The sequence below is a fragment of the Falco biarmicus genome, chromosome 15, assembly GCF_023638135.1.
Source record: "Falco biarmicus isolate bFalBia1 chromosome 15, bFalBia1.pri, whole genome shotgun sequence".
Taxonomy (NCBI): domain Eukaryota; kingdom Metazoa; phylum Chordata; class Aves; order Falconiformes; family Falconidae; genus Falco; species Falco biarmicus.
Window position 1 is genome coordinate 11,585,925 of NC_079302.1, and position 105,073 is coordinate 11,690,997.

Here is a 105,073-nt window from a genome sequence, read left to right on the forward strand (position 1 = left end):
ATTCCATTCACTTTCTTGTGTAACATTTAGTCTAAGATTCTGAGATGTTTCTCACATTTCATTAACCTTACAGTTTATAAATTATCTGCCATTCATATTTTCTGTTCTTAGACTTCCTCCTCTGGTGGCACTTTCTCACTTCCTGTCTTTGTTCCCTAGGATACATACAGGGAATACACACCTTGGAGATTTCTAAAGTTCAAACTAGAACTACAGTTCAGGCTATGCAAATTTTATGACATATGAGAAAGACAGCCTGGCCAACATCCTAATTCTGATTTTTAAAGACCACAGGATAAAGTTTGTAGCTGTTCCAGGAGCTGCTTGTCTCTCCATAAGCTGTGCAACAGCTGACCACTACAGGGGACAGTAAGGCCTTGTCTACATTGAAAAGACCAATTGATTTCATTGCAGAGTGTAGAAGGAGGATTTTGACCTGGGAGGTTCAGCAGCTGAGACAGCTGTTTCTTTGACAGCTGATAGCTGTCATACCAATTTCCCTCAAGATTAATTTTAAGGCAGCTCTAATGCAAATGGAAGCGATAACGTAGAGTCAAGGCAAAACCTTAAACTAATGGAAGACAGGTAGTGTGCACATAGTGGTGCTTCAGGTCTTGCAAAATAACCAGCTGAAACACATTCCCATTCCAAAAAGGCCAAAGGCTATCATAGCAAGGGATGACACTCTTTGGGGCTGAGAAAGGGCATTTTAGTAAAGGATATTCTGTAACTGATGGAGATCAATTTTGTGACCGATAGGGTACAATGGTGGATTTACCATTTTACAAATGCCAGCCTCTATTAACAACAGCTGCACAATGACCTACTTATAAAAAAGACAAGTGAAAATTCCATTTTGGAAGACAGCTGCATAGAAATTAATATTTCCAAATGAATGTGGAGAGCCTAAATACTACTGCCTCAGGCACTTATGCCAGAAAGGTTAAGTGGCACATTTAATAGATAATCTCTTATGATTAATTTATCAGAAAGAACCAAGTGGCTAATTTCCCCTAATTGAAATTTTCTGGCATGATAAAAAATTTTCACATATAATTCCACTTCCATTTAAATCCATTGTACTAACTTATTATATGAAAGCAAGCAAAACTAGTGTCTTGAATCCTGCTTTCATTTTCCACTAATGAAACAAAATACTTGAGTGGCTGCAGAGAAAGTAGTGGAATAGATTCTTCTGAAGACTGATAATAAGAAATGGGGTCAGACTTTCAAATCTAGTCCCAGGTTTCAAGTACAAAAAAGGAGTCACATTTGCAGAGTGCTTAACATCCATCTGCATTTGGTTGCAGCAGTGAGAGAAACCTAAATGCACACTAACTTCAGTGAATTGGGTGGAATAGGGCTCACGCAAATCAGCAAATAAATGTACTTTTTACGAGACTGGAGCAGGCTTCAGGGAAAAAGCACATAGCAATCTGTCAGGACTGACTGTATCAGTGCACTAATTCTGCAATATCTGAGCTGTCTATACCTATATTTTAAAGTATTTCTAATAAATATTTCTATTTATTTTTAATTTATATTAATTTAAATTTTTAAGAAAGGGGTGGCTTCTTATTCAGACTGTGGTAGTCAGATACAAACTCTTCTTCAGGTCTGGCACAGAAAGAGCAAACTTTATGCTAAGGATAGACAGGAAGAAATTGCTTTGAATTTAACTTTGCTAAGTGAATCACTTCAGAATTTGAGGGAATGAAAGGGTACCTGGCATCTGCAACAGCGGAGGAAACTTGCAAAGGGAGAAGCAATACAGGTCATAAACAGAACAGAAAACAGCAGTTACCCGTTTCCTTTGGGCCATGAGGTAGTATGTGCATACAGTGTATTGTAAAATCAATGTCTCCATTATATCCATGGTATTTCTGCCCTGCCATTTTTGTTCCTGGGCTTGTCTTTTCAGAATACTTTCTAAGTCTTTCTTGATGGTCAATTGCAGCATTCCCATGCAGTGATTACTTTGTTTAAGGCTCCCACCACTACTGGGAGTTTTGTCTCCCGCTTGCCTGTTGGAATTAGTTTCTGTATGTAGTAATTGTTTGATTGTAGTAATTGTATGGCTCATATAGACCTCATAAGGATTTTTGGTTCATTAATAACAAAAAATTTTGGAATGTGCATATTTAGGAAACATGGATATGGGTCTTGTGCAGAAGTATCAGATCTTGAATCCACTGTACAGATGCCTGGCACTCCTGAAAATTGCTGCAGAGCATCTCAGCTTGGCAGTGTTGAAAAAGTGAACCTCTACATGGTTCTCTGAGGGTTTCCTAATAAGTCGCTGAAACTGGAACTCCACACGCCTGATTCCAGGTCTCGCGCCATATTTTTTGTAGTAAAAAGTATTGCCGTTGATTAGATTCATGATATGCAAACACTTCTTGGCTAGAAAGTAGAACTGTGTTTTTAATATGCTTTTTATCTGTCACAGGTTTTACAGGTTTTAAAACTCACACAGAGGAATTTTGCCGATTCCATTCCCTTCCCTTTCTCCCTCGGATGGGGGGGGGGGGGGCGATTCTTAAATATTCTTGCTATAGACTTGCCTGGTCTTCACAGACTTTGCTCTGGGTAGTAGCTTCAGATGTGGAAGAGGGTCTGAACAATCTGGGCCAGAGCTGGGAGCCATAGGCCCCCTGTCTTGTCCAGTCAGTTCCCCAGCAATGCAGCAGTACAGGGCAAATGCCCTGCCAAGGAAACTCAGCCTTTTAGAAGCAGAAAACAGTAATAATATACAGCAAGTCGGTGTGGTGGTTCATCATCCAAGGCCTTGTAGCAGTTCTGCAGCTTTGCTAAGCAGTTACCAACAGATGGCAATACTGCACTGAGTATTCGGTATCTGTATGCGGTTCTACAGTCTTCCCCCTGTCCTTCACAAGGAATTGCAAAATGGTTACTACCTTGTTTTGAACTCCTTCCATAATGATGTCACATAAACATAATCGTTCTGGAAAAAAATCATGAACAGAAATTGTTTTGATGATTACGCATAGGGGCAGTGCTTTTGAACGCTATCGGTGGTGGCCCGTCTCTTCACCCGTTGAAGGTAAAGGGAAATTCTGTAGTTTCACCGAGGGGGCGGTCTGTTAATAATCTACATTTTTGAAAGATGTCTCCCTTAAAATACTAGAGATTTGTCCAAAGCACCAAATTCTTTTTTATATAGATGTAAACCTCAAGTTTCAAATGTTTGAAATTATATTTTTTTAAATACGGCATCTTTCTCCTATTAAGAAATAATTGTGTGGGCCAAAACCCCCATAACACAGACATCCGAAGAATATAAATTGTACTATGATCGGGAAAAAAAATTCCAATTATGCCAGAGGTGAAATTATATTTTTTTAAATACGGCATCTTTCTCCTATTAAGAAATAATTGTGTGGGCCAAAACCCCCATAACACAGGCAACCGAAGAATATAAATTGTACTATGATAGGGAAGAAAAATTCCAATTATGCCAGAGGCATGGTCCATAATAGAAATATTTTCTGTAAGTTTCTTACTATTACAGATAGCTTTTCATCTATAGAAAAGGGAGCCAGAGTATAAATGAGCATTAAGACACCATATTTTAATTACTTGGCATTCTAAAATGGATAATGGCAATGAGAGTTTATAACACAGGTAGGAAATGGGCTAACTTTCTCAGAGAAACAAAAATTGTCAAACTAGAGCTTTTTATATTACAATTAGCAATTTTACTAAGTAAAATAATAGTTCTCTATGATTTCATGTATTCATTACTGATCTGGAAAGAAAGCAAAGATCTGAAAAGGGAGCAGCAAAATCTGTAGGTGACAGGTTAAAGAGGACTAGAAAGAATTTCAAAAGAAAAACCCAATTAGATAGCATCATATGGGCAGACTGATAGCACGCAGAACTCCGTTTTGATAACTACAAAGTATTGTGCCATGGAAGGAAAGAAGAGATTCTGACCATTCTGAAAAAGTTCATCAGCTTAGAAAACAGACTGAGGTCATGTTTAGCTGTGGTCAAAGGAAGCGAACAAAATGTTGGGATGCATAAGAACAGTGATAATAAGATGAAGAATGTTAGAGAAATCAATATTGGTATCTTCATCTGGAAGGAAATGTAATGGTACAGGCTGCAAAGATCTCAAGAAAGGAAACTACAGGTGAAATTAAAAGAAGGATGAGAAGAATAACCTGGGCCAGGGAAAAGGCCAATGGAAGGATGTTTTGGTTTTACCCTTTAAATGAATCAGGCCTGAAAGGCCTGTGAATAAAAAAACCCCATAAACCCATAAAAATTACACAATATTACAGAAAAAGTAGACTTTGAATTTCAGTTCTTGCTGTCCTGTAACAGGAAAACAAGAGGAATGTTGTGAAATGCAAAAATAACAACAATAATAATACAAGCATATCTAGTGGAAGGTGTCCCTGCCCATGGCAGGGGGGGCTTGAACTAGATGATCTTTAAGGTCCCTTCCAACCTAAATCATTCTGTGGTTCTATGATTCTATGTAATTGTATTACAGAACTTACTGTTAAGGGAAATCCTCAAGACCAACAATTTCACAAGATTCAAAAAGAGATTCAGCAGTTAAATTGTTACCAGTAATACTCAAAAGTAGTGATTTTGGAGAAAAAAATGTGGGAAGTATATGAAAGCTTCATGCTTCATGTTTTTAACTTTCAAAACAGATTTAAGATTAAGTTGAAATCTAATATGTACAACAGATTATTCATTGCCTATGGGTCTTCTACACCTTCCTCCAAATCCTCTGCTGATGGCTTCTGTTGGAAACAAGACATTAGGCTAAATGTATATAGCTGAACTATTCCTATACCCACACTGTGCAAAAATTCTATTGTGAATCTTATTCCGTGGTGATCATATTCTTCAACTATACTGAAATCACAAATAGATTTTAGCAAGCCTGTGCAGAGATGCATTTCAATAGACCTAACAGTGGCTTCCTAATTTGCACGTTATTTACCCTAGCTATAGCAGGCATCTTTTTTTTTTTGGGGGGGGGGTGGGGTGGGGGGAGGTGCAGGGATAAGAAAAAAAAATTAGTGATGCAAACCTTTACCTTCCTGCAGAACAGCCAACAGTGTCTCTGTTCCTTCCTTGAATCTGCAACTGCTTCAAACCCTTAAGAACACTGCTTGGCTTCTTAGCTGTCATATTTGGCCTCCCAAGTGTCCAACATAAAGCTTCAGGCTGCATTAACATCCTGCTTTGGGTATGACTGAAGTTGTTTGTAGTCTCTCCCAAAATTGTTCCAGCTCATTTTGGGCTAACTTGATGGAAGATCCATGGAGATCACTACTGCATAAGTAGCTCACATCTCTGTAAATACCTGATAGGGAATACACATGGAAGAGAACCGCAGTCTCATCTTTTCTGAAGAATCTAGTATTTCTGTGCTTCACTTATCAGCCCACAAAATGACTGTAATGCTAACACTTCACATGAATGGTAACTAGTTAATTAACATTTCTTAAAGTCCTGAAACCTCAGATTAATAGTGCTCTGGAGTATAAAGACATAATATTATTTCATTGAGCATTTGTCATTTAAAAAGCTCTATGCCTAAAGCTTTAATCAAACTGCATAAGATGAGAGCAATTTCTTTTTTTGTCACATTTGGGTCTCTCGTCTCCACTAAGATGCATGTGTAGTTAAACTGTGCATTTCTTTTGAGAGGTGCACAGGTACTACTGTTTATATGATCATGGAAGCCAAACTAAACAGCAGAATCCTACACTTGAGAGAGGTGTATAGTTGTTTTAACAGTTATTTGTAGAAGATATGTTTCCAGAATTTACAAATTGCGACACTGTATCACTTATATCAGCACAGAAAAAATCTCTCCTGTTCAGTTAACTATTGTTTTGCTAAAGCTACCAAGTCACCACGTCTCTAAAAGGCTTTGTTTCGAACAAAGACTGCTATTTTTTGTTATATGAAACAATTACTGGCTACCAGATTTAAATCTGTTTTGGTAGCATAGGAACACTTTCTTCTTGGGTACAGTTCCTATATACGCAATGGATTTTAACAAGGCAGGAAATAAGTTTAAAATTTACCATTATGTTATATCAACTACTACAGAAAGCAAGGGTATTCTTTTGAATAATGAGCAAAGAACTATGAATTTTCAGTAATGTTCACTAATACAGAAATCAGAGCTTTTAATGGTGGTCAAGAACACTTACTTGAATAGTACAAAATAACTTCATATATGTATGTCTCACCTGAGGCTAAAATTTCCTGGTCAATTGCCAATTGTGCCACAGACATTAATATAGGAACGCAACTGAAAATGTTGAGACACCATTGACTTCAATGGCAATAAAATCAGGCCCCATGCAATAGTTGTTTTCAGGCTGCAGATGACAGTATGGAGCATCAGATTGCTTCCTTGGACTCCAGTTTAGTGTCCATGCGAAGATCTTCCTCTTTTCCAGAAGACCTCTGGCAAAAAACCATCATACACAGCAGAAGACTGTTATTCAAGCCACACCATCTGGCTTGGTATATAGCATCAAGAACAGTACCACATGTACAGAGCAAGCAGCAGTGATCTCTGAGGCTGAGGGCATGGTGGGGCTGCTCCTCTCAAAAGCAGCTGAGATTTCTGTGTGGTCAGGAAGACTGCATGATGATGGCTTGCAATTATCCAGGTTCCAGTGGGTACACAAAAACAGCTCTGAGCCCACGTATTCATTTTGTGTATTCTGGGAAGCCAACTGTATGCAGAAAGCTTTTTTTGCCTTTTTTTTTTTTTAATCAATACTGACAGGTAAATTCCTTCTCAAATATTTTTAGATATTACATATAAATGTCACCCAGTCTCTTGCAATTAAGCATTTCTTTCCCTTTACAGGCAGAGAAACTGAAATTAGATTTTTACTCTGAAAGGTGACTGGAAGAACAGCAATGATGCCTCCTCTGATTTTTATATTACATTACATATACAATTTCAGTAATGACCTATTTATTTACTAGTTGTCAGCCTGGCCCATTTAATATTAAAAGTTTCTATTCCTAACTTCACTATGAAAATGCATAGAAATGCAGGAAGCACAATTAATAATTCTGCTAATGATGCAATGGCCAGGAAGCTCACCCTTTCATAACTGCTAATAAGACAAACTGGCAGGAAAAACACTTACCTAAAAAGAAAGCAAACAGGCTTCTTTTTCAGGTAAAAGGATAGCAAAGTTGTTAAATTATGTCTACTTTTTGACACAGTCACATCAAAAGCACTTGCCAAGTTCATAGAGGAAACTGTTGCACAAGCCTGGTTTGCAGGTCTGTGATCCAGCCATCACTGTCTCTTGTTTTTATAAGATGAGCCAATCAGTTAGGTAAAAAAGGGTTCCGCTGAAAACAATGGAAAATTAATTTTGATGGTAGTGGAATTCTGTCAGTTACCATAACTATTACTTTTTCAGGTAATTATTGTATTTATTATTAATTATATTAGCATTAATTAAATATTATTATCTTAATTACATGTAATTATTATAGAAATATTACCTATCGTACTTATTTTGCATATATACTATACTATAGAGAGGAAAGGTCTTAAAGCATACTATTTAGAGAAAATGCTACGTACTTCCAGATTAAAAGTACTTTTCACAGTGGAAATGGTTTAATACAGACATTTAAGTTACTTTGGTTTCTAGAAAAATAAATTTTTTGCAGTCATAGGCTCTGATCTACTCCTGTTAAGTTTTACACAAAGATTGCTGCTCATCTTAAAAGCAGCGGAATCAAGCTCTCGGAATATATTCTTTAAAATATGCTTACTACTTTAAATGTTCATCATTGCTGCAGTGAATAGCATACATGTCTGAGGATTAGGAATTTGCAGTATCAAATAGGAGGTGACTTTAACTGTTTTGGTCATGTGCATATTAATTCAAAGCCCTAGCAAATTCCCTACGTACAATTTTTCAGTTGTAAGTCAAGTCCCCAGTGGGAAGCAAAGACAGCTTTAAAGTACCATTCACATGTAATTCTTGGCAGCTGACCCACTAAAGCAGAGTTTTGAGACTTGTACTTCGCACTGCTATCATTTCTGCAACTAGTTTCCTTCCTCCCCTCTCAGTGGGGCTCCTGCTGGGAATGTAACACACACCACTGGAGTAAGCAGTGATGTGCCAGTCTGCATCTGCTACAAAGACGCCTAAAAATAAAACTCAATTGGACAATGCCATTTGGTGTACAGAAGCACATCATCCAGTAACGTAAACCAGGCTGTCAGCAAAGAGAAAGGATTGTTCAGCTACATGCCAAACAGATCTTGGGGTGTTAAAAAAACCCAAAACCAATCCCTTGATATTAATTTATAAACTTAATCTCTCAAGATTTTTTATCACTGCAGTTTAATGAATTTGCATCAGTGAAAGCAATATGAGAATATCTCATCAAAATTTACTATTAATATTTTAAGGAATCAGCCCATCTTGCAGCTTATTTCAGTTCAAGGAAGTTCTCTGGTAATGTAGACTTTGTTTTAGAAGATGTCTACCCTCCGGGTTGACATTTTTTCCCGTGCGTATCAGATGAGCCTGATTCTTTTGCCAGTATCTTTAGAATCCAGTTCTGTAGACTGAATCTTCTAAAAAAGATCTACATGTGAATGTTGTTCTTTCTACAGGTTCTGTTTAAAATACCTGCCTGTATTTTTTTGCTTATGTGTATTATCAGGATCCTTGAATTTAAAAGGGTATGATCATACAGAGGGCACAAATGACTACAATGCAAACAATTGCAGGCTCTTAAATTACAGATACAACTTTGTACCTCATCCTTCATGCTACCATATGGTTTTGCAGGGAGAGAACTCTCTAGATCTTTGCATTTTTGAGGTTTTCAGATTCCTGTTGAATTTTATTTGGAGGATATTTACAAATATTATTCTTAACTCATAAATTGCTGACCTTGAAACAAATGCCCACATTTATTTTTTGTAAAATGGCAGTGCAATTAGACACAGAATGGAAACGTATTATTGGCAGGTCCTGGGCCTTCAGTAAGATCTATGTGTAAATGGATGTCACTGCAAGATCAGCACCATGATTTTTAAAATCATTAAGTAAAAACATGACCCAAAGCTATCAGGCTATAAATATCTTTTGTTACTGCTACTGTCGTTATAGCTGGAAATCCCCAAATTATATGTAAACTGTTGTACAACTGGAGAAATTAGCTTTACAAAGATTTCTGTTTATGTATTTTCAGAAAAATGATTACACACTCTTAAAAACATGGTATACAACCACTACAGATTGGACTTCATTCTTATTATGTCCTGTGCTGGTTTGCCAATTCTACAGGCACAAAAACCATGACAGAGAGTGTCCCAAAGTATTATGAGTCTGATTTTCTCTGGAAACCACCACTCCTAGAACTGTGAGACAAAGCAAAACATGAAGCTGCATGGAACTTGCAATCAGAAAGCCAAAATTAGCAACCCTAGAGAGTGTCAGTATGTTATTTTATCCATATGAAGAGAAAAACGCAACTCCTGTCAGGGACAAATGTGTCTAATCCCCAAATCCTACTTTTCTGAAACCATCACTGGGGTCACCCTGTGTACATAGTATAGAGTTTGTTAGCTGGCACAGGGGTCAAGCTCACATGCTTGTGGACAATTATTCCAGGAAATAGCAAATCATGTTACCTCAATAACTCTCCAGATTATTTGTTCTCTAAAAACAATATTGAGCAGATTGGGGGATAGATGTGTGTTGTACATTTTAATTTAAGAGCACAATAATAGAAGTTTTTTCACTACTTTTATGATTATTATCTGATATCTCTATGACAGGACATAATTGTCTCCAGATTTGTACAGAACAAAAAATATTTAATCTGCATTGTGTCCCCAACTTAGAATGCTATTTATAAGCCTTGATGCTACTGCAGTTTATTTACCGTCTTCTATTTGTCATTTTTGGTATAGTGAGAAACAAAGGTAAATATGACAGATCAACTCGGTGTATTTTTATCATATCAATCTTTGTAAAAACAGGTAATTCATTTATTCCTCACAATATCTGTTGTAACAATTAAAGGTAAGACAAATATGTGTGTGTACCTGTGCATGTACATATGCATTTCTTGGCATGTTTTAAGGTTGTCTTTGAGCTAGATATGAACTGATTACACCTAGCATTAGTTAAATATGAAAAATGATGGGTTTATCGTTCTATATTACTTTTATTTCATATTAAGGCACAATGTATTTACGTTACTTAGAGGAAGCTAAGCATAAGCTACTTTATTGTGATAAATTTGCAATAGGTTCCCTTACTAATTAGGCTTTTTATTTCCTATATAACTATGCATTTCAATCTCTTTTCTTCTCCTTTTTCTTTTATGCTAAACTGAGCATGTCAACTACATCACCATGTCTGAAATATTCTCCCATTAAAAAGGAAAAGGAGTATACTCTCTGTCCTACTGTTTATTGCTTCCTCATCTTCCAACTCTTGGAGTTACAAAGATCCTTGACATATATATATAGATAGATAGATAGATATACAGCGTGTTGATGTTCAGTGCCACTAGCAAAGCTTTACTTTGAAAGATCTATATCATATCATTTCCTCACTTAACTCTTGGGGTTCCAAAAGAAAACTAATACATGCAAAATCAAAGAACAGAAAACAACTGATATATAGAATTTGTATGGCCTACAGACTGTATTACTTACTCCATTATCTTTTAGTAACTGTTGGCTTGACGTTGTGTGCCTAAAAGGATCTATGTGGGTTATAGTATCTTGATTCATCAGTGTGAAATAAAAGCAGTAACGCACCTGTAGGTACTGTTTATCTGACTCTTTGAATTATTTAGCAGTGCACACACAAAACGTGAAAATCTTTCTTCCCCTCAAACCTCGGTAGACAGTTGCTGCCACGGGGCTGTTGTCTCATGGTCCCTCACGCTGACAGATATGACAACTCACACGAGTTGCACACTTGCACACTACGTATGTGCAATTCTTGTGGGACTGTTTTGTTTCCTGCCTCTCACACCAGCGAGAACTGTGATTTGATAGTCTGATACAGACTAGGTAGCTTTTTATTCTTCCTTTTACGATAATGCAATTGATTAGATGTCATGCAAAAGAGCTGGGAACCACAACTATCAATGTCAACAAAGCTATACACAATTTATATTAATGACATATGAATCAGGACCTTTGGAGCCAACCAACAGTAAAGAGGTTCGCATGTGCCTCTTGAAACAAGGAGGATGTAGAAATTGAGACAGGGGATGCAGAAAGCACCTTTAATGGGCTCACTCAGACATAAAGGGCATCTGTCTGCCTTAGATGCCCTAGCATATTTGGAAGACGGTGAAGGATCTAAAATTAGAGAAATAACTTCTGGTAGCCCTTAAACTCCAAGCAAATGAATACCAAGGAATTTCTGGGCTGTGAAAAATACAACAGTAAAGTGAACCATAAACACTGTGAAACCTGCTCCTGCATCCTTGGCATGTGTCCAGCTGTGCAGGATATTTGCACCTAATAACACAGCCAGTTGTATACCATTTTGGCTGAGGAAGTTTAAAAAGTAAGCAAACAAAGAAAGAATCACCAGGCACTGCACCATCAGCTTTAGTGATGAGGAGAGTGAGCCGCTCAAACCTGATGTCAGATTTATCATGGAGAACCAGCCCCAGGTGGTGGACCACAATGCAAGCAAACCAAATACACTCTGGGCAGCAGTTACAAAGGAAGTATGAAAGCACTAGAAGCTGACTAAACAAATCAAGAACCTGAGACCAACCACTGAGGTCAGCTATGCTGGCTTTCCTGTTGGAGCCAGAGGAAAATGGTACTCAGCCAATCAAGCATTGCTAGCTGCACTGGTCCTTTGGAAAAACAGATGAGACTGGGCTGCCAAGTTTTAGTAGATACGTCCCACTCTTCTCTGTCAACATCCTGAATATCTTCTAAAGCACAGGACAGACAAGTGGCCAAATCTCCATCGTGGCCAAAGTCTAGTTCATAAACATCTCACGTTTCATGATGTCACTAGGAGACCTGGACTGGTTTGGATAGGACACCCAAAACAGGCTCTATATTGAGAGTTTTAGCAAGAGTCATTTACGAAGGAAGCTTTGTCAGTCTCATATTTTGTTGTTCCTGAGAAACGCCTTCCTGTAAGTGGATTACTTAAATCCCAATCCCAGTCGGGACCTTTGAATATTTCTGTAATTAATTAAGAAACTCTAGAGAAACAACTAGTTCATTCATGTGTCATGCCTGCATCAGATCGCAGCTTTATCTACTACACTTCTCCGTATGTTCCTAAGTAATTTAGCAAAGTTTAAACCATGAGATATCGGCTTACATGTTTCTCTTATCCTTCTGTTCAACCTACTTTCATAATTCCATGTTCTCCATTACAAAATTACTTCTTATTTGGCAGTTTTCCACAATGCAAAATAATCTGTGTAGGCAAAAGGTAGTAACAGTACCACTAAGGCAGTTGAAATTAAGTTGCCTTTGTTACAGTGCCCTAACAGAAACTAAGGCAATGCAATAGCATTTGGTCCCCTGTGCAGTCCCACTCCAACAATCCTGTGTTGCAGGAACTTCAGTCCCACTCCAACAATCCTGTGTTGCAGGAACTATCATGTGGACATTTTATAAAACTACTGTTTCAGCTTCTTTCTAGACTGCTTCAAATATTTATATATATTTATAAACATAGGTAAATTTTTGTATATATATATATATAAACATAGGTTAAAATAATTATCTAAAATTCACCATTCATATGGTAACATGTTTAGAATAGACTATTAAAAGAAGAATTATATGTCCACTGTAAGACACTTACTAAAAAAGTCAAATTCCGTTATCTGAAACAACATAACACCTTAATGCAACCAGTCGTACAAGTCAAAAAACCAAAACGTAATTTGTCAGGTAGCCTCTAATTTCAAACATTTAGTAGAAGTATACCTGCTTATAAATGTTCCAGAATTAATTCTAGATTTTATTTCACTTCTTGAATAGTATTTAGACTCGATTATATTAGAAGCCCTAAATATCTTATTAATAAGTTAGGTCAATTACAGAACTACATTTTACTCTTAGTCACAACCTTAAAATGGACTATAATTAAATGCCATATTTATTTCTGAGTAAAAAAAAATATAAAAAAATTAGTCTAGTTTTCATTCACACATTTATAGCACATCTGTTTCATAAAAATCTTCTAAGATCTAGTATTACAAAATGTCAACAACAATTCTTTGTCTCTCAAATATTCTCTCAACACCTCCATATTTGCTGCATACTTTGAACTGTTCTAAGCCAACTGCTCATGGCTGAATAATAACGAATTCATAATAATTTGCAACTCATCAGAATAAATGTTTTAAATATAAGAACTTCTCCCGTATTTGGATGGCCATGCAAACTATTTTACCACAGCTGGCTGAGTACATTTTTGTGGTTTTGCAAGCCGATTCCTTTTTGTCAAAGTTTTCAAGAAAACAAGCAAAATGAGATCCCAGACATCTGAATCACCAGACATTTTAAAAAAAAGTATACATATGTTGAAGTAGTTGACTTCTTAAAGCAAAAATATGGAATGCCAATGACCATTTTGTGCATGCAATTGGGAGTACTCCATTCCTGTGCCCATCTAGCTGGTCGCAACAGGCAAAGAATTTATTTCAGTCTAGTCCTCCATTTCAGCACAACTGGAAGACATTTTTTTAAGCAGGACAGCAATTTAAAAACAAACACATCTTCTTCATCTCTGGACTAGGGACGCTGACCTTAGAAATATCTGAAATTTTTCCACTGTCTGTAAACAAAACTGGACTGCAGGCAGTCATGATCATATGTCACTCTTACAAAACATTCTAACTTGTTGGCTAATTTTTTGAAAGGTTATTTGCTGTCAATCAAGTGACCATTTCTGCTTATAATAATGGTGATGACATCAGACATGTAGAAGAGAAGATTAATATAGGGAGTCTAAATATATAAACTAGAAGGTCATGGGACACATCCAGCGTTAATTGAAGTCAATGGTCTCCATTCACTTCGATCAAAACTGGACCGATCCATGTAGGATTACGAGATTTATAAATAAATAAATTTAAATATTTTTTTCCCCCTATAGCCACTATCATTGGCTTGCAGCCTAGGATTTTTTAAGGTGACCTGGATCTTTGATCTGTCTGACAAGAAAAAGTGATTGTCCCTATTTTTATTTTTAGGTGGCCATATATAGCCATGTTCACTCTTTCCAAAATGAGACTTGCCCTGTGGAGGTAACGGGCAAGAATTTTTCCAAACTGCAGGCTGGGGGCTCTAACCACACATTTATTTTGCCATTTGGTACTGTTTACCAAGAAGCTGGGCAAAAGCCCAATTCTCATTTTAAGCCTCAGGTTGGACACAACCTGATTTACTGAGAGGTATAAAGCATAGGTCAGCAGTTTTCCTGTCAGGCAGCAAATAACTAAATTTCACTTGTCTGAAATAGAATTTTAGTTGTGCTAGGCTGCGGGACAAAAGGACTGTTCTCATCCTGACAGCTGGAATGGATGATTTGTGAAATGTATTTTTAGAAATCTTATTTGCCTACGTGTATGCCTGCATTGTCAAACATTCAGACAGCAAGAGCAAGTTAGGCTACAAGCCACGAGGACTGTGACATACTGTACAAACTGTATAACATATCTAGATCTAAACCTGCATTTTCATTCTTACCCTCCCACTGCAAATACACGGTCCAAATTTAATGCAACACTACTGCTGTTCCTCCTCTACTTCAACATATTATCACTACAGCATTCACAGAAATTAGTAACCACAAAGGGAAAATCACTCCTGATACAATAGGATATTAGTGATCAAGTCTGTGTTCCAAAATCACCCTGGTTTTACCTGCATTTCCTTTTCCTAAACCTATCTCTACCTGATCAACAGAAACAACAACATCCTGTAAATTAGCTTTTTCCTTTAACAAGACAATGCACTCTCAAGGGATTTTATTACTAACATTCATCCTCCTAATCTTACCCCACACCTTGCTGATACGCACATCCTTATTAACATTTGCACAGGACTATTGTGCCAGTGCTGCTTTTTTCCCCAAGCTAATGATTTCTTCCTCTTACAGCCCACAACATCAAGTTGCACTCATAATAAATTTCAAAGCTGGTTTCCTCTCTCTCTAAACAACATTGTTAAATATTTTGTTTAAACAGTGCACTGGTTTCCTTCCCTTCCTATTCAATGGAGGTCTTGGAAAGCACTTTTCACATAGAATCATAGAAACATTTAAGTTGGAAAAGACCATTATGATCATTGACTCCAACCATAAAAGCATGCTGATCTCTAATTGTGAAGGACTAACTCCATGACATTTGAGGCCTCCTTATGTCTGAAGATTTACAAACCACTGGTCCAAGCCCACTCCTGCTACTTCTGAACAAATAACTCAAAGCAAAAGTTTTTTTTATTCCATCATATACCTAAATAGATGATTCAGGAAGCATTTGAGTTAAGTTTAGCAGTGATTGCATTTTTATGCTGCCCAGTCCCCAATTCTTATTTGGAACCACTGGCAAGTAAGGTTTGCTATAGGTACCATTTACCACACATATGTAATATCAATAGAAAAATCATAAATATAACTGAATACATCTATTCTATGCTGATTTACATATGATTTTTCAGAATAGTTAATTACACTACCATCTTTCAAAGTATTTAGAATTCACAAAATAAAAACAGATATTCAGTAGAAATACATCACTGTAAGCATTCAAGAAAGTAATCTTACTGTACAATGTCAGAATCGATTTCTACACTACATATCTTCTAGTCCTTAAGAGTTTCCTCTTTATTATTCATTGGCTATTATGCACTTCTGCCGAATTGAATGTTTTCATACCCTGTTCATATTAAGAAGTGTGAACTCCCTATTTATTTCTCAGTCTGTCTTAAATTCCCACCATCTGGTTAAAACATATTAGCTTTAAGGCCAGGATTCTTACCAGTCTTCTGTGCCTTTATGCTCTTAATCTATAAACTTAATCTATAATAAATTTCAAATGAAGTGTCTGATCTTCAGAGACAGTTATGTGTTAAAAAAAATATGCTTATTATGTGTAACTCAACCATCAGTGTTGACAGAACCAAATTCTGCACAGATCCACTGAATGCAATTAAATCACTAGGATAACAAAATATGGCGCAGATTTGGGCACCACCTGACAGTGTGAAGGAACATGGTCAATGCATTGTATCGAACTGTAAGACTAGGTCTGTAGAAAATAACTCTGCCTGTGAATACAGCATGCTTTAGTCAGCATGGCTTCTTGTAGTTTTGGGATCTGTTTTGGTAAAACTGCACGTTGGTAAAACACATAGCACTATTAGGAAAAGTTCTGGTGGATGGCCATCAGCTAGTGCAATATAATTTGCCAGCTTTTCATCAGGGCGGGAGATTGTTATGATGTAGCACCACATCATGCTCTTCTATGACCCAGAACTGCAAGGTATGTGGCTTTGAGAGCAGAGTGGTTTCCAGAGAGCAGAACAGTTTGCAGGTGAAAAAGGTCAATAGCTCACCAGGGATTCTAGATTTCTTTTTGGACAGGCCTGGGCTGCACATGCAACAAGACTCAAGTGTGAGTGGTAATGTTTGCCTTAGCAACTCCTGAATGGATTGCTTCTTCCTAAAACAGTCCTCAGCACTGCTCTGCGCTGGCTAAGAAACACAACCTCAGCACAAGAGCAACACTTGAGCTCCTGGAGGGCTGCTGGCAGCTGAAAAGCTCCAGAATCACCACCCTGCTTCCCAAAGATAGGAAGTACCAGTATCCTTAGAAATACATGTCTGTTTGTGCGTGTTAATCTCTCTCTCTCTTCATTCATTAAAAATCCCCCAAACAACACAAAAACAAAAAAACAGTGGCATTTTGTGGGCTTTTTTGGATTACTTTTGAGGTGTAACCTCAGATTCTGGCCTGGGAGGAAGGAAAATCCATCCCACTAATTTAATTTCTCATTCCTCTCCTCTTCAGCTCCTTCTGACTTCCTTTACACTCAGTCTTTCCACTTCATACCTATACTTCCTTCCAATCAAAAACTTGTTGAAAACTCATTAGTCTTTTTAATCTTTTTTAAAAATCAGCATTTCATTTAACATTTAGTTAAAAGCAACAACAACGGTACCTTCTCCAGCCCTTAACTGCACTCTTCCAGTACAAAGAATACTCCAACACTCCCCTTTCTTGAAGGAGCCAACAATATGACAGCCTTCTGTTCCCTGGTGTTTTTCCAAGTATTTCCCAGGTATCTCTTAATTTGAGAACTAAATTTACTAGGAAGAGACATACTTAGTAAACATGCAAGAATCAGAAAAGTTCGGAGGAAACGCACTGATGAGAAGCCCTGTCTGCCAGCAACCATCTGTTATGGAGAAGGAAACAAAGCCACAGATTGCTCCTAGGCAGCTCCCCGCAGACGCTACTTGAGGACTATTTCTAGCTTGTGGCTAGGTGTCCGATAAATTGACAATTTCACTTCTTCCCACAGAGTTTTCTGATTAGCAGCACTGAAACTGGTGGAAATTACTGTTATTTTCACTTTATTAGTATCATATCCAAGTGTGTGGGTTTGGGTTTTTTTCTTGGGGGGGGGGGGGGGAAATTACAGCCAGATGATTGGATGCCTAGCCCTGTAGACAAAATTTTGCTTACATGTATTCCAACAGCTTTTAACTACTCTCCTAGTATTACACATTACCTTGTTTTTTTGCCAGACATTTCTGCACATTATTAAATGTTTGTTCCATTTAAAATGTAAGATTCTAAATAAGCCTTGGAAATAAAATATAATCACCTTCTACTAGGAAAGACAGGATTTACAGAAGACTATTTCTGGGGAAATAGGATTTGAAAATACAATGTATTGCACAGCAAACTTTTCTCTACAAAACACGCATGAAGCCTGAGAAATAATAACCAACCCATTTAAACTCGCACAGCAAAGCCATCGTAGACCAGGCCTCTTTCCAAACAATTCCCAAAGCCAGCAGCACCATGACAATAAGGGATCAATTTGAGATAATTTTTATGCGGTTTACCTAATTCCCAAATAAATCCATTTAACAGCAGTGTTGACTTCTGCAGTTTCTCCAGTAGTGATCCTGAGCGGGAGAGGCACACAGTGCCTGGCAGGTGCCACGGGGACCTCCATCACACACCGCTCTGCCGCGGAAGGACACCGCACCTGACCGCAACACAACGTGATGCGAAACCTCATGATTTCGAGCACTTATAACATACTGGCCCATTGATTTTTCTTGCCTTCTCCCCTCTCCTTCTGCATGGCCCTCCCTCACCCGCGCTCCCCTCGCAGCCGGGGCCCGTCCCGGGCGGGCCCTGTCATCCCCTCGCCGGGACAAGCCCGCCGCCCCCCTCCTCACCTCATCTCACCTCACCCCGCCATCACCCCCGCCCCGGGGCACCCCCGGTGCCGCGCTGCCCGCCGCCCCCTGCCCTTCCCTCAGCCCTCCGCCGGCGGCCGCCCGCCCTCTCCCGCCTTCCCCTTCCCGCTGTCACTCGCGGCTCCGCCCGCCCCCTGGCCCGGCCCCTCCCCGGCGCCCGCGGAGCAGCCGCCGTTTCCGGAGTACACAGAGCGGGGCTGGCCGCGCGGCGGGGGCTGTCGCGGGCAGGTGAGTGAGCGCCGCCGCCGAGCCCCCGCTCCCGCCGGCCCCCCTCCGGCCCACGGCGCGGGCTGTCCCCGGCCGCTGCCCGCGGGCGGCTCGGCGGCAGCCCCGCAGCCCGGCCGGCGGGGCCCTGGCGGTGCGAGGCAGGCACCGGGCTGGCATGGACGGCGTTACCGCCGCTCCTCCCTCCCCGGGCGCCGAGGCGGGGGGGCGGACGGGGCGCGAGGGAGGGCAGCTCGGCGTCCAGCGGCCGCGCGGGGGAAGCCCCCTGGGCCGCGGCGGGGGGCGCTGGCAGGGGCCGGGGTTGGGAGGAGCTCCGGGCGGGGGGAAGGCGGCGGCGGTGCCCCGGGGCGCGGCCCGGGGGTTGTCGCCGCGTTCCCTCGGCGGGGCCGGGCCGCCCCTGTGGCGGCGGGGCAGCCTCGGCACGGCGCGGGCGCGCAGCCCGGGGCGGTGGCGAGGCTGCGGCCGCCCCTTCCCGCTGCCGTGACCCGTGTACGGGCAGCCCGGGGAGCGCGGCGGGGGCTGGGACTGCGCCTGCGGGAATTCCTGCGCACCTTCCTGCTAAATAGTGACCCAGTGCCGCCCGGGGCGCCAGCCTGCCCCGGCCCGGCAGCGAGACCCCGCCGCGGGGGCCTCGCCTCAGGGCGGGGCGGCCCGGCCGGGCGCCGCCAGCCCCCGGTGGCGGGCGGTCCCGCTGGCCGTGCGGGCCTGCCGGGCGGTGCCGGTGGGACCTGCCCCTCGGGAGGGCTGTAGCGTCGGCCTCGGGAGAGCGCACCTCGCCGCCGCGCCTGCCCCGGGCTTCCTTCGCGCCCCCGGCCCGCAGGCCTGCGGGCGGGAGCGCCTCGGGCTGGGCGGCCGCTGCGGTGAGCTGTGCTGGTGCGGATCCTTCACCTGGTGCTGGCTGGAAGTGCTGGTTGTTGGTACCGAGCGTTTTACTACGTTGTTGTGCATATAGTAACCGTAAGCGGGAGGGGATAACTCGTTTTGGGCTGTAGCTTAAAACTTTACTAATATATCTCTGCTTCTCCTTGCTTGAGGTGGTTTTACCCTCTGAGTGGAAAGGGAATGGTGCAGGTATGTATTTGTCAGGTGGATGTTGGCTTAGAAATTTGAAGGAAGTTGAGAGACCTTGTTTGTTTGTTTTACATGAGATCGTAAACCTTGTTGCAGGTATAAATCAGCCATGATGATGATTATTATTGGTTTTATAGAGGAACAGATGTCTCCGTGTCTTGAAGGGTGGCACACACTGGCTGTGTGTAGCTGCCATGAGCTGCGTGGCCTCTCAGAGTCCGCGGTTCCGGAGGCAAAAGGTGGAGGCTGGGCTCCCAAAATGGCACCTCGTTTTGTAACAGCCCCTGTGGCTGTTAGTCAGTCTCAAATCTGGAGCTTGGGGGAGAGGTTGCTGTGGATTTTAAGGCCGCTGTTGCGCCATGTTGTTGTATTTTTTCGGCCCTTGCTGTCTTGCAGAGGGGTGGTGGTGCTCTTGAAGAGCTGTTGTCTTCCATGGGCAACAGGGCAGCTGAAGCTCCTACAGTACACTCCGCTTCCCTCACCTTTCTGAGGTACGTGATACGTGTTGTGTAGCTCCCAGCCATATGAAGGTTTTGGTATGCAGCTCACAGGATCAGGAGCGTTGGCCAGTCCTGGTATGTGCACAGGTGCTCTTTGTGTATCATGGGTATCAGCGTGATTTTGCATTTGGCTGGAGTCTTCTACCGGGCAGCATTTCTACAGTAGATAAGCTGGACCCTTCTTCTGTGCTGTTTTTCCAAGTTGAAGACTTGTATAAGGTTTCATTTTCTTGTTTTATTTTCTGTTCCATACTTATCCTCCTAAAAAGGAGGACTTCCTAAGTACTTAATCGGTGGTTGTGAAGAAGGTGTATTTCAGGCCAACATACGCATTTCTGGTGCTTCATGGAACCTTTGGGGTGTGAGGAGCCGGGCTGGAAGCGGCATGGAACTTCTGCTTCCTATGCATCTTGCGGTGCTGCTTCCTAGGTCAGTGTAAGGCATAGATCCTTCTGTTGGCGTTTTCTCATTCTAAATCAGGAGTTATTCAGGGGTGTTAGGAAACTAGAAATAATGCATGCAGGGAATATTTTTCTAGTGGAAGGTCTTTTCTGAGAGTGAAATTTGATCAGCAGGTAAGTAATCCTTCATACAAAGTAATATGAAAATATCTGCTACAGATGTTTAAAGAGAAGTCTAGGTTTCTTCCACTTCTTAGGCAGCAACTTGTATTTGATCACTTGAATCTTTTTCCACTTGAACCTTATTTTTCTGTGCAGTATTTTTCCCTGCTGTCTCCAATCTGAGAGCTTTTTTCCCCTACTTCTTCCCATTATTTATTACTTTTCAGTACCTCTTCTTCCCCAGCATACAAATGATAGCCAGTTTTTTCTTTGCAGCAAATCAGCTGTATTTTTGCTGTCTTAAAAGTTTTAAGTAAGCTTTCCTTTATACCCTGAATTGACTGTAGTTTTAAGTGCTGCCACTTGCCTCTCGTTACTCAAACCAGGATTGTGTCAAGAGAAATTGTGCTGCTGCTTTTGTTTATATACTAGTACTGTAATAGGAAAAGACTTGTTCTTGGTACAATGAATGCTGGTACACCAGAAATCCTGCTAATGATAGTGATTAATGGGTGCTGCTCAAAATAGCTATCACTGCTGATATGACTAATTGTGCCGTATGAAAAGAGCTCCTTTATTTCCAGTAATCTCAAGGTGTTTCTACAGTTTGAGAGACATGCCTGATCTGTGCAGACAGATAATGCACAGTGAAATGCAGAACTTGCAGTGAAGTATGGCAATTCTTTAAGAGCTTGCTGCTGCACTGCAAAGCCACTTGGGGCTGAAAATGAAGAGTATCATCTTGTGGTTACTGTAGGTAGGTAGAATATTATTACTGGAGTTGGATGTTAGCCAGAGCAACACCCTGCATGTTGCAAACAATGCCAGGGTATTGTTAGTAACTATAGAAGGGGTTTTGTATCATACATGAAAGATGACATTTCCAGCAGCATGGGTAACCTCATCACAAAACATTGTGCTGGGGCTGGCTCAGAGGGCAACTGGCCCTGCTAGGTTTGGCAAAATCTGCATTATAATCACACTGGTCCTCCTAGAGCTTGGTGATATGTCTGGATTAGTATTTCTTAACCTTTGTTGGCCTTTGTGTAACAACAATTTATTAGTAACGTGCCGTGAGCAATCTTGTGCTCTCCAGGCAGTATCGTATTCCAGGTTCTGTTTCGATTTTGTATGTTTGGTGTTTGAAAGCAGCACTGGAAGCTTGTATGGGGACTGCAGATCTAAACCATAGAAGGTGCTGTTTCTTGATATCTGTGAAATCTGAAGTTCTGCCTGGTAGGATGAAAAAAATATTTTCGAAGTTAAGTAGAATTTGTTAAAGATGGACTCCAAACTCACTAAGAAAAAGCTACTAGTAGTTGTGTTTCATTGTGCCTCTGGCTTTGCGTGGGTTTCTCTCTTCTGCTGTTTGTGTACCTCAAGATATTTTTACGGCAGGAGGCGTTTAGACGTTCACCCCTTCTGCCTCCAAAGAAACTGTTAGGGTGTGTGTGTGGGGAGTTGGAGGCATTTGTTTCATGAATACTGCTTTGCAGGTTAATTGCTGATTTGGTCTGATATGATCCCAGTCTTCCAGTGTTCTGTGAATAAACTGTTTTGGTCCAGTCCTTGAATTCTGCCAAAAAGAGTAATTAAAAAAAAAGAAATAATTTTTTCCTATGAAACTTAAAAAAGATGATATTGGTGTTAATGAGGTGTGTTTCACTTTGAAGTGCTCTAATGTAGACAAGACATTATTTTGAGAACTGTGGTCTTGAATTTTGTTTTACTCTGCTGTAATTAATGAAGATTAATGCATTGATTATTTAAGATAAATTTCGGGGGATTTATCTGTGTGGTTCTACTAAGGCCATAAACTTGGCATAAGGCAAACAGTCTTCTAGGGACTTGGGTTGCAGCATCCTTAAAGTACAAGGAAAAGAGGGGTGGATGTGTGGGAAAGAGCAGAATAGAGGGTCTGGAAATGCTGGTTAAACTTTGAAGAATGAAAGACAAGGGCTGAAGAGGGGAATGCGAAGTACTCCAGTGTGGCTGGGGGAATCCTGAGGTGTCTGTTAGCGCAGAGCAGAATGGGTATTATTTGAGGTGGGAGTAATTGGGGCTTTGTAAGGCTTTCAGGCATCTTCAAGAGCCTTTATAGCAAGTCAGACATTTTTCCAGCTGTGGTATTGCATACCATCGGTGGTACATTGGTTTCAGTCTACTGATAACGTATGGCAGTTTATCAGGGCAGGCACCTATTGGAACTCTTCATTAAAACAGTCCAGGTTTCAAGTGGGATGTACTAGGGCTTTGCTTTGAAGAACTGTTCTCATGAAGGAAGTAAGTACTCTCCCTTCTAAGGAAAGCCCTCATAGGAGAACATGGTAGCACTAGTAGATAGAATTGTTGCTGTATTAGCTAAAAAGCAAAACATAAATTTACTAAGTTTTTGCTGTAAAGTAGCTGTCCATGTTAAAATTTTTTACCTTGTGTGTTTTTACTGTTAGACTCACAGCAGAGAAAATAATTTCTGACAAAACATACAACACCTTCCTAAATAGTGACAAATTCCTGCCTATGTTTTTAGTAAAATTTTCCCCTTGAAATGACTGATGCATAATTTGTTATAGGCTAGTTAGATTTTCATTGTCCTGCAACATAGCTCTACTCCTTTGTGGTCTTTTGTTTCTTACTTTTCTAAGTGTTTTCTGCTTTTTCAAGTGGTTAGGGTTTTCTGGTCTATGTGATTCTCTGTTTTGTTTTATCTGGTCATGTTTCAGTGGGGTACTTGTCAGATACTAATGTTTTGTGGTAAGCATTCTGTCCAATAGCATTGCAAAAGACGGATTATTTCAACGGGAAGATCTCTCCATCACCTTGTCAGCCTCCCCTTCTCAGGTTTAGGTGTTCTGTTTTTGTTCTTTCCTCACACTACGTGTGCGTTAGAAACTTACAACACGTCAACTGGTTGTTTAATAACAGTGTTTTAGGCGTGATCAGTTGTGCACTCAAAGTTGACATTTAAGTGGTACTGTCCAGTTATGGAAAACTCCTCACAGGCTTTGTGCAGTGTACTGTGCAATCTGGGAACCGAACAAAACTCCTCAACTTAAAGTTTCTGAACATAAGGGAAAGTTTATTTCCCTTGGTAGAAATAATATTTAGCTTTGATTCTTTAGAGCTTTATTCTAACATGCTGTGTTTTGGGAACTGTAAAGCAATGTATGGAATGTTTTGTAGAGGAGAAAGTAGGAGAAGACTAGGAAGGAAGGACTGTGATGGACCTTTTGTCCACTTGTTCTCAGGCATCCCTAGTGTGATTGATTTGTGTGAGAGTTAGCTAGCCACGAAATGTATCATTAATCCTCTCAGTAACTGAGTGTTTTTATTTTCCCAAGTAGATTGCCTCACTGTGATAACTTGGTATGTTTGTGAGTTTCTGGATGGTGTTGGGAATTCCTCTGGATTTACTGGGGTAAAACTAGATACTTTGAAGCATGTCCACATGATCTGTCTGATACCAGGATATTCAGAGCAATGTTTTTAGGTTGTGGGGTTTTTTTAATGACAGTTGAACTTATGGTCTTCTGTACAGATTACAGAACTTGGCTGATTGTGTCTTAGAAGAGCAGTTTGAGTCCAAGCATGAGAGCTTCCTCAGAGAAAGATAAAGCACCTGAATGTCTACAGCTCACATTCCAGAAGAATCTGGAGATCTTTTAAGTGTTGCTTCCTAGGAGTCTGAAGTACAAAGTAATATTTTAAAAAGTTCCGTAAAAATACTGGAAGCTGGCAATCTCATCCTGAAGAAGCTAGACACTCTTTTTACGTGGCCTAGCATATGACAGAAATGCTGAAAACCAGTGAAAGCTGTAGTGACTAGGAAGGACAGACACAGAAACACTCTTCTTATTGAAAGAATTTTTTTGTGTCTGCATTCTCACAGCTTGGGTAAAAGACTGAGTATCACAGGGGAAAGATCACTTCGGGTAAATGTAATTCTATGTCAGACTCCAGAAGATTTGAGGAACATAATCTTTCTGTTGAGTATTTCAAAATTTTTCTCAGGATGCTATTTGCAAGTCCTGCACCAGATGGTATTATGTAGAAGGAGGAAGAGGCTACCTAAAAATTCCATTCTTCCAGATCCGTATGTTCTTCTGCATGCATCTTGCAGTGTAAATTCAATGTAGAATGAGTTAGTCATCTCCAAATGCTCAGAAGAAACCACATTTGTCAAATGAAAGTAAAAATGAATGCAGGTTTTCATCATTAAAGGCACCTATATTTAGTAAAAGATGGATAGATCTTGAGAACAGGAGATTTTTTTTGGCAGAAGGGAAGAATAGCTATATTGCCTGCTGTTGAGTGGTCTGCAGTTCTTTGTCTAAGCAGGAATTGAAAGTCAGGTGATGTAGAATAGTGTTAAAATAAAACTGCAAATACGTTGTTAGGAATCCAACTTCATTAGTATATGTTTCATAGCTCCAGAATAAACTTTATGTAGCCTCTTACCAAAGACATAGTTAGGTATTTGTGTTTTTTTGGCTGAGCAACATAGTTCACAAATATTTAAATAAGGTAATAAGTTATACCCTGTTTACTACATGAGATGAACGTTTACAAGCAGATGATGTAGTCAAGAACTTTAATATGGTGCTGAAAAATAGGTCTACTGCTAAATATGCATGTATCATTTAGGAAAGATAAAACCTTTCTTTTATTAAATAAAAAGCAAAAGAGAATGGGAAAAAAAGTGTAAGATTTGGTAGTGATTGGAATTTTGTTTTACTGAGTTTTATTCTGAGTAGTGCAAATGAAATAGTTGAGACTGCCAGGTTGCTGCTGTTGTCGGCAGGAAAGCAGAGGTTTGAGTGGATACTTGTACATTCTCCACTGTACGGAGAGCCAAGTGGGTGTACTTTAACTCAGTGGAGGACAAATAAATTGTCTAACAGTGTAGGTACACAAGTTGTGATACAAGCAAAGTTAAGGTTTTGGTAGTGTTGTAACTTGTGCTTCTGTTGTAGCTATTTTTGAAAAGAGGTTGCTGAAATTTGTGTATAGAAGAGCAGGATAGGTTAACTAAAAATTAAATTTCCTAAATTAATGCAAGTGTAAGTGGACTTTAATTCTGTGGCTTATTTTTCTTAGACTTTCATGCTGATTGAAACTGTATGGGGTGTGTAAGGAAATGCCAATTATTAGAACAAAACCCTGAGAAAAAAGGAGCATCTATACTGTTATGGGGAATATTCTTGGTTCTGTATTAAAATGTTGGAAGAGCCCTTACTCAGAGCTTCCAGTCTTTCTGTCTGTCTTGTGTTGCTTTTGGGAAGAGAATGAAAATGTTTTTTCTCAAGCAATCCTATTAGATCTCATAATAAACTTCTTTGTTTAAAGATTGCAATGATTTCCAGGGCAACAGATTGTGATGTCGAATTCAGCCCTTTGACCTCATTTCAGGTCCAAAGAAGAGGGAGTATTTTAAAGTTTTAAACAAGTTATTTTGTAATAGCAAACTTAATATAAAATTTGGCCATGAATTTAAATGTGAGTTTGTTCACAAGTTGACCTTAGCAGAGGTATTATGCAGATCCAAGTTATCCCTAATTTAAATGTGAGCTTTCATACAATATTTGGTCTTAAAACTGAAAAAGTAATTTGGGTGGTGGGACAGCATATTAGTTCGGCAGTGTTTGGTCAAGGGTACTTACTGCTTTATCCGTGTGGAAGAGTGGTACATCTGACCTGTGCTATTTTGAAATTAATCTGTTGCTTGGGTTTGTGGTTAAAAAAAGATCCTGGGCTGGTTGAGTGAAATCTATTGCTCTGCAGATGTTGCTGGATATGAAATCTGTTGAAAACCACTAATGATACATTTTTTGTTTTTATATAGGAATGTTACATTTTTGTGGTGATGGATTGGTATGATTGAGTAAATCTGTAGTTGACACACAAGATTTAGGGAAATGTTTTTTGGGAGAAGTGCATTTTCTTCCTTTGAAGACACAGCAGGGAAGGAGTTTTTTTCTTCCCCCCCCTTTTTTTTTTCATTTTAGTTTCTAGAACAGTTGAGTTTTAGAAGGCTTGACTAGGATTGTCTGATACAGTTGGACAAATGAATGAGACCATGATTTGCCTCTTAATTATGTTTCCCCTGGACATGTATTAAAAGATTCTAGCTCCTCTCTCACTCTGCCTTCTCTTACCATATCACGGTGACCGTGCTGGCTGCAGAGCTCCCTTTCAAATCATAGATGCTGTCTTTCAAGCATCAGGAGGTGTTTGTCACTGAATCCCTAGCGCTATTTAATTTGTTGCTGGGCGGATGTCGGAGAGTTACTACTCTAAAACCTTCCGTGGTGTCTTTGATTCTGGACACTTTTCTGAGGAGTGTGCTTGAATCAGACATGTTGTTGGACTGAATACTGGGTGTGTGAATTGCTGTGGCTACAGGTACCAGAGTTCATGATTGAATATCTCCTCTGGCTTTAGAGGTACAATATATTAAGTTTAATTTTTTCTTAAAGAGCTGCACAGAGCTTGTTGCTTGTTCGATACATTGCCACCTAGGGGTTTTGTGACAATTTAGTGTGTCTTTAAACTAAAACTTCAAGTCAATTTCTGAGGAAATATGTATAGATTAGCATGTTGCTGTTGGTCTCTTCAAAATTGCCTGCTTTTACCCTCTTATTCATTGTTCTGTGTTTAAACGCGTGCTTCTCCATCCTTTGAACTTTGGGAGGTCTTCATGGAAAATGTCTGCCTAGCCTGCTTTCTCTTGTGTTTCAACACCTTTTGCTATGTGTTTGTTCCACTTGAAAGGCGTTCCTGATCCTCAACTTTGTACGTTGTGATAGATGAAGACTACTGCTAAAATGACTGACAAAACTTGCCATGATGCTAAGTTGTGGTTTGTTTGTGCTTTTTTCCTGAGACATTCACTTTTTTTGGCTTTTTCAGCTTCACAGTACAGCCAGTAGATGCTTTTCTCTGTCTGATACAGCATGTTGTTACTGATATTTTAAGTTGCATCCTGAAATAGGAGAAAATTGCGTATTTCAGTCAGTGCCTTTCTGCTAAAAGTTGTCTGTATTTTATTCTGAAATTGTTTTAACACTGATGAGTCTGTTTCTTTCAAAAAATTCTTGTGGTTTCAGGGAAATAATATATTGTCTTCCTTGCATATGCTATTTGATATATTCTGTTCCGGAGTGCAAGTTGCTCATCTCTGCTGTGTTGGGTTGTTTTTTACTGCACATTAAATCATACATCAAGAAAAACAAGGGTAAGTATAGTTTATGAAATGTTCTACACTACATGATTAATACACTACATAATTTTAACTTAAGGTTCTGTAAGTGATACAGTCCTCATAATTACAAGCATAGATAGGAAGGTATGCTGTATTGTGATCCCATTGTTCAGTGTGTTGAGGAATAAATTATAATATGAATGCAAGGCATCTTGCATGCTATGTCTATTATAAATATTTTTCTTTAAAATGAATCCTGATGTGAGCAAACTGAAACTGGTGTAATTTGGAACAGTAGACTTGGGGCAAATATTGTGCAACTAGGTATGTGTGAATACTGATCATGGTGCTTGGTATCATGTGAAAAACATGACTGTGCCTCAAAGCGCTGTTGACTTTGGACTTCTTATCCCTTATTTAGCTGTCTCTAAAGGTTTGTATTGTGAGCGTGTTTGGTTTTTTTCTTCTTTTTACGTCACACCATTGACTGAAAGACCTGTAATTCATTGGCTTTCACTTCCCATGCACTGTCACAGGCAGATAGCATTTTCACCAAAAGACAGTGTTGTGGGGGACAGTATTCCATCTGAAATAGTCCAAACCTGGTGATCCCAGAAGGCCCACTTAATATATTCTAAAAAAAGCAGGGAATAGTAATTGCAGCTATAGAATATCCCTCAGAGAGGGGAAGCATTTGACAAGTTGACTTGCATACCAGTACAGGTCCTCAAATGCAAGATTTGTCTTAGAACAACAGTTGTGTATTCCAGCACAGATAAGACCACCTGTATCTTTTTGGTAAGAGCCAGCATTTTTATAAGTAATACTTTGAAAATGATGCTTTGTAGTTGATATGAAGGGTTGCATTGTTTCTTGTTTTCACTGGTGAAATTTTTTTTTTCTAAAACTGCTGCTTGTGTTTTTCCATATGGAAAGTATTGCCTCTGCTTGGGCTGGTGGTAAGCTGTAGGTTGTGTGGCAGGTACTTGTGGCTTACTCACTCACACTGGAATGACTTTCCTGCTTTCTTCTTTTCTTGTTTGTTTTCTCTGTTCAAAGATTTTGGTTTCTTTGTACATAACCTTCATATTGGAAGACTAGTAAGAAGCATAGCAAAGCAACTACTCATGGTCATGAACTCGATGAGTAATCATTGAGACTAAGTGTAATCTTCTGGAATTAACAAATAGTTAGGTAAAGACTTTTCATTCACTTATGAATAACAAAATTAAATTGGTATAAATGAGGATGAGAGGTATTTTTTTACGGCATTGACGTGTGGTAAAAACTTAGATGCCACAAGATTTTTTTCATTGGTGTTTTTTCATGAGTAGGTATGTTCTAGGGACTTACTAGTATAGATTGCTTAATATAACATCAAAATTGTTTTTATTAGTAGTAAGTGCCACTTCTGCGCAATAAAAATCCACTGTTTTGTCCTAAATCTGGACAAAGAAATGTCTGCATAAATGGAATCTATGTTTCAAATTTAGAGGCAAAGAAATGCCAGCATAATCACCTGAAAAATATGAAAAGCAGCCTGTGGAATAATTATTCAATCTGGAATAGAAACATTAGCTATAAGAGGAGATAAGACTCCATTTTACAAGTGGCTACGCTGTTTAAAATGATTTGGTGATATCCATACAGCAACTCAAAAAGCAGCAGGATGCCTTACTAATAGCATTTGAGAGCCCTAAAATATAGTTTAATCTCAATTTTTAATATCATTAGATTGATACACTGTTAAAATAACCATCAGTTTCATTGTCAAGCCCACAATCATTGAATTTTCTTATGCTGCTGAATCTCTCCTTTTCTCCCTGTGATGATTTTTGTTCCTACTGTTACTGCTTTTTTGCTGCTTTACACTTGAATTCACATTTAAAACTTTCCTGTTTGTGTGTATTACACAGTGAGGATTGGAATGTTACTGAAAGATGGGGAGAGAAATCTGCCGTGCTGAAAATGTGAAAGATTTCCTGTTGTTCTAAACTCAGTTTGGTATGAGTGTTAGTGTCTGTGCAGCTGAAGCAGTGCTTAAACTCTCCTGCAGCACAGAAATACGCAAGTGGTAGTTGAGGATAAAAAAATCCCTTGATGTATCAAATAATACTCCGATTGTGGTTAGTCCCAGTTCTGACTTTAGAACACATTGTTTCTAATAAAATAATATGCGAAAAATGATGTGGTCTGCTGCAGCTGCATAACGTTACTGGACACTTTGAAGGAAGGTGATTATTTCTAGAATGGAAATGTTGAGAAAATGACTCATTGAAATTCACTCCCTTAATAAAGGACATCATATGTTGTGTAATATGCATGTAACAGGTAGTTGTTAGGTGTATGGAGGAAATATCTATTTTGTTACTTGTAGATTAAAAAAAATACATAAATACCTTAGCCTAAGGATGCTTGTCTAATACTGTGGTTTTTAAGCTTGCTGGAGTGAATCTAAAAGTAGGAACAAGAAATTGAGAATAGAACGGACGTTGAATTGAAAGCAAGACAGTAAGATATATTTTCAGTGTTCAAAATTTGCAGGTAACTACAGACTTGATATTATCATAGCTCTTTTGAAAAGAAGATGCAGAAAATAAATGTAGCATGCCTGTGTTTATTTGTTGTAGTGTTCCCTGAGAGATTTCTACAGATTTATATTGTAGGCCTATGCAGAATATAGAAGTTGTAATTGCCTAATGGAGTAACTGTAGAAGTAGAGCAAGATCCTCATGGAGCCTTGGAAAGAAGGAGTATTATTAGTAGTAGGAACACCATTTTCTAGGCTTTTTCCATGTAATGCTTTGGAGAATAGGAATGGATGCAAAACCTTCCTGCAAAAGCATGTTAGCTGTTTTGTTTGATTGTGCAGTAGTGATTTGCACTTTCTGCTGCCATCAGTAATTCAGGAGCAGAATACACACAAGTTCAGGTTTTTGTCAGAGCTTGCCTAATGGGGAAAACATGAGGAAGCAGATGTATTGTCAGTAAATGGAGAACATAGTAAAGAACTGTAGTGGAAGTTTGAGCGAGCCTTGGGGTCTAGGAGCAGGGTTTTTTCCAGACAGTTAAAATTGTTCTGTGGCGATCTCTTAGTGAGTGGTTTATCTTAGAAGCAGATGTAAGATGAATTTTTTGCCTAAGTAATAATTTTGCTTACCTGTCCTAGAGACATGTGTGGAAGGAGTTGTTTCCATAGTATTGATTATGGAGTAGTAGTAGTGGATGTCTTGTCCAAAATCAGGCTGAGCCACAGCCACAGTGTGAGTTCCACTGGGGCTGGATGAACTTGAAAGGAGTGAATATATGGGAATGTCTTGGATGAGATGTGTGTCCAAGTAGAAGACTTCTGGCTGTGGTTCTTGAGAGGTGTTGATTACAGCAGCGTCTGGCTTCTTGGGGGAAGGTGGGTTTCATAGCAGGCTGCCCTGGCAGGGAAGCCACATGTGTGCTGGATGAGATGTGTTGTGGAAATTTGTTGCAGCTAGCAGACAGAAGGCACATGTTGTCTATTTTGGCCACTAATTTTATCTTAAATATAATGTTTACTAGATCATGTTAATATACTTAATATTTAAAATTGAATTGTTAAATTTAATTTATAATTAATTTAATAATTGCATTGTTAAATACCAAACAGAACAATTAACCATTATGATGATTAGTGTTCATTTCTTTGTACTTCAGTACTGACAATAGTAGTAACAGTATTGCTGTTAGCTCTCTGAGGACTTCACCTGGTGATGCTGGTGGGCTGTAGGTGAAAATAATTATTTTTCAGAAATCCTCAGATTTCCTTTCAGAAACTTTAAAAAAATAGCTACATTTTCAGTGAGCTTAATTTTTTTTTCCCAGGTGCTCATTGAGAAATTTGAATGTTTCATATGATCTGTTGTATGTTAAAAGGGTTGTTCTGACTTGGTAGAATGTTTATTGCATACTCTATACAAAATTAAGGCACAAATTACCATGCATTTTCAGCCTGCATCAGTGATTGTACTGCAGGAGCCCTTTCCCTATGAAGTAAAGATTTTAAAATGGTGTCAAGTGTGGATTTGCTTTGGTACATACTTGGTTTTCAGTCTATATGACTAATGACGAATATTCTTACATAACAAACCACCTATACTGTGTTCTCACTTAAAGATGGGAGTGGAAACAGTTCTGGAAAAGTAAAGACCTTAATACTGTCCTCAGTGAGGACTTTAGAATTGCTGCTGTAACATTCATACTAAAGGCAGAAACTGTGGGGAAACCATCTTTGGAATTGTATTTACATCAACAAGCAATATTATAGTAGCTATTTATGTATTTTATGGATGCAGCAGTAATAAAATGCTTAATGGATTTAATAAATTGAAATGGTTGGTTTGTTGGACAGTGGTGGTGTGATACTCTTTTTCCGTTTGAATAACAATATCCTTTTGAAAACATACTTGTGAATATTTTCCTAGTGCTATGATGAATTTTTGTGGCTGTCATTCACTGACATGAGAATCTCAGTGAGGTTTCTTGAGATGTTTCTAGCCCTCATTTAGGGGTGGGGTGGAGAAGTTTTCAAATGTTGACCCTTAAGACTCAATGAAGTTACTATTCAAAACATGTTGTTATAGGATCCTTTTTTTGCTGAGGAAAAGGCAGTCCTGATTTGCAGTTATCATTTATGTTGACGGTGTAATTTTATTTATTTTTTTAAGTAAGGAAAAAGTATTATTACGCCCCCAGTAGCAGCCTAGGCATGTATCATGTTGGGCTACACCTGATTGCACTGCACCTGTTACTGTGCTAACTTTTGCTTCATAGTATAAATTGGTCTGATACCTATATTGATAACTCTGGGCTTTACAGTGTCTGTTTATTGTTTTCCAGTCCGTTTCAAAATCCAGCTCTGTTACCTTAAGTTCTCACACTTGTTTTTCTCTAATCTGATTTATGCTCGCTTACCTGCTTTTATTCTTAATTGCTAGAGGCTGTCCTCCCACTCACACTATTCAATTTCTGTAGAACTACCAATAAATTCAAATGATGGCCTGCTGAGCACGGGGAGAAAGCTGAAGGAGTGGGAGAAAGTAGAACAGACTAACAGTATCTACTAGAACTGCCTGCGTATACCAATGCCAAACAAGCTGTATTTATTTTAAAAAGCTGTATTTATTGTAAAACGTGTTGATAATATATATATACACACACGTGTATATATATATATATAAAAAAAAAACTTAACAAAACATGTGACACTGTCTTAGCTCAAGGATTATTCTCCCTTTCCTAACTTAGTTTGTGTGGTCAAGCTGTCCCATAACAGATTATGTCTAAAACATAATTCAGAAAGTGATTTTGTGAAGGGGCAATTTCTTTGGTATTGACCTCCTAGACTGACTAATTTTCTGATTAATCAACAGAAAGTTGTATCAGTATAGTTGGCCTTATTTTGAAAGGCTAGCTGCTGACTTGGTATAAGCATTAGAGTAAATTTTTTGGGATGTGGATGTATTAGAATTGGCCTGTTTAACTTTCACTGTGTGTAAGTGAAGATACGCACTAATGCACAGTGACTAAATCAGTTCTTCTCTGCAGGGTAAGCACACAGCCGGCTGAACAGTGGCAGGCGTTCCCTCCACGCTCTGTGGGGATGTGTTTTCTGGGACTGAAATAGCTTGTTTTGGGGTAGGCAGAAGAGTGTTGGCATGTGGCTGATGAAAATGCAGACGTGTACGTGTAACTGTGCAGCTCTGAGAGGGCATGGCTGTGTCAGACTGGGACGCGTCCTGGAAACTTCTTGTTTTTCAGCACTTTGGAGACAGAAAAATATTTTTTCGTTCTTCAGGGAGCTGTTCTGTATCAAAGTGCTTTTTGTGGGAGAATTTGTGCATGGAGGAACATTTTGCCTTAGCAGCTGTACAAATTTGGTATAATTGATAAAAATATGAAAGAGGGTTATGGATAGTGCTAATAATTAAAAGTATGAATTTTGACCACTGCCACTGTGGCCTAGATGGACATCTGATTCAGTAGACCACAGTTGCTTTTGTGTAAGTAATGTTACAGAATTGATGACAAACAAATGTTGTTGCAAAAACCCAAAGAAGTTTAAGCAAAACCCTTCTCGTCTGATACCACCTATTTATGAGAAGACTTCCCTTTGAAATAAACCCCTGTAATATGTAACACTTTAGCTTAATGTCCACAGATACTGCCCAAGTATCAGTAATTGCTGGAAGTTAATGCTTTGCTTTGCAAACTGCCCTGAAGTGCAGATCTGTTGTATTTTAAGGTCTTTATGTAAACCTTCTAACAAATAAAGTTGTTTCATTGCAATGCAATACTGGCAGTAGTATTGAAAACCTCTTTTTCAGGGGAGGTTTTTAAACCTATATTACCTAAATACTGTATGTTTCTAATGCTCTTAAAAGTAATGTAAAATTGTCCTAAACAAGAACCATATGGTTATAAATTCTGACGTACTCTGTGGGCTATCCTGACTATAGGAAGCGGAGTCTGCAGCATGGAGGATATTTAATTTAAAAAATTGGGATAAGGGTCGTGAATTGTATGCTAGAAATAGAAAATAAGATTAGAGGTTATGTTTCAGGCATGGAGCTGTCTCTTGGGGGGGGGGGGGGGGGAACAGAACAAGGTTACTTCAAGGTTTGGAGCCTGGTTGGGGGATGGGGAGAAGGAAGGAAATCCAACAGTGGCTAAAAATGGTGCCGGGGGTGGGGGGTTGTAGTAATATATTAAGTAGAAATTGCCAGGCGTTGCCTTGATGCTTATTGTTGTGTCTTGTGGCCTTCTCCTGGTGCCAGATTAGTCATGGGCAGTGCTTGGTACTAGTGGGACAGTCCTGGCTGTCAGCATGCTCTCTGCACAGACAGTCCTGATGGCAAAAAGGTCGCGTGTTCTAAATCTAATACTTAAGAAATATATTTGAAAGGGGTCAGGCCAGATCTGTAATAGATGCATCAGCTGGTATTGAAATGTTGCATAAATGTATTTGGCATCTTTGCAGTGTCTTATGGCTGGCAGAACTTTATTGTGTCGCAATTTCTGCAGCAGAAAGCCCTTTCTCAACATGTCACTGGGAGGGAGTGTCAGCATGGCTTAAATCACTTAAACATCGTTTAATGTAAGCCTAGTCTTTCATGTTGATAATAATTTTTTAAGTATACTTGACACATCAGAAGATACCACCTAAAATTTTAAATGTTTCTTTCCAGTCTTCATTAGTGAACAAAATTCAGCTCTGTTAATGAATATTGAGAGATACTGTTGCATGTACTTAATTGCTTATGAAGTTCGGATCTTCCACTGATTCATGTGTGTGGTATCTTGGACTGTTGGTACTAGGTGCTTCGGGGGGAACACATGTGAGTTTTCAGAAAGATCTAATAATAAAAGTTTAAACTTATGGTTTACATATGGATTTTGATTTCTACTGAATATATCAATCACATCATGTTAATTGTATGGATTAGAACATTACATCTGTTTCACCTTCAAGATGTATTATACTAACATAAATATCCCACTGTATCCTCTGCTAGGCAAAAAAAATTCTTGCACAACTTAATGCAGAAATTTTGGCATATAGTCTGGTGACAGATCATGCCCATGATGGAAGGCTTAGTTGTTTATATAAAACTATCAGTACTTATACTTTCAGGACATGGTAAGGTGATCTGACTTCAGTTTATATGTTAATTTTCAATTAACAATTGATAATTTTGTTGGGGAGTATTTGGTGAGTTCTCTGGGGAACAATTTATAACCAAAAACCAATGCATTTTTTTAAAGGAAAAACCACATTACATCAATCAAATCACATCAGTATTAATTCGAACATCAATTTGATTGTTGTATGCCTTTGCGTGCTGTATACTTAATGTAGCAACTTAAAGCCGGAAGCTAGAAAAGCTATGCGTGCTGCTGAGACATGCCAGCAGAATTCCATGTATGCATTTGTTAGTAAGTAGCTCTTGTGTGAAGTTATTTATATTCCTTGGTAGTGTCTACACTAGATATAAAAAATGAGATTTATTTTCCAGATGTGTAGATTTATTGGTATTGAAAGACTATTAAACTTCATTTTTAAGTATTAACTCTGTTTTTAAAGAAGCAGGAAAAGAATAGTCTTAAAATATTAAAGTATTTGCTTTTCTTAATAAAAGGAAAATAACTTTAATCAAGCTAGTCTTCCTAGGAAGAACATGCAAAACCCAAGTAACTAATTTATTTGAAAACCAGAAATTTCTTGCAGCTGTGCCAGTGTAAGGAGTGGATGGAGGAGACCTAGGATTGCTCTTGCATTCCTCAGCCTTCAGTTTGCCCCTTTTGGATTTTAAGTTGACCTGTGGACTATTTTGGCGTTTACATTGTGTGGATAAAAGACAACAAATTATTCTGTGGACTGAAATAGAAAGCAGGATTACTGAAGCAGCTAATAGAAAGCACTAGATACTGGCGTCTCAAAGATGTAAGCTGTTGGTGTTGTGCTGAAGGTGGGGTGATATTTGCTCTATTACAGGGGCTTGTTGAAGAAAAGCAAAAGGAGAATCCTTTTGACTTCAGTGCTTAGCTTGTGTTTGAACCAGTTAATGGCATTTGCAGAATATTGAGGAACTTGAGCAAGGATATTTTTTTTTAGTTGTCTGCTGTGCAAAGCAGGCAGAACAACTAGATAAGCGCTAAGCTTTGGGTGTTCTTGAAGGGGAAAATGTTATAGTTGGCAAGATTTGGCTATATTTTTCCCTTTTCATTTGTATTAGAGATTTATAAACTGGAATGGTGCTACATTTGATCTTATAGCTAGTCATGTTTTGACCCCAACTATGCAGGATGAGTTAGTGGTGGTTTTAAAATCTCACCTATATTTAATTAATAAATTCTGGTCTTGACGAGGAGGGGAATGCTGTGCCCAAGTCGCAAAACCAGCTTTTTTGCTTAGAAAACATGAGGAAAAGTTACGAAGTATGCGTGCTACTGTTTCTACCTTTTTAATCTTTATGATCTCAAATTACTTGTCACCACTGTTCCTTCATCAGCTACAGAAATTAGTTCTACATTATCTAATACATCAAAACCCATAGATTTGTTAGAAATAGAGCATTCTGACAGTTCAACAACTTTCCTGCTACAAAGACCTAGTTAAAGAATGATTTTTAGAATTAAGGTTAAAACTATTCAACTACTACTATTTGTGAAATTGGTGTTTACAGTAGTAGTATACAATGCATTTGGAGTATTATGTACACACTAGTCGTTGGTTTTGTTATAGGAAGGAGACAGTTATTCACACTGGGTTGCTCTGGTTTATTCATATCCTGTGACAGTGAATCAGATATTGCTGTCTGTATATAGTCTGAATTGCCAGCCAAATTTGAGCCCAAATATGGTAAACATAATTATGTTCATTTGCTGTAAAAATACATTCTCCTTAGTTTAACATTTTCATGATTACAGTTTTCTGATAATTCCATAATTTTCAACATGAGAGGGATATGAAAGGCCTAATCATCATGTCCCTCTCTTCAGTATAGAATATAGTTTGTTTTCCTGGGCAAAACTCCAGCTGTTCAGTGATGAATCTACTGCTACTCGAATACAGTAAAGCCCATAAACCATTTGGAAAGTCTGTTCTGGGGAGTTGTGGTACAGAGACATGAATCTCTGTATTAGCTAGACGACAAAAAAGCTCGTGGCTGCAACTGTCATGAGACAGTAAGCGTATGTGCTGATGTCAGTTTTTCTGATATGTACTCCTGTTCCCTATTTTTAGAAATGAAATTAATATAATTTCAGAATACTTGGTACTTTTCAAGTAGGAGACTTCCAATGAATGAGTTGGGGAGAAGGCAAACATTAATATACATAAAGCTTCTACTGTGTACTGAAGAGAATAAACATTAGTAAGTATTGGATTAGGTATTAATTTACGTCACAAAGAAATAGTATGGCAATATACTTACTAGATGTGAATAGTTTACGAGTGGAAATACATGCTAACAGTAGCCTCTTCATTTACATGAGTGGGTTAGGATTAGTGTATTTAATGCAACTAAACCACATTTGCAGGGCTTTTTCTTTCTTTCTTTCCTTTTTTTTTTTTTTTTTTTAGTGTAGACAAGTTTTGAGCTGGCAAGTGTTGAGAATTCAGAAGCAGCATAGTAATTTGGGAAAGGAAAGATTGTTGGTGTTGAGTTACTGCAAATGTTTTGAAAGCTTTCATCATCCCTGCTGCAAACAGGCAATAAAGAAAAAAAAAATTCACATAAAGGCTTTACCGGATTTTCTGTACATAATCTGTCTTATGTTTCTAGTGCTCAAAACTTCCTTCTTCACAGAAGAGCTTTAAATGTGTAGATGATCTGTAATTTTCACTGCCTTGAAATACTACTGTCTAACACTACTAAAATAATTAAAATGTGTACTGAAGTTACGCTGAGTTTGGCTTTTCTTTTTCAAGTTGCATAGCATCACAAACAGTTAAAACAGTCTAGAAATCTGGTTTAGGGATATTTATTTCAGTGGGAAAATTCAAATGTGTATATGCTAATAGTGTGAGTACTGTGGCATTTATGAAATGTAGTATCTATGTTTGCAAGAGCAGCAAAATGGCTGGAAGCCTTGTCTAAAAGTTAACAGCTGATTTATTGATGAGAAAATGCTTCTGTTTCCAGAGCAGTTGTAAACACTATGTCATTGTGATTATACTGCTTTCAGTGATCACTAAGTTGGAGTGACTAAGAAGGTATAAGTGGCCATGCTGATTCAGACTTCAAAATTGATCCAACTCAACCTCCATGGGATAAAGAAGGGTATAAACAGATACCTAGGAAAAGGCAAGAACAGGGTGAATTTGTGGGCTACGCTCATTTAAAACTGTCTTCAGCATTTTGCTGCATATAGGATTTCCTGAGCCTGTGGTTAGTCTATTTAGTAAGCCAAATGAGCCCCGCTGGAAGAAAGAGCGATAAGGAGACCAGAACTGCATGCTAAATTTGAAGTGTGGGTAAACCATGGATTTATGCAGTGGCATAATTATGTTGCTGGCTTTCCCAACGCTGCTGCTCGCTTCCAGATTTCATTGCTAATAATTTGTCACATCAGATTGACTCTTCTGACTGTGCCATTCAGTATCAGGCTACATTTTAGCAAAAACAGTCACATCTAGTAACACTAGATGATCTTCCTAAGCGGTAATGATCAGGCTAGAGCCCATCATTTTATATGTGAGACTACGTTGTTTTTCCATGTGTGAGTTGATAAATTTATCCGTAATGAATCTAGTCTCTTCTTTTAGCCCCTCAGTCCTGTACAGTTATGCCATTCTGTGTATGTGTGCGTGCGTATATGTATATATATACACGCACACATATATAACTGCCGGTAGTACGACATGCCCAAATGCTTTGTAGTGGTTTTGTGTGGAGGGCTGTGTTCGCGGGGGCACAGGGTGGCTTCTGTGGGAAGGTGCCAGCAGCTTCCCCCGTGCCCGATGGAGCCGATGCCAGCCGGCTCCCAGCCGGACCCGCTGCTGGCCAAGGCCGAGCCCGGCAGCGACGCTGGCAGCGCCTCTGGGATAACGGGTTTCAAAAGGGGGAAAGTTCCTGCGCAAGAGCAGCTGCAGGGGGAGAGGGGAGGGAGCCCGTGGGAGAGCAACAGCCCTGCAGCCCCCCAGGCCAGGGCAGGAGGGGGCCGGGGGGGCTCCAGGCGCCGGAGCCCGTGGGGAAGCCCCCGGCGAGGCAGGCTGTGCCCCCGGCCCCGGGGGGTAACGGGGAGCAGACCCCCACCCGCAGCCCCTGGGACCCCAGGCCGGGGCAGGGGGTTGCCCGGAGGGGGCTGTGACCCATGGGCAGCCGGGCTGGAGCAGCTCCTGGCAGGACTGTGGCCCCATGGAGGAGCCCAGGCTGGGGCAGGGCTGCGGGCAGTGCTGGGGACCGCGCTGGAGCCGGCTGGGCCTGGGGGGCTGCACCCCTAGGAGCGACCCAGGCCAGGGCAGGGTGTGAAGAACTACAGCTCATGGGAAGGACTCAGGTTGCAAAAGTTTGTGCAGGACTGTCCCCCGTGGGAGTGACCCTGTAAATAAAACTAATTTCCCTGAGCTGAGTCAGTTTTGCCTGTGATGGTAATTCCCAAATGATCTCTCAGTCTTTATTTTGACCCATGAAGCTTTCATGACACTTTCTCTCCCCTGTCTGGTTTAGGAGGGGGAGTGATAGAGTGACTTTGGGCACCTGGTGTCCAGCCAGGGTCAGCCCACCACAATGTTGTAGTATTTGACTTGGGTTCTTATTCTTGCTTGTCTTTTCAATTCTTGTTTAAGGCATGATGTGTTTGGGGCAATAAAAATTTCCTCAGAAACACCTAACTTTTGGAATATGGTAATTGAATTGAAGGTAACATTTATAGAATGTATTTCAGTTATTTCTCTTAAGTATTTTGCCAAAGGGTGGGAGTTATTCCCATTTTGCTAGGTGCAGAAGCTTTTTATGCAGTATTTGGGTTCATGGACAAATAATTTTAAGCCAGTGGGAATAAAGCTCTGCATAGAGGCTTCTGATTCTTGATCTACACTGACTCAGCAGTAACTAAGCTCTTCAAGGCGATTTCCTAAACCTCTAAAAAATTTTGGTAGAAATTTTTAGCATGCATTTTAAAATGTGTATTAAAGACCTCTCTTCCTGGTGAATGATACTGAGAAATACATACGGCATTAACTTCTGCTGGAGAGCTGTAATTCATGATTTAACAAGGAGATTTAACTCTCACTTGAGTATGCGAGAGATGCCACTGACTTTACTGGAACTAATCATATTGTTAAGTCCATTGCTGAAGTGAGCCGAAAGGTTCAAAATGTTGACTATGAGATTATAGGATTGTAGTATTTTTATTTTGTTTGGTGGTTGTTGTCATACTGTGTTCCCCCTTGCCCTGTGAAAGCTGGTCTTACACAGAAGCATGGGAAATGTAGTTACTACAGAATTGAGAAACACTTTTTTAATGCTTGTTTTTTCTGTGAAGTTTTAACAAGGAAATACCATCCTAGACGCCGTGCTTACTGTATTTAGACGTGAAGCTGTAAGTGTGAAGAATAATTGAACATAGGTGGCTTCCACTGTAGTTTAGGAGACTTCAAGTGCTGCATGTATGATGAGCTGAGTGGGTTTGCAAGGAAGACTTGGGAGGAGGGTGGGTGAGTGGGAATTATCTCAAATGGCTGTAACTGGACCGTGAGGCACATGCCTGACCAAGTAATATTCCTGTTCCACGTATGCTTTAATTAAATATATCTCTAGTTCAGCCTTTTCTTCCTGCCTTCCCTTCAGCAGGAAGTGAAGTCTGTGACTGAGAAAGGTTATTTATAGGAGTAGATGTTAACTTATTGTCAAGACTTTTCTAAAAATTGTCAGCTCTTCATTCCTGTCTTGAAAACATGGCCTTTAGTTCTTCACTCTGTTTTAAAGAAAAGTGTATTTTTTGCGATGGCTGGCTGCAAGTGCCTGGCTTTCAGTGTGTTCAGGCATCTTTTCCCAAGCAGTCCTGCAGGTAGTGCCCAGAATTAAAAAATTCTGTAGGCAACTTGTTCTGGGAGGCAGAGCTGTGCCTGTTCTACAGAAAGCTTGTGCTGTTCACGCTCGCCCTTGTTGTGTTCCTGTGAGCCTTTTCTTCATCTTCGCGCATTTTACAGCTCTGGTGAGAGAGCAGGAGAGAGTGTGCTTGTGGCTGATGTTAAGTGCACCCTTTTGGGAGATGAGAGGTGGAATCTTGAGTCTCCTCTGGCTGACAATCACATTGCATGGGAATTTCTCATGCTGCGTGCAAATGCTTTGTTAGGCTACTGAACCAAAAGAAAATAGACGTTATTTTCTTTTCCTTTTTATCTGCACCCACAGTTCTCTGTCAGAAGGGAGCTGGTCCTGCTTTCAAAATAGATAACATAAGCACCTATTGCCAAGGGAGGATTGAAACAGTGATCCTGATCTGACACGGACATCTATTTTTGACGTTCAGGGAGGCACCCGTGTCTGAAAGGTCTGGTTTAACACATTCCTTTCACCGATGTTTCCTTTTGCTGTTATATCTTATTGCTGAGACTTGAGTTTGTGCTATTTGGTGTATTACGTGTTTTAGTTCAAACAAAAGGTAAGACGTGTCCTGACACACTGTAGGCTCTGCCCTGGAAAAATCCAGCTCAGTGGGCTGACAACTCTAAATCTGATTCAGAGATACCTACCTTCCATGTGTGTTTCATAGGGAGTGTAAGCTATGGATTCTTTTCTGGAGGGTTAAGGGTTGGAAGCGAGGTGGTGTAGTGCTGACCAGGCAAGACTCTTAGCCCTTACCTAGCCCCAGAAATACAGTGTTCTTCAGCCTTTTCCAGTTCTCTCAGTTTCCGAGTGGTTTTCACAACAGAGTTGGTGGTGGTTTATTTTTGGGGAGGGCAGGGCATGGGGGTATTTTTGTCTTTGCTTGTCATTTAGGGCATCTAGCATAGCTGTGCCTCTAGAGGATTTTTTTTAGTCTAAGTGCAAAAGAAACAAAGGAGTTAATAGGTTTGTTTCAAGGAGGGTCATTTTGAAGGGAAGAAAACTCTAGACAGAGACATAATAAATTAGTTCAGAGACTGTCTGTGAGTATTAGATAAGTATTTCATCAGTGAAATCGGTCTTTGAGTTAATAAAACCAACTTGCTGAAGCCTTCGATTTAGGTTTAAAAAATCTCCATGTTTCTGTTTGTAATTGCTTCACTGGTAAATGAGATCAGTTTCTGTATTAATAAGTTGTTCTGTTTAGGTTTGCATACATTGAAATAGGACGATCAGGTTAAACTAACTACATAGTCCCCGTAGAGTATGTCCTGTGAGCTATGGTCCCCAACTGGTGGGAGGGAAGGCACTGAACTGGTTTTAACACTGTGGCTGTTGACAACCATCTAATGCTGGAGTGAGTGGCCAGGAGAGCAGCTGGAGTGGTGAGTTGGTATTAGGAAGGGAAGACCCTTGAAGGTGGGTGTTTCCAACTGGAGCTTCATGGGATTGCTAACGGTTGGCTTGCTTATTTTTTGTTTTGGTTTGGTTTTTTCCTCCAACTGCTCTGGGCAAGCAGCCAAAAAGGAATCCCAATAAGCAATTCATGAGCTAACAAGAAGTAAAATGATGTTGGTATAATAGGCTATTTCTCTCTCTCCTCCTCTTTTTCCCCTTGTCATCCTCTAATAGGAGATTTTTACAACTTCAATGACAAAAAAAACCAAGCAACCAAAAAATCATAGAGGAGGTGCCTGGGTCTTCTCGTGGCTGCAGCCCACCCTTTTAGAAAGGCTATCGGTCTTGAAAAGCGAGGTTGCCTTTCCTTTCTGGCTCTGTAGCCCAAGTCCGGGCCCCTGACCAAAAGCAATTGGGGTTTGGTGACGTGTGTTGCCTGACAATAGGCTGAGCTACCAGGACGCGTGTCCTTTCCCTGCTGGCGCTCGCGGGCTGCTGGGGATTTCATCGTGTGCCTGCATCCTGACAGCTGCATGGAGTGAGGCCTGAGAAACTGTCAGCCTCGTTTGCCCTGCTGCTGAAGATAATGATACTTGTCAACCCCTATAAAAGCATTTACATGCTTTAAGTATTTATGATGTGTTGGTAAGAAATTACAGGTGCAAAATAGTTGGTGTCAGAGATTAATGCATATTTTCTGCCAGTCAGCATTACTTGGAGATGGCTTTTCTTGTTGACTGAAAAGTTTTAACTTTCAAAACAGAGTTTCAGCTCTTGTATTACTCTGAAAAGTTTTATGTCCAAGACAGCATTTAAAATTTGAAAGAAATTTTTAAAGCCCCACCCCCATTCTATGCATTTCCTCTTTATGGATGGCCTGAGTATATTACACAGTTGTCATTCTTATGGCAATTTTAATATTAATAGGTATGATGTATTACTTGAGAGTAATGGAGATGATGTAGTTGAAATCAGAATTTTATTTCTTGTGTTATGAGACTTGTGACTGAAATTCTAATATTCTTTATATAGAATCTCTGGTATGTGGTTTCCAATTTCTTGTATTTTTGAATGGGTATGTTTTGTAAATGCTGAACACACTGTATAGCTGTAGGTGTAATCCATTTTTAGTTTGGGATAGTGTAAAATGAATCAACTCAAGAGTTAAAAATCTGTAGGATGCTATATTGATGTCTGTCTTAAAATCCTGCTCCAAAAGTAGTTGGGACCACTTGACTGTTTTGCTTAACCTGTTTGTTTAGGAGGATTCAGAAAAGTTTATTTGGAGGAAAGATTTTCCACCATCTGTTTTAGCTCACTGATGTTCTTACCTACAGTTAGTAGCCTGTCTAAAAGGAGAAGCCAGAACTAACCCCTTACACTGAACACAGCCTGTGGCTCTACCCTCTGGATGAGGGTCTGGTATGGTTCATTTGTGTCTTGGGCGTGCTGGTATGGTCTGCTTTACAAGGCCCCTATCTGGGACTGAATTTCAATTTTTCATGTCTAAGTACTGTGCCTGTGCTTTCGTGTAGGCTACTGGTTTGAAGCCTTTTCATAGTTGGGACTCTCAGTGCTCCCTTCTCCAGAATCCCTTGCTGTTGTCTCTTCCGTCCTTGCTGTCGCCTCCCTGCCTTCGCCCTCTCCAGTGTGCGCTCAGGGGGAGCAGAGCAGCAGAGCCCATCTTGCGATGTGCTGTGTGCTTGGCTTTGGGTCAGGGCTGGGTGTTGCTCTCTGCGGGGGGTCCCAGCCTGAGGCTGCTGCATACCGTTGGTCAGGATGTTTGTAGGTGTGTTGTGAGGTGCTCATACACAAATTGACGTTCCTTGGGCCTTGGCTGGTGACGTTTTTCGTTCTGAGCCAGCCAGTGGAAGACTGGTGTTCGGGAAATAGGGTGTGGGCTTCCCCTACAGTTCTGCTCCCGGTTTGCTACTCGAGTGTTGAAGACCATTTGGGATATTTGAATTCTTTTCTAAGGTATCCCCATTTGGATGTTGGGTGGCCTGGCCAGCTGATGAATCTGATGTACACATCAGTGACAGCAGAACTTGAAGGTGGAATGATGCCTTCCATAGCGGAGTAACTTGTGGATTTGCACGGGCTTTGTGTGACTAAACGCGAGAGGGAATTGGTGTGTTCTGGACAGGAGGCCCTTGGCTCTAGCAGCTGGCTGGCCTTTTGGCCTTGCTGTAGGCTTTGTTTGTTCAGGCTTTTCCCTGGTAAGCAATCTCGCTGTTCTGGGTTGTTTCTTTTGGAGCTACTTTTTTTGGAACAATAATTGAATTAGTTGCTTTCATATTTCATTGTTTCACATGAATGGTGCTTGTTCATCCTAAGATTTGGAATCTGTCTCATAAACTAAAGCGGATGTGCAATATCTGGAAGTGTTACTTTTGGGAAGTTTAGCTCAAGTATTTTGGATTATCTTACTCTTATATGTTATATTGCACATTCACTGAAAGGACAGTAGAATTCATAAAGAACATCTTTGCAATCAGTTTTTAAAACTGAGATCGGAATTTTTTTAAAGCCTGAAAAATCATTTTTTTTTTTAATCAGAAAGTTTTTAACCACTATGGCCCGCAAAGCATTCGTGTAGATGGTAAATGAAGTTGTCTGAAAGGAAGTTGATAGTATGGGTAATTGTGTAACTAAACCAACTAGTGAAAGACTTGTACGTTTTACTTACTACTTCCTCTGCTCAATTTCCTGTGTTGATTCAGGGAAAAAGTTGCTGCCGTTTCTAGGAGGGCCATCCCAAACTGGATGGATGGGGGATTAGACTGCTTGTTGCTGGCCCAGAACAGAAACTGGGAGGTGCCAGATTCTGTTTGTTGAAAGTCTTCCCTGTTAATTTGTCTCTTACAGTCAGTGAATATGGAGGAAATACTTTTAAGTTTCTAGGAAGTATCTAAGCAAAAAATTGGGGATGTTGCATTTAGAAAAAGAATAGTGAACTTGATTTGCATAAGCAGTCATTTTCATGCAATTTCTGTTTCCTCTATGCCATTTTTAGAGCAGCTCATTTAGATATCTGCTTGATTCTCTGTGGAAGTTCAAATAGTTCAAACTAGTAGCAGTTCCTTAACTATAAACATACATAAACACATAAACAACGTGGTGAGCTTTTTCAGTAGTGTTTTACAGCTTTCAGCAGCATAGTGTTCAGTATGGAGCTTGGTTTTTATATTAGTTGTATTTATAATGTCTAATAGTATAGGAAGAACACTGTTTTGGTCTTGATTACATAAAGGAAGGAATGCAGTTTATTTATGGCGTGCTGACATTTTTTATATTTTCTACATTTGATTTCTGTGAATATTTTTGTTTTCTGCGAAGTAAAGTACAAGCTTAACTTTTATATTTTTTGATTGATAGCATGCTGGTCTTGTATCACTAGAATGAGCCACTTTGATTTATTTGGGTTTTTTTCCTGCTATTATGGCAAGATTTAGATTTGGTATAAAGTTCAGATAGTTACAATATGGAGCCACCAGTTTAGTCCATGCACCAAGAGCAGTGGGGGAACCATAGCACTGGGGAAGGGAGAGGAGAGTGTGGGAATGTTCTCCGCTTCAGTTTTTCGGGAAAAGATGGAAAAGGAAGAATGTCTATTTTGTACGTAGCATGTTGGAGATCTCATTATAGAAAGTGTAAGATACGTAGCATTTACCTGCATGCCTAGTGTTGAGAAGTGTTGAAAACTGTAGCTTTCCTCCCTCTAAATAAATACCTCTTTAGATGCTGAAGATACAAGCTCTTTAAGCTTTTGTGCTGATTTTATTACAAGGGAATGTTGAAGTTGTCAAGTAATCGTAAGTTGCATGTTGAATAAGTACATGCAGCTTTGACTATGAAATTGTCTAGAAGTAAACCACAATGATTTCTCATATTTGTTTATAATCTGTAGAAGATATGAAAACACCTTTCCCCCTCCCCCTCCCCCATCGCATTTATGTTCTTTTAGGAGGTAGCAGTTTTATACATTGGCTAAATATCAGGCAGTTTCAGATGGTGAGTTCAGTGTCTTAACTTGATCCTGAAAGTGTAATAATAATCAGTGTGTAATCAGAACCACCAAATTGTAGTGCATCTCTAATTTGCTTATCCAACTCAGTACTGTATAGCTTGAAAGCCCCTTCTTAGCTTTTTCTGCTTTTGGTGTTAATTAACATTTAGATGTTTCATAAGCATTTCTTAAGTTCCTCTGCAATGTGAAATTCATGTCTACTTAGGGAAAATAATCACCAATTTACTTATACAATGCATATAAATTAACCAACTCTTTTGTTCCATCTACATTTTTATGCAATCAGGAAAACCAATTTGATCATGCTTTCCACTGTAAGGCATCATAGCTTGTTAAAGCAAGACAAAAACATTTTCAGCTATATGTATAATATCAAGACCTCCCAGAAAATTCAATTTTTAATGGGTTTATTGCATTTTCATGCATTCAATGTGAATATTGAGAGAAGTATAAAGTAGTTAGGAAAGAAAGAAATCGACTTAGAGTATTTTAAGGGGTACTGAAATGTGTATGGAAATTTCTGTTGTGTTTTATCTTTTTATCATGTTTTAAAAAGTTGGAATACCTAAGATTATTTGCGCTAGATCTCAGAAGCAGAACCCCCTGCAGCAATGGCTTCCTGAACAACTTGTGTGTTGTTTTAGTGGGTGTGAACTATCTGGTTCTATATATTGTTTTGTCCTGCTATGTCTTGCCTTTTTTTTTTTAATCTGTGAGGGTTTTGTATCATGCATATGTGTCAAAACACATTGTGTGAATGAGTTGATATCCTGTTTGTTCAGACAGGTGGGAATAAGAAATTTTGACTGAAGATTAAATCTGTATTCCCCAACCATTTTGACAATATTAATACAGGTTTCATATCTCAAATCTAACAGCTAAAGGAACACTGTGTTGTTGAATTAAAGGGCTCCTTCCTGTTACATCTGGATTAGTCTTTCAAGTGCTTAGGAAAGAAAATCCTATTATGAATTATTGTTTGATATTAGCCTTGTACATTGCAATTGCTGCAGTAAAAAAAAGAATGGCCTTATTTGATGAGATCAAGTTATGTGTCTGTGTAGGAGAGGGAGAGAGCAGCCTAAAGTGTGACTAATAGCTAGGACTAGATAAACTGAATGAACAAATTTTCTCCACATTGTGCTTTCCTTCTGATAATGTCCTGACATTGTTAATTGGTGTCTTTTGCAGTCTCAAGAAATAGAACATTTCTGTCTCAAAGCAGGGAACACTGTAGAAAGTTACCTGTTCAGGACATTAGTGTGGGGTTGCTCACCCTAACCCCCCTGGTGGGGTAGGAGGTAATTAGGTCAATGCAGTCCTAACTCTGGCACAGAAGACAGGAAGATGATTGAGGTGGGATTAATTGGCAAGCTGTAAATTCATAGTGCATTAAAAAAATAAAAATCTTGTCACGCACAGGTGTGTATAAATATATGTGTGTTTATATAAAATCTGTATATAAAGATATGTAAATGAGTACCTAGGATAACTGACCATTGTATGGATATATGACTCCCAACTTGCAAACATGATCACGAGATGCAAAGCCCTTTCCAGTTAAGAGCTGTGTTTGGGTAAGGGTAAGGGCTTAAAAATCTTCATGCCCTTTTCCAGATTCATAGAATCATTTAGGTTGGAAAAGACCTTTGAAACTCCAGTTTCTCCAGCCTGGCCATCAACGTGTCCTGCTGCAAACTGACCCTTTCTCACTGCTCACACTCTGTTCACCTTCCTACAAAGGCCTTCAAGAAAGCACTCTTGGCTCTCCAGTTGCACCAGTTTGCTAGCAGGACCAGGGCAGTACTAGAAGCTGTATTTCCTCCTTACTTTCATGTCTGGTGAGAGCATTATTTAGGCCAATCCGTTAGGCAGTTCTGCCTCATACAATTTCTTGCGTGTGAATAGATGCTGTCTGTCATCTGCAATGGGATGTGTATGCTGTATTTTTCAGCTAAACTCAGTTAGGATATAGACAGTTTTGTCTGCCATTGTACTGAAAAAAAGCTCGAGGACCTGTATCATTGATTTAGTAAATTATTAAAATGAATGGGTTTCTCAGATTTCTGCTATAAATTATAGTGTGTGAAAAAAGGTTTCACTGACTTAATTCTTAAATTATTTTAAAAGGATGAGGTTAGAAAATGTGATTAACTCCCCCTGAGCTCTGCATTAATAGCCTTCTGCTGTTGTTAACTGTGTAAGGGTTGCACTGAGGATTAACTACACTCTTTAAGTTTGACAGGCTAGAACAGGAGAAATAATAGGAAAATATTCAGCAGCGTTGAGTTTAGCAACAGGATGACACCAGCTCGTAACTGCCTTTTAAAATGCCAGTGCAACTCTCCCTTCCTTTCCATCTTGTGCATTGTTGACAACATAGGCCTAGAGAGTATAACAGGACACTGCAGGAGTTAAAATCTTAAACCTTCTCAATGTTCCATAACATTTTAAACTTTTTTTTTTTTTCCCTTCACAGGAAATGACCTAGAGGCCTTACAAATACATTTGTGCATTTTTGTTCTGAGTCTACAATTGAGGGCAAATGCAGTCTGGAAGCACCACTTCTTAATGTTACAACGGAAACAACTACCTCAACAAACAAGGAAAGGGGAAGAAGGCTTGCAATAATAAACACTCTAATTTTTAATAGCTTATATTTGCAAAGTCTTCTGTAAACAGAGTCCAGATTTCCCCCCCACCCCCCCCCTCCCCTCCCCATATTAAGAAGAGACACTACAAGTGAACTAATTTGGCAGACTGGATCTGTCAAGACATTTGAAGATACTTGATCTGCTGACGTAAGGATTTGCTTTTTCAAGAAAGGAGCCTCTGCACTGCTTTTACAATCGCTGTTGATCGGTGGTTTGCTCCACTTTTCCTGGTATTACTAATGGGAAAATTGTTTTAAGATATTGCTTCTAAAACTATTATTTGCGTTGAAAAAAATAACTTTTGTAGACGTCACAGCAAGTGACAATAATATGCTCATGAAGAAATTGTAGGCGATAACTTCTCTGCTCCAGTGTTGCTTTTCTGTGTGCAGAGTGGAATACCAAACGAGACAGAGCATTATTAAGATACTTCGGCTTGCTTTTTGAGTACAGTTTATAACTGCAGCAGGGCTGCACTGAACACTGAAATACGAAGTCAGCAAATCTGCTGCCTTTCTCACTGCTGATACAGATTATACAGACGCTTGCCTTTTTGAAATGCCTTTTGTGAAACCTATGTACACAGTACTCCACTGTTACTGTACATAACTATATATTTGAAGGAGGAGTTTGACAAGTGATTGTTAATTCAAGGAATCTTTGGACAAGCACTCACTTATGTATTGCTGTAGTGCACAAGAAAGCAAAATGGACTATAAGCGGCGCTTTTTGCTTGGCGGGTCCAAGCAGAAAGTGCAGCAACACCAGCAGTATCAAATGCCTGAGCTAGGCAGGACCCTGAGCGCACCGCTGGCATGTACAACCCCAGCATCCCCTTTGGTCTCCTCAGCTGCTGCGGGCAGTTGTAACCACCCTGTGTCCCATACTACTCCGATCGCAGACATCCAGCAGGGAATCTCCAAATACCTGGATGCACTCAATGTGTTTTGCCGTACAAGCACTTTCCTTACAGACCTTTTCAGCAGTGTATTTAGGAACTCACACTATTCTAAGGCAGCTATGCAACTGAAAGACGTGCAGGAACATGTCATGGAAGCAGCGAGTCGACTCACAGCAGCAATAAAACCAGAAATAGCAAAAATGCTGATGGAACTGAGTGCAGGAGCTGCAAACTTTAAAGATCAAAAAGAGTTCAGCCTACAAGACATTGAGGTAAGTTACCTTGGGGGGGAAACTGTATTGCATGTGAATTTGTATAGTCCCTTAATTTGACTTCTCTTCAAAACTGCTTCTGCACCAAGAGTTCTCTCTGCCTTGCTTTGTATTTGTGGGCAATGCTGGTAAAAAGAGAAACTCTTGATTTCTTATGTTTTCTTGTTGGAAAGTAGGAAGTCATTTGCCATGCCTGGCTTCCAAGTTCACTGAGTTAGATATTTAGTAGGTATTTCTGTTTAAGAACTTGTACTCTATTTAAAGGTGAGTTACAATTAAGTTGTACTATGTATGTAATTCTAAATGGTAATCTATTTGGTTTAAACGTACAACTTTGTAATCCAACAACCTCTATCTTCTTTGGGGAAACTCTGCTTAGTTGGAAAATAACTGTGATGGTTTGACCTTGGCTGGATGCCAGGTGCCCACTGAAGCTGCTCTGATCACTGCCCTCCTCACCCAGACAGGGGAGAGAAAATAGAACAAAAAGATTGTGGGTTGAGCTAAGGGCAGGGAGATCACTCACCAAATACCAGCACGGGCAATACGGACTCAACTCAGGGAAATTAGTTCAATTTACTACCATTCAAATCAGGAAAAAAATCCACCTTCCCCCCACCCCTCCCTTTTTCCTGTGCTTAACTTCACTCCCGATTTTTCTACCTTCTCCACCTGAGAGGCGCAGGGGGACAGGAATGGGGGCTACGGTCAGTTTACCACATGCTGTTTCTGCCGCTCCTTCCTCCTCACACTCTGCCCCTGCCCCAGCGTGGGTCCCTCCCACGGGAGAGAGTCCTCCATGAATTTCTGAACTTGAGTCCTTCCCATGGGCTGTGGTTCTTCATGAGCTGCCCCGGCCTGGGTCCCTTCCACAGGGTCACAAGTCCTGCCAGCAAACCTGCTCCAGCCCGGCTGCCCACGGGTCACAGCCTCCTCCGGGCATCCCTGGCCTGGGGTCCCAGGGGCTGCGGGTGGGGGTCTGCTCCCCGTTACCCCCCGGGGCTGGGGGCACAGCCTGCCTCGCCGGGGGCTTCCCCACGGGCTCCGGCGCCTGGAGCCCCCCCGGCCCCCTCCTGCCCTGGCCTGGGGGGCTGCAGGGCTGTTGCTCTCCCACGGGCTCCCTCCCCTCTCCCCCTGCAGCTGCTCTTGCGCAGGAACTTTCCCCCTTTTGAAACCCGTTATCCCAGAGGCGCTGCCAGCGTCGCTGCCGGGCTCGGCCTTGGCCAGCAGCGGGTCCGGCTGGGAGCCGGCTAGCATCGGCTCCATCGGGCACGGGGGAAGCTGCTGGCACCTTCCCACAGAAGCCACCCTGTGCCCCCGCGAACACAGCCCTCCACACAAAACCACTACAACAGCAATAATGCAAAATAACAAAAAAACCTAACCAAACCAACCAACACCACCTCCAAATCAACTAAATAAACAATTTCCTGGTTTGTTAGCTAATGATGTCTAATGATACTGAGCTGTCATATTCTAAATTAGCCTATGCTTGCCTTAATATTATCCATTCTGAGAGGAAACCTGTGCACTTGGGAGTGGCACATTGTCATCAGTGTTAGTGTAAAACTGCATGTTAATTGACTAATAATCAGAGTTTATGTAAAATTATGTTTTATCACTCTTCAAAGCATCTTTGTGGTTTCGAGCTGTTGTGATTAAAAGGAAAATACCATACTAGCTTGGGAGATTTGTGCTGTAAAATTTTGTCATGACTTTGCTTTAATTTCCACGTGCTGGCAGCAAGTGCATAGCAGTCAGAATTCAGATGTGTTGAAGCTGAGAATCCCCAACTCCCATCTTGCCTGGCTCGGTATTTCTGGGTATTTCTCCTGTTGTAAATGTCTTAATTATGTAGCAGGCAGTGTTAAGTGATAGTCATATGTGAATCCCTGGTGTTTTAAGTAATTTCTCATGTTTTGACATAATTCTTTACACAATCCTTGCGAACTTATTCCTACAGAATTCCATCCTGTGTGTAAAACTTATTTTTGAGTTCTCTTATTTTTGATTTAGGTTTCAGGTAAATTTAAGGATGAATGTTACACACACATGCTTATCAAGCATTATCTGCTTTCTATAACCACACAGCTTAGAAAGAAAGCAGTTAAGTAGAATGCTATTTGTAGTACGTAATTGTAATGAGAAATATGACTGACAGTTTTCAGTGTTGTATACTTAATATAGAATGAAGTAAGGTTGGCTATATATTTATTATAAATGTCTTCTGTCAGCTAGTATTTTTGAAAACAATCCAATAACATCACAATGTTTAGCTAAGGCTGTGGGGAAAAAAATGGTTTTGTTATTTAAGAATCATGAATTTATGCGATTAAAGACCTTGATTATACCTGTGCCAAAAGACTAATTTTAAAAAAACCAAAAACATACAAAGCACTGCGTGTCTTCAAGGGTTCTTTGGTGGACTTTGAAACCTAGTCAAGCAATTCTAGATGGTAATTCATACCTGGCCCCACATAGTATGGGAAGAGTGCTTCTGCAGCAGTGAGTGGATTTCTTGAGCAAAAGCAAACCACTGTTTGCGTAAGTTGGCCGTGTGTCCTACCAGCTTAAAGCAAAGGTAGAGAAACTGGCTTTGGTCCCTGCTTGACCAGTATAGACTTAACCCTTGCTCCTGAGCTCCGTGTGCAACTGCAGTGCTCTCTTCAGCAGGCAGCTCTATGGTAGGAACAAATGTAAAGAGAATGCAGGCGAAACAGCTGGATTGTTTGGTTTTCTTTATAGGCATATCTTGTGGAAATTGACTACTTGTCATTGTACTTTTCTTATATCTTTCCCTAATTAAAACTGCATCTTGCACATGGCTTTAAAAAGTAAATACACCAGATTTATGGGATCTTTTTACGTAATGTGGCAGGTATTGCATTTTGCTTTTGCTTAAGAATGAGCAAAAAATTAAGGATTTGACACTGACGCGCATGGTTGTGTTAGACATCAGTGGGGAGCGTGGTTTAAATGACTTAAGTATATGGGCAAGCTAGTTGGGGGATTGTGCCCAGGAAACTGTTATCAGTTGCTCGTTGTTGAAACGGACCTTGGCAGAGTTCAGTACAGAGAATATATTTGTTTGTAGGTGACTTGAAAGTACGTGATATAAGTAGGATGGAAGACCTGCTGATAGAAAAATCTGAATTGAACAAATGAGTTTTCCAGTTGGGATGGAATTCAGAGGGGAAAATGGAATGTTACAGCATTTCAGTAGAAGTTTTCAGCCTCCCAAGTGGCAGCAATTGTGGAACAGTTCTTGGGCTTGTGGTAGATGTATATTGAGTAGGAGTCAGTGTTGTGCAGTTGCACATAATAAATCAGTGTTGTTGCTGTTGTGCAGAGAGGCAGTTGTCATGTATTTAACGTGACTGTAACCTGCAAGAACCATGAATTAAGCATTCAACTCTTCACTGGTTATTATGGCCTTAATTACAACAGTGCACCCATGCACCACTGCTGTTGCTCTTAAGACAAATAGTGAACAACTGGAGAGACACCAGAGGTCAGTAGCAAGAGTAATCAGGTATGCAGGAAATAAGACTTCAGAGGACAAATTGAAAAGACTGACTCTATGGAAAAGAAGACCAAGAAGGAAAATCAGAATTGTCCAGGTATGTAAGAAGCTGTCGGAAGACGTGGCAATGTTCTGTTTTTCGTGTCCATGCAAGGTGGAGCAAGAAGTAATGAACTTAAATTTCAGAAAGGAAGATTCATATTAGATGCTGTGGAAATACTTTGTAATGTTAGTGAAGTGCTGACACAGACTGCTACAAAGGGTAGGGAGCCTCCATCATGCAGAACTTACAGAACAGGTTAAACCTGCATCTAGCAAAACTGACCCAGGTGAAATTACTCCTTGCTTGGGACAGTAGGATGACCTTTTGATACCCTCTCCTACTCTGCATTCCTGTGATTTGAAGACCGGGCTGTTTATTTTGAAACTTTAGTTAGTGTGGTTTGGGGTCGTGTCGTGTCCCCCTGTCCCCCCTCAGTCTATAGAAAATTTAACATTTAGTGAAACTACCAGCAGGATTAAAAAAATTCCTAATGGAATCAGAAAAATATAAAGGGCTTGCCTGATTTCATCAGAGTTAGCTGACCAGGGAAACAAGGGGAAAAGAGTGTGAGAGACAGTGTAGTTGTTTCCTTGGAAAATATAAGGGGGGGAAAATATAGTAATATTTGAAGTTGCTTTTGCAGCTTCTCTAGTAGATGACTGAAAGAACTTTAAAACTCTGAGAAAGAATTGAGAGATGGTCAAATGTTTGAGAGGCAGCTCAGGAATATCCTATGAATAGGTACTCCAGAGCCTCTTATTTGAGGGATGAGCCTGGTATTAGGGAAGCAGTGGGAGGTGAGTTGTAATTCAAGGTGGGGTAAGAGGATGGAATCCCAAATTCGTGAGAAGGACATGAGAATGAGGCTTTTTTCTATGCACGAGCCCAGCTAAGGAAAACATACTTTTCCTAAGACTTCCTCAGCAAAGGCTGTATGTTTTGAGGAAGAATGAGAAATTTAAGCAGAGCAGGTGGCTTTAGAAATTTAGCAGAAAGCTATAGCTTTTCTGTGGTGCCACACATTTTTCTGTATTGTGATGGGTGCTTAGCCCACAGGGAAGGCACTATTGAGAAAGCATCAAGTTCTGATGAACATACGCAACATGCATGAAAAATGTTGTGCAACCCAAACTGGACTGTGGCAGCAGTGGATGAGGCTTTTAATATTTTCTTTTTAGCTGAACAAAGCTTGCTAGTTCACAGTTGATGTCTGCCAGGATGTATAAGAAGGTTGATGAAAGTGTTAGTGACAGATGGAGTTTCCCAAGGTTTCTTAATTTCAGAAATGCAAATACTGATTTTTATTTTCTGCCTTTTCTTTTCCCCTTGTAAAAACCTTTAAATTCTCAGGTGTTATGTGCCTGTATGGGTGAGTAACAGCTTGGAAATCAGGGGGAACAAGAGTTTTTATGTTAAATTTTCCAGATCTGTTGTTAAAGTTTTGTGAGCTGGAAGAATCTATGCTTCTGTTAGTAAAACCATGCAAGGCTATCCTCTGTGTTCGTGTGTGCGTGTGAAATTAAAAGTGGAAAAAAGTTTGTATATTTTCTCATTTTCTGTCAAGCTTTGCAGCAGCCTCGTTACTGCAAAATACAAATAGTGAATCTTGGTTTAGTTACACAGAACTGGTGTATTGTCTTTAAAGTGGGAGTAGTGACAAAGATGTATGTGTTGCCTTCCTAAACAAAAGGGAAGCATGAATGGGCACAGGATATTAACTTGGATGCCTCATTTTTTATTAAATGGAGATACTTTTTTGCTTTTATGTGTATAAATCAACTGAAGATTTTTGAACAAGAAGCTTGTGGAACAAAAATGTCTGAGTAAATATAAAATGTGGCCTTTCCTTAGCAAACATGGTAAAGCCCAATTTAAATATTTTTTCTAATTTTTCTTTCCTGTGATTTGTGGGGATTGGCTTGAGACTTTTCTGAGTTGAAGAACTGTTAGTAGCAAAAAGCTGCTTCAAATCAGTCGAAAATGCTACGGCTTGCTGGAATGCCATTGTGCTCTTCTCTTAGTCTATAATCTCATGGTCTGCTCTCAGATCTACTAGCATTGTCTTTAAAAATGTTTTGTATTATGTTTTAATAGCTGCTTCTTTATTTTTAAAATGCTTAACACTTAAATGCTTTTTTGCTAAATTATAGTTCCCATTTTAGTAGCTGTCAATATCAGATTATCGCTGCTGGGCTTTTAGGTTGATTGTTAGCCGAAACGAGCCTGTTAGGTTGCCCATGTCTCACAATACTGTAGAAGTAAAGGTGTGACTTTGCTGGCATCTGGTTTATCTTGTAGATAACTGTTTTTCCAGTAAGCAGGATGGTGTCTTCCCTTGGTGGTATTCTGGTCGTGAGATCACTCTTCTGAATTGCAGGGCATTGCTAAACAGTACAAATGAATAAAATTCTGCCCACTTTCAGTAGTATGTGGGAAAGAGTGTTATCTCAAAATCTGATACAGCAGTTTAAGTCATACCTCATTGTTAACTTCATTATATTGCTATTTTAATCTGGTCTCTTTAGTGGGTAGACAGGTTGTGTACAGGGCTTATCGTTACCAAAGCCATTAAGAACTCTGTTAAGGGAAAAGGGGGAAACCACTGAGTAAGTGTGTCGTGGTGCTTTGCTTTGTTTAGGAAAATAGACCGAAAAAAAAGAGAAGAAAAAAAAAAGAGAATTTTAGTACCTAAAATGCTACTTGGAACAGCAGGTCAGCATTTGTATCATTGGAAGACTGAAACTGGTTATTTCCTAACTTTGTTTAAAACAGAACACTACTAATAATCTGTTGTATAAGATTTGCTTGCCAGGGAATTGGCATGGCATCACTGTTTAGCAATGAAATCTGGAAATTTTGTGTGTGCCCTTTGTCCAGGAAAATATTCCAAAGTTGATCGTGTGCCTCCATTAGGAGGATAATATGGGACAGAGTAATGTAATGCTGCATCTTGCCCCTGACACTCCTGTTTGTATGCAACTAGTTTGATTAAACTCATCTTTCAGAGGCAAGGAGGTCTCAAGAGACTGCCCCAAAAAGTCCCATTGCTTCCAACTGCCTAAACAGGAAGACAGATTCCTTTAGGTAAGGTTATTTGGCTGCTGAGCTAGATAGCTGTCCGACCTGGTAATGGGTTAGGAAAGTCAAGATGCTAGAGATGTATTTCTTGGGACAAAAAGTTTGCAAGCTGAAGACCTCATTGTATATGCAATCTAAATGATTCTAAGAAATGCTTTAAGAAAACACCACCACTACCAAGAAAAACTTACTAGTTGAGACTTGTGATGATTCCAGTTCATCTTTGATTACTACACAGTCTCTAGGTTTTAGCTCTTAGTATGGTCTAAACCAGGAGACTCAAACACTTTTGCATGGGAAAGTAGGAAGAAAAAAGCTCAGAAAAGAGATGGTGGTGTCTTTAACTGTGAGAGGAAAACACACATCCATATGCTCATATTGTTCTGCAGATTTTGCAACAGAGGTTCAGTATATTGCTTTACACACTTCAGTAATTGCTGGCCAACCCTGGCTCTATATGTTAAGCTGATGGCGGTCGTATTTCTTTCCCACAGTTAAGACAAGAGTTTCAGCTCTTTGGAAGAAAACTCTAAAGAAGTGAACTTTAAAGCAAAGAGAGTTTGGCATCTGCAGTGAGTGTTTAACAGTGCAAAAATCCTCTACCACTTGGATTTTACTTAAGCAGCTAAAACCATCCTTACGCATTTCTGAGGAAGACTGAAATAGATTATTTTTCAAACAAAATAGACGTTCAGTAAAGCAGATGTTACTATTTATCTTTACTGTTTAACATTGTAAATTATACTAGGAATGTTGTGTGCTGCCACTTAAAACCTAAATCATTTGTTTATTTTGAGCACTATTCCCAGGCAGGGGAAACTTCAACCTCTGTACCTTAAATATTCTTTGAAACTTAATCGGCTTGAAATTCCTAATGAGTCCTAGTTTCTTACTCCCCTGAGAACTGCATTCTTCATACAAAGAAATATTCAGATCACCAGTTGCCATTTCCTGCAGTTTTTTTATAAATCTTTCTAATCTTGTAGCCAGGAAAGTTGGAGTGTTACTCATTTTATCATTTGCTGACTTCTTTTTTAATAAGGCAAACTCCACTTTCAGAGGTCAGCTGAACTACCAAAAATGTTTAATTTTATGCCTTGTACAAAGAAGGGAAGTGATTGAACCAGAATGGAATGTCAAAAGGAGTCTGGATGCAATGGAAAAAAGCATTGCCACCACTGGTTCTTCTGAAGTAGATAGTTAATGCATATAACTGTTTGTGATACTATAGTCTTGCCAGTTAGATCACTGTGTCTGAATATTTTTATTCCAGAAGAATGTAGTTGAAAATAAGCCAGATGATTTATTTGCTCCAAGGCATGATGGCTTTGTACATTATCTGTGTATCTTATGAATTATTCCTAAAATGGAATTCAAGTTGAGTCTTTTTTAATAAATCAAAGTCAAATATACTTTTTAAACCACTTTGTGTGACGAACTCCATAAAAGAAACAAAATGCTTTGAATATCTTTTAAATACTTTCTACAGTAATTCAGAAAATACTTGCTTCTTTGCTGCGTTCTAGTTACGCTTTGTTGTAGCTTTTGTCTGCGTAGGAGAGCCTGACCCTGAAGGTAGACGGAGCACTCCTGTTTGTGCTGCTGTGCTCTCCAGGTTGTCCTTCTGGGTGGTTGCACTCCTGTCTGTTCTTCCACATGTGGTGGCTGCGCCTAAATCTGGAGTTTGTGTGACCTGTTTTGTTTTGCTTGTAGTAAGTGAGGCATATGTCTGTCTGTGGTCATGGTTCTCATTCTCATTCGCACTGCTGTGAGAGACGGAGGTGAATGGGGGATGGAAACATGCAGGGGACAGAGGTCCAGGATGTGGAGCCCAGCTCTGCCTGGCAGAGGTAGGCACCCTTTCCCCAGCTCGATGTTGGTGCTGCCCTCGGCCCAGTGAGTACGGGGAGGGACCAGCAGCCCTTTGCTTCCCTGCCTTCCCTCAGGCTTTCCGAGTGAGTATTACATGACCCATTTCAGTGAAATATTCTGAAGAGATTTGTGCCAGCGTTAGCAGTTCCTGTCAGACAATGCAAGTGACAGGGCTGCAACTTTGTGCATGCATTCCGCAGTCACTATTATATTCTAAAAATGGCACTGTGTTGCCGCTGTGTTATATGGCAAAATGTTTTTCATGCTTATTACCAGTTATTGCTCTGCTTGGAAGATAGACCGCTGGATTGAACTCTTCAGATTTTATGATAATATTTTAAAATTACTCAGATTTGTTTGTTTGGGGATTTTTAGCATAAATTCAGCTAGGTCTACATGCAAGTGGGTTTTGCTGTTGGCTTTGTCCTTGTGAGAATGTGCTACTCCCATTTTTGTTTCATGTACTTAATATTGCTGAGTAACTTAACAAGGTTTTCATTCTTCAAATAATTGTAACTGGAGTGCAGAAGTAAAAATTACTTGGGATCAGTCTGATCTCCCCTTAATTCATAGAAACCAATGCTCACTCACTGTTCACCTTTTAAGTAAAGTCTTAAATATCATGTGTTACTTATCTGAAGCATTATTTTAATTACAAAAGATCTCTGTTTAACTTAGTTTCTTACCTCAAACAGTGAACAAAAAGGAAGGAGGGAAACTTCCATGAAATCTATTTGCTTGAAACTGGTGTGTTTCTTCTCCCACAGGTACTTGGGCGATGTTTCTTGACGGTGATGCAGGTCCATTTCCAGTTCCTGTCACAAGCTTTGCAGAAAGTCCAGCCAGTGGCACACTCTTGCTTTGCTGAAGCTGTAGCTCAGGAGAGAAAGAATGTTAGTGGGGCTGGAGCCTCAAATTTAAGCCCCACAAATGAGCTAGAAGATGCAATAAGATCATGGAGAGGAGCAGCAGAGGTATGGAGGTCTTGCTGCAGTGACATTCTATTTAATGAAAAGGCAGTTACATTTAGTGAAACCTAAATAAGGCTGAATGCCTTAATAAAGGAAGAAAATCTCTGATTTTAAAGACATGTAGCATCTGAAGGGGGGGAACATGGTGAAGTTAGTTTTGGATGCTAAAACTTGTTTTACCTATATGGTGATTATACTATCTTTGCCCTGTGTAAAGTTTTCTTTGTGATATGATTGTACATAAGTAGTGTGCAAACAAGTGGAAACAGCTTTTTGTCATTAGTAATGAATTAACAGTGTTCAAATGTGGTTTGGCAGATAGAGGGCATTAAAAAAAAAACACCATACAAAAAGTCTGCAAAAACAGAGCAAAATCTTGATTAAAAAATAATTTAGATAATACCCATTTCTCTTAAATTTTGAGCATGGATTCTATTTTATACTTGAAAATCTTTATGGTAACTTGTAATGCTTGTCTTCGTGCTGTAAAACTTGATGTTGCTTGATCCATCAGTTGTTGGAATGTTAAATGTATTACTTGAATGTACTGCTCTCTGAACTTGTATTTTCACAAACACTAGCCATCTGTAGAATCCTTACTTTTCATGCTGAAAAAAAGTACTTGACAAAGAAAATTAGTTTTAGGAGCTTTTTTGCTTTCCCTTGCACTATTGAAGCCTGCAGACTGATATATCAAAATGGATTCAGACACTGAGTGCACAGTTTCCTTAAATTCAGGTAACTTGGAGCATGTGCTTTCGAAGTCTTAATTTGGCAGCCCACACAGGTGCATTAATCATCTTGACTGGAAATCTTGTCAAGGTTTCCATTTATCAGCTAACATCTGTGAGGTATATGAAAGCAAACAAGTTTCCTTTAGACTATGAATGCAGAGGAATTATTTGTAACTTTTACTGCAACGTAAATTTACTTCACTGGATACATTAAAGATTTGGGAGTGCTGTAGGTTTATTACAGACAATCCTAACAGGTCTAATTCTGGTATGGCTTTACTCCTTTTGCATAAAAATAGTTAATTTTATGTTTAATATATTTAGTCCCTTAAAACTATTACAATTCCTAGAAATGCCCTGCAATTGCTGTCAATTTTGTTTAAAATGTCGTTAAAATTAAACTTAGGTTTGCAGAATCTGGGACCTTAACTTTGTCTTTTACCTTCTTAACAGCCTACTTCAGCTGTTTCTGTTAATAAAACCTGTATTTTGAAGTAGAGTTCAGTACAAGTATTACAGTAATTAAATCCCTTTTTAAATGTACATGGGGAGAACAGAAAAATACAGATTCTCCCTGCTTCTGGAATGACACTAGAAGAGCCTTCTCAATTTTTATGATTGGCTAAAGTAACTAATCTGAAGGCTATGTGTGGGGTTTTAGGACAGCATAAGAAAAATCTGTGCTCTGTAAATCGTTTATGTGCGTTCTGTCTCTGATAGACTAATATACAAGTCATTTTGATACAAGGGAGATTTGAAATACTGAGATCTTTCAAGTTTCACTTTGCGGAGTGAAAGTCAATACATTATATTTCCATATAAAATCAGCCCCTTTGGCAGGAGAAGGCATTGCTCTTTTGGAGTAAAATTTAAGATGATCCTTTGTCAGTACCTCAAAACTATTTTTTCTTTTTAAGATACTCGGAAAATGCTGTAATTTTGTATGTGTTGATGAGGCGAGCAGTGTGTCTGACCATTGGCTGTAGTACCAAAAATCCCCAGTTTGGACATGCTGCTTTAAGCAGGACTCCTTCCTAGACGGAAAAATAAGCCATATCTGAGGCCTTCGGTGCAGCTGAGAGTAGATTTCTGTTTGGTTTACCCTGCTTAGTAGTGTAGTATTTTACAGTTAAAACTAGATACTTGGCTTTTTGTATTTCTTATTTTTCAAAATCATAATACATAAAGCTGTTCTCTTCCTGTGCTAAGATGATCTTCCTCTTGTGTGGCTCTTCTTAAATTGCACCACAGTAATCACCCTCGATTTTATAAAATTTAGCTTCTCACGTACACAGGAGTGTTTGTACACATGATTAAATGTATCTTCTGTTTCCGTGGCAAGTAATACCCTCTGTGTGGAAGTTACAAGTCCCTCCTCTGGTAACCTCAGTCATCATGTGGCCTGTGTAACAGGATCCTTAGTCCTTAGAGGGACCTGAAATAGTAACAGCAAACAATGTCGAATTAAGTTGCTAGCCAACACCTGTGCACCGTACAAATTATGTGAGATTTGCACTTTCAGAGTAGCAGTGGAGGTTTAAGTTATAATAAATAACCTCCTCCAGATACTTTCTACCAGGTACTGCTTCTCATATCCTTTATAATGTTTTAAACTCTGTGGGTTCTTGGGTTTTTTTGCTCTTTTTTAAAATTTAATTAAGCTTGACCCAGTTTAATGTTGAACCTCTTTACCCTGGATTTTTATTTTGCATTGCAGGCCACATCTCGACTGCGAGAAAGAGGCTGTGATGGATGTTTGGCAGGAATTGAAGTTCAGCAACTTTTCTGCTCACAGAGTGTGGCAATCCCTGAACATCAGCTCAAAGAGCTAAACATGAAAATTGACAGTGCTTTGCAGGTGGTTTTTAAAGTCTGCTGCTTTCATGTGCATGTAGTACAGTCAGTGGGCCGAGGAATGAAATAGGGAAGGAGTATGTTGCTGCAGAAATATGTACCACAGGCAGCCATGAGGTATTTGAGAATTACAGTATTAGAATCTTATGTAATAAATGTGTGTATGCCATAGAAGGGAGTAGGGTACATCCATGTAACATTTCTTATATATATATATATATATATCCAGACACAGTGACTGCGTGCTTGCTTACTTGCTGACATGCCTGTGCTGTCTCAACTTTTTGTTTAACGTCAGGCTTACAAAGTGGCTTTGGAGAGTTTAGGCCACTGTGAATACGCAATGAAAGCTGGCTTCCACTTGAACCCAAAAGCTATTGAAGCAAGTCTTCAGGTAGGATCTGCTAAACCTGTTCTCTCTTTCATCCCTTCTCACCTTGAAAATGACTATTGAAAAAAAAAATAAACACTGGACTTACATTAGGATTTTCTCATGTCTTTCTACTTGGTCTGTTCTTTTGTATTTCAGGGCTGTTGCAGTGAAGCTGAAGCCCAGCAAACAGGAAGGAGACAGACTCCACCTCAGCCAATTCAGTGTGAACTGCCCACTGTACCTGTTCAGATAGGATCACATTTTCTGAAAGGAATATCCTTTAATGAGTCTGCAGCAGAAAACCTGAAGCTGAAAACGGTAATAACCCTGAATCTGACCACAGGAGTGAAGGGGTGGGGTGGGGGGAGGAAAAAAAGAAAACAATAGTAGAACTCCTTAAAAATTCAAAAAAACTGCTGTAGAAGTTCAGTGCCAAACTTGATTTAAAAGTGCCTATTTTTAGCCTGACGTCCTGTGGAAACAAGATACTGATAACGCTGTAGGTCCGTGCCTGCTTCTGATAACATTTTAACCACCTGGGCAAATACAGTCCATTCTGAGAGAAGCACAGAAGTCTAGAAGGCGATGAAGCTTCTGTGAACTGTGAAAATAGATGGGTGTCGGTATCAAGAAGTGCAGAGAGGAGTGAGCCCTTACAGATGCCCCAGCCAGGCACCTCAGAGCTTTTATATTCTTAGGTGTCAAAATAAGCTTGGCTCAGCCTAGTGCCAAGGGATGTACTTGAAAAAATATTCTGTAACACAGCACCTTTTAATGTCTTCTTACAAACTTTAATCATTTTTTAAAAAATAATTTAAAATCATGGAGAATTTAATTGTGTTTCCAGTATAAAGGAATGGAAAAGATGTCCGTTCATAAGTAATTTGGGCAATTTTAATCAGCACTTTTACACTTTTTTTATTTATTTTTTTTTTTAAGATCAGCCCAATTCCTTGCTCTTGAAAGAGTTGAAACAATCCACAGCTCAAAATGCTGCTGTTTGGTTGTCTTTGCAGTGCTTTTTGTAGTTTTGATTAAACCGTTTTGCAAGGATATAAGCAAAAAATACTGTTTGTGATTTTGGAGGAATGTTGTGTTCCAAAGAGCAGAGATATCTTCCATATTTTTGTTCTGCAGTTGAGCGCTTCTAGTTATACAAGACTGTTCAGAGGTAACAGACTATAGTTGGTTGAAAAATGTGTAGAACAATGATAAATACAAATGGAAGCCTCGGTGTTAACATTTTTGAATTGCGTGTTTAGTATGATGAATTTTTTTTTTTCAGCACACAATGCTGCAATTGATTAAGGAAGCTGGATGCCATAATGGACTTACACCGCGGGATGACTCTCCTGTTACTGAAGTACTAAATCAGGTTTGCCCTTCCACATGGCGAGGAGCCTGCAAAACTGCTGTACAATTGTTATTTGGCCAAGCTGGACTGGTAAGTCACTGTGAATAGACTTAGCAAAAAAAAGAGCTACTGAAACATCCTGAAGAGAAACTAGATATTTTTAAAGAGCTTGGGAATTAATTTCCAGTGTCTTACTTTGTCTTTCTCCACTTGTAACACTGTAGCTAATATGATTTATGAGCAAAATGTATCCTTGTAGAATGCAAGGTCATACATGGTATCTGTAGTTGATGGGAACAGAATATACTGTGTACTTTGTAGCCTCTGTTACTAGAGAGAACATAGAACTTGTAGTTAATACTGAAACAGAAAGGTTTCAAATCTAAAGACGATAGTGTTAAAAAGAAACACCCCTTCGTCTCCTCCCCTCAGATAAGTTTTAAAAACTGCCATTTTTTTCATTTCTTCTCTGCTTTGCATGGAAGGTGGGTTTCCCGCCCCAACATAAACCAGGAAGTCCCCTGCACCAACTAATGCTACCTGACATCTCCAACAGAGGACAGCGCCTTAAACACCTTGCTATAGACTCATGTGTTCTTTTAGAAACAAATCCCATGAATTTTACAGTATCTAAAGAGTTGCTAAAAATATACGCTTGGAACATATGCTGAAAAGAAAATGCATTTGTGCTCCCATAACGTATTACTGCTATCTCTTCATTTAATAAAGTGGTCATTCATGACACTCTGGTTTTTTTGGACTACTGTGAATTTTCATTTGACTGGACAAACAAAATGGGGGCAAGAATGCAACAGGATAGGAGGGAAATGCGAGTACAAAGGTACATTGTTGCCTATGATAATTTGTCAAGTATTCTTTGAATAATCTTTAACCTACAATGAGCTAAATGCTTCTTGCTAATTCATATACTCTTTCTTTGTTCAAGGTGGTGGCAGGCCATCAGGACTTTGTAACTAATTGTAATTTCTGATGAAAGAATCCATATTGCTACATACTTTGTAAACACCACATTTTTCAAACAAATCACACAGCTGACTAAGTGACTTTGGCCTTCTGTCCTAGTTCATGAAACCATGTGGGTTTTAGTATCGCTAGTAGGTTCTCCAGGAATGGTGATGATAAATTGCAAATGATAAATTTGTCAGATATTTCTGCTTTTATTCCTTTGATACTAGATAGATATCAGATATCAGACATTAGATATTCCCTTAATATTAAATATCTACTAGAAGTGGGTTCACATCACACTAGAATTCAACTGACTTTTCATGTAAAGAAGACCTAAAATCTAAGGGACGGACCTTCCGTATCGTAACGGCAGTACATCTGCAGTCCACCCCTACTTCACTGTGGTAGATGGATTTAAGGAAAGGAGACGGTGGTGCACTAACAGTTATGTACACTAACCATTATGTATAAGGAAGTTTTGCAGGGAGGCATAAGAAGGTGGTATCTTTGCAGGGGGAGAAAGAGCTGTGGAGTAGTAGGATTGATCAAATTTCTACTGAGGTGTTTTCAAGGAGAATTATGTATTGCATTATTAATAAATACAAGAAGAACTAGAAAAAAGGATATGATTAAGTGGGATTGTCTTCATTTGCCGTAGATCGTGGTAGGATGTTGGGAGTCAGCAGCAAGGTACAGGAAATGAGGCCAAGAAACAAACTGATTTTCAGCAGCCCTATGGGACTGTGCTGTAACTCAGGAGGAGTTCTTGGCTCCTGAGTGTCTAGGTGAGGAATGCCCTGGAGGATGCTGCACCTCCCACCATTTCCTTTCCGAGGGGTTTCAGTGTTGTGCACACCCGAGTCCTGCCCTGATGAGATTCGTTCAGGGAATGGCCTGAGGCACATTCGGACTCGGGAGTCTGGAAATTTGCTGGTGTCCCCCAGTCTAGACATAACTAGTTAGACCTGCTGGTAATTAAAGTGCTGATATTATTCAGGTTTATCATAACATTTGGCGAGTTGTCAGCATAACTTACACGTTCGCACAAATGACAGTGCTGATACAAGGAATACTAGATGTGTTGAATCATGAATGTCTCCATAGATTTTTGCATGAACCTCAGGTTCTGAAAGTAGCAGGTTTCTGTCTTCAAAGACAAAGTAATGAGCTGTACACATGACAAAATACTTGCAAGCCTTCTATCCTTCATTAATTCTCACTTTGATTTGTTACAATTTGGAAGGGTGTGAGGGTTGAGGTTTTTCTTTGTAAGCTATGTGCCATAATTCTTTACAAGATTCAATTATGCTTGTATGTAGTCTCATGCAACGACAAGAAATTGCAGTTTGCTGCTTAAAAGCATTCTTTGGGTGGAAGTGAGAGAGGAAACACCTGTAAAACAAGAACAATAGCTGTCTGATGCACAGGAAGCTATCCTCTAAGCACCCGCCAGGCGGGGAGGGAGAACATGTTTATTTTTTGTAGAACTTGGGTAAATGAATCATGGGACAATATTACATAGTCTTTGGATTACTACTTTTAGAAACTAAGCTGTCTGCATTAGTTCAGAATTGTGTGTCATTTAAATGCCAGATTTTGAAAAAGAACATTACTTGACAGTCTCACCATCTTCAGCCTGTCTTGCCATGTGCCTTTTAAGAAGAAACTTGCTAAGAGTGGAAAGCACAATGAGATATGATTTAGTTTGCTTGGTTATTTTAGGCTTCAGGTTTTTTAACATAAATAATTTTTTAAAGTGCGTTTTTTTACCTTAGCATGTATATTAAGAATTATATTTTTCAGATTTGGGTCAGCTGAAGAAATCTCAGTGTTTGAATTAAGTAATGTGTGTCAAAATAGTTGAATTCAGAGGATGAGTGGAAATTAAGCTTTGAATTGGCCTCATGCAGAGTCATGAGAAGAAGGTTTAACTGAGTCTCTAGCCATCCTTTTTTGTGCTAGTAGATCCCAACGTACGTTGCAGAAGCACTGAATTTCCTAGTAATGTTTAAATCCCAGATGTCGTAACTCTGACCAAATGTTGAGAAATGTAAAACCCTTTTTTAAAGGGAGAAAAGGAAGGTATGGGAGAGAGGGCAGGGTTGGGATACGACACAGCACCCACAACAAAGCCCAGACAGTGAGCACTACGGTGCACCGCTACCACAAGCTGATGTAGGTCTGCACAAATCAGAATTTTAGTTCTAATTTACAGGTCCGAGATGCAGGCAGTATTTTTTGTGGGAGCTGAAAACAATGACTTCTAATTTCATTTCTTCTTATCCCAATTATATAAATGTAATATAGCTGAACTGCAGATTACCAAATTACAAAAGATTAAAATGGTACAACTACAAGGAAAAAAAGTAATGGAATTGCCCTATTATGAAATGAGAGGTATTTTCGTGAGTGGATAATAGCATGGAGTTTTGTCACTGTGCTTAGACATGTTTTACAGGTTTGAATAAACTCTAGCAAATGCTTAGAGTCAACGGGAGAAAAAGTAAGGTCTTATGCTCAAGTACCTAAAAGGTGGGAAATAATTGTGTTCAGGTGTCACTGGGTGTTTTTTTAAAGCAAGATAAAGAAGGGACTCTCAGCATTATTCATATTTCACTTTTCTTCATAACTAGTAGCAGACAACCAGTCAGAAGTAGAACCAGTGTAGGATGACTGCAAAAAAGCCAGGAATATCCCTTGAGGCTTATTTATACTGGAGGACTTTTTGCCATTTCAAGGATAAATGGTACAGCTAATCTGCTAGTCACTGAAGCAAGAACTGCTGACTGCTGCCAAAAAGCTGCTGGTTCAGCATGACCAAAATAGGAAATTATGGAAATGATCAAAAAGGCCAACCCATGCAGGCTGGACAACAACAGAAAGCACAAACCAAATATGGCACTTAATATCACTGGTATTAATGTTTAAATGAAGCTGAAGTGAATCCATTCCTCCTCGATTCCATAAAAAGAAAGGTTCATGACAGAAGGCTGGTTTTCAAGATTTTGATCTTCCATATATTTTCATGATGTCTTACAGGAGGCTCAGAATTCAACAAATTGAACAGTCACTTTTCTTCTCTTTATGTAATAGGGAATTAGTAATAGTACAGTTCCATTCGGTAGAATGGAGAAAGGTTGGTGTGGGATTTTATAACCTTAAAAGGGGAGGGGGGGTGTTAAGAATTTTGAGCTATGTGACGGGTTTCAGACTAAATACTACTTACCTATATGATACCATGCACTGCAGTTAAATTATTTTAAATATTTTGATAAATAGATGTTTGGGAGCTGTTAAAGTAGTAATAGTGCCACACCTCTCACAGGTAGGGGCTGTTACATGAAGCCATTGGTAACTACCAGCTGTTAGGTAATGGAGTTGGTAACTACGTAGTGATACATAACTACAGTACGCAATTGAGAAGAATTAAGTCCTTGAAATACAGACTGCTTTATCAAACTGATTTTCTCTTTAGATGTTAAAACAGAAATCAACTTACAATGATTTTGTGACTTGATTTGGTTTTATCTGGTTATTTTTTTGTATCTGTAGTGTGGCAGGACGTTGAGACTATTGCATCTTAATGACAGGAGTGATAAAATAACTAGAAGTAATTCTTAAAATTATTTCCCTCTTATTTTATTTGCTAGGTGGTTGTGGACACAGCACAGATTGAAAATAAAGAAGCCTATGCTCCTCAGATAAGTTTAGAAGGATCCAGAATTGTGGTGCAAGTTCCATCAACTTGGTAAATAAAAATACTGTATTGCAGATTATACTTATGGCTATGACTGAAATATAGGGAAAGATATTGCGGTACCTATGGAAGAGAGAATGCTATGTAATTATGGCACGTCTCCCTAAGCTCCTTTCTCTGGAACTGTTTGGATACCACCATTCCTTACAGACCACGGCTGTACTTTAGCTGTCTCTGTACTAGTGCTGCCTCTGTTGGAGGCAATAGAAGAGGGGTGGCGTGGGGGGCACTAAGACATACTTTCAAAGAAAAAGTAAAAGCTTGATGATGAAAGAGAAGGAAAAAAATCCTACAGTATTCCTGGTATGCTCCTCCCCAGCAGGTCCTCACATCTGTTGCCCCAGGAAGGCCAGGAATTAGGTGAGATTAATGCGAGAGCTTTAGCTCTGTCTTCACTGAGCTGTTCTTTAAGCGCTGTCATGAACCGCAGAACTCTGGTCCAAAAGACACTATGCCTGCCGGCTTACTTGACTGCCTAGTAAACAATGGTAGGATTGACCTGCAGTTTAGGTGAGGATTTCTTCCCTTTTGAAACAACGATTTGGAACTAGAACACTTCATTCTCTCTGACTTGGTGTTAAGAATTTCAGTACAACGCCGTTCATTCATCCGAAGCCTTAGTGAGGTAGCCTGTTACAGGTGGTACCAGCGGGGTGTCCAGAAGGACGACAAGTCAACTGATCGTGTGGTTACCCAAATAGGTCTTGAATTCTTCTATAAACTGTCGCTCCTCCCTTCTCTTTATGTGAATTGCTCTGTTAGGAAAGACCGGCGGTGGTGCAGAGCGCTCTGCGCCAGGCTTGGTGCGCTCTGGGAGAGCTCCGCCTGCTGACATGCGGTGAGAGTGCCTCTGGGCTCGGCTCGAGGGGCTCCTGAAGTCCTCCACAAACGTCCTAACGCTGAGATTGAAGTTATTCTGGTTCCACCTCAGACTTAGTCCTAATTCTGTGCCGTTAATGAGGAAAATTCAGTAGTCCTGCATCTTCACAGCTCAGTAAAATTTTCCTGTTTGTAAAAAAAACCAACCCAACCCTGTTGGATATGCTGAATGATTTCCCACGTGGAATCTGTCAGGCTGAGGGTTCTCAGCGCTGGACTCCGGGCTGCAGCCGTGCGCTGGTGTTCGGTCAGGCTTGTTGAGTTGCCATTTACCAGAAATGGGCTTTGTGTATTTGCTCTTTCTTACCTCTGTGCCTGCTCAGCTAAAGAGCTAATCATTAATCATGATTTGAAAATAAATTATATAACTCTTAATTTTATCGTTAGATTATTTGTATATTCAACAGTAGAAAGAAACGGGCTGCAGGCACAGTCTTTAGGAACCCTCAGGCATTCTTACATTATGCTGCCTTTACTAGTTGCACCTCTGTAAGAGTAGTAGTAATGCATTAATTGGCCTGTTGTTATCAGACTAGTATGGTGAAATTGTTTAATTAAAAAAAAAATAAAATTTTAACTTAATGATTACAGGTGTCTGAAAGAAGATCCAGCAACAATGTCTTTGCTACAGAGGAGTCTGGATCCAGAGAAGACTTTGGGACTAGTAGATGTGCTCTACACTGCTGTGTTTGACGTACACAGGTGGAAGGAAGGAAGGTACATCTCCTCTTGAGCCTCATGCTCTACTTTCCTACTTAAAACGAAGAAATCATTGTTGAAAGATCTGTACTGAGGAATTTGATAGTGCCATTCGCCAGAAGGGAAAACAGTAGACAAACTGAGAGTAAGAAATTGGAAATCTACATAGGTACCTTGTGGGTACATAGAGAGATACAGCACTCTTTTTTTTAATACCAAACCAGCAGCTTATCCAAGTGTACAAAAGTGTTTGTTTTTCTTTTACTAAAATAATTGATTTATATTAAATTAGTCTCTGTTTAGGTCTTGAAGTAAAATTAAAATTTCTTAAGGGATGGAAAGTTGTTAATGCTATTGCAAATAGCAGTAATAATTTGCATTGTTACCATAAGAAGTGGCTGATGAACTTGGCGATCTTTGCTTTTGTTTCTTTCAGTAGCTATTACTCTGATGCATTTTCCTCCAAAGTGCAAACTCAGTTGTGTATTAAGTATTTGATAGACGTGTTTTTGTTGATGCAGGGAGCAAGCTTTGCCTTGTATTCAGATCCAGTTGCAGCGTGAAATCTCAGACTTTGGGAATCCAGTTGACGTGCCATCCGGAAATGGAAGCAAATCTTCAGGTGGTCTGCAAAAGACGTTCTCAAAACTGACTTCACGGTTTACAAAAAAAACTTCCTGCACCAGTGCAAGTAATACTGGAAGTTATTCAATCCCCAACACACCTTCCAAAAATGTCTTCATAAGTTCCAACTCGGAGGAGAAAGCTAAAATGCCCGCTAACATAGATGCACGGTTACAAAGCATTTTGAACATCGGTAATTTTCCTAGGACTGCAGATCCGCTGCAGTCAATGCAGAGCACAAATAATCAGCTAGTGAATGGGTTTCTAATTGAAAGACGGGACAACTTTTTCAAACCGGATGATGGCAAGGATGACAAAGGTATGAATTTACCAACTGACCAAGAAATGCAGGATGTTATAGATTTCTTGTCTGGTTTTAACATGGGCAAATCCCAGCAGACTTCTCCAATGGTGAAAAGAAGGAACTCTGTTGCATCCTCTGCAGCAACAGAACAAAAATCAGGAGCAGTACAACAGCAACCGCAATCTGTCTCTCATACACCACTGCATCCTTCTCAGCAAGGCTTGTCACAGCAACAACAGTCACAAAAGCAGCAGCAGCAGCAGATGCAGTATTACCAACACTTGCTTCAACCTATTGGACCACAGCAACGTGTACCTGCCAAATGGCTGACTAATTCTTCACAGCAGCCAGCCCAGGCTGTTGGAGCTGGATTGTCTCATATAAACCAGTGGAACAATCCTGGTTTTTCAGATTTAAGCTCTGATTTGTACAGCTTGGGTCTTGTGAGCAGCTATATGGACAATGTGGTGTCAGAGATGTTAGGACAGAAACCACAAGGACCTAGAAACAACACATGGCCAAATCGTGACCAAACTGATGGAGTGTTTGGGATGTTGGGAGAAATCCTGCCTTTTGACCCTGCAGGTGTGTGTCTTTTCCTTTCTTACACTTTTTTTAAGGGTCCTTTTACAAAGAATACAGTTAAATATTGCTAGCAGTAACTGTCACTTCCATGTGCTAGAGTGCTTACAAAGGCAAACATATTTATATGTATGCCTTCCTTCCTTCTTTTTCAACAGAAGGTGTACTAAAGTACAAGTAACTTCTGTTAAGTAAGAATCGGAACGAATTCCTTGTTTCTTGTCCCAGATGGTAGTAGTTCTGACCTTCTCTGTATGGACCACATCAAAATACTGAAGCAGGATATTTACAGATGATGTATCCCCTATCGTTAATTTGTATAACTGTTTAAAACCAAACTCCTGAACGTACATATTCCATATCTCTCCCGAATAATCCTTCCAGCTCTTCCCTAGTCTTGCTGTCTGGAGATACAGCCAGATCGCCTCTTCCCCATGTCTCCCTGCATTTCCTCTCCATTACGGTGCAATTCCATGGGATTCATACTGGTTCCTATTCTACAGCTGTTACTGAAGTGAAAAGCTTGGACGCTGAAAGATTAGGGACTAAAGAGCAAGTGCCACGTGGTTTGCCAGATGTATTTGAACCACCAATAAATTGTGAATGTAGAGGGATTATTGTCAAAGATGAAGTGAGCTAAAATTTTATAGCCATAAGCAAATAGCTAAAGATGATGAAATTGACTGTAAAGCCTAAAAGGAGATTAATGAATTCTTCTGATGATAGTACTAAAAACAACTGAAAAATCTATCATCTCATAAATATAATTTCTGTTGGCCTGGGACGTGGCTACAGAAACCTTTGTAGTACGCATTTATGAAAGCTGCCTGGAGAGAGGCAGCACTAGAACTAACAGGAAAACCTTTTATCAAACCATGAATATGTTTCCTGTGCTCATCTGCATGTGTGTGTTAGGACTGTGTAAGCGTCTCGGAAATCAGTTCATTTTACTCATAGTTTTGATAGTTATTTTGTCAACTTGGTTGATAAATTACTGGAGTTCGTAAGGCAAAATTAGGCATCGTAGTTACGTTATCAAAAGCTTCTTAATAATTCGAAGTCTGAATTAGCTTCATCTTATTTAAACTTACCGATGGTATGTACTTAATGATTATCACAGCCTTTTACGGAAGGGTAAAATTATTTTCACCGAGCACCAAGTACATGTATGTGTAGGGGGGAAAAAAAGAATGCATTGTTACAAGAGACTGCCATTTTTAGCATTGTGAATCCATTATATTTCTGTAGTTTTTTCCTTTTGATCTACATAAGGCTACTTGTTTTGTTCCATTTGATATGATTAATATTAAGGACTTTGAAAGCAATACTCTGAAAAGGTAACTTAAGTTGATGCATGGCACTCTGTGGATTAAGATACATGTTTCTAGTTGAAGTGGTAAGTAAACAGTTTTTTCCACAAGTCTGAGGTTTAAAAAACCCAAATGAAACAAAAATCCCTTCCAATCAAATAGATTTTTCCATTGAAAAGATAACTTTCCTTGCTATAACTTGCCAGGGTGAGCTGTGATACAGGAATTTTCAATTTGAGCTCTAGTTGTAGTACAGAAAGCTTTAAACCACAAAACTTTCATTTCCAGACTGTACATTTATCATTTGAAACAAATGGCATTACTTTTTTGATAAATATTTTTAGAGCCTGAAAATGTCTTTTTCAGATGCAAATCCGCTAATTAAGAATTTAAAAAATCGAGGGCTTTTCATGTCAAAGGCTTAACTAGTTACCAAAAATGTATTTTGCAGTACTTTTTATCATCTGTAAGAAGCTGATGAAGGAATGTAAAACGTTTTTGGATTAAGGCTTTTGCTGTGTCTGCTCAAGATGGTGCTTATCACTTATCAGGTCACTTTACCAGATGCTTGGGAGACATAAAGCACTTTAAAAGTGGAAGGATTTTTATTTTTAAGAATTACTGCTTTTTTCTCTTAAATATCAAACTTATTTGGAAATACCTTGCAGGTCAGGATCAGAATGTTTTTGAAATTGTCTAGTCTTTGTAAAGTGTAGGTGGCTTCTGGGTTGTATGTTCTAACATGATCAATCTGAGATTCTGATTTCTCAAAGCAAGCAGGATCACAGCCTAGCTGGAAATCCTGTTGCAATCTGGAATCAACTATAATAATTATGTTCTTTTTCTACAAGCTTGGATAAATGTTCAGGCTTTAATTCTGTCAGTGTCCACTGATGGGACATGGGACCTTTCAGTGTATAGACATGATCATAGTGACAAATACTATTTCCCTGACGGAATGCAAGGGGCAGGTGTACTTCCATGTGAGAATTACTATTCACCACACGTGGATGGTGCGTATCTACCTCTGAAAACATTTCCCATTCAGTGCTACTCAGTGTTCTTCACTGCTCCATGAAAAGCTATCAACTGCTGTATGGCATTTATTATCAGTGAGGGAATTATTTTCTGTTGTTGGGGTATAGTCAAGCCCAAAGGATTAAATGAGGGGGATAATTGCAGTAGAAATAGCTGAATGTCAGCAACTGACTTCTTGGTTTCTTTTATTCAGTTGGCTCCGATCCAGAATTTGCCCGCTATGTTGCTGGGGTCAACCAGGCTATGCAACAAAAAAGGCAAGCACAGCACGTCCGTCGTCCAAGCAACACACGTAGCAACTGGCCTCTTCCTGATGATCCTCATAAAACCTGGCCTTTTCCTGAGTATTTCACAGAAGGGTAAGAGTCTGGACAGGCTACATATTTTTATTGTATGTGAGCCCATTTTACACTCAAACTTGGCAGAATGTGGGAATACTGAGGGGGGGTGTTTTGGTTTTTTTCCCCAATTGCTGCTGCATCTGTGGAAGCTGCCCTTCGTTACAGCAAGAGTGAGAAATCTGAGCCCTCCCTGCTTTGCCGATACTGAAGCACTGCCGTTTGTTTGATGTCTTCTTTAGGGTGGCATATATACAGACTGTGACTCGAACAGAGAAAATAAGGAATTTATAGCAGATTCATTCAGAACGGTTTTCTTTCGGTATTTTGAAAACCTTTAAGACCTAGTTTTGATGAAAAGTGATGCTGTCAAAGTTACAGCGCCTAACTCTGAATTCAGCTTTCCAGATTTTAGGCACTTAAAATGTTGGTGGTACTGTAAGGCAGGTACCTTACAGCAAGCATGTTAGTAGTTCTTAATCTCTTCCAAATCGTAACTATTTATTACAAGAGAAGTTTTTCAAGACCCTCGGTCCATTTGTCCATAATAGCTGTGACTCTCAAGCTAGCTCCAAACCAGTAGGACGTGTTCCAGCTCAGTTTTGCAGAGTCAAGTGCTTAGTGATTCCAAAACCAGCTATCACTTGTTATTCCTTCCTGACCAAGGGAAACGCTTTTAATTTGTATAATTATTTTAGTAAAATATATAAAGTGACTGTAACAGACACGGCAGTTGATGTGATCGCTTAGAAGTAAGCGAAAGTAGTTGTATTACTGGTACATTTTACAAAGTATTGAAATTCTTCTGCTCTGAGGTATCACCTGTAACAAAGATTCAGCATGCCTAGCTAGGGCATACAGTCTGGACCAGGTGCTGTAAATACAAGGACTAATACAACTTTTTGTCTTGCAGTGATGTGACAAATAGCTGGTCTGGTACTCAAGGAGACTCTGCCAGCTCAAGTGATGAGACCTCCTCAGCTAATGGAGACAGTTTGTTCTCCATGTTCTCAGGGCCAGACCTTGTTGCTGCTGTAAAGCAGCGAAGGTGAGCAAAACAGAAATACATACCGCTTTGTACGATCCTTCTTCTTTTGATAATTTCATCTCAGTAGCCACACAAAGGAAATTCCTGCTGATAAGGTGAAGTTATACAAACGTCAGTTTGCATACTACACTGGATGATATGGATCACCCTATAGTAATATCTTCAATGCTAAAGGTTCCCAGATTGAGTTATGTTAGTAGCTGTCTCCTTATACAAACTAGCACCTGTGCACGTAGCCAGTTGTTAGCTGATATTGAGCATCTCTAGAAAAGATCTCACCCTTTTCCTCTTCCACAAGAAACTTCTTTCTATGCCACTTCTTTCTAAACTACTGAGGCATTGGAGATGGTTTTTGAATTGGGTTTCTAAAACTCTGTGCTTCAGTGCAGCTTTGTCATGCCCCAAACATTGTGCATTTTGATGCTGGCAAGTTCCTGTTTCCTGGTTTGTATTGCAACTTTGTGGCACTCAAGAAGTACAGCTGACAATGTTGTGTAGACTGTTGTCTCGCCTCGCCTACCACCGCTGTTTCAATAGTTGTAAATACATGCCTATTTAGTCCTTTATTTCTGACTGTGAAGAGGAGGTTTAATTGCATTCAAGTATAAATTTTGTGACTTAAAAAATAAGTCAGGATTTTCAACTGTGAACAATCCAGTTAAAAGTAGTAGTACGAATTGTGACAGTTGCTTTCTGCTTTTCTAAAGGGCTGGAAGCCGGGTATCTTTGGAACCTCCATGATTCCATAGCAGAGGGTAGTTAAGACCATAATAAAAGGCACAAAAGGAAGCACGAATACCAACTCAATTCCAGTCTGGGATCATTTTCTCAAACTATTTTTCAGAGCCTTTTCTAAAAAAAAATAAGGAGCTAGTTCTGTAGCCAAATATTTTATTTTTGGTTAGGTCACAGAATAATTTGGGAGTCGATACATATAGATAAAAGATTGTCTGTCTGCTTTTTGGTGACAGAAGAAAGGCAGTGGGTGTACTGCCAGTTTCCTGCAGATCATACCCAGATCGCTGTCTTCATATGCACTGCCAGAGAGGAAGTATACTGGTGTTGAAAATACTGGGACTAAGGCAAGCAGGTTGAAAAGAATCAACAAAAAGAGCTGTTTTCCAGATCTTTACACTTACCAAGATTTTACATAGAGGGGACAGGGACTGAGCTTCAATAAATGCTAAATTGAAATTGATGGAAGAGATTCACCCAATAAGCAGTCACAGAAGAAGTAGTAGTTGTGTGTACAATAAACATCTAATGGGTGAATTAATCTGCCAAGCCACCAGATACCTAGAGGTCGATCATGGAGCAATTAACAAAGCAAGAGCAAAAGCCTGTGCTTTATGTAGTGCTCTGAAGAGCAGAATGAAGTTTCCAAAGAGCGTGCTTCATTAAACAAAAACTTAAGCTGAAGTAACAGTACCTACTGCCTTATGTTACTTTCAAGAAGAAAAACATTCTACAAGCGAGGGCCTGACAAAATACCATAGTTAAAAAAATATACAGTAAGAGAAGGCACAAGGGTTGAGTGTTCTAAACTGACCTGCAAAGGACTGCTCACCTGTGGGAGGCCTGATGATTGGAGCATGGTGATATTTATTATTTTTTAAAGGATGAAAGGATAAAAGATTCTGCTTGAATCTAAACCCATCCACCTCAAATCCCTTCCCCATTAAAAAACAAAACAAAACAAAAACACAAAAACCAACCAAACAAAACCAAGGACAAAACCTTCCAGAATGTACATGTGGTCAAGGAATTCTATTTGATACTAGGTATTATGTCACAAATTTAAACCAAAGGTGTAACATTTTTCCTCGGTGAAGTCACTCTGCTTCAGCAGATGTTTTACTTGCTCAACTGTTTCTGTGTCTTGTCTGTAAAGTTGTATCAGAGAAGGTACTTTAAAAAAAAAAAAAAAAAAAACAACAAAAAGGAGAGCAGATAATGGGAGAAAAAAGGCAATTTCTGGCAGATTTATTCCAAGTGGGCAAAAGACTAGCCCTTCTTCCTTTTGCCTCTATAAACAAGTGCATGTTGCTGAAGCTGTTGCTCGAAGAACTGCTGCACTGTCAAGCCTCTCAGAGTATTCAGCAGTGAATTTCTTTCTACATTGCTGCTTTTGCCTGTATTGAGCCAAACCACATGAAGCAAGACGAGATGTCAGTACACGTTCTATGCTGTCAAGTATGACAGACTGAAACTATGGAATGGTATATGCCAGTGGCAGATTGATGTGGGTGACTCATTTTAACAACAAAAAATTAAATTTTACTTTTTTTTTTTTTTTTGGGGGGTGTGTGTGTGTGCAGAAAACACAGTAGTGGTGAACAGGAACCTAGTACGCTGCCATCACCACCTCTTCCTCCTGCAGCAGATGACCGTAATCAGGTAAGCTGAAAATGGCTTTGCTGAGTCATTTTTCCTGTGTGCATGTCGGGTGGTTTACCAGCACAGCATCTGTATCTCCAGATTGCTTACAGCAGCTAAAACACAACCTGTTTGCACTCAAGTAGTACTGGATGTTTTTATCAGTTTCCAATTTTAAATACTAAAATTGGAACTCACCTTTTTCCCTTGTAGCAGAAATTACTGCAAAACCAAAGATTTCAAGTTAAGCTAAGAGGCAACACAGTCAATTTGAATTGTTTGTGCAGAGAAAGCAAAAGCTTCACCAGATTTATTACCTGTCTTGCTAGAAATTTTGACTTGGAGCACGGCTACTGTATGTCAAGCAAATGTGCTGAAGTAGATAAAAAGGTTTTTCAGTAGGCAGGTATTTTAAGAATTGAGAGTGCCATACACAGGCATCAATTCTGCTTTCAAACGTAATAAATAAATCTTTGAAAATGTACTAAGGTGATGCATTAAGTATAATCTCAAAAAAATAAATGTTCTGCTATTAAAAAAAAATAAAAATGCCCCCCCCCCCCCCCCCCCCCAAAAAAACCAGAAACAACCCCAAACAAAAAAACCAAACTAATTTTGTTTTCTCAGGATAATAAAACCAAAACCTGGCCTCCGAAGGCACCCTGGCAGCACACGTCCTCTGTCACAAACACGCTACCCAGTCAGAGTACGTCTCTGTATCCGATGAGCAGCCCGGTCAGCCAGTGGAGCGACACGATGCAGATCCTCCAGTCACCCATGTGGGCAGCAGCCAGCGACTGTGCTCCAGCAGCAGGAATCTCCTCGAACTTTGCCTACGCGCAGCAGCAGCAATCACAACAGGCTTCCCAGCACAAACAGATGAATAAGGGCTTTAAATCTTTTCCAGTAAAGCACGAACGCAGACCATCTTACCTGCATCAGTACTAACTGCTTTTCGTATTGGAAAACGCAGCACAGGGCCAAACATAAATGACGTAAACTTTGTTTCACAATTGTGTATTGGCTGTATCCTGTTTCTCTCATTAAATATGGAATTGAGGGGGTTTGGGTGAGATACACAAACTCTTGGAATTCTGATTTACAGTGCTGAGCAAATATGGCCAATATGTTTGTTTGATGTACATGAAACAGCCCAAAACTGTGATGCAAAAATGCTTTTAAAAACGTGTCTATTGCCTTTACTTTCAGAACCTTTTTTTCAGAAGAACTGCTGAAGGACTACCATGTGAGAAACACTGTATTTTATAGCTATTTTTCATATAGATTTATAGTTGAACATCTTACTGAAACACATTGAGTATGTTGAATAAATACATAGTGGTCAGTTTGCTCAACACTGTGCAAATTTGTAACGGGACAAGCTGTAAAGCCTTTGTATTCTCCGCGACTGGCCTGTGGGCAGCTTTTTTTACATGAAGTGCAACAGCAGCTTTTGGTGTGCCACACAAGTGAGTTCATGACGAAACCGTTGCAGAAGCGGTTGCGAAATAAGAGTTTTGTGGTAGGTTCCTTACGCTCGGTAAAGATCGGCAGAACCACTCAACCTTGTGTCACAAATGTTATCTGAGCTGCTTCAAGGAGGCGGCACCTGTGTGGATAATATGACACTGGTTTTCAAATAAATACACTGTTTCTTACTGCTTCATTTGGCCAAAGGCATTATCCACACAGTGCTCCTTAATTGTGTGAAAATATAGCCTAAAAGACTACTTGCGTGTATTTAAAGTCTTATTTCAGATGCTACAGTTGATTAAAAATTGTGAGCTGGCTCAGAAGATACTAAACTGAAATGTGGGGTAGCATTTAGTTAAAAGAACGTTATTTTTTTTAAAAGGATAAAGTAATTATTTGCAGTCAATATGTGCCATTAAGTGAACCTGTGGAATTAGGAATAATCTTCCAACCAAAGTGGATCCGGGAGAGTGACTGGTGCTTAAAAACTGAAGAACAATGGTAAATATATGTATAGCTATCCCACTGTATATTAATTGAGATTACAGAAGATTCTTTATATAGTTAGAGCTTATTTAAATTTTCATATTTCATCTTTGAAAGAGTCTAAAAACCACAATATTTTCTGGTATAAGAGTTTTGACAGTATTAATCTTATTTTTGTATTTTTCTTAAGTCATATCATTCTAATATGTTAACTACTAGTAAAATGGGTTATTAGTTCTAACTACATAATTTTTCAATGAAGATAAAGCACATTTGTTGTTTTTGTTTTTACAAGCTAAGTACATCTATATGTAAAGATACCAAAAAATAAATACGTTATATGTATATATAAATAAAAAAGTATACACAACACTAAAACTATTAAACATTTGGGTATTTAAAACCCATCCACCTTTTTTGTTTGTATGGTGACGGGCTATATTTGCAGGCCCAGATTGTTACCTTTTGTGCTGTTTGAGGATGCCAATGTTGCCTGTATTTATGATATTGTCACCATGTTTTCTGAAACTTCATACTTACCATGTTTACAAAGATTTGTTTGCTGTACATAGACTTTTTACAGTAATGTGCTTTGCACAATCAGTGTGGCTTCTGTCTGTAAATTGTTAATGGTCTGTACTACTATAATTTTGAAAACCCTCTGCTGAAAATGTTAGTGGTTATTTAACTTGATGAATGGTTTGGAGTTTCCTAAATCTTGTCATTTAGATCTAATATTAAATCCTAGATTTGGCTGTATTTACTGGTTATTCATACTAAGACCAAAATGGTAGTTAACGAAAACACTTAATTTCAAACTTTTTCTAACAAGTGCCAAAATTATCGCTATCGTTTTTGCAGTTTATTTGTAATTACAAATGCTGGCAAGTTTCTGGACCTACATAAGTGAATTGTGAAAACAAAGAAAGTTTGTCTGCATTTTGACCACGTAGGTGCTACTATGTCCTTTGCTTCCGATTGTTCTGAACACTGGTGATTTTAGGAATTGTTGCACTTGGCAAATGAGTCTTGCCATTAAACTTCACTTACACTGCCAAGTGCAAGGGTTTGGGTGCTTAGTTAACTTACCCTTATTGCAGTGCTTCTTGTGAATAGCTAATGCTTCTGAACTGGAACTGTACATTTTGTATTTTAAAGCTTCTGTAAAAGTAAACTATTTGCTTTATTAAAGATACACATTTAATAGGTCATACTTGTTTAAAATATGCACCTTGCTGAAAATGAGCAGCACCTTAAACTGTAATTTCGGTTTGTAAACAAAGATCTTATTTCATTAACGTGGGATTATTTAACAGTTTGAAAATTGTCAACTGCCTACTTACTGACTTAACCATATAAAAATGAACTTTATGCACTGTACAGTTTCAAGCATCTTTAAGGCTACTTTTTCCAAGTAGATTGCACTGAAGAATATGCCGCAGATAATGCCTTCGCAGTGCCTTTGAACTACTTGTGCAGATGAATGTTGCCAAAACCAAGTTACTTGCATTTATAGTAATTTGTGGAGTAAATAATTTTGCTGGCAGTGAGCAGAAAGTCACAGGCGTGCACCGCACTGCTGCCGCCACCCACCCGCCCCTGAACTATTATCAAAGCTCTCCAGTTACGGTACGGTAATCGTGGGGCACCTCCGAGGTACGAGCAGGTGAGCTGTGCTCTTCCTCGCTCAGAGTACACAAGCATGTGGCTGACCAGGGACGCTGATGAGTAGCCAGGAAGCACAGGAATCCATTTGGACGATGCAAGAATTTGCTTGAAAAGCTCTGTACTGCAGACTACCGTAAACAAGTAAAAAGGGAAAGTCCGGACACAACTGGGGCAAATGCAGCCTTCTCCCACTGAAGTCCCTCGTGCTTAACTGCTCAAAGATATGCAACGGCCCCATTTTCCTAGAAGAGTAAACACTTTATTTCACTAAATCACTGAGCTGTTCCTGTGTTGACACATCACATTAATTCAGAATATACTGTAATTTACAAAGAACATCCTTATTAAGCACAATTCCTACGATACAAGAGACATAACAGGCTAGTGCTTTTATATATATGGCAACATATGACCGAAGTTGTCATGCTGGAGGTAGGGCAATGACCTAGCTCGGCGCTTTCCCTGTTATTACACAGTCTTCGTCACAAAACAGTCTCTGCTTTGATGAGGGCACAGGAGTCCTCCAAAGGCACCTGGTAGCGCTGTGCTGACAGCCAGGCTCCTTCCAGCAGTACAGCCGCATGGCGTTTCTCAGAGGGAACATGGGAGTATGATAACGATCACCCTTAACGTTCTGCTTACAGTAACAGGGAAAAAGCCAGCCTAATGTTACATCAAAAACTACATCTGTGCCCTTAACGTGAAAGTATGGATGCTGTTTACCTGCCCCTCAAGACCACACCTCCTCAGCTCTCGCTCTAAACTTACAGCGTTCCTACAGCTTCCTAAGGCGTCACGGCTCGCGTCCAGGTGCGCGCTGTCAGTCTACGGTATTCTGCGTGCCGGGGGGCGTCGCATCGGCAATTGTGGCTAAATAAATGAGGTTTCTGTGCAGGATGTGCTGGTACCTGGGAGAGGAAGAAACAGGGCATCTGGGAAATGCCTCGGAAAGAGCGACCGAGCTATGAGAATGATACACAATCGGGGCAACCCCCGCGGCGGCCTGTTCTCCTTCCGAAGGCCGGTACGCTGCGCCGAGCTGCCCGCTAACCCGGCGGCAGCAGGCGGCACCGCGGGGCGGGAGCGGCAGCCCGCTCGGCGGGGCTGGTTGCCGCAGCGACACTCACCGAGGCCTCGGCACAACGCAGCCGGCACCGGGGGTGCCCCGCGCGGCAGCAGCGCCTGGGAACGGCGCGTCTGGGGGGGCGTTCGTAACGGCAGGGAAGCTGCGCAGGGCCCGCCCGCCGCGGGTCACTTACTGCACGCAGTCGGTGGCCCGGCCCTTGCTCTGGTACTCCACGATGCACCGGATCAGCTGGTCGTTCTCCTCCAGCAGCTGGGGCACAGGGGAGCGCCGTCACCGCCCGGCCCGGGCCGCGCCCGGCACAGCCGGCCCCGCACCGCACGGCCCGGGCCGGGGGGGGATGGGGGTGCCCGTGCCGCCGCGGCCCCTCGCGCCCGCGCTCACCCGCTGCAGCGTCTCCTGGTTCACCTCCGCCTTCCCGCGCAGCCGCTCCGGCACGAACGCCACCGACATGCCGCCGCCGCCGCCCCGCGCAAGGGCTGACGGGCCGCGGCGGCTCCGCCCCCCGCGGGCTCCCATTGGCTCCCGGGGGCGGCTCGCGCACGCCACGCACGGCCAGCGGCCGCCGCGCGCCTCGGCACGTACGCGGCGAGTGGGCGGGGCCCCCGCTCCCCCGGCCCGGGCACGAGAAGCGCGGCCCAGCGCCCCGCCGCGTCCGGCCGTTTGCTTTAAACCGAGACCGAGTACTGCAGTGCCCAGCGCGCGCCCGCGCCCCCCCACGGCGGGGCAGGGTAGGGCACGCGGCAGGCCCGCCCCATCCCCGCCAGCGCCCCCTGCAGGCCGCAACGCGCCCAAGGCGAGCAGCGGCCGCCACCGGCCCTGCCCCGCCTGCCCGGGGGAGCCGCAGGGGAGAAGCGCAGCCGCGCGGCCCAGGAACCGCGATTCCCCCCCGCCCGGTCCCCGACCCCCCGTGCCCGCCGGTGCCCCTCCGCGCACCCTCATCCCCCCGACAACCAGCTGAAGCACGAGTAATAATAACACAAGACAGCAAATTAGGTCAAAACGTTTTAATCTTTGGATCCCTTTATTCCTGTGGCCTTCATATACATACACAGACACAAATGACCGGGTTTCTATTTCAGCATATCAAAAAGTTGTAACGAGTCATTCAGAATTGGCAAAAAGTCCGTCCTCTGTCATTTGTGATCCCGCGCTCTCAGAACCAGCATCGTTAATGTCTCCGAGCTATGGTCTATCAAAATGCAAACAACTTCAAACACTAAGAATTCTTTAAATCGCTTATGTCTACAGGTATTACAACAAAGTTAACATTTCAAGAATTGACAACTGGAGACATACTTTCATCCCAGGCATTCCAGGAGAATCACAAACTCGCGTGCCTGGCTCCATTATTAAAAAAAGTTAATATTTATCACTAAGTAAAATTAATTGCAAATTTTGACATATGAAAATTTCCTTTCTCCTTATTTGAAAATATCTCCTTAATTTGGTCAAATCCTGTGATATGCCGGAAACTACAAAACCAAATTCTTGTGAGAGAAGTGAAAAGCGTATCCAGTTTCATGTAATGGAAGAACATTTTCAAATATTCATTGTAGTCCAAATATAAAATCAAACATTTAAGCCTGAAAAGCTGCTAAAAGAAAGAAACAAAAACACACCCAACTAATTCAGTGTTCTTCAGCATATCAACTTTCGCAATAACACAGTATGTTTGCCGACTTAAAAATGTTTATTCTTTAAAAAATTAGTTGCTTTTTATACAGCTATACAAAGTTTGTAATGTTTCTTTGGCAATGGGATATAATGGAATTTTACAACTATATAAAAAGTTTCCTTTGCCTAAGAAACAGTATTTACTGTGTGTACATATCTGACTGACAAAGCAAGTTTTCTACTGTCCAGCACCCTAGTTGATAAAAGTACAACTATCTCAAAAGGGCTATTACAGGATTTCCAAAAAACAACCTTCAGTGGATCAAAACTCTCACAGTATCGACGGCCTTCTGCATACAATTGTCCTTACAACTTGAAGCAATTATCAAATACAGTTTAGTAATAAGAAAAAATCCTTTCCGTGATGAAAAAATACTTAAACTCCATCGAAGTACTGCTTTATAATTAACTATACATAAGAAATCACTTATCCTTCTGCTTCAAATATATTTAATGCTCACTGTTTTCAAAGATGGCCATTTTTCAAAAGTAACTGCATTATACCCCTTTGAAATTAAATAGTTAAATCCCAGTGCTGGTGACAAGTATACAGCAAATTAACTTCATTCTTTGCAGAGATTGAAACTAATTCTCTGGATCAAGAAGATCTAGACGTTCACCCGGTTTCAGCTTTCTTGTAGACTATGCAGCAACTTTGTTGTCTTTCTAGAGGGAACAACAGTAAAATATTAAAATTAATTCTGCAAAACAAGAATCACAAATTAATCTGGGGAAAGATGCACTTTGGTGGCTACTTCCCACCTTCCGGGATCAGGAAGGAGACCTCCCTACGCCATCAGGTTGGTGCTTGGTCAGCACAGCAGTGGGTGCCAGACCGAGGAAGCAGTGCATCGCTGACTAGACGTGTGCCACCAGTCCTCAGTCTTTACACCCCCTCCCTACTTATCAGGAAGCCTGTGAAATTCTTTCACTCAGGAATTCAAATCTTTAATCTTCAAATCCTCAGTTCAATTCATGCTCAGCTACCAAAAGTTTCTTTAAAATCACAGGATGAATTTTTTCCAACTAAGGAAGGAATAACTGAGGGATAGTCAGAAAGCTTCTGTGATTAAAAAAAGCCCAACCCACCTCACCCCCGCTTTTTTTAATATATATAGAAATATTTAAATCTGGCAGCAGAGAACAAAGATTCGGAGTTCAAAAAAACCTCCTAACTACTCATGCAGTAAACCACCAAGAAGAGTTCTTCTGCTCCACTCAGAACCGTTAAAGCCTACATTTACTTGCACTGATCTGGTTAACTGTATTCGTTACTGGCATGCTGATTAGGATCAGTATTAGCTCTGTTCCTTGACAAGCCGACGTCCGAGTTGAATTTACACACTTCATGCCAAGAGAAATAGCTTGTACTGAAATTATTGAAAGATTCTGGTTTTGTAAGCAACAGAGCTCTGCTGATTTACATAAATCTGTGTGATCAATGAGCTTTCATAAACAGAATTTACATTGTTTTCAAGAAAAAGTTCATCTAAGATACCAGCTACTGGATATAATTGTGTCAAGTTATAATGAAAAAGAAGCGTGTAACAGGACCTTACAGAACTCAAGTATTTTTAAATCTTCCTTTTTGCAAAGGGTCATTGCTATACTTCAGTAACTTCAATTACTGTATTTTAGGGGTTGTACAGGACCTTAGAGGTCTATAGGCTTTGTGCCAACTCAAAAATTCAAAAAAGCTCCAAAAATTCAAAGAAGTTGGTTGCACCTGAGAAGCAAGTCAAATTAGTCTCTCTCCATATTCCCATTTTACAATATTGCTTAGAAGAATGCAATTCACATGAACACTTGTATTAAATCTGCAAAACTTTTAGTATTAAAAAAACTTCCAGCTACAGAACAAGTATTTAGGGCACTTGAAGAAAGGTAGCTTTTAGTTTTGGTTGCTGCCGATAGTAAAATAATGTTATGTAAATAAAATTTCAGCATTAATGGACTTTCAATTAAGTAGCTCGGAGTACCTGCAAAATACTACTCAAGAAATTCTAGTTCAACATCAAACCTAAAAGCACGAGTTTTTCTACCACTGGTTTCCAAGAACAGTGGGTCAGGTCACAGTAACATTAAATGTATTTTACCCTATATTCAAAGTCAGCAAACTCCCTGCCTCCGCGACCTCCTCTGAATCCACCACGAAAACCTCGGGGAGCAGTGAAACCACCTCTTCCACCTCCTCGTCCTCTTCCCCCTCGGAAGCCGATCCCCCCCCTGCCTCTGTACCCTCCACGGCCACGATTGGGACGCAGCGGTATTCCGAAGGTCTCTGCATTTAGCCTTCTTTCTTCAGCCCAGGTGGGTCGCCGTTCTCTGCCACACAAAGGAACAAGGATTGGTTTAAAACACACGTCAGATCTAAGACTGCCTTGGCTTCGCAGGAATCGCCAGAAAGCCCGTGAAATTAGAAGTGATACACTAACCACATTGTAAATCTCCACATTATCTCTTCTGCAAGAGTCTAGGTGTCTGCCACAATTCATTTAACTCAACAAAAAGGGGTATGTTCCAGTATCATTAATTATGTATTAATAGTGCTGTAAGAGTTCCCCATGTAGAACTACAGCCTGTATCCTCTGCACACAGCAATATACATAAAATAAATAAATAAAAGCTGTCAGCAATTTAAGACAAGAAACAGAAAGTAAGAGTTTGCAGTTACAGATGTTACTTTACCTGTCAGTACAAACCCCCACCCCCCCAATTCAAAAGGGGTCAGCAACCCACACCATCCTGTCTCATAAAAAGGCGACAGCAAAATAAGCTTTCATTTTCCTGAAATGCTATCTTCCCCTTCAATCAACACTACTGGCCAAGGCAGTTATGTCATCTACTTAGAAACAATTACCAAAACACAGTCATAATTGATTTAACTAAAGTGGTAATTTAGCAGCAAAACAAAACCAAACCCCTATTTTAATAAATCTGGAAAGGAGATTTTAGGGCATGTACATTAAGTTCTAGAAGCATAGTTCTAAAACATTTAAAAATGTCTTCCTATTGATGTACTGCACCTCGCCCACAAAGAAATTCCGTACTTTATATTCCTGTTTTGGTTTTGCCCGCTCCATGTGGAAATAAGCTTTACTCGCTTCCAATTCAAGAGAGTCGACTGTAGTAAGTACTGCTGACCGAGGACCTTATGACATAAACATGCATTAAGTAGACTAACAAGCTTCCCCTTGCAGGCCATACCTATTGTCATCACAGGAGATGTTATCAAAGAAGGATTTGGTTTTGTCGTAGTAGCAGTTGGGTCCAAGTGGATCTTCCTCATCCGCATTCCCTTCACTGTTTTGGGTATCAACACCTGAGTCACCTTTGTCTTCTCCATTTACAGGCTTCTCTGGTTTCTCAAGTTTATCTTCTGGATAATAAAAAAAAAACAGAAGCCTTCCAGACCATCATACTAAACAAAACAGCACTGTTAACTTATTCCCAGACAGACAGACACGAACTATACCGAATGCTCAAAAATACAAAAAACTCCGCCAAAATTTAATGTGGAAGTCAAATAATTTGACACAAATTAGGATGTTTTGCTGCTGCTGCCTGGAGGTTTGATATCCTCTATATTCTCTATGAGTTTAATTAACAAAACCACCTGTGGCAGAATGGATTTGACAGCCACCTATTTTCTAACCTCCTAGCTCCCTCCTTTCCAGTCTTAAAAGCCTCACTCAGTCATTCCTCATAAATGTCATTCCGTGTTTTTGCATGTCTCTGTCTTCCGGCTTCGCTGTCATCTCTGAGACACACAGCCAGCATTTAAGACATTATGCTGTGAACTGACTTTATGATATATTTCTTTCCTGATAATGCCACAAGTTCAACTTACTGTTTTGACTGGTACTGAAAAAGCAGCCGATCGTTCAGCATAGCTAACTATTATGACCATAAACTCATTCCTAAATGCTTACAGCTTAACGTCTCATCATGCTGTGCATGAACCTCAGATAGCCAACTCAAGCTCTCCGCAACACACACACACAAATTACCACTCTGTCTCATAAAATATTTCTGTAGCTTTTTAGGGTTGGCTTTCCCTTTCCTCTATTATTTTGAAAAATGAGTATCAACAGCAAACTGCCAACTCATTTAAAAATGATCCAGAAAAAGAGAAAAGCACCAGAGAACAAATCCAATGGGACTCAACTGGTGGTTTTTCCCTACGCTGAAATCTGATCATTTGTTCCTACCTTTTGTTTCCCAGCTTTCAGCCAATCATTTACTCAAACAGGGAACTCCCTATTTTAACTTGTAACAATTTTGTCCAAAAATAGTAACAGTAGTAACAGCCATGTTAACAAACAGGTGGCTAGTCACAAGAGAATGAGGGAATTAAAAAGACAAGCCTGCTGGAGAAACAGAAGTGTTGGCAATATGGATTCAAACTGCTCCTGTGTTTCTATGGAAAAGGAAAAAAGCAAAAGAAATGCTGGAAATGTTCTCAAATTTAACCTCTTGTGCATCCTCCAGCAAAGTTCTGATCCCAAACTCCTGTTCTTGTGATTGCTTTTGGTCCATTAATAATTGAAAACATAAAGCATGGGTTGTCTTCTATTAAATCTTTTCCAGAACTCAGAAGTAAACTCAACACTATTGGGACTTCTGCTCAAGTAATCTGCATTTTTAACCAACAGACTCATTAGAATATGCTTGCTATTTAAAAATTCCTTCAAAACTCAAATCATGAACCAAGTATCTGATTACGTAGATGATCTCAGATTACTTGTTAATTTTACTTATTTCTTAATGACTGCAAGCGAGACTAAATGTGGTATGCCACCTTTTGAAAGTTGTTCTCCAAGGTAGGATATTAAAACAGCAAGACAGTTTTTCCACACTCAAATTTTAAGCAAAAATTGGTTTACCTTTCAGTTTAAGTTTATTATGAAATTCTCTATCAATTTCCTCCTTGTTGAATTGTGCATTTGCACTTTCAAAGTCAAAGTCCTTCTCAAACTTCATTGGACCATCCCTCCTAATGCCAAATCTTCCTCGGCCCCCTCTGTGACCTCCACGGCCCCTCCGTGCTGATGGTCCACCTGGAACTGAAAAGAGGGAAATTGTTCGGTTTGGTTTTGTAGACTGGATTTTCGTTGAGGGTGGGGCATGGTTGGTTTTTTGGGTGGGGTTTTTTATTTTGTTTTTTAATTCCTGGTTAACAGGTCGGGACTTTATGCATCCTCTTCCCGCACTTCTGTTGTTTAAAGTCCTGGCGGAGCAGCTTGTAATTTGTAAAATCACTTACAATAATCACAACAGTGACACAGAAAGCATAATGGTACTAAACGACTTTCTAGAACTCATTAAAAGCTTTCATAAGAAGAGTTAAAATGTTAATGACTTTTCAGTCAAGTATTTTTGTAGAAAGTTAACACTTTTTTTTCATGCTGTTGTGTTTATAAATCCATTAATAGTGCTTGGTTTTGCATTTTTATTCAAATTGCTTAATACAGAGCAAACAGAAGAGATTTTTCTCTTTAACGCTGACTTTTTGTGCTTGTATTATTCTGGCCCAGGGCAAAGTTATTGTTACCCATTAGAAACAATTATGTAAAAGCCTTTTAATAGATGAATTCTTTATTACTGTAATTTGAACTGCAAGATTTCTGGATGTTAGAAACAAAAGCCCTCGCAGTTTTGCAAAGTATACACAACGCTGTACTTTAGCAGACTTGAAGACTTAATGAAGTCTGAAAACAATGATAGCTATTTCTCAAAACAAGATTTACCAATTTGTCGTTTGTTTTCATTTCTGAGTTCATTTTCTGATCTTGAAACCTTGTGTGCTTCAGCTAAAGTTGGAAATAAAAAAATTATTTGTTTATCCTATTAGGTATTTTTGATCATACTTTTGTATATAATTATATGGTTCAGATTTCAAAAAAATCCAAACCTATAAAAGCAAACCACAAGTTTAATTCTTAAAAGAAAAAAAAAAAACAACTTAGAATATATGCTTGACTTTAGAAAGCAATTTATATAATCCAGGTCTCTGCTGACCAGTCTACCAGCAGGAAAATTCCTGTATTACCCTTAAAAAAGAGCACTTCATATGTGTATGGAAGAAAATAAACTGTATGAAAATTATCCAAAACTACCTCGTCTGTGCTCTTGATTCTCTAACGATTTTTGGCTAGCAGACACCAAAGGTCTGGCTGGTACAGGACTCCTCCTCCCAACTGGTGCTGGAGTAGGCAAGTGGGCTGAAGCTGTTTGTACTGCTTGTTCCATGGTGGGGCTCCTTCTCAAGTGATCTATCTGAGGGCTGGAACGACCTGGGGAAAAAAAACAAAAGAAAACCAAAACCCAGAGTTATTTCTCATCTACAGATTTGAGTTACTGGTCTCAACCAATCTAGGCTGACAGATTTATCTGCCTTACCAGTCAAAGACAGCTGTGTCCAAAGAAGAAATAAATATTTCTGCACCCTCAGATCCACTAATCCAGAATGAAGGATACTTAGCAATTTCCCTTCCCCCAGTCTAAAAGAAAAAAATGGGTAGGACAATTAATCCCTACCAACCCATCCATGATGCGCATTTAGCTATGGAATGAAATTTTTTGATTGACAGGAGGTAAAAATACTCTGCTTCCCTAGAAAGCCAAGTGGCAAGTGACTGCTTCCAGAGGCAGAGAACCAGTTGCGATACTGAAATTTCATCTAGTGCACTCTGTTGTATGATTACCACAAAATAAATGAACAGTGATGGCTACTGCCAGCCATAACGCAGATGAAGGAGCTGTGAAAGCTTCCTCACGAAGTGCTGTTCATACATTTCAATTTGCAGCATGAGTGACTAGAGCCAGAAGCATGATTAGAATGGAGACATTTGATCTGGCCAGACAAATTTATGACATCACATAGGTAAATCTACTAAGAAGTTAGAATAAGACTCCAGTCCCAGTTAAGAAAGTAAGACTGCATTCCATAAAAAAAGCTGAACAAAAAAACCCAATAACCCAACCCCAAAACCAATCACACCACACTTACAATCTACAAAGATGACAAAATATTTTTAAAAGCTAACACACAGAGGAAAAAGCTTTTTAGTGCCCCACAGTAAATTCTGTGGCAGAACGTATTTCATCTGGAGAATATGTCATATATTAGTCTGAGAATCATACAAGTTTTAATTTCACCTACAGAAAACCAACCTACTCTTTCAATAGAGACAGCATAAATGCTCAGCGTACTTTTTTCCCCCCTACAACTAACGCAACACAGTAGAATCTATTTTTGGTAATCCACTCAATCCTAGAAAGCACAAACCTCAACTAGAATTTTGGAAAAACACCCTTGTTTGCTATGAAGCCTTCTGCCTTTTAACACGACTGCATAAACTTAAAAAAAGCATTAAGAATGTATCTTAGCACACACTAACTCACAGCAATAAAGAGTAGAAGAGCACGAAATAAAGTCTTGCAGATTTTAAGGAGCAGTCTTAAGATACCTGCATGAAAAGTGAGGGTGAAGGTGCTCAGCATCTCTTTTTTTCTTTGCCACTCTGCATCAACCATTTCCTTTTTGCTTCTTTCTTTCTCCAATATTATACAAACTATCCATACAGTTTCTATCACTATTAAGCTGACTTAACTGCCATGTCACTATCTCTACAGGGAGTCAAGCCGGCTGTTAATGTTATTTACATAAATATGCATTAACAAAAAATATTGTTAAGAATAAAAATTTAAAAATTATAAGCAGGACTTCAATCATCATGAAGTATCTTCAGTTTTGTCATGCTATCAGTAAAACTATATATAGAATTTCCATATGTACCTATTTGCTAACATTATTCAACTGAAATAAGTCCTGCTCCTCAATACAGATGCTTTAAGGATAACAAATGTGTTGCTAACAGTTATGTATCCAGCATGCCAAGATGTAGGAAAACACATTTAAAGAGCAAGAACAAAACCTCTCAGTGCTTTCTGGTTTTAATACCAAGTGTTTTCATGACAGAATTCAGCTAGCTTCGTTAGCATTTCTGGAAACTACTTAAGTTATGGGGGCACAACTGGTCAAAAATGATCAAAGAGTTATTCAGTAAGATTTACCTTGAGACATCTGTGTTTTTAGAGATCTTGCATCTGTTGTAAATGCAGAACCCACTGCAGTGCTCTGGGACATGCTAGCGCTGGCCGAAGAGTCTGTTCCAAAAGATGTTAATGAACCTCCTGCTTTGAAAGAAATAATATAGTTGTAAAACCTGGTTTAGACTTTTTTTTTTAAAATTAGTACTAAATGATTAGTGAAGCCATATTAGGTGTATTATAGAATGACCACCTAAGTCTGCCATTCCCATACACTTGGGAGTTTAATGAAATGTATGTATTCATAGTAAGTTGGTAAAACTAACATCTTGATGCTTTTTATCTAAAAATAAGTAGAAAAGCACTGCTAACTGAATATCACAAGTATTAACATAGCATAGTCATAACAGCATCTTACAGAATAACAAACAAACATTATTGGCATATATTTCACTTAACAGCTTTAACCAAAAATATGACTGTCACATCTTATTAACTGGTATCAAGATATGGCCAATTCTACAGCCTTCTTTTCGCATGGCCAACATTTTCAGCACCATGAGTAGCACTGATGCCCTAACAGTTACAAAAATATATGTAAAAACCAAAAAGGTGAAATAAAAACCTTTTGAGGGAGGAATCAAAGTTGGTTGGTGAGTCTAAGAGAGCACGTGCAGTATAAAAGAATACTTCAAGCATGTACTTCGTGCCAAGCTAACCTCTCATGCATAGCTGCAGGAGTGTGCTGGCACACGGACTACTGAATAATCCAACCCCTGGGTTAAGGCACACACCACCTGGTCGGTCAACCTGGGATACCAGATGTTGACAGCACAGCTATGGGGCTTTTGTGGAAGGGGTGCCCCTGCCACTTGGGAAATGTAAGGAATACACGATCAATGTAATGAATATGTATGAAATAAAAGGAATTCATAAATACAGGAACCTTTCCCCACTTCTCCCTCTGAAATAGGATGTTTAGTTCTCAATCATAATTGCTTTGATTTGACTACGAAGAACTACTTTTGAGCTGAACTGTGGGACTGATTACAGATAGAAGACTTGGGATCTGCCCTTAGGGTAAGACTGATGGAATAGTAACCACTGATTACTGTCTAGGCACAAGCCTGCAACTTCACTTATGGGAAAACACCAAATAATAAAAATGAACATACCAACTCCAACAGCACTGAACTGCTGTCCCACCAGTGGGCTTGGACTGAACTGACTGTATGCAGGCATTCTGCCAAAAGGACCATAGGACCCCACAGACTGGAATGAAGATGTAGTTGAAGATCCTAGTGAAGACTAAAGACAAAAAAACAAAAAGCAGGAAATAGTTCTGCAAGGTAAGATGTGCAGAAACTCTAGAACTATTCATTAAATTTACCTTACCACCACCACTGTAGCCAATACATATAGAAGACCTAAACATTCATAAAGTTGCATTTTTTAATATCAACAATTTAACTGCTTTAACACAGAAGCAAAGACAACACAAGAAAAAGAAATCACACACGTTATTCTGCATGAAAACCCAAACCAGGTAACAGTTAGCAGAAAACATTTTCACAAGTACTTAGACAGTTTAGAGAGCACTTTTACCCTTTCCAATATCACTAACTTGTGAAAACAGTACCATAAAACTTTGCACACTTTTCTCTACAACCTCACATACTGGACTCTTCTGTCAAACGGATGTGTAAGCTTCTGTTGGCAACTTGAAAAATGTCCTCTCTTTTCCCCTAAGTTTCAAAAGCCACACAAAGAATGAAAGACCCAAACATACTGGAGGAGGGTGGGGTTACTATTACTGGGGTTAGCAATTTCACAGATCACAGCTGCCACTTACAAAAGGAGCTGCACCGAATTTAGCAAAAGACTTTAAGAAGATTGCAAAGGTAATTTGTAAGGAAATATCAAGAATTTTATATTATGGAATTATCAAGTTCCATTTGAACCATCATCCATCTTGCTCTCAGGGATGATTTTAAGACATCCCACAAGCACAATCAACAAGACAACAAATTTTAAAGATCCAAAGTAACTCTCTCTCAGTCCATTTACTATGAAGTAACAGATTAATTCACCCTCAAGGCTTCAAGCTGCAAGCTTCTCTCCCTTCAGCAACCAAGTATTCCCTTTGTAAATAGCTGCCCTTTAGTATAAAGCCTATATAGCTAGATAAAACACTTTAATCACTAATGATCTGAAGAAATTTCAGTATCTACTTCATTTGACTTATACCAAGTCTCATCTTTCCAGTAAGTCTTGCATACGTGCCCTCCTAAGCCAAGTAGCTTCAAAAAAAGGCATCAACGCCTACCAAAAGTCCTTAGCTGTTTCTGAAAAACTGTCTGCTTTGGCATCCGGTACATTACGCTAGAGTTACATTTCAACCTTGAATTGCACAATTAAAGACACAATTCAAAAGAAGAAAATCTTTCCAGAGTTCTTAACCTTGGGTTGTGATCTTTACAGCAATAAACGTTTTAATTTTTAAACACTCACGTAGAGGGTACTTAAAGCTACCAGGTTTTAGCTTCAGCAACATCTAAAAATATTTTTTGGCTTACCTGAACAATAGCAGGATCCTGTGGCAAAGAACATTGAGGCTTTGGTGGCTCACAGACAGTTAGGTCTTTAATGTCACTGCCACGGAATATAATATACTCAAAGACTTCATCACGAGGTGGTATAGGTCTATCAGTTGGTCTATCTTCTGTGCCAAAGGAGCGAACTGCAAAATCGAGGAGAGAGAAAAAAATAAGAGCATCCTCCATTCACCAAAAAAGTTTTAAATTATACTGCAGAGATCAACAGCTTTAGAAAGAGTAATATTCTGTTGAGCAAAAAAGCTATCTATTAAATAGACAGCATACTCTTTGCCATTATCAACTGGTCAGACATAAGTAATTTGATCTTAAAAATTTCTGTTAAAAATCAAGCACAGACACCTCTTCTATTCCTTACTGAGACATCATTTATGCTGTCACTCACACATTGAGTATTTTGACCGTTTCGTGAGGATAAGGGGCAGCAGCAAAGCAGTTTTTGCCAAGTTCACACTTTCTGGATATTATAGCAGCAGCAACACCAACAAAGGCTGGTATGTCAGCTCTGTGACTCAAGGACTAGATGAGTTTACATACTTCATATTCTGCACTTGTAAATTAGAAAAAAACCCGCTACTACTACTAGAAACTAGACTATTAAAAATTACCAAAACCAAAGCATTTCTCAATAGATTCAAGATCTGAATCAAGTTTTACATAAAAATTAGAAATTCTGTGGTATGTACATACAACTTTTACTAAGCAAAACGCATTCTTGCTGGTGTAAGGTTCATATGATCTCTGTCAAGTTAAACTCACTGGGGCACAACTGTCTTCCTCAGCAGGTCTGCATAGTGTGCAACATATCAAGACATTAAATTTATTTTTATGTACTGAACTGCAACAGTTTTCAGATTATGTAGCGATGAAGTTTACCATGCTTTTCCCTTTGCACTACATATAATCACTACCACTGTACACAGATAGCATCACTTGCACTACCCTTTCCAAGGCTTCTCACCTTGAGACTGCCAACCGTAGGTGAACATAAAGTGAAACAAACAAGTGCATCTGAGTAAGAGCTACGTCTCCAACAGCTGGAGTTTTGTAAGCAAAATTTAAACCATTAATTGAAACTAGGGGGCAGGAGGGGGAATCATGACAGTCACATTCTACTGAAAAACAACTTGCTGCAGCTTTAACAATCCCTCCTGATTGTCTTTGTTCTAGCCTTTTAAAAGAGGTTTTTTGTTTGCTTTGTAAGGTACTACAGTTTATGCTGAGAAAACATCTGTATTTTGTTTTAATTTACCAGAATTAGTTTTCCCTCCATTTTCAGATGCATCAACAATTTGGAGACATCATTAGGCACTTATTTGCAGCCATAAAACCATTAGTCAAGAAAAGCAGAGTTTCCTGTAGAGGTGTACAAAGTGGTACAGAGTCATTTCTCAGGCTGCACCAACCATCTTCCATCACTGCTGCTTCTTCTAATACTGCATAAACAGAGCTTATCAGTCAAGTATTACAAATATTTTTGAGAAGCATAATTCAGGGGTAAAGAGATCAACTCCACACTACAACGAAAAATAACATTAAGTGGTTACAATTATCTTGTTCATACTTACATCATCTACTGAGCTGAATTTAATCAACTTTTCTATTTCTGTTCATCTGAAAGTCTGCTCTGAATGGTACTATAAAATGTAAGCGCTGTAAAAAGGCATATACTGTTAAGTGAATTTCAATCTTTGTAAGATAAAAGTCTTTTCTTTCTCTACAGAAAAAGATAATCTGAAGCTGAAGAATTTGCAGAAATTAACTCTAAGTAATACACAATAGCTTAACAACATTGTCAACTGGTCATATGCATTACCTTAGTTCATTCTGTTGCTTTCTATTCATCAGGCTTTTCTATCTCACTGACTTGACCGAGAGAGAATCCACCCTCACTTTCTGGCCATCCTATACTCTATTGGATAACTAATAAATTAACTTGGCTCTTCATTCCATCATTTGACCTACTGTCTCGGTAAGTAAAACTGAAGTTGATTTTGCATTGGTTCTCTCTGTCCCACGCTGAAATGGTTGCTTCAGTAGCCATTTTGTCTATGAAGGTGCACAATAACGGCCAGAGCACGATCAGTAAGTTACTGAAGTATTTTACTTTCTAGCGAAAGTGAAGGAACCAAGCAGCAGGAACACCATGAAAAAGGGTAGTAAGCTAGAGAATCACATCCCACCTTTACACAGAAATTAAAGTAAGATGAACTATGGAAGAAATCTGCTTTGAAAGTACTTCTAAGTCAGCACTACGCTGCATGGATAAGTATTTTACTATTAATACCAGCATCACATGACACATATAGCAATACTTAAACTCCTAGCAATTACCTTTCCCTGTTCTAAATCAATTAAAGAGAAAAGTGAACAACCTAACTTTCATCTAATGACACCTTAAAAGAGGTAAAGGTATTTTACTGTATGTCAAAAAATTTATCTTTCTCCCCATCATAAAGTTATGAAAACAGCAAAATGAAATGTTTTCAATAGCAAAAAATTAATCTTTCAGAGATTCAGTTGTCTGTGCAACCAGACCAAGACGCTAATAAGGTCCTCAATAGTTTTGCAACAAAACACATAAAGAACCGCTACTAAGAGTTCGGGGTTTTTTTCCCCTACCTCTCCCCTGCCCCAAACCAAACTGGTTTTAGTTTCTGCAAAATATAAAGACAATTTTGTCCAATGAAGACAAGCTCTGCTGGAGAGGGATAAGCAAACTTGCTCTGATTGGGAGTTCAACCTTCCCCTCTCACCCCGCAACACAACAAAACCAACCATTCCCAAATCTAATTTCCTTCTAAAGCAAGGAACCAGAACTGCATGTGCAGTAATCTAAGAAAGCAGTTCAGGATAAGGGCTACTGAATGTTTTTGCAGTATCTATCCCAACTAGGTTCTTCAGATAGCAGTACAACATAAAGAGTTGAATGTTACATTTAATATTTCTCAAAGGGATAAATAGCTATCTTTCCAGTTTCTTCTGTCCTAGCTTGGATTAGGATATTACATAATCTGAGCTCACTCAAGACTAATATAAAAGGTGGCCAGTGCAACAAGATTTCAAAAGAAATAGCTTTTACCATAGCTTTGCATAATCAGAAATACTAAGTTACCAGAGTATGAAAACCACAAGGTATGGAAGCGGCAGCAGTCGTAGAGCTCTATCAAGCACTCTCTCTTGGGGTACTTCCCCAGACTACACCCCTCCTTCAGAACAAGGTGCAGTGGTTCATATATAGCAAAATACTGAAGAGTGAGAGGAAATGAAAATAAGCACGTGGAGGATAAGGTAATCTTACAGCACTTACCAGGACTATGGTAAATCCATTTAATCTTACTTTGGTCAATTTAAGTTTTTTTGTGGGTTTTGGTTGGTTGGGTTGGGTTTTGTTGTTGGGGTGGGGTTTTTTTTTTGTTTGTTTATTTTTAATGAGTTAAACTGGCTTAGGGTCTTGCTGACTAAAGGCAACCATCACATGTTAAAAGCAAACTTATTTCTTGTCAGCATAAATACACACAATTAAGTACCTAGCTAGAAAGAAACCAACACTGTTGAGTCTAACAGGATTCATGCATGTGACTTTTTGCCCAAGTAGTTCCGCCAATTTCATATCAAAGCGCTGCAAATATTTTTGTACAGATTTTGATTGACTTCATTCAATGTTACTACTACACTATGTTTCAATGTATATTACTGTATTATACTACTATAGCATCCCAGGAAAACATCGCAGCTTTCCCTATCAATTAACAGAAATGATTACCCATTGATTAACTCAGAAAAATACGGTGTTAATCAGAAGCAAACCTATATATTCTACTAGCAAAAGAGGACTGGTCCCACATAACGTGAATCACTGGCAAATAGGTGGTTCAGTCTCTGTATGCAGCACTGACACAATCTTATCAGCCTGACTTCATACATCGCATACACACAGAGAAATCAGTCTCCCCCCATGCTTAAGGCACCCAATGAGAAGCATGACAACTATGAGACCACTTCAGCTCCCACCTCTCTGCAATACACCACAACCATTTCCCTATAAACATGCTCAGATGCCTGCACACCACAGTACAGGGAAAGTATTAATGTGAAGGAACCAGTTTGTGGCAGGCTTGTACCTTCTGAACAATTAATTCAGTCTGCAGTCCCTTATTTGCAGGGGTGGTAAGTTAACAGGCAGACAGATATGAGAGAAGTAGCCAGGAGTGCGCTTTGACAAGAGGAATTTTTCTGCTGTGACACACTATGCACAGGACTGGTTTGGCACACATGCCCTAAACCTCAATACATCAAGGAAGCATGTCACTTAACTAAAAAAACAATTTCATAAAAACTTGATACAGATTTAACACTTCCCTTCCCTGCTCCTACCCCTGAACTCTAAGAAATGCTTAAGCCTTCACCAGAATTTAACTTTCTTCTGTCTATGTCTCTGAGGCTTTCACTCAATTAATACTGCATAAAAGTCTAAAAGAAAGGGAAGTTTTCTTTTTCATGTGTCGTTAGACTAGGGAAAGACTATCACAGATGGCTGAAAATGCCGCAAGTTTAACTACTATTCTGTTAACAATATATTAATTATAATGGTTCCAAATGCAACTCTCAGTGGTCCAACAGCTGATAAGTGAAAACTGATGCATGATACCAGAGAGACAGCATGTAATTTCCTTGTTTCTTATACTCAAAATCCTAAGGATTCCCTTTTGTTGGCAGGGAACAGCCTTTTCTGACCCAATGTGACTGTTCTTACACAGCTTAGCCAGATTAAAAATCTATCTCTTCAAATAGGTGCCTTGAAATAGGAAGACATTCTGTATCACTAGCATGAAAGATCACATCTAGTTTTAATGCTGCAACACACAAGATCCACAATCTGTCACGATTATTCTGTAACTGCCCCAGGTAGGGCTTCAATCCGTTTACAGCAAGAAAATTTTACTCTTAACCACAGCTTGCTAACACTTTATTCTTAAATTGGTTGGACTTAATGGTGTTTAAAAACCTAAGTATGAATTAGAAAGATGAACTGGAAAAACATGCCAAGTTAATTCAACTTGAAACTTGAGAATAAGAGTGGATGTTTTTTGGTTCCAAACAGCAGCTCTGAAAAGATGGCAATCCAAAGAAAAAATATGCGCCACTAACACATAAAACCCTAAAATACTTGTATAGCTTGCTTAATATTTGGAATCTGACATAGATGGAAGTCTTCCTCTAATGTGCGTGACAGAGGCCACAACTTTTGCTAGTGGCAGGATCACAGCTTTGTAAATAAAATGCTGATTAGAGAATTGTAGGAGATTGAACCTCAGTAAGTCAAGACTACAATCAGCAGTACCCTGTCAGCAAAAACTTATTTCTGTCTAAAATTGCAGATTGAAGAGAAATGAAGGCATTCCACACGTACAACTTCACAAGATTGATTTCAGACTTCAGTTTGCCCACAGAAGTCCTATTATTATGCAAATCCGTAGTTATTCAAGAACAGATTCTACCTTTACCTTTGCACTTTATGAAACAAACAATTTCAGTGATTTTAGTTAGGAAATTAATAAGTCACCCTGCGCTTGACCCAGGTTAACAGTCACGTGGAGCCAGCTACATAGCAGATCAACTGGAAGCAGGAAGTCACCTTTTGGGGCCTTTTTTGTCTCTTTTTGGCAGAAAATTTGACATTTGTGCCAAAGATCCATGGTCTGGTTTGACTGCTGTACTCGCCACAGGAATAAGAGATAACAATTAACTGGTCAACGTATTTACAGCTACTGACAGTTCAGAAGGAAGATCTGCTTTTTTCACATATGGACCCAACCACAATTAACCACATTTGCCACCTCACATATATGCTATCATGTCACATTCATATGACCTAAGTCTTCATTTATTCAGAAACTTCAATACTCTAGAGTTCAGCATTTTGTTCACAAGCACAGTGAACTGTTTTGGTCTAATACAGTTGTTATCAGCTTCCAGATTGATCTCAAGATTTTTGGTTCCAGGTGGCCTAGAAATACTGGTTTATTCTCTTCTGAATCATGACACTATTACAAAACACGCATTCTTCAGCTAACACAGCCAAGTTTTATTAAAGCAAATTTAATGGTTTACATTTACATTTCTGATGAGAGCTATGGGAAAAAAGTAGATTAGATTTGTAACTGTAGTTTGATCTATCTTAAATATGTACACTTTGGCAGATATGCCATAACATGACTTAACCACACTTGAGAAGTCATGCAAAAGTGGCTTGGTCAGCACTAAACCTGTCTAATTTAGGGCAAGACTATCACAAGCTCCTCAAGGTCGATATTCTTGTAAGTGCTTTTGTACAAACCTTAACAATCACAACATGCTACTGGAATTTCTAAACATCTATTCACAGTGCTCACCTTCTTCTCATATAAACAAATACTATCTGTCATTTTTAAACAGATAATGCAATTCCAGAAACAGTAATTTAACCTAAAGGCAACCTCAGAAGTGGAAAACACATCTTGAAAGCTACATGCCCCATAAATGAACTATGCAAACCTGGGACCTGGGACCAAACCTACCATAAGGCATTTCAAAGCATGCATACAGGAGTTCATAAACAAAGCAACCTATTTCTTAAATAATAATTGGAAGGGGGTGTGGGGGTGGGGTGGTCTTAAAGCGACAATGCACAAGAACAACAATTACCACAAAGGCCAATGTGAGATGAAAGCAAAGAAACTGCTACGTGGTAGCAACTCCACAGACTAACGATTATAAACAGCACCTATGTAAAATGTAACAGACTGTCGTTATGCTAGAACGCTAAGCCTATCATAGCAAACAGGAACTGAGGTTTGGAATGCTCTCAGTCCCAAACACTTAATTCACATGAGGAGCAATTTTCCCCCTTACCTGATGGCCAGATAAACTCTCTGCTTTTACATATGCATTTAGATTATTTAGCAAGACTTTACAGAGTCAAGAAATGTAAAATACCACTGAGTTTTGCAGAATCTATTAAAAAGATGTTGTTAAAAATTCTATGTTTTACCTGAATATTACACACTCACTGCCACGACTAATACACCTGTATTGAGTGTGCATTATAATGTGCAAGAAACAGCAAAGTCCTTTGGACACCCAGTTTCAGAGATTCTCTATTTTACTCCCCAGCCTCTGACTAATCATCTCAGTAAACTTACCATCCTAACTTTCTTACACATACATCAGCCTTCTTTGTCGATAACCTAGCACCCACAGGACCCCCTTTAGACCCGAGCTGTCTCCTACCCCAGAATGAAGAGTTCCGGCCCTGTAACCTGTAGGTCTGGAATTCTTACGATGCAAAGAAATCCTCTTCCCAGCCTTCCTCTCCTGCACCGCTTCCGCCGCTTAGGGTTTCATACTTTTACTCTGTTCGGGACTCCCTGGAGCAGCCCCTAACGAAGCAGCGTCCCTAGCTCCTTTTAGCGACGGTCCCGCCGCGGCGGCTCGGCGCTCTCCCTACGCCCTCCCGCAGCCGGGGGCGCAGCCCGCGCGGCGGGAGCAGGGGCCTCCGCAGCGCCGTCGCGCCGCCGCTCTCCCAGCCCCTCACTCACTTCCACCTCCGCCGCGAAGCGCCGCGGGTCGCCACAGCCCCGCCGCAGCCGCTCCGCCGGGGAGAATGGCGGGAGGACGCGCCGCCGGCCGAAACTACGCGGGCTCTTCCCAAAGCACCGCCAAACCCCCCTCGCAGCTGCTGCTGGGCCCGCGTAGGCTGCAGGCCTCCCCCTCGCCGCCCGGGCCTCCTCATCGCCACGGACGACTCTGCCGCGGTTTCAGGTTCTTGCTCGATCCCCGACGGGCCCCCAACGGTCCCCACGCCACCGCACGCACCGCGGTCCCGCTCCCCACCCGCCCCCTCCCCGAGGCGTTGCCGGGCCGCCAGGGCCCAGTCCTCTGCTCCGCCAGGTCCTTACCCTTGGCCAGCGCCACAGTAGAGTTTTCGGTGTCAATGGTGTATAAGATCCCTTCATAGCGGATCTCGGCCTTGGAGATAAGGCTGATCTTGCTCCCGATGTAGGGCGTCCCCCCACTCATGGTGCTGGCTCCTCGGTCAGGGACACCCCCCCTCCTCCCCTGCCGAGCGCTCCTGAAGCCAGGCACACGCAACTAAACAAGCTCGACTCAAGAGTCGTAGTAGGCGCTCTACTCCTCCCGCTTCGAGCCCGACCTTCCGCCGATCCCCCAGCGACGGCTCTCCCTGCGCAGACTCCCTCAGCACACCCCGCACCAAAAGCACCCTGAAGCTCCCAACATGGCCGCCGCCTTCATCTTCCCTCAGAGCCGCCCCCCCTCACTCCAGCCGCGAAATGGATGCCGGGAGTGGAGCTGATCTCGCGAGAGCTGGCGGCTGGAGGCGGGGGGGGGGGGGGGGGGCGCTGAGGGGAGGGGGCGGCCATTTGGGCCTCATTAGGAAACTGAGCGGCCTTGAGTCCCAGGGCTCTTCGGCGTCTCTTGCTCGGTGCGTGGAGGGCGGCTTCTCCGGCGGGCTCTGCTGGGTTGTGCCTCGTCGCGTTTTCCCGGCCTGGTCCGGCCCAGGAGTGGTGCGCGGTGCCGGAGTGGTGCTAAGTTGGGGCCGTGTGGGGCCTGTGGCTCCCCGTCCCGGGCTCCTGACCGGCGCGCCGGGGCTTGGGGCTAGCAGCTTGGAGCACCCCCCATGCTGTAGCCTGTCAGCACCGGGGGATGGGAAAGTAGGTTTGGTGATTTGAGGGTTGGGTGTTTTTTTTGAGAGAGGCCTGAGCCGCTTGTGACTGAATGCTAAATTGTGAGTCTTAATAAGCAATAGGGAATCCAGTCATGTGAAGAGCTGCAGAAGTTTAGGTGATGGTAACTAGTTTATATTTCAAGGGGGATTCCATTTTACTCAATTAGTAATGTGTTAGGGTAGTCGGACTTTGCCAAGCAACATTAAGCAGTGCAACTGTTGAAATCTTGACTAAAGTGCAAAATTAGGAAAAAAATACCCTTTTAGTACAAGTAAACCCACACCAAAAATACCACTGTTTTGAGATTGCACTTAAGTTGTCCACCGTAAGTAAAAATCACAAATGAGCTTCCTGTTAAGAGGCTTTGCCTGTGAAAACATGTAAATGCTTGGGCACCCCCTTATTTTTTCAGCCTAGAAAATTACATGCAACAAAAACTAACTTCTGGAAAGAGTACTTAATAGGTTTTGTTGCAGCATCTGGTTGCTAATGTGTTGTAAAGATTCAGCAAGTATTTTGTTCAGAATAGGGCTTTTAAACACAATAGCGAGCCAGATTTTTCTGGAAGGCCAGTGTGTTTCTAAATAGCAGCCATACTAGACTTCTGGAAACTATGCCCAAGTTTAACTGTGAAGTCATGGAGGACT

The 105,073-nt window shown here is 40.1% G+C and overlaps 3 protein-coding genes and 1 long non-coding RNA gene across 8 annotated transcripts; 1 reads left to right on the forward strand and 3 right to left on the reverse strand.

Annotated features, from left to right (window-relative positions):
* Positions 1-1,630: 1,630 nt before the first annotated feature.
* Positions 1,631-18,451, reverse strand: LOC130159532 (uncharacterized). Of its 2 annotated transcripts, none has more exons than XR_008825777.1 (4): positions 18,150-18,451; positions 6,249-6,468; positions 5,081-5,350; positions 1,631-2,965 (listed from the first exon to the last, which is right to left on the reverse strand). It is a non-coding gene; the product is annotated as an uncharacterized LOC130159532 (long non-coding RNA). The 2 variants fall into 2 exon arrangements; XR_008825778.1 differs by having other exon boundaries at positions 6,249-7,380.
* Positions 18,452-18,640: 189 nt separating this feature from the next.
* On the forward strand, positions 18,641-81,978 carry GARRE1 (granule associated Rac and RHOG effector 1). Of its 2 annotated transcripts, XM_056360628.1 has the most exons (15): positions 18,703-18,740; positions 20,205-20,299; positions 49,566-50,913; positions 60,197-60,403; positions 62,852-62,992; positions 63,287-63,382; positions 63,518-63,679; positions 64,647-64,805; positions 69,335-69,432; positions 70,912-71,037; positions 71,541-72,532; positions 75,071-75,236; positions 76,129-76,263; positions 78,582-78,660; positions 79,267-81,978. In XM_056360628.1, exons 3-15 carry the CDS (start codon positions 50,419-50,421, stop codon positions 79,585-79,587), a joined length of 3,177 nt encoding a protein of 1,058 aa, XP_056216603.1. In that variant the 5' UTR covers positions 18,703-18,740; positions 20,205-20,299; positions 49,566-50,418; the 3' UTR covers positions 79,588-81,978. The 2 variants fall into 2 exon arrangements, with proteins under 2 accessions (XP_056216604.1, XP_056216603.1); XM_056360629.1 differs by lacking the exon at positions 20,205-20,299 and having other exon boundaries at positions 18,641-18,740.
* Positions 81,979-82,503: 525 nt separating this feature from the next.
* On the reverse strand, positions 82,504-83,852 carry SS18L2 (SS18 like 2). Its single transcript, XM_056360630.1, has 3 exons — positions 83,735-83,852; positions 83,526-83,602; positions 82,504-83,174 (listed from the first exon to the last, which is right to left on the reverse strand). The coding sequence occupies exons 1-3, from the start codon at positions 83,801-83,803 to the stop codon at positions 83,087-83,089; spliced, it is 234 nt and encodes a 77-aa protein (XP_056216605.1). The 5' UTR covers positions 83,804-83,852; the 3' UTR covers positions 82,504-83,086.
* A 490-nt stretch (positions 83,853-84,342) lies between these two features.
* Positions 84,343-104,037, reverse strand: LSM14A (LSM14A mRNA processing body assembly factor). Of its 3 annotated transcripts, none has more exons than XM_056361107.1 (10): positions 103,638-104,037; positions 95,659-95,822; positions 94,258-94,390; positions 93,107-93,226; positions 91,147-91,323; positions 90,778-90,840; positions 89,914-90,093; positions 88,235-88,406; positions 87,124-87,352; positions 84,343-85,693 (listed from the first exon to the last, which is right to left on the reverse strand). In XM_056361107.1, the coding sequence occupies exons 1-10, from the start codon at positions 103,756-103,758 to the stop codon at positions 85,670-85,672; spliced, it is 1,383 nt and encodes a 460-aa protein (XP_056217082.1). In that variant the 5' UTR covers positions 103,759-104,037; the 3' UTR covers positions 84,343-85,669. The 3 variants fall into 3 exon arrangements, with proteins under 3 accessions (XP_056217082.1, XP_056217081.1, XP_056217083.1); XM_056361106.1 differs by having other exon boundaries at positions 93,107-93,229; XM_056361108.1 differs by lacking the exon at positions 90,778-90,840 and having other exon boundaries at positions 93,107-93,229.
* Positions 104,038-105,073: the final 1,036 nt, after the last annotated feature.

What these genes read in the sequence shown, in the direction of transcription:
- GARRE1 (XM_056360629.1), top strand. Translation starts at nt 50,419, where the DNA reads ATGTATTGCTGTAGTGCACAAGAAAGCAAAATGGACTATAAGCGGCGC. An exon ending in CTATTGAAGCAAGTCTTCAG is followed by an intron (nt 63,383 to 63,517) that starts GTAGGATCTGCT and finishes TTTGTATTTCAG; the next exon opens with GGCTGTTGCAGTGAAGCTGA. An exon ending in CAGCAGATGACCGTAATCAG is followed by an intron (nt 78,661 to 79,266) that starts GTAAGCTGAAAA and finishes TTGTTTTCTCAG; the next exon opens with GATAATAAAACCAAAACCTG.
- SS18L2 (XM_056360630.1), bottom strand. Translation starts at nt 83,803, where the DNA reads ATGTCGGTGGCGTTCGTGCCGGAGCGGCTGCGCGGGAAGGCGGAGGTG. An exon ending in ACCAGGAGACGCTGCAGCGG is followed by an intron (nt 83,603 to 83,734) that starts GTGAGCGCGGGC and finishes CCTGTGCCCCAG; the next exon opens with CTGCTGGAGGAGAACGACCA. An exon ending in CGGGCCACCGACTGCGTGCA is followed by an intron (nt 83,175 to 83,525) that starts GTAAGTGACCCG and finishes TTCCTCTCCCAG; the next exon opens with GTACCAGCACATCCTGCACA.
- LSM14A (XM_056361106.1), bottom strand. Translation starts at nt 103,758, where the DNA reads ATGAGTGGGGGGACGCCCTACATCGGGAGCAAGATCAGCCTTATCTCC. An exon ending in AGGATCCTGCTATTGTTCAG is followed by an intron (nt 94,391 to 95,658) that starts GTAAGCCAAAAA and finishes TTTTGTCTTTAG; the next exon opens with TCTTCACTAGGATCTTCAAC. An exon ending in AAAAACACAGATGTCTCAAG is followed by an intron (nt 91,324 to 93,106) that starts GTAAATCTTACT and finishes TTTTTTCCCCAG; the next exon opens with GTCGTTCCAGCCCTCAGATA.